The following is a 144,179-nucleotide window of genomic DNA, read 5'->3' as shown; positions in this document are numbered from 1 at the left end:
CAGGAATTCCACATACAGAGAATGAAAGTGACAGCCAGCGAGAGGATGTGAGGGAGCCTGACCCCAAAGCCGCCTGGCAGAGGAAAGCGCGAGCGCGCCTGGTGTCTTAGGGATGAGAGAGGCTGGGGGCAGGGGGCTGGCAAGGCCGGTCGGGCCCCGTGGGCACAGGCAGGAGCTGGGAGCTGTGTTCTACGATCTCACACACAGGGCAGCAGCATCTAGGGCTCAGTTGTTGTTTTTTTTTTTTTTTAATTATTAATTTATTTTTGGCTGCACTGGGTCTCCATTACTGCGCACGGGCTTTCTCTAGTTGCGGTGAGCGGGGGCTACTTTGTTGCGGTGCGCGGGCTTCTCATTGCGGTGGCTTCTCTTGTTGTGGAGCACATGGTCTAAGCGCGGGCTCAGTAGTCGTGGCACGTGGGCTCAGTAGTTGTGGCTCGCGGGCTCTAGAGCGCAGGCTCAGTAGTTGTGGCGCATGGGCTTAGTTGCTCCGCGGCATGTGGGATCTTCCCGGACCAGGGCTCGAACCCGTGTCCCCTGCATTGGCAGGCGGATTCTTAACCACTGCACCACCAGGAAAGTCCCTAGGACTCAGTTTTATTGCTTGGATATGATAACACACTCACCAGGTTAAAACTTTTGGTGTCCAGAAGGCCGGGCAGTGGAAAGTCTCCCTCCTGGACAGCCCAGTGCTCCCCCCTCCCTCCTGCCCAAGGGCTTTGCCTCCGGAGCCGGGTGGACGCACCGCAGACCTCCCCGAGACTAGGGATGCATCCGAAGGTGACAGCAGAGGATGGGCTTTACCTTTTTTATTGTTTGTATAGTACAGTCTTTGTGGTAGCAGGAATGTATGCACAAAAAACAATTCAAATAAAAGTTCAGAGTGAAAAAAAAAAGATTTATCCCAAAGAACTTTTAATACATACGGATTTCACAGCTATACTCTATCCCCGCCCCCATACTCCACATACGGGCTGCGGTTTCCCACCAGAACGACCACATGAGGTACACCGGGGAGCAGTGAGGGCAAGGTTTCCCTCCCGCACCCAGCACACCGAGGCCCCAGCACCGGGGCGGCAGGAGGCTTCCCTGGGGCACGACCATGCCTGGGGGCGGGCAGCGGCCCTGTCACAGGAGCCCAGCTCCAGGCTGAGCAGAGGCGGAGGGGAAAAGGCTGCAGAGTGCGGGACAAAGCAGTCCGCTCCCTGCCAGGAACGCGGATTGGGCGGGGGCGGGGGGCATGTGTGTTCACATGTCCCCGTGCCGCCTGCTGGCCCTCTGTGGCCACGGCCCACTGCCGGCCGCAGAGCCGGGGTTAATAAAGCACTTTCAGTTAGAGGGCGTGGCGGGGCTGCATCCAGTTAGGGTGAGATTCATCTGAGATTCACCTGCAGAGGAGAACACGGATGACAGGCAGCGGTCAGCGGGCAGCCAGTCATTCCCGCCTCTGTGCACCCCGCACCTCGGGGGCGGTCTGCGTCTCCAAGGACCCGGTCAGGCCGCGGGGCATCGGCAGTGTCGCAGCCCACTCGCCGCCCTACACACCCATTACCTACACAAAGCCCAGTCAGCGCTGTTCACCAGCGCGGTCATTAACATCCTTTAAAGATCAACATTAACCAAAAAGGCACCTGCAGTGACACTGCTTACTCGTGCTGTTTGCCCCACCTGACTGAAGTAGAAAATGCCTTCTCTAGATTAAGGGGGTCTGAGATGTTGCACTATTGCACTAGTGTACTATAATTCTGCTTCCTGATCTCATGTCAGAGTCCTAGTGAAATTGTAAACAAGATATGAAATAAATGTTCCTCAATTTTAATACAGTCTTTCGTATCATACACATCTGTGTTCGGCAGAGAGACGTCCGAGCCTCCTTGCTGCAGGTACAGTAGTCGGAGCACAGAGGGACCCTCGGGCGTGGCCGCCCCCGCGCAGTCCAGGGATGCAGCGCAGGCGGGCCTCCCCAGTCACACCCCAAGCTTCCTCTTCTGGTCGAAATAGGCATCGAACCTGGCTTGGGCATACTCCTAGGAGACAGAAAGAAGAGGGGCCTCACCAAGGGTCCCACCCGCCCCCCGGCACAGAGCAGAGCAGCTCCGTGCGCCGCAGGCCATCCAGGAGCCGCGCTGCTCTCAGGACGGTCCTCTCCCGCTGCCAGCGGCCCCGGTCACCGCCTTCCCTTTACCCTCAACGTCCCCCGCTCGATCAGCTGCGCCGGCCCGGCCCTGCCATCCCAGACGGGAGACGGGACTTCTGTCTATGTTATCTGGTGCAGCGCGGTTCACCGACTCATTCACCTTGAACGCTACAGACGCGGACTGACGGACACAAGAGAGGCTTCTCTGTCAAAGCCCAAGGTCCCTGGGGCGTTAGCAAGTGTAGACAGACGGTAGGTGCCACCTGTTTGCTGCAGCACGATTACTAAAAGGACACCAGGAGGGAAGTGAGAAAACCTGGCCAGCCACCGGGCCCCTGGGTCCCTTCCCCTCCCTGTCTGCCCACCGGTGTGCGGAACACAGTCTCTTAAGGACCACTCCAAATCGCAAAGTCTGCAGTGCTAACTGCCAAGATTACATCAGTTCAAAAAAAGTTAACGTGGAGGTATAATTTATATACCACAAAAATTAACTCATTTAAAATGTGCGGTGTTCACTAATGCACACACCTAGCTCAACACCAACACCACAATCACCCTCAAAGTTCTCCTGGGTCTCTGCAGTCAAGCCCACCAGATCGCGACAGAAAGCTTCCACGTGAATGTAAGCATCCGCTACGTCCCCTCTGGTGTCTGGCTTGTGTCTAAGACACATCCACGCTGCCGTGGGCGGCAGTGTTCGTGGCTGAGCAGTTTTCCGTGATATGGGTCCAACACAGTGTGTTCACCCGTTCATCTGCTGATGGGCATGTAGGTTGTTTCCAGTTTGGGGCTACTGAAAATAAAGCTGCTGTGAGCACTTGAATACAAGTCTTGGCGTGGAAATAGGCTTTCATTTCTCTTGGATCAATACCAAAGAGAGGGACTGCTGGGTTGTATGGTAAGTGTACGTTTTTTTTTGGTTTTGTTTTCTTTTTAACTTTTCATTTTATTGAAGTATAGTCTATTTAAATTTATTTATTTATTTATTTTGGGGGCTGCTTTGGGTCTTCGCTGCTGCGCACAGGCTTCCTCTAGTTGCAGCGAGTGGGGGCTACTCTTCATTGTGGTATGCAGGCTTCGCATTGCAGTGGCTTCTCTTGTGGAGCACGGGCTCTAGGTGTGCGGGCTTCAGTAGCTGTGGCACGTGGGCTCAATAGTTGTGGTGCACAGGCTTAGTTGCTCCATGGCACGTGGGATCTTCCTGGACCAGGGATCGAACCCGTGTCCCCTGCGTTGGCAGGCGGATTCTTAACCACTGTGCCACCAAGGAGGTCCCGGTAAGGTAAGTGTATGTTTGACTTTATAAGAGGCTGTCCAACTGTTTTCCACACTGGTTTCACCCTTTCACATTCCCACCAGCAATGTATATGAGGTCAGCTGCTCCACAGTCTTGCCAACATTTGGTATTGTGACTTTAAGTTCTAGCCATTGTCAAGGGTGTGCAAGGCATCTCACTGGGGCTTTAACTTACATTTCTTTTATGACTTTATATCAAGCAGATGAAAAGATGCTTACTGGCCATTTGTTTATCTTCCATGTAGTGTTCAAATCTTTTGTCCACTTATAAAGTAGGTTGTTTGGTTTCTTGCTGTTATGAGTTCTTTATATATTCTAAATACAAGTCCTTTGTCAGATATAAATTTGCCTTATTTTCTCCCAGTCTGTGGCTGGGCTTTTCATTTTCTTAATGGTGTCTTTTAAAGAACAAAAGTTTTAAATTTTGATTAAGTCCAATTTACTGTATTTTTTTTCTTTGAGGGTTAGTGGTTTATGTGACCTAAGAAATCTTTGCCACAGTTAAGAAGCTTCTCTCCCGTTTTAGCTTTTACATTCAGGTCTATTATCTGTTTCAAGTCAATTTTTGTGTAGAGTGCAAGTTCAAAGTTCATTATTTTTTTCCATATGGTTTATTCAGTTGTTCCCGCATCATTTTTGGAAAATCTAATCCTTTCCACAATGCATTACCTTGGCCTTCCTGTGGAATACCAGTTACCTATATGTGTAGGAGTCTATTTCTGGGAACTCTAGTCTGTTCCATCTGATTTATGTCTATCTTACTACCAACACCACATGGTCTTAATTATTGTGCTTACTAAGTCTTGAAATTAGGTAGCCTAAGTCTTCCAACGTGGTTCTAGTTAGTTTTAGTGTTTTAGTTATTCCAGGGCCTTTGCATTTTCACGTAAGTTTTAGGATCAGCTTGTCAATTTCTACCAAAAGCCTGTGGGGATTTTTCTGGGGTCACGGAGACGACAGATAGTTTGGGGGAGAATGGACGTCTTAAGATTAGGTCTTCTAAATCCACAGATGTGGTATCTCTCTTTATTTAGGTTCTTTTAGCAATGTTTTATAGTTGTCAGTGTACAGATCATACACATATTTGACAAATTTTATCCCTAAGTATTTCAAGTTTTTTATGCCATCGTAAACACAATTAAAATTTTTTCAGTTACAGTTGTTTCTAGCACGTAGAAATGCAACCGGGTTTTGCATATTGACCTTGTATCCTACGACCCTGATAAACTCACTCAGTAGTTTAAATAGCTTTTCTATTGATTCCTCTGTATTTTCTCATGTGCATGATCATGTCACCTATAAAAATAAAGGCAGTTTTTCTTCTTCCTTTCTGGTACTTTTGCATTTTGTTTTTTTTTCTTGCCTTCCTATGCTGGCTAGGCACCCCAGCAGCCTGTGAGGAGAAGTGAACACGAACACCCTTGCCTTGCTGCTCTATATTTGGGGCAGAGGTGGGAGGAGCATTCAGTCCTTTACCATCGATTACCACGGCAGCTGTATAAGAGCTGTATATATGCCCTTTACCTGGTTCAGGAAGTTCTCCTCTATTACTAGTTTGCTGAGACTTTCTATCATGAACAGGTGTTGAATTCTATCAAATGCTTTTCCTGCATTCACTAAGATGATTGTATGATTTTTCTCCTTTATTCTGTTAATACGGTGAATTACACTAATAGGTTTTTCAAATGTTGACGTTAACCTTGCATTCCAGGGATAAATGCCCCTTGGTCATAAAATATTATCCTTTTACATATGTTGGATTTACTTTTTGCCAGTATTTTGATAATGGTTTTTGGGTAATGTTCATGAAAAGCATTGATCTGCAGTTTTCTTGAAATGTCCTTGTCTAGTTTTGGTGTCAGGGTCATGCTAGCCTCATTGAATGAGTTGAGAAGTGATCCCTCCCCCTTTATTTGCTACAAGTCTGTAGGGCTGTTATTATTTCTTCCTTAAATATTTGATGATATTCACCAGGACCTGAAGTTTACTCTATAGGTTTCTTCTTTTTTTTTTTTTTTTAAGAGGGTGTATGTAGCCTTGAATGCGTGGCTAAGGAGGCTAGTAGCATTTATGTTTTTTTTTTAAATTAATTATTTCTGGCTGCATTGGGTCTTCGCTGCTGTGCGTGGGCTTTCTCTACTTGCGGTGAGTGGGGGCTACTCTTCATTGCGGTGCACTTCTCATCACGGTGGCTTCTCATTGCAGTGGCTTCTCTTGTTGCGGAGCACGGGCTCTAGGTGCGCGGGCTTCAGTAGTTGTGGCTCGAGAGCTCTTGAGCGCAGGCTAAGTTTTTGCGGCGTGTGGGCTTAGTTGCTCCGTGGCATGTGGGATCTTCCCGGACCAGGGCTCGAACCCGTGTCCCCTGCATTGGCAGGCGGATTCTCAACCACTGCGCCACCAGGGAAGTCCCAACTCTATAGGTTTCTGATTACGAGTTCAACTTATTTAATAACTACATGGCCATCTCTTACGTCAGTTTTGGTCACCTGCATCTTCCAAGAAATTGGCACATTTCAGGCAGGTTGTCAAATCTGCAGGCAGAGTTGTTCATCATCGTCTTCTATTTGAACATCTATAGAGTCTGTAGTGATGGTCTCTCTTTGTTTTGGTAATGTTTGTCTTCTCTTTTCTTTCTTGCTTAGTACAGCCAGAGGTTTATAAATACTTTTGTGGTATCATTAATTTTCTCTATTTTTTGTCCATTTTATATTTCAATGATTTCTGCTCTTACCTTCATTCTACTTCTATCCACTTTGGGCTTAGTTGGTTTTCCTCTTTCTAGCTTCTCAAGGTAGCAGCTTATATCACTGGCTTGAGAACTTTCTTCATATCCAAGACTTTTAAGCTGCAAAGCCATAAGTTTCCAAATGCTACTTTAGCTGCATCCCACAAATTCTGGTACGTTGTGTTTTTATTATAATTCCAAATATTTTCTAATTGTCCTTGTAATTTCTCATTTGATCCAGGGTTTATTTAGAAGTATACAGTTTAATTTCCAAATAACTGAGAATTCTCCAGATATTTTTGTGGTTGCTGGTTAATGATTTCCAATTAAATTGCACCGTGGTCAGAGAACTTACTCTGCAGTAAATTTGAGGCCTGTTTCACAGCCCAGCCTGTGGCCTATCCTGACGAAGACTCCACATTCTCTGAAAAGGATGTCTGTCCTGCAGCTGTTTGGGCTCCACACGTGTTCGTCAGGTTGAGCCGGCTGGGGTGACGTTCAGGTGTCCACCCTACCTGTGGCAGGGTTTCCTGGGTCCACCTGCTACCTAGAGGTGTGTAATCTACTTGGTGAATATGCCCCTCTTTCCTTTCAGCTTTGTCACTTTTTGCTCTCTGTCTTTTGTTTCGGTCTGTTTTGTTTTGGCTGTGCTGTGCGGCATGTGGGATCTTAGTTCTCTGACCAGGGATGGAACCCATGCCCGCTGCAGTGGAAGCGTGCCGTCTTAACCACTAGACCGCCAAGAAGTCCCTGCTCTGCGTCTTTTGAAGAATTCAGGGGCACACACACTGAGGGTCTCTCTATGTCCCGCAGATGAAGTGATTGCCTTCACTAGGATGCAACGCCCTTCTCTACCTTCAGTGGTTTTCCTTCTCTGAAGTCCACTTTGTCTTACAGTAACATCTAACCATGACTCCAAATCTGCTTTAAAAATCCAAATTTCCCCTTCTTTTGCCTAAGAGCATCTGTGCATTACCAAACCTTCTGCCTAGAAGCAGAAACCATCCTCACTGAGGACCGAGGAGGACAAAATGCACCAGTCCTTTCCCACCACCTGTCCCAAAGCAAGGTGCTCGCTACACCTGTGTGCACCCCTGCCCCAGGACGCCCCCCACCACTCACTATGGAGCAAAGTAAAATGCCAAGGACAGCGCTTAGGTTAGAATAAAAAGACAGCCTGGTTTGGTACAAACTTGCTGCACAAAAGGGGGTCTAACTCAATCAGCACCAGCTTCCAACTCTTAAGTTGGGTGCTGTAGGCCAGAGGATGGGGTGATAACAGGCAAATAAAAGAAGGTACGGTAGGTACCCCCCCCCCTTCACTCAGTGTCCCTTGTGTCACAGGGGACTGAGGTCGGGGCTGGACCTCGAGGGTCTGGATTTCTAACATCCCCCATCAGAACCACAGGACCACAGAGCACTCCTCTGAAGCAGGGGAGGCGGGAGCTGCTGGCCCCGGGAGTGAGGGCAACTTCCACAGGCAGACACAGCATCAGCAAAAGCGGCTTCAATTATGCAGCCTTCCTTTCTCCCTCAGCTTCCCTGGGGGGAGCCCACTGTCCTGGTGCTGGTCACCTGGTTCAGGTACTCGGAGGCGAACAGGTAACCCCCTGGAAGGAACAGGCATTTACTGCCGAGCATTCACGTACATGGAAGCATTTCTTTCCTGGGAGCAGAAGAGAAAAACCACCCCCAAAACATACCATGTACCCAAATTCAATGGATGAAATCTTGGCCTGTACGATGGACCAAAGTCCCCAGAAGAAATGGGACGCAAGGGCAAACCTGTAATTACAAAAGCAGGAAATGCACATGAGATGTGTGGGACCAGTTGGAGGACCGATGACATCATTTCCTGCCAGATGGACGTTCTAACTCATCTGGGTGCAAACTGTCTGCCTTGGCCAACCCAGTGGGACGATACTCCACAGCAAGAGAACAGCGGGAGCCCACAGCCATCCTCTCCCCACCGCTGGCCAGTGACCTTGCAGGTGTGAACACCCCGACTCCCTGTCCCTGGCACACGGACAACACTCGCAGGACCCACCCGGAGGCCTCAATGGCCACTGCTGGTCAAGCGTGGGTCACACAGGGAGAGAAACCCTCTGCCACGTGCGTGAGCGCACAGCCTCGGCGGCCCCTACCCCACCAGCAACAGGTGGAGGAAAGCGCGGGCCTCCGCACAACCTGCTGCCATTCCCCATCCCCCTCTCCCCCGGAAGTGGATCAGGAGGAGGGTGTGGCCAGGCCTCCACCTCTAGGCTGTGCCATGCTCCTCTTCGCTGCGAATCCAAGTTCTTCTCGAAACAATGAATATAAAGCTCTCATTCAGGAACGAGGGCTTCGGTGCCCTCACCAGCCCTGACTCTGCTTCTCTTCATCCCTGACCCACTAGATCCCCTGGTGCTACCCTTTCTGTCTGGGTCTCCTCCACCTCCGCTTTCCTATTTCCATCCGATCGAGAACCGGGGAGGGAAGCTCTCTTTTGCAGGCGGAGCCGAGGGGCCGCCAGGGTGGCCTCAGCGCAATGAGAGGACTGGGGACAGTTCCGAGGACACCGAGGAGGGGCTCTGTGCTGAGGGAGGAGGGCCACGGTCACTCAAACCGTCACTGTTAACTAATAATCTCATGGAAGACCCCAAAGACTGGGAATAACTCAGGCCTCCTGACCAAAGAGACGAGTGAGTGTGAGTACACAGTGGTCTAGACCTTTGCGGAATCTGGAGCTTTCTCAGCCCTGCTTTGACAGCTGTTGAGGAAACAGATTTTTAATTATTTTCTAGGAGAACCACGTTACTCGGTGGCACCCAGCTCTCCAGGAGCACGAGTGAGAAGAGTGAGCAGGCCCTGGTGGCAGCGGCTGTGCAGCAGAGTCCGCGGCGGGGATGATAGCTCGGAACGCCACGCACGCGCCCTGACCCGGTGCACAGGCCCTGCTCTCCTCACTGGCCGTGTGCTGACATCTGGGGGATCCGAACACACCCAGCCACGTGGACGAGAACCAAACGTTCTGTTTCTGACAACGTACAAGACCTCGAGATGTATGGCTATGAGGGAGCTCCTAAAATACTCCTGTTTGCAAGGAGGCATCCCAAGTATGCACTATATAAAGAGGGAAGCTATCGTTACAAACCGACAAAGGAAAAAAATTACCTATTGACTTCAAGCAACATTTCTTCTTCTATAACGGACTTTTCTTCATTACTGAGGTTTTCAAATTCATTTTGGAATGCAGCCAAGTAATTGGAAATGAAATGGAGCTTAAAAAAAAAGCAATGACATTAGGATCAATGATGGTTAAAAAACAGATGATGTCAATGCTGTCACGAAGCACACACGTCAAGCGTGACTCTTCCGGACGTCAGCGAAGCCCGCCACCCTGCTCTGCCCAGGGGCGTGGTCCAGGGAGCTCACCCACCCGGCTGGGATCACCGGGTTACAGTCAGAGAACTAATGGACTCGATGCCGTACTGCCGGCAAGACCACTGCTTCTGCAGAAAGTAATTTAGGTAGAGCTGTTTCTTCTAACTCACACTCCTGTCTTCCACTGGCCACAAAGCAGCGTCAGCCTACGCCACACCTCCCCAGCCTGGCTGGCACGCCACGTGGCGCCGGCACGAGGCACCACGGCACCCTGACGTTCGTCAGCAGATGCTGCCTCAGGGCAGGCGCCGGACCAGGCGCTGTGAAGGGGCCTTCCACCCCTAAGATACTGTGATGATTTCCACACTTATGTCCATAAACTGGCAGTGTCTGATTCTGGTTTGGAGAAGACACAGTTTACCCTAAGGTTCTACCAGGTTGCACGTTGAGTCTACATATGAATTAGGATTTATGAGAGCCCTTGTTCTTCACTATTTCATACCATATCAAAAGGCAACAGAACACAGCCAACTTCGGCTTGTTTGCTTTTGTAAAGAAGAAAACAGCCATCAGTCTTTCTTCCCTGTAAGAACCCTTGCTACCTGGTTACCCGGCTGGAAGGCACCCCCCACCCTTTCCCTGTGTCGCCTCTTCCATCTTCCTGCTCTAAAATTGGCTTTCTTACACTACGCCCCCTCCTCCACCAGAAAGCATCATTCAAGATCAAGCACTGTCCTAGGCAGGGGGCCGTAGATTCTGAAGTAAACCTGGCACAAAAAAAATGACTGCTGATACCTATTAAATTCTGTGTAACAGGCACACTCCCCATGACAACAAAACAGTTTTTGCAGATGAGAAAACTGAAGCACAGAAATAGTCAGTACGTTACAACCAGCAGTGGCAGATCTGGGATTCAAATCCAGGCCCATTAGTTTTTAAAACCCATGCTTGAACCACCACCCTAGATGGTTTAATTTCTTGGAGACCCTAAACGCTGAAGGTGGCAAACGAAAATAGAAAATTTGAAGAGACTGAAACCCTAAGAAAGTGGTAATTAATGACTCTCCCTCCCCCAAAAGTTCTAGGCCCAGATGGTTTTATGGGCAAAGTCTACCAAACTTTCAAACAACACCATCTTAGATAAATTTGTTCCAGAAAATAAAAAGGGACACTCAACTCATTTTGTAAGACTAGTATAATTTTTATTCCAAAAGCAGGTATGAATAATTTTTTAAGTGAACATTAAAGTCCTGTTTCACATATATGCATAGATGTAAAACTCCTAAAATAAAAAATTGCCTAACTGGATCCAACAGAGCATTACAAAAGAACGTTAACTCGTTCAAATAGTTTATTTCAGGAATTTCAGTATCGTTTAACATTTTAAAACACTTCAATGGATTAAAGACAGAAAAGCATGAGATTACCTCAGTAGATACAGACAGGTTATCTGATAGAGACCAACACCTGTATGTGATTTTAAAACCTCTCAGAAAACAGGAATGGAGCTTCTTTACATTTCCATTGCTGTGCAGTGTCGGGGGTTACACAGCTCTGCCTTCCACTAAAATGAAATGTGTCTTCTTACTGAAAATCTCCCCTTACTGGTTTGAGAGTTCTCATCTCTGGAGCTGCCTGCCCAGTGTTTATAAAAGTCTAATTTCTTTTCAGCATGGCAGGAACCTGAAGCCTGCTGTGTGTTCCCCTCCCTGGGGTCAACAGCCCCACGTTCTCCCACCCTTTCTACCCACACAGCTTGAACTTGAGGTCCAAAACCGTCCTGGTCACTCTGCTCTGGACACACTCAAGGTCATCAGGTCAGCCTGAAAATGAGGCCAGAAGAGAGCAGCCCAGGTCTGGCCACACGGCAAGTCTGTATTTGAACGGCTGCCCTTGAGCGTGGCCACCTGCTGGAGACTCTCCCCATGCCCAACTCAGGCAGGTGCTTGAGAAACATCTCCCGAGTGAGCTACTGCAGCAACTTGACTGCATCCCTGTCCTCACCCCCAGCCCCTGGGAAACGTTCTGACCAGGCGGGGATCCCGGGAGAAGGGATGTTGGGCAGCAGGGCCGCCCAGCGTGGGCAGAGCTGCTGCCCTGCAAGGCTGGCAGAGGTGGGTGCAGTGCCCCTCTCCCCAGCCTGCTAGCTTCTGCATCACTACGTACTTACCCTCAACCCAAGGCTTCGGCAGAGGCTAAAGAATGGAACAGAGGGCTTCCTGGGGAGAGATTCCCACAGGACTGACTCTCCAGTCACTGGACTCCCACAACCCAGGACAGGAAAGGGGACTGGGAACTCGGCCACAGCTACCGAACCACGGCGCCCACAAGACTACTTCCGCCTGCACAGAGTGCAGCGAACAGAGGGAAGTCAGGGATCCCCGGAAGAAGGCCACAGAGCAGGACGGGGGCTGGGCTTTGGGGAAACACTAGAAGGAGTTACGATGGAGGCTGTGCTCCTCTCTGACTGGATGCAGGTTACCTCTGGCACAGGGATTTAAAAAGGCTGGACTCAAATACTGAGTCTCTATCTTGACACAAAATAACATTTTAAAGCAAAAGGACCTGCTTAACCAACTCCATGGTTTTAAAAGGGCATCTTTAAAAGTGAAGCTGTAATCATCTCTGACTGGGTAAAACTGAGGTATGTGATTTACTTCTCAGCAAGTGTACTGAATACAAGCACGAGTCTCCTACCTGTTGCTTCCTGGTGGGATACTTCAGGATGTTTGCTCTGAAAAAAGGGTACTTTTCAAAATTATAATCGTACATCCATTCACAGAAATGATTCCCAATGTCGAATCCCCTGAAAAAGAGCGAGAGGCACAGAAAATGAGGCAGCAGTCCCGCTGAGAGACCCCCCACCCCGGACCCCAGGGTCCCGAAAGCATGACTGTTTCAGTGACAGGACAGACCAAAGCACCCTGGCCCGCTGTCTGAGCAACTGCTCAGGAGTGCCGTCCTGCGGTCAGTGCTTTGGTGAAGCCAACGGAAGGCCAAGTTTTGGATTCTGAGGACCTGGCCCCTGCTCCCCACTGACGCAGCTGAGAACGGGCTGTGCTTGCCCCACGTGGCCATCACGGCCGCTGGGACAGAAAGTGCTGGCCTCCAGGGACGAAACTTCCAACTCAGGATGGTACCGTGACCTACTTTCTCCTTCGTTTCGCACACATATTAAAATACTAACAGAATCCTGAAATAAAAGCATTTGACTTTACCTGTAGTTGTAACTGCTGTATTCAAAGTCGATGAGCATCAGTTTCTGGTTTTCAGAAGTCTCCCTGCCTTCCAGCAACAAGATATTACCTGCAAAAAGGTTTGGATGACATGACCTTTGCTCTGGGCATGTTCTGTCATTGAAGGCGCAGGTCGCCAACCGCAGGGCCCAGGGTGGTTCTGAGCCTGTCAGGGCATCCTGACCACGCGGCGAGCTGACGTGGCCCTGAGTCACGGGACAGGGTGCCAGGAGCAGCAATGACCTGGGAGGCCTGGCCCGAGAGCCCTGTTGCCAGCAGCCCAAGAGCAGCGTGGCCCTGGGCTCCCCTGCATTTCCACATGGGGGCAGGAAAGGAAAGGTCTGCTCGGTACCCCGGAGCTCTGGCACCCCCAGCAGCCCCGAGGCGGGTGGGCTGTGGCCCCCAGCTGGGAAGCTGGGTCCTGGTGTCCACACAGGCCCCACTGCTTTGCCCCCAAGGAGGACAGCACAGCCAGCGCTCCCACGACCATACTTCCCTTCCCTTAATGCTGAATTCTGGGCAGAAGGGGCTTGGCCGCCAGACTGGCTCCCCAGGCACATGCTCGGAGAGCCCCACGCTCTACCCAATGTGCTGCATCTCTCACGGCGGGGCTGGCGGGTGGGATCTGGTGAGCCAGGTTCAAGGCTTTTCGGCACACATCGTCCGTTTCCGGGAGCCATTAATAGGAGAACCGGGGCCAGACCCAGTGTCCAGCTCCCGCCCCCTCCACACTCTCCCCGCGTTGCTGTCGCCGGCGGGGGCCTCCCTCAGCCCGTCGGTGACGTCTGGGCCGTTCACCATCACCCGCTACACACACGAGGCTGCGGCTGACTTGGCCACACCCTGCTTGACCTGACTTGCCCAGCAATCATCAGCTAATTAGTAACAGGTATTCTGGCTCAAACTAACGTCTCACTGATGACAAGTCTTCACCAGGGACTGTTCTCAAAATCAAAAACAAGCCGTAGAGCCTGGAAAGGGCCCGAGGGTGGACCTCAGCCAGCTGTGCTGGGCAGGATGAGGACAGCAAGGCAAAGCCAGGCGCCACGGCAGTATCGGGGGGAGGTGCCCGGCCGGATGGGGCCTCTGACGAAACTGTTATGTTTGAAATAACACTGGGTAGAGTCTGGTTACAGTAAGGGGTACATGGGAGTGCAATTTTTTAAAGCAGAGAAACCCAAAGTCATTAGAAGCATGTGAGCCAATGCTGAGAGAGAAGGGGGCTCTGGCCAGTGTCGTGGGCTGCAGGGTGCAGAAGGCAAGGGCCCCCGGACTGGTCGAGGGGGCCATCTTACTCTTTAATGCCTTTCAGACTGACAAAGTCAATTGACATGTTTACCGAAAGGAGTTAAATACTGAACAAATATGTGACTTCGTTTATCCCAGCTCTCGGTTTAGTGGATATTCTCACATTTTTTCTTACAGAAATGGGATGATACCCTACACGTTTTTCTAAAACTTGCTTTTTCTCCTCTTGATGTATCGTGGAGATTTTTCTGTTGGTTTGTATAAAACTCGACCTCACTCTTTTTAATAGTCACACAACACTTCGTGCATGGCTGTGCCGTAATTCCATGCACCTAACCCTCTGTTCATGGGCACCTGGCATTTATCACACACACTGGAGGGAATCTTCTCAGCAGACACACGAGCCCATCTTCAGCGTAACAGGTAGCAATTCTCACCTTCCTGACAGTCATTGTGACAAAACACGACTGGAGATGGAGTGGATTCAAGTAATGATCTGGAAAAGGAAGGTTTTGCTGTTACTTCTCACTCTTTCAGCTCCCTCCCGTGGCAGGACCTCTGCACACGCTCTCCCACCTCCGGGGGGCCCTCCTCGGAGCCATCTGACCTCGGACCCCAGGCAGAGCCCTCTGTGTCAGTCTGTTTTGACCTCTGCTTTCCTTCATAGCTCTCATCACAACCTGACATTTTTTTATTTACTTATTTTCTCTCTCTCCTAACAAAAGAGAAGCTCCTTGCAGACTGTCTTGGTCACATCTCCTCAGAGCCAATCCTGATGCTGGCTCAGCAGACACTCAAATATGTGAGTAGTTAAAGGTGGAAACGCTGACACTCGGGCGACGGATGAAGGCTAGAAGCCTGCGTGCCTGCTGCACCCTGGAGACACCAGCGTAGCCTCTACTCAGAAACCAGCGTCAAGCTTCTTACTCCATCCCCCGCTAGCTTGGGCTGATCTGTTCCCCTCATCTGCTGACACTCGCTGGCCTGCCCCCGTGGTTCTTGTTTTTTGTTTTTGTTTCAGAAAAAACCTACCGCCCTAGTCACTGACCAGGACTAGAATTCTGGAATTTTACTTCCTCCGTGAAGCCACTCATATAAAACTGTAATTCCAGATGACAGAATTAATGTTTAAACTCATCCCACAAAACCAATGTAAAACACCAAGCCTGAGGTGATGCTTCCTAACGTTCATTGAAAGCAGGTATGGTGACTAAGAACATTTACATTTCTGGACAGATGTACTTACTAAGTTAGGAAATGGAAGCAAACACTCACCTCAGGTTTTCTAGTTCCAAAGGCAGGTTGTAACTGAGGAATTTGTGGAGCTGCTTAACTTTGGATTCCCCGGTAAATTTAATTCTCAGCACTTGATTCAGGTATCTTGCAAAAGAGGGGAACAAAGGATCAATGCTCAATTCACCTAGCTTGCTTTTGGGGCTCTAGTTCAATGTAACCATGCAAAACCCACAGGGCCCCTGACCCCAGACGGAGAGGAGGGAAAGGGCCGGGGGCTCAGCACACTCGAGGATGTGGGTTTTCTGCCCATCCAGCCTGTTCAGGAGCACTTCTGCAAACAGTCTTCCTTCCTGGTTCAGGAATTGATTTTTACATGCAAGAACTATTCATGAGACAATCATCACCAGCGGACAGCCTGTGCGCCGGCGGACCAGGGAAGCCCTCTGACCCGCACGGCAAGCAAGAGCTGCTCCGGAGCCTCTGGGAGCCACCGGCGGGAAGCTAGGTGAGAGCCCAGTGGCTGATCACTTACTTTTCCATTGTTCCAAAAAGCCATTTTGGTTCCTTATTGAATGGCATTTTCATACCATGAAATCTGGCCATTTTCTCAGCTATTTCTGCGGAAATATCTGGCAAACTTAATTCTTCAGTGTCTAATCGCCGGCTCTGGAATTAAAAAGGGGAGTTAGAAAATGGCACTCATCCAGGTAACCCTGAAGCACGAGATCACACAACCCTAGAGCTAGAAGCGTCTCTGTAGGGCATCTAAGTCTCATCCAGGGCACAAAATTCCTTCAGAATGGGCACTGTGCCCTGCAGACAGCACTTCTCAGGGAGGGGCAGGCCAGCCACAAAGGTCCATTTCGCTGTGACAAAGTCCTTCTCACGCTCCTATGGTCCTGCCCTCCCGTCACTCTACCCCACACTGCGGGGGCCTCCTCCCTAGACTCAAAGCGCCGGGTCGTCAGCGGTTTATGCCGTGGCCCACGTCCAGCTCCCCCACCGGCGCGGCCCTCCTCCCAGACGCAGGGCAGGCGGTGCGGTGCTCAGAGCAGCCTCCCAGCAGAAGGGGCGCCAGGCGCTCAGGGCGAGGGTTTCGCACTCCTGCCCGCGGGGCAGCCCGGCGCCCCGCCTGGCCCGGAGCAGGCTCTCGGGGCAAAGCCGACCAGGGACACGTGTGGCGGGAGGCTTCTCCGTCTCCTGCAAGTGCAGCCTGAGGCCACGCTCGTCCTGGCTGAGCTTTCACGGCTACCCACGGGAGCACCTCTTATCTTTTCCAAACCAACCACTTCCCTACCAAAACCCAAAGAGAGATTCTTCTGAGAATCCGAAGCCATACAGCACAGGAGTTAAGAGTGAGTGTCCCCGAGTTAGAGAAACCCCAGCTCAAATTCTGGGTTTAACGCTCATTTCAACGCTACGTGGCCAAGGGTGTACTTTTATACCTCTGTGCCTCATTTTCCGGGTTCTGTAAAATGGGAACCAGGACATCTAGTCCCCGACAGGGCGCTCTGAACTAAAGCAGATACTGCAGGCCAAGGCCCCAGGCCAGCACCCGGCCAGGGAAGTCTCAAAAGATGGCAGGTGCCTTGTGATTGGAGCTGAGAGCTCCCTGAGAGCATGAGGCTCAATCGTCCCCTCAACCCCAGAATCTCCCAAGTTATTAAGTCGCGACAAGGACAGGGGACTCAGCGTCTAGCGGCGGGACACCAAGGATTCCTCGAGGCGGCTGGCACAGCCTTCATTTGGCTCTGTTAAAAAACGCCCGTAACTGGTTTGGCATCGGGGATAATTTAAAGCTAACGTGCTCAAAGGTGAACAAATCTTGGAATCCAAGTTCTTTTCCCAGCACAAAGAAATATAAGACTGACTACCATTCTCAGAGGTCACCGCTGGAACACAGCCATGGGAACAGGTGAGATGGACTTCATCTCACCCCATTCAGCGATCAAGGGTAAACCTGGAAATAACATACGCTATCAGGCTGAGCCAAATGGAATCGCTGTTTCTGGCGGGCAGAAACACTTGAACGCTGGCAGTTTCATATGGTTCAACCTAGCATTTTAAAATAATTTTTAAAAAAATCTTTACTATGTTATGTAGTAAACGTGTACACGAGTACAGAACTTTAAAAGGAGAACAAGGACTTCCCTGGGGGTCCAATGGTTAAAACTTCACCTTCCAATGCAGGGGGTGTGGGTTCGATCCTGGTGGGGGAGACAGGGGGCCAAAAAACCAAAACATAAAACAGAAGCAATATTGTAACGAATTTAACAAAGATTTTAAAAAAAAGTTAAAAAAAAATAAATTACAAAAAAACCAAAAAACCAAAAAACCAGAACAGTAACTATTCCACAGACATAACCACCTACGTGCCCTGATCTCAAGCTTTGTTTCTCCTCGAGACATTTCCATTATTCTAAGTTGTGTTCACTGGTCCTCTACCTTTTCTAAAAAGAGAAGTTTTATCACATGTGTACTTATTAAACAATTTGTATCTTGCTTTTTATTGGGCTTTATACGAATGGTATGATACCATTTGTAGTCTTCTGCAATTTGGTTTTATCAACGTTATGTTTTTTAAGATGGATCCACGTTGGCATTTATAACCATACGAAATGTTTCATATTTCTAAAATTCTTTCTAATACTTTGCTATCTCATTTGATTCTCATGCTAGACAGATGCTACTGTCTTTAATGGGAAAACTATAAATAAAACTATAAATAAACTACAGGGATTTCCCTGGTGGCGCAGTGGTTAAGAATCCACCTGCCAATGCAGGAGACACGGGTTGGAGCCCTGGTCCAGGAAGATCCCACATGCCGCGGAGCAACTAAGCCCGTGCGCCACAACTACTGAACCTGCACTCTCGAGCCCGTGAGCCACAACTGCTGAGCCCGTGTACCACAACTACTGAAGTCCATGTGCCTAGAGCCCATGCTCCGCAACAAGAGAAGCCACCGCAATGAGAAGCCCACGCACCGCTACGAAGAGTAGCCCCCACTCGCCACAACTAGAGAAAGCCCGCGCACAGCAACAAAGAGCCAACGCAGCCAAAAATAAATAAATAAATTTATATTTAAAAAAAAAAAAAACAAACCTACAGCCAGGCGCCAGGGAAGAGACTGAAAGGACTCTTCCATACAGGGAGGTACAACCATTCCTTCAAACACACCCCAGGCTGGCAGCCAGCCCACACGGCACCACGTGTGAACGAGAAGAGGGCACCCCGCCCCCTCCAGCCCCCGCTGGACACAGGCCTGGCGAGCAGAGCACCCTGTCAGCCAGGTGTCCTTGTGCTCTGCAACACCTGCACAACTGTACCGGGAGGCCCTGCACACCGAGGCCTCTCGTGCCAAGACATCACATGAGGCAAGACATGAAGGCAGCAGCCCCTAGCCCTTAGGGAGCTCACACAGCTCAAGAAGGGGAGCCCTTCCATGAGCGGGAACACAGGCCAGCAAGGCTCGGCATCTCCACCCAAATGAGCCGGTCACCAGGCCCAGAGTTGCCCCACACTCAGCTTTATAGGGAACTCTTGCGGCTCAAAGCCCTCTTCGGGGCTCGGGGCACGGGGCACAGGGCGGGGGGCTAAGCACACAGAACTCTAAACGAGGCACGCTGGCGGATGCTAGGGCAACACTAACAATGGCTGAGCACAGCAGGGAAGGGAAAACAGTCCTGACTCCTGCAGAGGATCTGAGCAAGGCCTTGAAACGTGAAGGAACCTGACGGGCACATGAGGGCAGGGGAGACCCTAAAGTGAGGGGAGGCAGTGGGAGACAAGGGAAAGAACAGTGGTGGCGCCCGCAGGGCAAACTCAGACACGTGGCACAGTGCGGGCAGGGCCACGTCCTGCAGCGAGTTCTATAACCAAGGCTCGGAAGTTGTTAGGTTTCACAAACAGGCCTCCTCGAAGATTCTGGGGGTTCGGTCCCAGACCAGCACAGTAAAGCGACCGCAACAAAGCGAGTCACGTGAATTTTTTGGTTTCCCAGCGTGTCCAAGAGTAATGTTTACACTATACTGCAGTCTATTAAGTGGCAATAACATTATGTCTCAAAAAACAATGTACATACCTTAATTAAAAAATATCTTATTGCTCAGAAATGCTAACCATTGTCTGACAATGCAGGCCACCACAGACCTTCTATTTGTAAAAACCCAGCATCTGCGAAGCTCAGTTAAACAAGGTCTGCCTGCATGTTTCTCAATGGATGAACGTATCTTTGCAGGAAAGACAGAGGTTTTGATGTAAATTCAAGAGAAATTTTGTTTTTCTTTACTTCTGTGATAACACAGGCCACATTTAGTATTTCGGACCACAGCGCCTCGGGCTCCTGCGGTGACGGTACGAGGCGGACTCCGTCTTCTCGCTGTGGCTCCCATCACCTGACCAGCCTTCCGCGCATCTTACCGGGATAAACTGCTCCAGGCGGCCTTGGGGGAAGATGCCAAAGAGCTTTGGCCCCAGCGACCTCTCTGCGAGGATGGCAAACATAACGCTCTCCAGAACCATGGCCTCGGCGCCCTGAAACAGATGGCAACACACCAGCCGGTTACTGAGTGTGGACCACGTGCCAGGCGTCAGCAGTCCTTTCACATGAGCCGTTTCACCCACTCCCACAGCAACCCTGATTGCACATCATCATCATTATTTTTACCAATTGTTTTTATTACCACTGTCCCCACTTTAAATACGAAGAAACACATCTGTAAACTTCAGGATCCATGCTGGCAAATATCACACTATATTGATGAGATTTAAAATTCAAGTTGAATTTAGGTCACTGGTTCCAAAAATAGAACAGTATCGATATTTTATTGCTTCTATTTATTTTAAAACTCATATGAGTCTCACCCTTGGCATCTTATCAAAGGTCACAACAATTCCATCCATTCTGGTGACGGTCGACCTGCTTTTCGGTCGAGAGTGCCCAGGGAAAGAAAATGGTTCAAAGGGCCCTCTGCCCATGAAACTGGCCTGCGGGGTTCCCCACGGGGTGCGGGGTCCGTGCCAAAGTGCACCCTAGCATAGGGCGCTCAAGGTTTCTGTTTTCTGCTCTAATCCCCGGTCCCCTCTGTCATTTAATGTTTGTCTTCTTGTCTTCACCTCTTTGACACTCCTACGTTCCACCTTTAGTTACTCCTAATAACTAAGTGGGATCTAGAGCCATTCTGCCTTCAAAATCCACCTTTTGGTCTCAATTCAAATCCATTCCTTAGTCGTCTTCCCTTAAGCAGGAAATTACAGCTTAAGAGTTCCCATCGGGTGGGGTGAAGGGCGGGAAGGAGCCCCGTACCCAAGTCTCTTAAGGAGCTTCCACAGATGGAGCTTCCAGGTCGACGTGTCGGGAGGGGCACCAGGTGAGGTCTGGAAACACTCTCAGGTGATTCTAGGTCACCCCTTGTTCAGAAACGGGCTGTGGGGACAGGATCTCAGAGAAACACTGCTCAATAAAACAGAGCTCTTTTAAATACACTCATTTTACCAAAATGGATGGAGAGGCTTAGCGGGACAAACTCATCAGGCAGGGACATGATTCTAAAGTTGGCGAGAAGAAAAGAGAAAGGAAAAAAGAAAAGCTACTTCCAAAGGACATGGGGCCACATTAAAGTAAAAAGTAATTCAGTCATTTTTACATTTTGGGGAAAATGGGTTTGTTGGTAATCCATCCACCATCTTGTATAATCTCCACAATTATGATCTAACCATTGTCACCTTGTGAGGCCCAATCTATATTCACTAATTTGCGGTCCTGTACATATGACTGCTATGAACTGGACTGTGTCCTCCCAAAATTCAGAGGTTGAAGCCCTCACCACCAGTGCGATGTTATTTGGAGATGGGGCCTTCGGGAGGTGATGGATTTAGGTGAAGCCACGAGGGTGGAGCCCTAATGGGGTCAGTACCCCTATAAGAGGAGACCCCAGAGAGCCTGCCCTCTCTCTCCGTCTCTGCCTCCCTCTCCGCCACGTGAGCACACAGGCAGAAGACGGCACCTACAGGCCAGGAAGGGGCCGTCACCAGAACCTGGCCATGCTGGCACCCTGCCCTTGGACCTCCAGCCTCCAGAACTATGAAGAGTAAACCCAGGTGGCTTTTTCTGGCGGCCCGAGCAGACCAAAGACAACGGCAATCCAGACACAGCACTGATCTGTCAAGTTGATGGATTTTAGGAGGACTTCGACCAGATGGGTTTTATTTCTTAAACGCTTAGAGAATGAGGACGAATTCCTAGCAGCTCTATTGAGCTGGCAAAATGTTTTCACTCACTCATCTGACCTCACAGCAAACCTAGGCAGGAGGTACGGTCAGTGCCGGCCCCGTTTACCTCAACTGCTGCCTCAGAGACACCCCACGGGAAGTGAACCCTCTGCTGCCGCCCGCACAAGCGATGGGAGGCTGGCGTCGTGGACGAGGAGGTGCTGGGCTCGGCCCAGACCAGGCCGTCTGCGGGCAGTGGCTCTTGGCAGCCCCTTGCCCTCTGTACAGTCTCCCACCTCAAAACTCCAACCCAACTGTTTCCAAAGAGTAGGATCGGGATCTCCTCTGTCCTACGTAGCCAGAATTTTGTCGGGATTAAAATTTGGTTTTTCAACCCTTTTCTGTGTAGAGTGACGAAGCTGGAGGGCACTGGGGTTGGCATATGAAAGACACACACTTGCAGCCAATCTGAAATAGCCCTTTACGTCTGAAATGTCTAGTTCTAGACACAGATTTAACCCACAGTATGACTTCAGGAAGTGCACGTGGTGCCCATGCAGCGCAAAGGCTGCTGGGAGCTGACTTCACACGTGGCACCATCACTGGTACCCAGGCCGAAGCCACGCTGCCCAGGATCCTCCAGAGCAGGGTCCACCCGGTGCCAGGATGGTGGAGAGAAGATGGAAAGAGACTTAAAGAACTTCCCAGTTCTCTTCAGCACTGCTCTGCACACTGTGAACAAGAAATACCTTTGTTCCTCTGTGATACTGCAGTTCAATATTTATTCACAGTAGGGAGAAGGCGGGGTGGTGTGTGGAGGGAAGAATTTGGAGAGGAAGAAAATGAAAGAAAATGCCAAGTCACAAGCAAGAAAGATGGGTAGGTTACGAAGGACAGCAGGTATCCTCAGGTCTCCAAACCCTCAAGGAAAGCGAGCTCAGTGAAGGACGGGCGCAAGGGCGTGACCCGGTCCACCGCCCGCAGCACCCGGGCTCGGCCCCCACCATCCACCCATGGCTGGTTCTGCTTTCTCAGGAGAGCAGCTCAATACCTCAACTTGAAACGAATCACGATGGCTTCAGAAATACTCATTCATATATTCACCCCCCAAATGTAACTTGGACATGTACTCTGTACCCGGCATGTGCTAAGCCCCAGGGAAACAATAAGAACAAGACACACGCGGCTGCTGCCCGGACAAAGCCTGCGTTCCAGGGACAGAAAGGGCCGGAACCGAGCAGGGCCATGGGCAGATCGGGGCAGCGCAGAGAAGGAGCAGAGGGCATCCTGATGGAGCGTGACGGGGTGGCCACCCCCAAGCAGATACGGTGACCCTGACGGGGGCAAAGCAGGGCCTGAGAGGGGCCGATGCCCGGAGCAGAGGAACCGAGGAAGAAGAGGACCGAATCAGCCCAGAGAAGCTGCTGGGGCTGCCGCGGGGTCTGGGCCAGATACAAAGTCCTCAGCGTACGGAGAGCGTTAAAGCTAACGAACTGGCCGAAGAGGGGGAAGCAGCATAGAGCCTGAGGATGCCCAGCACCTACAGCAATGCTTCCAACCGGCTGTGCCCACAGCAAGAAACACATTTTACATGGCAACCTAACACCCCCCGATGTAGCTGGGGCAGCAGGAGGGGAACCGGGGCAGCTGGTAGTGCGGGAGGCGAAGACGCCTGCTGTCAGGACGGGCAACAGCGTGTCCTGTGTCAGACGCTGTGGAGACAGCGAACAGAGGGCAGAGGAAAGTGGGTCCTGGATTTGGCAACACAGAAGTTGCCGGTGACAGAGCCAAGAGTGGCTCCGGGAGCAACGGGGACAGGGTCAGACGGAGACCCGGGCAGAGCGGGCAGAAGAGGGGGAGGGCCCGGGGTGGGGGCTGGGGGAGGGTTAGACTGACTTCTCACTTCATCTGTGTGGTTTTCCTCCTTTAAAAAGTCCAGCAATAATATCGAGATTATGACCCTCCTGAGAAGATGTAACAGCATTTCTCTGGTGGGGAGGGGAGGCCAAAGAGCACAGGTAAGACACACACAGCGCAGGCCAGGGCGCTGAGCCCACCAGAGACTCGCTGGCCCCCTTCTGAGGCTTCGCCCCACAAACGGAAGTGGAGCCAGGCCTCCCGCTGGAGGAGACCAGCCATTCAAAGAGGCTCAAAGAACACAAACCACCTTCCCCATTCTGACAGCCAACTGCCCACCTTCTGACGCAGAGGATCAAAACCAAAATCACAGCACCTACTACTGCTGCCTGCTGAGCCCCGAGCAGAGATCCAGCCGGTGCAGGAAGAGGAGGTGGCGTGGCAGTGACGCACGGGTCCCCGGCGGCGAGGGCACGCTGGACTAACGAGAGGAAGGGACGGAAGAGTGTGCACAAGCAGCGGGATCCCGCCCTGAGTTTAGAATCTCACAAGAACAGGCAGACGTTAACACGTAATACGGAAACTTACAGCCACAGAAAGTGCAAAGGAGAGGCGCCCGGTGCTGTAGGAGCAAGCCTAGATGAGAGAGCAGGAAGGGGCTCCCCGTGGAAGGAACCTGGGAGCTGAGATCCCGACTGTAAGCAGCAGCTGGGGGAGTGGTGCGGACTGCAGAGCAGAGCACTCCAGCCAGAAGCAGCAGCATCTGCAAAGGCCCCGTGGCAGGAAGGAAACCACAGAGCTTCGGGCCACACGGCTGGAGAGCAGGGAAGGCGGAGGGCGTTGTGAGATGAGACTGGGAAGCTCGGCGGGGGTCAGGCTGCCGGGACCTGGCAGGATAAAAAGCCCACCTAACTGGGACCAGGGCAGAGAGCCACCACCGAAGGACTAAGCAAGAGGCTGACACGATCGGATGAGCAGTTCAAAAGCTGGCTCTGGCAAAGACGAAGGGAATGGTCTGCAGGAAGTAAGAGTGGAAGTGGAAGCCCAGCGGGGAGCTGGTGGCAGCTTGGACTAGGCAGGTGCACAGTCCAGAGATGGGGAGAAAGGAGACAGATCCAAGATATGGTTCAAAGGAAAACCACCAACAGACTTGTGGATGGGACACGGGGGTGAGGGGACAAGGGTACAGAAGGTGACTCGCTGCTTCCTGGCCTGCCCAGAAAGGCCGGATTTAGATTTTGCTGGTTGGAGGGGTGGGGAGAGTATGGGTTCAGTCTTGGACCTGGTGAGACACCCCAGGAGACGGGTAGCAGCTAGTGTTAGTTCCAAGCAGGGCTGTGGGCTGGAGGAGCTGCAGACCCTTGGCCCCTAGGAGAAACCAAGGACCAGCTTTAGATCAGGTGGCTGGGTAAGGCGGGGGGGTGGAAATAGGGCCTCAGGCCTGGGGACTCTGAGTACTTAAGACAATCGGAGAATAAGCCCACAAAGGAGGGAAGGAGGGGTGCAGGAAACGAGGGGCCTTTACTTCGTGTCCCTATGTCCTCGCCGCCTTAGCTGCTAAGAAGTCTAGATAAAACGGGAGCTGGAAACACACTTCAGATTTAGCGTCATGGAGGCCCTAGTGACCCAACAGTTTCAACTCCCAGGAAGGACGAAAAGTCTATACACAAAGGGCCCAGGAGGCTGAAGACAGAACGTCAGTCACGTCCCACTGACGGCTTCTCAGTCAGCGTCACCCCAGAGAGCACACATTCCAGATCCTCTAGACCACGGTCTCCGGAGCAGGGCCCGTGCAAAACATCCACGGAACCGCGAGGAAAAAACAGCAGCGCTTTTATTCCTTTATATGATCTCACCTCTTTTACATTTCTATTTCTTGATCACTTTAATAATTCGTATACAATTAGTAAAACCAGTGTATTTACGTGTGTCGATATGATGGGGTGTGTGGTGTGTATGCTACACACGCACACCCACACACTCCCCCCGTTACACACAAACCTCCACACACCAGGGGAGTGGGCTCAGAAGTTGTTCACTCCCCGGCGTGTGGCGATCACTACTCCAGACGCCCCACCTCTGAGCCTCAAAGAGGGGCAGGTGCTCTTGACCTCAAGCTCTTCTGAATATACGCATTTCTGAGTGAAATCTCGTCTTTTAGGAAGCAGCCTTTGGGAGCCGGGTACCACGCAGAGGGAAAAACACTCCTGCCTGCCCCGGGGAAGGGCAGCCACTGAGACACCTGGGCAGTGACAGACTACCTCCGCATCAGAATATCACGCACGCAGGTCACCCCAAGCCACCACCTCCTAGCACCCCAAATGCTGTTCAGATCACCCTAAAGGCACAACGTCCACTCCCTACACCCTCAGTAGGAAATGGAACACAGGCTGTTCGCTGGGTCTCACTGCGGCGGCTCCCAGTACCCCCAGAGCCCCTCCTCTGGGACACACAGCAGGACTCCAGGGCAGGAAGGGGCGCTGCCAGAGCAGGGGGGCGAGGCTGCCCACCACCAGCTCGCACCTCAGACAAATGCAGAGCGGACTGAATTACTTACTTGAAATTCATTGTCTTTCTGAGCTTGTTCGGATCCCTCCTTATTACAGGACCGCTACGAATGAGAAAAAGCAAACACTTCCAGTGAGATGGGGAACACTGAGCAGACACTAACTTTGCAACCATCAGAACAGTCGGGGTTTACAAAACATCTCAGATCTTTAGCGAGTGTTTCTCAGCGCAGTCTAAATGCACCACCAGCGTCCCACACTAGGACCGACACCTGAGGAAGCACTTCATTTCTTTACGAGAAAAGGGATGTGCTGTCGAGACCACACAGCTGTGAGTCTCACCACCATCCCGAGTACCTTTTCACAATTTCATTGCTGGAGGAAAGTCAGTGGCGGCTGCTCTCCCAATCAGGCCTCCTCAAGATAGGCGCTGGGCTGGCTTATCTTGTTTAGCCAGGTGGGTCTTTGGAGGCAACGCCAGCCCCAGGAAGGTGCTGTCCTGCAAGGGCAGGGGGGCGCACATGGGCTCGCGGCTGTCGAGGTCAGCACAGGGTGGGCGAGGGTGCCCTGTGTGGGCAGGAAGCCCGGCGCCCGGCCTGCGCGGCCGAGCCTGACCATCAGGGCACCACGAGCTCAGCGTGGGGTCTCCCTCCACCCGAGAGAGGCCCGTGCCAGTTTAATAAAGGCCCAAACTTATTTCGTATGTTAACGTATTGAGAGATACTTTCATCACTTTCCTCAATGAAATTGCAAATTATTGGTAACCAGGATTCAGTCAATAACACACCTCAACCACAAACTACCATAAGCAACTCTCTGGCCACATCCTTTCTTCATGGCAGATCTTATCTTTTAAAAGCAACCCCCCACCCCAAGTGCTTTAAAAACCTTCATACGTGTCCTGTCAACATTTTATACTCAAATATTGCCCCTAGAAAAATGTTATTTGTTAAAATTAAACTAAGTCTGCTTACGTCAGACACAGAAACCCATAAAGGAAGCTCTTTTAAAATGTTAAGGTAAAAGATTCTTGAACATCCCATGAAAAACATACCTTTCCATTCCACAGCTTTATCAAAAATACCTGTACCAAGGGTAGAAAGTGTGGACAGGAAAAAAAAATGCCACGTTAAGCACCACCAGCTACTCTAGCATCATTCAAAACACCTCAGCGGTTTAAAGCGACAGCTCCCATCCATCATACAGGGAAATCACGTCCCACAGACATTTAATGTTTTGTGTAAACAGTACATGTTCTAGTTTACTCGATATAAAAGTAAACAAAATAAATAACCACGTTCATGTGAAGTTATCTGCAAAAGACCTGCACTTATACATACTCAAATAATATCTTTAACACACAGTTAAGTACACTTTGTACAAAGTACAGAAAGTACAAATGGGGGATACATGATATTTTCATTTGTGTAATCTGCATTTCTCTGATGAAAAGATGTTACAGGTTAAATCCCGTTACAATGAAAGCTACAAAATGAAAATACTACAGAAATACTTTTAGACTTTTGCTGATGGCTTGACGTGGGGTGTGATAAAAACCCTAGGGAGGAGTATCTAGGTACCATGAAAGCGTCGCTCCTTCCTTAACTCCAAAATACCCTCCTGACTGCACCGTGGCCTCAGACCTATACCTTAGTTGCTCCCTCTCCCCAGTGGCCTACACGTTCCTAGTGAATAGGGACTCCGTCTTTTCTTTACTGTTGGTCTCTCCAGCAAATCCTGGTGCTCACCGCACTTTGTGGCTGGCACAACTAAATAAACACTCCTGCGCTGGGAAGCTCAAGGAGCAACCAAGGGCGACGGGCAGACTTACATCTGTGATCCCAGTAGTGGGGGAACTGGCAACAGTGTCAGAGTGACCGATGGGGCTGAAATGTCCCCCAAATATTAAATCCTTGTGCTTTTTCTCCCCAAAGACAGTTAAGAACAAAAAAAGTTCTATAATCTGATATACTGCATATATATATGTACATATTTTTTTAATTTTGATACTTTGTAGGAAAAGACAAACAAGGAATTTGGATATCCTACTGAAATTTGTTGTAACGGGATTTGACCTGTACAAAATTCTAGATGACTATGGTTATTCCTATGCTGTTGTTACTTGAACTGTATCTTCTTAGGGAGATACAGTTAAGGGGTTATTTAGCCAGCAGAAGTTCCCTTTCCCTTGTCTAATGGTGCTCTCAACGTCAGCAAGTCACCTCATCCAAGTTACAAATTGGCTTGCTTCCGAGGCCACTGCTTTTTAACATATTAGCGCTGTTAGGTCGAAATAAATTCTATTAATAATTTCCCCACCCCATTCCACCCCCAAGTGAATGCATTACTTATCCCATCAGAGCACCATTAGGAAGGCAAGATGGACTTCTGCCATACCCAGCCCTCTGTTCTGTTTCCTCAGTACAGAATGTTCAGGTTCCCTCAATCCTGTAGGTAAGAAGGGCAAGACCAGGAAATCGCAAACCAAGCGGATTGAATATTCACGGAAAGATGAGAGAAGCAGCCTCCTGCACAGGTAAGCCAACAAGAGAGAGTGGCCAAAAAAGAGTCAGAGGACTGTTTTGTCCAGGAAGAAAGGAGGTAAAATATAACTTGGAATCTGTGGGATTTTATTTCAGAGGCACAAATTTATTTGAAGCAGATATTAAAATATATTGTACAAGCATTTAACATGACTCCAAATTCTTCACCAACTAACGTGTACATTAATAAAACTTAGCTTTCAGTAAGTTATAAAATAAAGGTAAAAAATTTTAACATTTATTAGAAATTTGGACACTAACTGGTTATTTAATATTAAATAATTATTAAAAATTTTAATGTGAACACTAATGTAGTCATGGTTTTTTTTTAATCAGCTTATATGGGTACAGACTGAAACCGTCATAGAAGAAACAGTACAATGTCTGGAATAACCCTGGAGAATGAATGAAGGTAAAGATGAAAGAAAGCTGGTCAGAGAGAAAGATGGATACTGGGTACCTGGGGTTCATTATGCTCTTCTGGTCTACTTTTGTGTGCATCTGAAATTCTCCATAATAAAATGTTTCTAAAAATAAACGCTGAAACTTCAAGACCTAAGAAGTCAGAATGTATCCCACATGCTTAAGACAACGCCCAACTCTGTGAATATACTAAAAACCACTGAATCGTACACTTAAATAAATAAGTGAATCGTATGCTACAAAGACGTCATAAACACAAAAAAAGAAGACACCCAATGGTAATAAAAATATACTGCCACTGGCTTCCTCCCATCTTCCTCATTCTTTTCTTCCTATTTTGGGCTTGGTTTTCAAGAGAATCTACAAGTATTCACTATGACCCATGTATTCATTAGCTGTGCTGTAGCAAATAGGCTAAAGTGGTAACAATAATAAAGGGGGTGTGGCTGATATTTTGTTTTAAAGTTATAGAAGAGCTCAAAAGAGGAAACAGATCTGTGACTGACCAAGCACTTGTGAATTTAAAACCTAACTTCCTAAAAGCCTAAACTCTATCAGCTAGGGCCAGCGGTCCCCAGCCTCTTTGGCACCAGGGACCCGTTTCGTGGAAGACAATTTTTCCACGGACCGGGGGCGGGAGGGATGGTTCGGGCGTAATGTGAGAAATGGGGAGCGATGGGGGGCGGCAGGGCAGATGAAGCTTCGCTCGCTGGGCGCTCACCTCCTGTTGTGCGGCCCGCCCGGTTCCTAACAGTACCGGTCCACGGCCCGGGGGTTGGGGACCCCTGAGCTAAGGCAGTAAGGTGAGAGCATAGAGGATTCTGACTTTTTACTTTACATATGCCTATACTTTAAAAAGTGTTTAAAAGTATATGTTACTTTTACAATAAATATATTTGGTACAAGGTTTCAAATGTTACTTTTCTGGCAAAATCTCATTTAGAGGCTTTTAGAGGTTTTTGTACTTTAAAGAAGACTATGAAAAAAGTAAGTTACCTGATATTCCACAATATAACAGGCTTATTTCTTTAAATTTGTTTAAGCCAAATAAACACTCATCGCTTGGCCAGTTCTTAACAAAAGATTCTGCTAATGCTGAGGGAACTAGTTTTATGATTAAACTACTTTAATAAAACCACATTTGTGAGATGAAACAAAGCAGCATCTTCATTCTCCCTAGTCTGTGTATGTGTGGCTGTGTGGAGATAAAGGCTCTTTTAAAACAGGAATAAGTTGGTTGCAGCCTTGATGAAGTGCTTTGGGATCTATAAATGAGTGATTAAGAAAGAATAATCCAAATGTTAGCTAGACTCAACTTCTAGGGCATCTAAGATCTGGTCTAGGAAAATCATCCATCTCTTCACTAACCTGAGATTAACCTCCTGAAATGGGTCCCGAGGGACTCCAGACTATCAGTCTTTAATCCTGAGAGTAACAGGCTGGGCTGCACTAGCCTGAATGTTCAGTAGCTGTGATGCTCGTCTGGCCCTGGAGGGACACGGGCTTCCTGACTATACTGCCTGTGGCTCTGAATAGTCTAAGGTCCACCCTGGTTATCTGACCACGTCGACTCTCTACAAGAGAAGAGGTTCTCAACGGGGGGGGGGGCACACCTGTCACCATCCCTGTTAACGATCGATCGGACTGTGTCCCACCTCTCAGGTGAGCTGGGGCAGGAAAGGGTGAGAATCCTGACTCCCTAGAATGCACAGCAGTCATGTGGTTCTTCTCACGTTTTCTTCTCAGTATCACGGACCCTAACCTTCCTGCTTCCTGATCTCTATGAAAACATTCTGCATTTACTGCTTTCATGGCTTCTTACAGCCTTTTCTGAAAACATTTTATAGAACACATTAAAATGTGAGATGACAGGGGCTTCCCTGGTGGTGCAGTGGTTGAGAATCTGCCTGCCAATGCAGGGGACACGGGTTCGAGCCCTGGTCTGGGAAGATCCCACATGCCACGGAGCAACTAGGCCCGTGAGCCACAATTACTGAGCCTGCGCGTCTGGAGCCTGTGCTCCACAACAAGAGAGGCCGCGATGGTGAGAGGCCCGCGCACCGCGATGAGGAGTGGCCCCCGCTTGCCGCAACTGGAGAAAGCCCTCGCACAGAAACGAAGACCCAATGCAGCCATAAATAAATAAATAAATAAAAATTTAAAAAAATAAATAAATAAATAAAATAAAATAAAATAAAATGTGAGATGACAATGCAATGATTTAAAGTATAGCTTATGTGATTACCTAGTGAACACATACGGATTACGAGAATTTAAATAGACAAATGATTCCTAACATTTTACTGGACAAATGATTTCTAACATTTTTCTAGAGTATGTTCGATCTACCCAAGGACCAATCTAAGACAATGTGATCCTGTTGAACTTCACAAAATCGGATGCCTTGATGAACATCAAGAGGAGACTAGAATGTCTAAAAGGCTCTAGGCAGACATGAGCTAGGAGAAAGACAGGTGAGTGGAAGTCCAGGTAAAGAAGGCGCCTTTCAGGACCTTCTCAAAATTGAGGTCTGATCCAGGGTAACCTGAGGCCCCAAGACTCCAAAGGCTTCTGAGTTCCTTCGGCATGAGCACCCCAAGGGTTGACTTGTAAGCAACACGTTTCCAGGAAGAGCGCCTTCGCTTCTCCAGCCTGTGTCCTTCCACGTCAGATCAGCACTGCTGAGCTTCATAGAGGCACAGGGTGGGGGAGAAGGACACTAAATGACTAGGACAGAAAAGGAAGTTTCTAACTCTAACCAACATATCCGTATGTACATGGCATTTCCTTAAGGCTGAAAGTAGTATGAAGGAAGAAGAAGCTAAATACTTCAAATGAATTTTCAAGTCGAGGCCCATAAATTTCTAAAATTACGAAATGTTTGTCATTTTCTACTGAGGAAACAGAAGAAAGGGTCTGATCTGCTTTGGACCAAAAAAAACCCCCCAAAAACAAAAAACCCAAAGTGATATATTCAACATTCTGAAATCTCAACTACTGTACCTCTTTAAGCAAGCACAAACTGTAGCTGGTGCTACTTAACATAAGCATTACAACTTTGTTTTTAAAAAACATTTCTTGAAACCAAGAACTAAAAGAAAGAAATTAAAGCTGTAGAGAATGCTCCAACTTCAGAGGACTCATACTATACCGTGAATCGTGTCTGTCACCTGGAAACCAGAGTGCTCCAGGCACGATCGCATGGACAAGCCTGCAGCAGAGAACACATGCACATACAGCTAAAGTGGTACATTACCCCCAACGCCCTTCACGCCACCCAACACAAAGACATTCCTTCCCAAGAGGGCGGGCTGCAGTCACACCAGCGTTCCAGGGACCAGAAATCTGTACTGGCTTCATGCTCTAAAGCCCAAACATTTAAGACCAGCAAGACAAAGACACTTCTCATATGTCAAAATTAGACACAGTAGTCTGTGGTTTATTTAGTTATCAAAAGAAGGCACCAAAGCAGGTACGGAAGGTGGTACCACTGTAGGTTGTAATTTGGCAACTATCTTTGGAGAGTATTAATGGAAGAAATACTAGGTTAGACCAAATGGGAACACGCAATACTAGAAACATGTTTCACTTCTGAGAGGGAGGTTTTGACTGCCTTAGAAATAGGTATAATTACACCATGCTCAACACATACAAGGGGGGTTTTTAAAAGCAGAGTAAATTAGGTCATGATGACCTAATACAATGAGAAAAAAAATCGAATGCGCCGTGTTCAGTTAGCGGGGACACGCGGCTCAGCCTCTCGGGACCGAGCAGGGCTCTGCACAGAGCAGCCATGCCGTCTCAGCTCCAGCGGCAAGTGCTGCAAGCAGGCAGCTTCTCAGCAGCCAAGAGGTTACTGCCAACTATCTGTAGGCTGCTCTGTAATTTATCGTGACTGAATTTTTAATTAAACTGGGGTTAAGAGAAAACAGGGAAGAAGACATTTTGTTTTCTGGATTCAAAAAAGACCGTGTCCCAAACGGTACTCTTTTGAGTCACTGATACAAATCTGCGTTGTGCCTTGATGCCTTTCATTTAATTATTGTTAGTACATCAACAAACACTAATATTAGCCTTCTACTACTCAAAGAACAAAAACAAAATTTTCCCAGACAGCACTCGAGAGATCGTTGGTGTATTATAAACGTTCATGCCTGTGAGACCGTGCAAAACGGTGAGGCCAAATCTCTCCATTCGTGCAGAGAAGGGACTGGCTCGACACAGTCACTGTTCTGACAGAGGCAGGGACAAAGCCCTCTGAGACTTCCGCCAACTGGCACAGGTTACATTGAAAGAACAATACGTACTGACATTTGTGTCTTCCACAATTCATGATAAATAAGCAAACTGGTTATTTGTAATCAGCCAAACTTGCTTCTGGGAAAAGGCTGCTACTGGACGATGCAGAGCTCATGTTCCTTCCCAATACCAGAAAGGAAAAAAATCAAGTTACATTGACAGCTAATTTTATCGTTTCAAGCTCTCTTCTAGCAATTATATCTCTTTCCACAATGGTAAAGGCTAAACCAGTACTTCTCAAAACTTCTACCGAGCTAGCCTACCTGCTTTAGTCACGGGTAATTTTATAGTTGAATTCGGTTTCCATCGTCTATGCAGCTAATGAGAATAACCTCCTCGTCATTAAAGTTAAAGCTGGCCTATGTGAAATAGACACTGAATTCTACTGACATTCATTGTTTTAAGATCACACCAATATTTTTATGTTTAATAATCTCCTGCAAATAATATCGTGTGGTGTGGCAGTTTTTCGAAGCTGTGTGTGTCTTACCTTGTTTTATTCTCAAAAGGACCCATTTTTCCCCTTGTCCAACATAGGACTTTCCATACGCCCTAAAATTAACACAAATCCTAAACAAAACCTCCAGGGTACAGCTGGGAAGTCTGCTTATGTCTCGTCTTATACAGAAATGGGGGGTGGCAGAGATAGCTGTTTGTGGGACAGAACTGTGGGCCTTAAACCCAACCAGGAGGTTTTACCTTGGCCTTCTGCTACTTAACCCTTAGTGAACTGCACCAGAGAGCAGTCATTTCAGGGCTGCTATGGAAATAAAGGAAGTCAGACATCTCGCAACACCAAGATGAAGAAAAACAAGAAAGTCGAGAAGCATCTCGTTATTTTAAACCAAGTTACTTGTAAATGATTGTAAATGTAAATCAAAAAAATACCGCTACATAATATTTGATTCTCACAGAGGTAAAAACTTCCAAAGCTGGAACGAGGAGGAGAAAGGGAAAGAAGGGACATACTAAACTAAACCAGTCTATCATGTAATTAAGCAAAACAGCTAAACATTCTGAGAAAATACATACGTCTATCATTATGTGCAGTCATCAATTAACATGTTTCAGGGAAGGAGCTCATTCTAATCCACCTTGAAGGACGTGACAACTGCATTTATATGGCCAATTTAGGAAATACCAAGTTATATTTGTACAAATGCACATGCATGTATAGGGATGTGTGTGTGTGCTTTCCTCTAAGTAGAGTCAAAAATAAGGAAAGCATAACGTTTTATTTGCGTGATATTTCTGTCTTTAATCCATGCATTTATGAAAGTAATGTGACTTATTATTTGGGTTCCATAGTTGCTCAGCCACATCTCTTAATTAATGCAAATCCTGGCAAGTTACTATCAATTTTGGCCATTTTTGGTGAAATCCCTGGCACCGTGCTGTGAGAGCTCAACATGTAAAGCGCACGGCACTGCCGCCGGCCTCGAGTCTTACTGACTGCTTAGTCTCGGCCCCTTACTTTCCTTCTCTCTTAAACTGAAGTTCCTGTTCGGAGTTCCTGAATTTCTTCCCCTCCTCATGTTGCCAAAGTATTCAAATGGCCAGCTGCTTACAATGGCCATTAATGTCCGAAACTCAAACTGGCAGCAAGTGCCCCTGCCAAACCTCAAAGAACTTGGGAACCAAAAATACTTGAGGCTGTAGGTTTCATGGTTTTACTAAGTTCAAACTTCAACAAAAAAGTGTACTTGAACTAGGGACTCAGTCAACTGAGTAATGATATTGAAAACATTGAGTCCCACCTATAAAGCAAAGGAACAGCTTTTTTCTAACAAAAATGAGTTTGTCGTCAGAGTCAGTTGTGAGACTGTCAGACGTTTGCTCATTATCCATCCCGTGAGCTACTTGCTTCCCTTTCTACCCATGTGCTTTCAAGCATAGCTTCTACTCTTCATCAGCAGATGCAGTTTCAGGAATGGAAACTAACAGCCTAGTAAAAATAGAATTGAGAAGCTAAATCTAGAGTGCTGCCCCCTCCTCCCCCATTAACTGCATGTAAAACATACTCTGATCCATTCGTTTGGTAAAAGTTAATTCCATTTTAAGTGGCTTCAACTCTTCTCTATTTTTCTACTGAGTTACCTAATAGTCTTTTTTTCCCCTTAAAAATAAATAGGGACATTGAATTCTGTTCAAACAAACTCTATTTCCAGACATTTCTATTGCATGTAAGTACCATCAGGTAATAATTCTAGACTGCTAAAATTTCAAAAAGGAAAAAATATTAACTACTGATGGTGAATCTTTATTAGGGGAAAAGAAAACTGCGAGGTCACGGCCTGCGCTGCAGCCGGCTGTTGCTAAGTTACCTGTCCTTAACAGGGCACACGTGCCAGCCAACGCAGCAGCCACCAGCGCCATGTAACCACTGCAATGTAAATTAAGTAAAATTACGTAGAATGTAAAACTCCATTCCTTGGCTGCACTTGCCACTTTTCAGGCATATGAGGGCCACACGTGGCTGGTGACCGGCGTCCTGGACAGCATGCGTCACAGCACCCCCTCACCTCCACAGGGCTCTGCTGCTCTCAGGGCACAGGGCCTGCCCCCGGCCTAGGAGGAGCACACCGTGCACACTGAAAACGCTCCTATTTAAGTTGAAACAGAAACAAAGGCTCCATAAATCAGATTTAAACAATAGTCTCATATCGCATGCAATTCCAGCAGCTGGCTATTAAAGTATTTTTAAAGTGTTGCTTAAATGAAAGCACACGAAACGAACGGGCAGAAATGGGACTTAATTGTTACAGAAGGTCCTCAGAGAAAAAGATGGCTGAAGGTTGATTTCATTAAAAGTCCCAAAAGGACATTAATAGGGTAGTTCAAGAACTGCTCTGAAACTGCAACTTGATTAAATAAAAAACTGGACTGCATGGTAAGCACAGACCCTGTTCTGCTTGTACACTGTCAGTCAGGGGGCAGGGTCGGCTGTCAGTCAGCACGTGAACCTAGTGCCAAAGTGGCCTCAGGTTTCCTCAGACACGCTAGCTTGTTCCTAACCTCAGACCCTGACCACTCTCACATCTGGACAGGGTTAAGGGAAAATTACCCAATGAAAAGGTTCAGTCACATCATGACAATTTTTTTTAAATGAGTTAATATGCAGAGTGCCAATTTTAACTTTAATATTTCTCAACATATAATCGAATCATCACAGATATGGACATGACCTGCTTTTTAGACTGAGCTGAAAGAGACTAGTCTTTAAAAAAAAAAACTGAGTCAGAAAACTATTCTCCGTTTCATGAAGATCAAAATGGGCCCTTCCAAGGAAGATTTAAATGGATATCAAAATTCTACCACAGAAACATACACACATTTATGTGTGTGGTCAGTAAAATGATAAATTCATGGTATAGTTTTTTTTTTTAAATCCAGACATTTGGGATATCCTATAACTGGTTAAGACAATTCAACAAATAAGGTACTTTAACTGAAAGATTCAATTATTTAAGTAATATAAAAATTTAGAAAGATTAGGAATCTAACAAATTCAAAGTTTTAAAGAAATCTCAAAGGGGAGGTAGTTAATAAATTCGGCTTCACTGAGCTCATACTTTTCCACTGGGACTACCCCTTTTTGATGATGCTATACAAACAATACTTTCCCCACATTCGAATTTTACAACCTAAATCTGAGCTGAAAATTTCAGTGTGTGGAAAATCCAAGCATTATCCAGCACTATTAAAGATTTAACCAACATTGTACTTCCTCTGGATATAAAGCTGGGCGTATTTGTACTAGTTTACTAACAAATAGTAAGTAAAGACAGAATTTACTTAGAATATAAACAAAAAACCAAGTTGTGCAGCCCAATTAAAGCAAAAGCAATATACTTAAATAGCTCTTACAACACCACTAACAACGTATTTTAAGTCTCTTCCCAGGTAATTAGGAAAGAGGAGGAGAACTGTGACCAGGCCCCTCCCATCCCCAAGCAGCCGAGGAACTCACCATCTTCAGAATCGCGCCGTACAGCCGCAGGAGCACCTTCCGAGGCTCGTCACCAACGGTGGCCAGAGTGTCGGGTAAGGAGCACTGGAACAGCATGTTACTGAGGCCACCTCTGCCAGAAACAAGAGGACCGTAAGTATCTGTATTTTGGAAGCAAGCTAAATTGCTTGTGGATGAGAAGTCAGGATCCATTCCATAAGAACTGTCCTCATCTAAGTCTTCATTTAATCTCTCAGGATACTAGCAACATAAATGATTAACTCCGCAGTTCTCAGATCAATTCCACGAGTCACGTTAAAAACAGGCAAATTCCGGGTCTGTTCTTCTAGGATAGCGATGGGGGGAGTTTTTATAATTGCATGTGGCATCTGCCTCAGAGAGTGACAAGGAGCGAGGAGATCCTCTTCAGCCCTGGTAATGGGGGGAAATCCCAGATGCCTCCCTTCCAGCCCACATTCATGTATGATCCAAAATTCCCATCATATACCCATCACTGCCAGGTTAAACTCTTGGGGCAATACTTAAACCATCTCCTCCAGGACTTTCCACTATGAAGTGGAAAGATCCACCCCTTCTTAACCAGGTTTGCCTAACAGCCTTTTCAAAAAATTTGCAACATTAACAATTACTGGAGCTCTGAGAGCTCTAATAATTAACAATTATTGGAGCTCTCAGAGCTCTCAATACCCTAAACCTTCTACTGTGACTACCAAAGACAAGCAACAAGTTACAGGGGACGTTTAAACAGGAAAGCATAGCCCCGGGGACAAATCACCTGCCTGGGTTGGAAATGATTAGATGCAGAGGGTGGTTAGTTAATGCAGGGATTGGAGTTAAATGAACATAAAATACTGTACAATCAGGAATTCGAGACCAGAGGCACCTCATCTGTAGTAGACTTCAGAGTCCCCAAATCCCATTCATAGCTAGTCAATAAAGTGTAAGGAGCTATTACATAAGCAAAGCACTATGCTGGAAGCTCGGGTAACACAAAACTGAAACAGGCTCTGGTTCCTGCCCTCGAGAAACTTCCGCTCTAATGAAGAAAGCAGACATAAAACTGTAAGACAGAATTCAAAATCATGGGACAATGTCTGAACCAGACGCTTCAGCAAACCCCGAGTCTACACCTGCCTGTCAGATGCATCAATGTCACACAGCAGTATAGGTGAAACTCGTGGAGAAAAAGTTATCAGCAAGGTGGACCAGAGCTTCCTAGAACGACGTCCCCCAGTCACAGAAGCCAGCAGCCTCTTTCCCTGTTCTATCCACTGACAGTCTTAGTGAAGCTACGTTCCCCGAAGTGAGGCTAAATACAAACCTAAATTGCATCATCACACACCCAGTCAGACAGGGATCCTGAGCACGCAGTGACAAGCACCGCCAAGAAATGGTCCAAGAGACAGAGTTCACTTTGTGTGAGGAAGAAAGATAACAGGGAGAACTTTTTATCTGGAGGTTGTTAACGTTGCTGCATTAACAGTGCCACAAAAATGCTCAAAGTTCCACCCCTGTGGCGGACACTCCCCACCCTCCTGGGTTAGAGAACCTGGGCTGTGCTCAGGCAGCAACGTGCAATGCGTCAGGACTCTATTTACCAGCTGCCTCTACAGCTGGCCAGGCCTGTTCGACCAAGTGCTGGCAAATAAAATGTCAAGGAAGTGTCTATGTGGCTTTTGGGAAATCAACGTCAGACGTGCTCACGCGCTTGCCCCCTCTTCCCCATCCATCCTGCTGTGTGGACCGAGGAGACAGTGGTGGGTCAGGGCTAAGCTACTGCCTCTGGGCTCCAAATTCCCACTCCAGTTCTGCTGTGATGCTGGGCTGGGACTCTGCCGATGACAAACCTCCTTTATCAGCTGCTCCCATTCATCAGGTTCTGGCGCAGACGTGTCTGCCTGCCGCTCCTGCCTGCGTGCTGCGGCAGCAACCCGCCCGTTCCCGTCCTCACTTCATTGGGCGACCCCACACCAGCCTCGGGGTCCCCAGCAATAGCCAAGCAGTGCCCTCTCCTTGGAGGTCGGGATCCCAACTCCGTGGGTCCCTCCTCTCAGCTTCCAGGTTCTGACCGCCCCAACCTCTTCCCTTGTCCCCCAGCCCCGGGAGCCTGCTTCCTGCACCACCTAGTGTTCCTTATTTTAATCACTTGTGTTCCCTTTTTGCTTTTTTGGTTCTCCACCGCCTGTTCACCCAGTTCCCTATATTAAATCCTCTATGGCTGCTGAAATAGCTAGTGGTGTTTCCGTTTTCTTGCCAGGATCCTAACTAGCACATGTGGCCAGAGCTTTAGCAGCTTCTTAGATCACGAGATTAACGGCCACATCCTAGGAACAGCAGAGCGGTTAGTTGAAAGGAGTCTGCATCCCCATCAAGCCGTGAAGCTGCCACACCTGCTCAGCCTGGCTACTCCTGGACCTCTTTAATGCACAACGGAAATAAATTTCTATATTGTTTAACCACTGTGACTCTGGGGTCCTCTGTTATAAGCAGCTAAACCTAGTAGTAACTGATACAGCGTCACCACATCCACTTACTCCTGTTCTTCCAGTCTGGAAACTCCTCACTCTTCTCTGCCATCTAAAAACTACCTACTGGGCTTCCCTGGTGGCACAGTGGTTAAGAATCCGCCTGCCAATGCAGGGGACACGGGTTCGAGCCCTGGTCCAGGAAGATCTCACATGCCGCGGAGCAACTAAGCCTGTGCACCACAACTACTGAGCCTGCGCTCTAGAGCCCGCGAGCCACAACTACTGAAGCCCGTGTGCCACAACTGCTGAAGCCCGCACGCCTAGAGCCCGTGCTCCGCAACGAGAAGCCACCACAATGAGAAGCCCGTGCACCGCAACGAAGAGTAGCCCCCGCTCGTCGCAACTAGAGAAAGCCCGCGCGCAGCAACGAAGACCCGATGCAGCCAAAAATAAATAAATAAAATAAATAAGTTTATAAAAAAATAAAAACTACCTACTGTTTAAAACCAAGTTCAAAGCCCAACCTCCTCAAGAATCTTCTGCTGTCTTCCCTGCTAGCTCCTGAAGACAGGGGCCACGTCTAACTTCAATTCTCAAGGCCCAGCGGCCCCAGATGGTGGATGCTCAATGGAGACTTTCTGAAAATGACAATGACCCACAGCACTCTCCCGGAACCTCCCTTCTCCGAACTCCTCCCTGCTACATTGGGTAACTGACCATCTCACATTGTTCTCTGATAGGCTGGCAGTCAGCCTTGGCTCTCTAATTAGACTGTAAGCTCCCCAAGGGACAGTCCCCTCCTCCTGGGGGAGGGAATCATGTAAAAGAAAAGCCACAGGCTTCAGAGCCAGGGAGCCGATTCAAACCCTAGTTCTGCACTTACTAGCTGTGTAATCTTGGGCACGCTGCTAAACCTCTGTGACCCTCAAAAACGCACTCCTCTGTAAAGGAGCAGCACTTAAATTCAGTCACTGTAAGACCTCAGGGTCACGGAGCCCTGGGGCCGCAACGTCCTGAGCATGCAGCAAGGGTGGGGTCATTCCATCCTCCAGACAACCTACAGGGCAGTGCCAGTACTGCCTCCATCTCACAGAGGAGGAAACAAAGCAAGAAAGTGGCAGAGCCACGATGGAAGACGGCATCTGGCTCCAGAATCCTTGCTTTTTTTTTTTTTTTTTTTAATTTTTATTTATTTATTTATTTATGGCTGTGTTGGGTCTTCGTTTCTGTGCAAGGGTTTTCTCTAGTTGCGGCAAGTGGGGGCCACTCTTCATCGCGGTGCGCGGGCCTCTCACTGTCGTGGCCTCTCTTGTTGCGGAGCACAGGCTCCAGACGCGCAGGCTCAGTAATTGTGGCTCACGGGCCTAGTTGCTCCGCGGCATGTGGGATCTTCCCAAACCAGGGCTCGAACCCGTGTCCCCTGCATTGGCAGGCAGATTCTCAACCACTGCACCACCAGGGAAGCCCCAGAATCCTTGCTTTTAACCCTCATGCTGAGAGACGGGACACAACCAGGAGGGCACCACGTGCCATGCCAGACACACAGTGGTGCTGCGGGCACCGCCATCCATCACTGGAGCCCAACGTCAGGACAAGTCTGTACTAACTTGCATAAGACAAATGGCTCTGTTCCTGTGGCTGCTGTCACTTACGACCACAAACTTCGTGGCTTTAAACAACACACGTTTATTATCTTACAGTTCTGGAGGTCAGATGCCTCTAGACAGGTCTCACAGGGCTAAAATCAAGCTGTCAGCAGGGCTAGACTTCAAAAGGACATACCTCATTCCAGGAAACACACACAAAATAACTAAAACAGATTCGGAGTGAGCTAATGAATTCAAAGAGGGGTTACCGGCAGGGATGAGGAATTATGGTTTAATGGGCACAGAGGTTCAGTTTAGCAAGATGAAAACATTCTTGCGATGAACAGTGGTGATGGTTGAACAACAACGTGACCGACTTAATGCCACTAAACTATACACTTAAATATGGTTAAAATGGTAAATTTTATGTCATGCATATTTTACCACAATTTTTAAAAAAGGAATGAAGTCCTGACACATGCTACAACATGGATGAACCCTAAAAACATGCTCAGTGAAAGAAGCCAGAACAAAAGACCAGATATTAAATGATTCCATTCATATGAAATGTCCAGAACGAGGAAATCTACAGAGTGGGTGCCTAGGGCTAGGGCAGAAGGGGACTAAAGGGGACAGGGTTTCCTTTTGAGGTATGGAATTGTTCTAAAATTGATTGTGGTGATGGCTGCACACACCTGTGGATATATTAAAAACCATATGCTGGGACTTCCCTGGCAGTCCACTGGTTAAGACTCTGAGCTTCCGATGCAGGGGACGCGGGTTCAATCCCTGGTGGGGGACCTAAGATCCCACATGCTGCACGGCCAAAAAAAAAAAAAAAAACCCATATACTAAAAACCACTGAATCCTACAATTTAAGCAGGTGAATTATGTGATATGTGAACTATATCTCAATGGTTTAGAAAAGAAAAAAAAAATCTCATTTTTCTTCACCAATGAAACTTGAATGTGCTTCTACAGAAACAACGTTTCACAGATGTAAATAAAAGTCATTTTAAAGAATATTTTTCAACAGCTTATTTAAAGAAGAGCAATCACGGCATCTGGAACCTCTGCAAGAACAAGGACCTACTTTCCCAGGAGGCAAGCTAGCTGTCCACCCCAGCTCAGGAAGACATGGGGAGCAGGAAAGCACAGAAACAGAAGGGCCCGGGCAGCCTTCTCCTTTCCCCTCCACTCAGGCCCGTGCCCCAAGTGCATGGCTTGTCACAAGGGCCTGCCACGTCCAGGCACAGCCAGCACGGGCTTCTGGCTACCAAGCAACAGGACAGGCATGACATCAGTTAAAAGCCCTAGTTTTCCTTCCTGTCACATACTCTCGAAAGCTCAGTCCACGGCGAGAGCAAACAGATGAACTACTGTTCTAAGCTGTGTAACTCGATTCAGTTTATCCCCAGAGTCCCAAAGAAGGAAAGCAGGCCGGCTTGGCCACAAACAAGCCCACAACCTGGAAATCCTTCATCTCTTGTATTATCTGTAGCCACTCGCCCAATAGGCCCTAGTGGGAAGAAGTAAAACATGGATGATTTTTAAGTAACAATCAAAATAAATAAAACAATGTCATTGTCACAGATGACCCAAACTGTCAGAAACCACCTAGAAAAAAGTCAGACACCAAGGAGCTAAATAATACGACTAGGAAGAAGATACGGTGGGAAGATACGCCACAGAAACGACAGCAGAAACACAACAGCCAAGTTACCATGGGATTTGTCAAGAATATCCTTCCAAGTAAAACCCCAGGAACGCTCAAGGATTCCAAAGAAGTCTGAAACTTCAACCTTTTTAACATGTGGCAGAAGATCTTTATAATAAACATACATGTCATAATTAAATTTAGGAGGCACAGAGATACTCACATAAGCAAAATATCAAATAAGATGAGAATAACATATTTATTTCATATTCAACATATGTAAGCAAGCCATGGCAGGTAGGACACTGAAAAGAGAAGTCACTGCTGGCGGGAATTCTACAGTGCCCTAGGGATCCAGCTGAGTATGCGTCCCTAATCGTCACCCCACAGGTCCCTCAAACAGTACCAATGGAATAACGAGCAGAATACAGAGCTGCTTTTACAGACTGCTGATCAGATGCGAAAATCATAATTTCAATTTCTCTTGATACACAGCTTATCAAGAATTAACTTACAATTGAGAATAATTTGACTCATCAAATGACAACACACATAGAACATAAAGGATATTTGAAAAAAAAACCATGCAAAAACAAAACAAAGAACCAACTCCAAAATGAAGAACCAAAAGGCTAACTGGTTTATATGCTAAAGAAAATGAATTTGTGAAAACAGAGCCACAAAGCAGTTGCTTGGTAGTGCTGTGCTGCTTTTGGCACATTCAAGATCACCTACAAGTGACGAAGAACCTGGGTGACCTGGCATATTTTTTAAAACTCAATTAAGTTTATCAGTTGTTGAAGCAACTAAAGTAGGCTGCTTTAACGTGTATTAAATTGTTTGACTTTCAGATTTTCAAATACAGGTTCCAAAAAGTTGTGTGTACGTGAATCTGAAAGACCCCCAAAATAAAAAAGACAACTACTTACCCAAATTCTATTATTCAAATATAACCACTTTGAACACTGTAGTATATATTTTTCTTGTCATTTTCCTAAGCTCCTTTTCCCAATTTCTTTCTTTTTATTAAAATTGGGATCATGGCAAATATACTGCTCTACAAAGTTCCTTTTCTACTTATATTATGAGCATTTTCCATCAATTCAGCATTAAAAACATCATTTTTAATTGTGCACGGAATTTCACCTTAAAGATACAGCATGGTTTAACCAACTGCCTAATGCTAGAGTTTTCCCATTATTTTTTACTTCTACACACAACTCTATAAAATGTATACCTATATCTCAATCTTTATGCACAATCTGAGGAGATCCTTTAAAGCTGGGTTTTCTGGACCAAAGGGCACTACCATTTTAAAATTTCTTGATGCCTACTGCCAAAGTGTCCTAAAACAGAGCCACACTGGTTCACTCTTCACCTGTCAGTAGTGTCAGAACTCCTGTCTCATATCTCAATTGACCTGTTTTTTAGTCAATTAAAACTTGATATTGTCAAAAATATAATTTTTTAAAACGTTAAACTGCTAGTGAAGATAATGAAATTTTTTAATGCTTCAAGATATAAAGTTAACAAATGGCATGAAATATTTTAAAGTCAAAAAATTATTGCAAAGGGAATATTTGTAAGTACATCAATATGGGAAAAATAGTTAACGAAAATAAACTATGAAACATACTGAAAGTTAGCAACTTTATTTAAATGGATTTCTTGATGATATGCCTTAGTGATTCTATGCTAAGTAACTTCCCCCCAAACTGATAAATGTCAATTCATTACCTGCCTCAAATGAAGCCATACAATTTACTGTACTAATCATTAAGAGGTGAAAAGAAAACTGGAAGATGTAAAATAGCAAATAATCTAAAATTTTAGTTGATCCAGACCTGATCAACTAAAATTTTAGATTATCTATTTTACATCTTCCAGTCAAAGAAACTGTGTCACAGTTGGCATCATATTGATTGCAATTAATTTTATTTATTTATATTTTTAAGAGATTTCCTATTTACTTATTTGTTTGTTTGTTTGTTTATGGCTGCGTTGGGTCTTCGTTGCTGTGCACGGGCTTCTCACTGCGGTGGCCTCTCCTGTTGCGGAGCACGGGCTCTAGGCACACGGGCTTCAATAGCTGTGGCTCGAAGGCTCTAGAGCTCAGGCTCAGTAGTTGTGGCGCAAGGGCTTAGTTGTTCCGCGGCATGTGGGATCCTCCCGGACCAGGGCTCAAACCCGTGTCCCCTGCATTGGCAGGTGGATTCCCAACCACTGTGCCACCAGGGAAGCCCGATTGCAATTAATTTTGAAAGAACCCTGACAAATTCCACAAAATAATTTCAAAACAAAAACCACTCCATGAAACTAAGGTCTGGCATTTGATGCTACTTTCTCTCAAAGTCCCTCGCAGCAGGAAATATCATCACGCCTTCCTGGTGTGAAAGGTCTTCTTAAAATAGAAGCCTAGATGACAATTGGTTACCTACAGTCAAACATGAACCAAATGCTCCATGACTCACAGGATTATTAACCCCCCATACGTGAACCACCCTACTACAAGTACACCTGTCGCAAAAAATGCTCTAATGTTTCAGCACTCAGACCAAATACACAGGTTATAAAAGACTTCAAAATTCTGTTCTAAAGATCAGAATCTTATTTCAGAATGAAACAGAATTTTAACACCAATGCAAAATGGTGGTTACCTCTGGGAAAAAGAAGGGAACCCGAAGCCAAATGTTCAGATTTGATAAAGCTATTTTATTATTTTCAAAATTTTATTCTTTACTACTTTATAAATGTTTGTAATTTTTAATAAAGAGAGGTTGTTTCACATAAAACTTTATGGCATCTAATACACAATCACCAGCATATATACTATAATGAACTCTTCTCAAAAATCAGTTGGTAATTTAGTATATGTATAAAACCAAGATCACTGGTAGCAAGGGGAAAAAAGGTGCTGGTAAAAAGATCACAATGGGTCAAAGCAACAATAATCTTGTCCAATAGCCTCCCAAACTCAATAGGGATATTTGTTGGGGTCTGTGGAGATCCTCTGACAGAGGGCTCAAAAGATCAGTGACATCTTCAAAAAGTTAAATGTTGAGTTACCAAATGACCCAGCAATTTCACTCCTAGACATATACCCAAGAGAAATGAAAACATATGTCCTCACAAACACTGAACACAAATGTTTATAATAGCCAAAAAAGGGAAAGAATCCAAATGTCCATAATTAATGAGTGAATAAACAAACTGTGGTATATCAAGCAATGAAATATTATTCAGCCGTAAAAAGGAAAGAAGTACCAATACATGCTACAACACGGATAAACCTAGAAAACATGATGCTAAGTGAAAGAAACTGGTCACAAAAGGCCATACATGTTGTATGAGTCCATCTATATGAAACGTCCAGAAGAGACAAATCCATAAAAATTAAGTAGATCAGTGGTTGTCAGGAGCTAGGGAGGGGAGAATGGGAAGAGAATGCTAATGGTACAGGGTTTCATTTTGAGGTGATGAAACTGTTCTGAAAAAACAGCAGTGATCACTGTGTAACTCTGTAAAAATAGTAAAAAACACTGAACTGTACCATTTAAAAGGGTGAATTTTGTATTACGTGAATTACGTCTCAATAATGCTGTTTTTTTCCTTTCTAAACCAGTGATAACTTGCCTTAAGTAGTTTATTAAATCGACCATTCATTTATTTGAACCTATGAATGACCGTCCTCTTAATATTAAGCTCCGTGTGTATGATCCATGGCAATCACCATTTGATTAAAATCTGCTCCCAAGTAGTGAACGCTTCCAATGAAACTGCTAGACCCTAGGAGAAATCAAGCCCTCAAAAAGATGCCTCTGATTTTAGGATCTGGAAAAAGAAGAAGCATTACTAAGGACTTTGGAATGAGAGAAGTTACCGAGTTTCAGGAAACCTCTGTGTCACACTGGGTTTCCAGCTTCCCACACCTACCTGTAACTCTATTTGGAGGTGGCACCTGTCCCCCACCAGCACGACCAAAGGTGCTTCCCTCTGGTCCTGGCCGTACACTTCTTTTTCTCCTCCTCACGTTATCTTTTTGTGGCCTACTCCCGCAGCCCCCCAGTTTGAGGCCTGTCAGGGAGGGCTCACACACACACACACAGCCCACCGCCTTCTCCTCCACTCTCCCATTACCTGGTTTCCACAGCCCAGGCGCCTCCCACCATCCAGGCATCCAGGCCATTGTCAAAACCGTCAAGAGAAAAGATTCCAGAATAAAGCCTGGGGAGGGAAGGTTTGCCAACACCGGCCTCCCGTGCCCTTTGCCCTCCTCCTGCCGATTGGCTCACTTCAGTGCTGTTCATAATCTCTGGACTTGTCAAAGTTTTAAAATTATGCTTCAGTAGTTGTGAACATCTCTGAACCGGGTGGCTTCCACGGTACTCTTTAGTGCAGCATCCTGAATTCCACCCCTGCGCTGGCAGGCCAAACGCAATGCAGGAAAACTAAGAGAGGAAGACTCGGAAGAGATGAAATTTCCAGTAGCCTATGTGCAGGGGAAAGCAGTAAAAGGCCACAACCATAACTTCAGGCATTAATTACCTGCCATCGTATGTACACCCTACAGAATCCTACTCACCCTTATTCACAGTCCAAAACGGACAAAGGGTGACTCACAAACCAGGTCTGTTTGCAGCTCTCATCAGTAAAACAGGGTCCCTGAAAAGGTCAGACTCCTGGGGCGACCCTGCCTTCTCCACATGACTCGTCCATACGAATGTCACTCGGCCCTGGACTGTGGCAGGATGCCTACCTGCGGAGGTTTCCGACCCATGGGAGCACCGACTGGACCTCAGCGTAGAGATGCCACTTGACTTTACTACTTACCTAAAATATAGGACTCGTCAACACGCTCAAGGTCATTTGAAGGCCTTGCCAGACATCATACTCTCAGGATACTTTTGCACATACCTTGCAAGCAATAGGTGCTATTGTAGAGAATTGCTTATTACAAAAAATCTGGGCAAAAATAGAGACAGGTGTATGTAATCTCTGCCTAAACTGAAGTGCATACCTGAGTGACTAGCTGAAATAACCATCATACTGTGTTAGAGCTAGACAGGAGTCACCACTTATTAACACTAACTCCTGGCAAGCTACTCAGCCTCTCTGGGCCCCAGGGGTTAAGAATTCCTCTCCCTGAGGCTCGTTGCCCGGGGTTAAATGAGGTAAGCACAGTCAGCGTAGTACCTGGCAAGAGTGAGCACTTAATGAATGGAATCTTTTATTACCGTGATTAACTTAACAAAGCAGAAATTCTAGTATCCAAACTGTCCTGAAAAGATCAAAATGATATTTCAATTAAAATATAACACTATATGGCTATTCAAAAGAATAAGGTAGCTCAATAAATACCAATATAAAACAATCTCCAAGACACAGTGCTGCTTTTAGTGCAAAAAAAGTGATCTAGTAGTGGGATGGCTGGGTCGTATGGTAGTTCTATTTTTAGTTTTTTAAGGAACCTCCATACTGTTCTCCATAGTGGCTGTATCAATTTACATTCCCACCAACAGTGCAAGAGTGTTCCCTTTTCTCCACACCCTCTCCAGCATTTATTGTTTCTAGATTTTTTGATGATGGCCATGTACCAAAATGTTCATTGCAGCTCTATTTACAATAGCCAGGACATGGAAGCAACCTAAGTGTCCATCGACAGATGAATGGATAAAGAAGATGTGGCACATATATACAATGGAATACTACTCAGCCATAAAAAGAAATGAAATGGACGTATTGGTAGTGAGGTGGATGGAGTTAGAGTCTGTCATACAGAGTGAAGTAAGTCAGAAAGAGAAAAACAAGTACAGTATGCTAACACATATATATGGAATCTAAGGGAAAACAAAAAAAAAGGTCATGAAGAACCTAGTGGCGAAACGGGAATAAAGACACAGACCTCCTAGAGAATCGACTTGAGGATATGGGGAGGGGGAGGGGTAAGATGTGACAGGGTGAGAGAGTGGCATGGACATATATACACTACCAAATGTAAAATAGATAGCTAGTGGGAAGCAGCCGCGTAGCACAGGGAGATCAGCTTGGTGCTTTGAGACCACCTAGAGGGGTGGGATAGGGAGGGTGGGAGGGAGGGAGATGCAAGAGGGAAGAGATATGGGAACATATGTATATGTATAACTAATTCACTTTGTTACGGAGCAGAAACTAACACACCATTGTAAAGCAATTATACTCCAATAAAGATGTTTAAAGAAAAAAAAAGTGATCTACTGTTAAGTATTAAAGAGGGAGGGGAAGCTACACATTCTCAGCCCCTCGCACAGGGCCTAGCACATTGCAGCTCTCAGTGTTTGCTGAAGAAACGAATACACCCACACATACTAATATATGCATGACATCTCTCTGGAAGTGCTTGCTTCTAGGGAGAGGCGCCGGGGTCAGAGATGGGAGAAAGACACCCTTCCGTAATGTTTGAATCTTAAAGCCAGTACACTGATTATCTACTCAAAGATTTTTTTTCTTTAACAAAATGAGCAAAAATAACCCTTGTTTTTTTCCAACTGTCCTCTGTAATCCCTTCACAAATAAAAGGAATGAATGCTCAAGGAGGGAGCTATCCCACTCAACTGACTTCCTGGTTAATCATCAGGTTGGTATGAAGTACCATCCTAACCACAAGATAATGAGAGGCTAACAAAACACTCTTGTGGAAAATCTAAAAACTCTTTGTACCTCCCTCCGTTCCTGCCTTAAATACGGGGTGGCAAATGTGATGTACCCGTTCACGTTTCAAGCCCCTCCCTGGCCTGGGGCCCTTATTCTGAACATGAAATATCACTACAGAGCGCTAGGGAGGTTAAGACACACACAGAGGAACTCAGATGTGAACGGCTTCCAAGGCGGGCCAGGGAATGTTCTTAATGCTTAAAGTAATATTGCTTTTTATTTATTTATTTATTTTTAATTAATTTATTTATTTATATTTATTTTTGGCTGTGTTGGGTCTTTGTTTCTGTGCGGGGGCTTTCTCCAGTTGCGGAGAGCGGGGGCCACTCTTCACCGCGGTGCGCGGGCCTCTCACCGTCGCGGCCTCTCACTATCGCGACCTCTCTTGTTGCGGAGCACAGGCTCCAGACGCGCAGGCTCAGTAGTTGTGGCTCACGGGCCCAGTCACTCCGCGGCATGTGGGATCTTCCCAGACCAGAGCTCGAACCAGTGTCCCCTGCATTGGCAGGCAGATTCTTAACCACTGCGCCACCAGGGAAGCCCTGCTTTTTCTTATTTTCACACTTTCTCTTAAAAAAAAAAATTAAGGAGGGCTTCCCTGGTGGCGCAGTGGTTGGGAGTCTGCCTGCCGGTGCAGGGGACACGGGTTCGGGCCCTGGTCTGGGAGGATCCCACATGCCACGGAGCGACTGGGCCCGTGAGCCACAATTGCTGAGCCTGCGTGTCTGGAGCCTGTGCTCCGCAACGGGAGAGGCCGCGATGGTGGGGGGCCCGTGCACCGCGATGAAGAGTGGCCCCCACTTGCCGCAACTGGAGGAAGCCCTCACACAGAAACGAAGACCCAACACAGCCATAAATAAATAAATTAATTAAATTAAATAAAAAAAATAAAAAAAAAATTAAGGAAAATGTTTAGTAACTGGGGCTCCAGTTAATTGAAACTTTCCTGCTAATTTCTTTCCTCTAGTCACATAACAGATAATACCCTGTGTACGTTTCAGGATTTTTAGGCCCGGGCCTCATTTTCAGCCCTGAACTGCCTGACTGAGCCCTTTAAAAAGACAAAATGTTTTTCAGTGATATCAATCTATAATAATAATGATCAATTTGTTTCTTGGTGACTTTTCCAACCTTCAACTTTAGAGGCAGTTCTAGGTTTAGGCAAGTTGATTCTGTCCTCCCTCAACTCATCTTTTTCTACGTTAGCCCCACTGTTCCAGAACCTGAAGCATAATCCTTTCCAACAAAAGTCGACTGTGTTAGACAATGAAGCATCTCGGGGAAATTTACATGTTACCTAAACACAGGACAAACCCCAAAACCCTGGTAAGGCACAAAATCAATCAAGATCCTCTTAACTTGCTAACAGGTCACTACACTTCAAACAGGTTACCCTCACATTTGGGATAAAGTACAGTTTATTTCCAGACTTAATGGCAGTGGAGATTTTCAAGGAGGAAGAAAAAAATGAACATTTCCCCGCCATGAGGCAAACGAGGAAACACTCCTGACTTAAAGGTCCATCAGCTCACCATTTATGGCACGGCTGTACTTTACCCAGGAGGCCAGAGGTGGCAAGAGGGCTCCCCACTCAGATACAGAGAGTACTCAACCGTAACGCAGGGAAGCAAAGGAAGGTGGCTGGGCCACAGCAACTGTAAACACTATCCTTCCAGCTCCCCACCTGCTACGGCTCAGTCCTCAGGGTGGGACCACGACACGGCGCTTCCCTCATCACTCCCTCTCCAACCACGAAGCCGCAGCGCAAGATGCCATCTTGGTTCCTGGCCGCTTCACAAATCCTCCCAGACTGTTCACCCACCTTGCGAAAAACACTGAATGCTACTGGCAGGTGTTGGCTATAAAAACTATCATTCAAGTTTGCTTGCTCTGAAAAGTTCTCATAGATTGAAAATATACTCCATGTGTAGAAAGGAGGTCAAATCCGAGTCAATGATAAGGCCGAACAGTCCAGTAGATGTGGTCCATTCATGCTGTGTGGTGTGTCACTTTAACACGGCAGCAGGAAGCTGGTCTACACGGAGCAGGTCCTGGGCACTTGGGAATGTCACACCCTGTGCTTCAAGTACTCAGTGTGTGACAGGAAGTAGTTGGTAATTTTAACTACACGTGATAAAGTGAATGCAGGGGAGAGAGCCTCTGCACTATTGTGTGGACTCTCTCTGCCCCACAGAAACAATTTTTTAAGTTTTGGAGTAAAATCACTTCACTAGATAGTAGTTTACTGTATAACACACTTTTTATTTTAGCAACATGTATTTAATACAAGTAGCTTTACAAATGGTTTGTATCCTTTATTTGCAGACTTACCAAGTCTTAACGAGGTTATTTCTGTTTTATTCTACAGCATTCTACATGGGGAAAATGCATGCTGTAGTGATACAACAAGTTAGTGAAGTGCCCATGGTCTTGAAATATGCCATTCCTCACGTCAAACCTCTAAATTACTTTTTTTCCCCATATTTAAGTTGAGGTGAAACACACATAACATACAATTTGCCATCTTAAACATCTGTAAGTGTACAGTTCAGTGGCATTAAGTACATTCACATTCTTGTGCAACCATCACCATCTTCTACCTCCAGAACTGTTCATCTCATAAAGCTGACACTCCGTGCCCTTTAAACACTAACTCTCCATTCCCCATCCTCCAGCCCCGGGCACCCACCAGGCTACTGTGTCCCTATGAATTTGCCTTCTCTAAGGACCTCACAGCAGTGACATCATACAATATTTGTCTTTTTGTGACTGGCTTATTTCACTTAGCAGAACGTCCTCCAGGTTCAGCCATGTTGTAACGTGTCAGACTCTCCTTTTTATCACAGCTGAATAACATCTGATTGCAGGTATATGCCACACTCTGCTCATCCATTCATCCATCAAAAACATGTAGGTATTTTTAACCATTTGGAAAAGGAGTCCATCTAGGTGAGTCAGCTCAGACAACGAGAAACCTGAGACACTGCCTGCTCCAGAGAAGCCTTTAGCACAAAGGTTTTCACCTGCTAAACTGAGATGGGAAGTTTCTGGTCTGCACCGAACCAACTGTACTTTGCTGAAAACCAAAAAAGTCACTGAAACCTCTGCAAACTGTCCGCAAGTAACATGGCGCAAAGCCCAGCACACACAGGACTCAGTCTCCTTAAGGTTCAGGGCCTGCACGGAAAATAGAAGCGTCATATCAAAAGAGCTACTGAATTTAGAGCACAAACAAGAAAAAAGGAGATTTTTGCAAAATTTCTTCTAACCATCTAAAATTCAACTTGAAACGACCACAGCTCAGGGGGAAAAAAGCACTTGAGTAAAATGACAGCATCAATACACAGTAATCAGGAACAGGTGTCTTAACTCCCAGCTCTCTCAACACCAAGTCTGCAGGCACAGTTATGAGAACAGGCTTTGTCCCAGGTGGGTTGCTGGCTCTGCAGACAGCTGCATGGTCTTGGGCAAATTACTCTGTAAAATGGTGTAACAGTATCTAGTAGGGGTCTGTGAAGATTACAGAAGATAATGTCAGTTGCTTATTATCATTACCAACTGCAAAGCAAAGGTTAATCTTTAAGAGTGTGTGGGACAGAGCTTCCCCGGTGGCGCAGTGGTTAAGAATCCGCCTGCCAATGCAGGGCACATGGGTTTGAGCCCTGGTCTGGGAAGATCCCACATGCCGCAGAGCAACTGAGCCCATGTGCCACAACTACTGAGCCTGTGCTCTAGAGCCCGTGAGCCACAACTACTGAGCCTGCATGCCACAACTACTAAAGCCCGCAAGCTGCAACTGCTGAAGCCCACGCGCCTAGAGCCCGTGCTCTGCAACAAGAGAAGCCACCGCAATGAGAAGCCCACGAACCGCAACGAAGAGTAGCCCCCGCTCGCCTCAACTAGAGAAAGCCTGTGCACAGAAACAAAGACCCAACACAGCCAAAAATAAATAAATAAAATAAATACATTTATTAAAAAAAAAAAAAAAAAGTGTGTGTGGGACAGAGAAAAGCTCAGGCTTCAGTCCTCTGCTCCAGGCTGCTCAACCTCAGCACCGTCCACGTTCAGGGCACGGAGAGGGAAGTGCTGTCCTGTGCACTGTGGGATGTTGAGCAGTATCCCTGCCCTCTACCCACTAGATGCCAGTAACACCACCACCACCACCACGAAATCGTGACAATCAAAAATGTGTCCGGACATTACCAAATGTCCCCCAGAAAGTATTTCTAAAATACCCACTTCAAGCCACCAACCTTAGCATCCTTGGGACACAGCACACCTCTGCCTCCTCTTCCCACCTGAAAGGTCCTTCCACGTTTCAGAGTTCAGGGATGCTCCCACTTTCTCCACAAAGTGCCCCACATCCCTTCTAGCCCACATGGACCTCCTGGGCCTTATGTTTTTATTGTTTCATCACCAGGCCCTGGACTTCTGTGATATTCAACAAAAAAAGTACTAGGCACAATGAGATGAGTGAATGTTGATTTACAGGGAGATGGCAGTCTGGTTGTGGATGCAAGATGGGCTAATGCAAAGCTAAAGATGAGGGTTGTCCTAGGGCAGTACAAGATTCCCTGCCAGCGGACAGAGGATGGTGAGATCATGGAGGGAGTCTAGGCTGACTGCCAGGCTCCGCCAGAGAGGAAAACCGGGAAGGAGACCGTGGGCATAAGGGTCAGAGATGAGCAAGCCAAGAGACTAGACTGAAGAAAAAAACTCCTGGAGTTAATAAGCAATTATAGCAAGGTTATGCGATACAAGGTTAATATTCAAAAATCAGTTGCTTTCCTGTATACCAGCAATGAACAAGTAGACAATGAAATTAAAGACGTGTTACCATTTACATTAGCACCCCTCCAAATTAAATATTGAGGTATAAATCTAACAAAATATGTACAAGATCTATATGAGGAAAACTACAAAATTCTAACGAAAGATATCAAAGAACTAAATAAATGGAGAGATATTCCATGTTTCTGAATAGGAAGACTCAATATTGTCAAGATGTCAGTTCTTCCCTACTGGATTTATAGATTCAATGCAATCCCAATAAAAATCCCAGCAAGTTATTTTGCGCATATCAACAAACTGATTCTAAAGTTACATGGAGAAGCAAAAGACCTAGAATAGCCAACTCAATACTGAAGAACAACAAAGTCTGAGGACTGATCGTACAGATTTCAAGGCTTACTATAAAGCTACAGGAATCAAGATAGCGTGATACTGGCCAAAAGAAAAAAAAAAAGACAAATAAATCAATGGAACAGAATGCAGAGGCCAGAAACAGACCCACATCAATACAGTCAACTGATCTTGACAAAGAGCAAAAACAATAACTGTGGAGAAAGGATAGTCTTTTCAACAAATGGTGCTGGAAGGACTGGACAGCCCCAGACAAAAAAATTAAATCTAGACACAGACCTTATACCTTCACAAAAATTAACTCAAAATGGATCATTGACCTAAATGTAAGATGCAAAACTATAAAACTAGAACATAACATTAAAGAAAATCTAGTTGACCTTGGGTATGGTGATGATGTTTTAGATACAACTCCAGAGACATGATCCATGAAAGAAATAACTGATAAGCTGGACTTCATTAACATTAAAAAATTCTCGGGCTTCCCTGGTGGCGCAGTGGTTGGGAGTCTGCCTGCTAATGCAGGGCACACGGGTTCGAGCCCTGGTCTGGGAGGATCCCGCATGCCGCGGAGCGACTGGGCCCGTGAGCCACAATTGCTGAGCCTGCGCGTCTGGAGCCTGTGCTCCGCAACGAGAGGGGCCGCGATGGTGGGAGGCCCACGCACCGCGATGAGGAGTGGCCCCCACTTGCCGCAAATGGAGAGGGCCCTCGCACAGAAACAAAGACCCAAAACAGCCATAAATAAATAAATAAAAATAATTAAAAAAAAAAAAAAAAATTCTCCTCTGCAAAAGACACTATCAAGAGAACGCAAAGCAAGCCACAAATTGGAAGGAAATATTTGCAACAGACATCTGATAAAGGACTACTATCCAAAATATTCAAAGAACTCTTGAAATTCAACAATAAGAAAACAACCTGATTAAAAATGGGCGGAAGATCCAAGCAATCACCTGAGCAAGGAAGATAGATGGCAAGTAAGCATAGGAAAAGATGCTTAACATCATTTGCCATTAGAGAATCACAAATTAAAACAAGATACCACTACACACCTACTAGAATGACCAAAATCCAGACCACTGACAACACCAAATGCTGGTGAGGGTGTGGAGCAACAGGAACTCTCACTCATTGCTGGTGGCGATGCAAAATGGTGCAGCCACTTTGGAAGATGGTTTGGCAGTTTCTTACCAAACTAAACATATTCTTACCATATAATCCAGCACCTGGGCTTGTTGGTATTTACCCAAATGAACTGAAAACATGTCCAGAGAAAAACCTGCACACAGATGTTCACAACAGCTGTATTCGTAACTGTCAAAACTTGGATGCAATCAAGATATCCTTCAGGGACTTCTCTGGCGGTCCAGTGGTTAAGACTTCACCTTCCAATGCAGGGGGTACGTGTTTGATCCCTTGTCGGGGAGCTAAGATCCCACATGCCTCGGGGCCAAAAAACCAAAACATAAAACAGAAGCAATATTGTAACAAATTCAAAGACTTAAAAAAAAAAAAGATATCCTTCAGCAGGCAAATGGATAAACCGTGGTACGCCCATACAATGGAATATGATTCAGCACTAAAACAAAATATGCTATCAAGCCATGAAAAGACACGAAGCAAACTTAAATGCATATTATTAAATGAAAGAAGACAATCTGAAAAGGTTATACTGTATGATTCCAACCATATGACATTCTAGAAAAGGCAAAACTATGGAGACACTAAAAAGATCAGGGTTTGAGGGGAGGGAGGGATAAATCGGCAGAGGACAGAGGACTTTTTGGGCCATGAGGCTATTCTGCAGGATCCTACAGTGGTGGATACAGTACACATCATTATACATTTGTCCAAACCTGTACAAGGTACACCGCCAAGAGTGGACTTTGGGTGATGATGTGTCAGTGTAGGTTCGTGGACTTAACAAATGTACCACTGCAGGAGAAGAATGATGTCAACAGTGAGAGAGGCTGTGGGGGGAGGGGGGTATAATGGGAACTCTGTACTTTCTGCCCAATTTGGCTGTGAATCTAAAACTGCTCTAAAAAAAGTTAAGTTTATTCATTTTTTTTAAAAAAGAAGTAAGGCCCCTTAAGGGACCATATTTTCACAGTGTGTAGTAAAAACAAAGTGTAAATGAAACTTTATCTTGAAAAATGAAACAGATTTATGTCTTTACATGTAACATAATTTAGATTATCAAAGTAACTATGTACATATAAAGGAAATCAAGTAGGGAGTTTTGGCATAATTTTTCCAAAACCCTTTAAGATAGCACCATAAAGCACAATTCACTCCTTCGACTTTTACTGTATACTTTTGCAAATACAGCTGAGGACTTTGCCAGTCTTTTCAAGGCCCTCTCTGTCTTTTGATATTTAAATGATCTGATTTTGAAGGGCCCATGGTACCATCTATCCTATCATTTCTCAACTGGTAGTGGGTCTGTGGGGAGATGTGTGTATAACTTTAATAGTCCACAAACATTTCTTTCATCAAACTTCATGATATCTTGCATCTTTTGCAAGATTTACAATTTCATTTCACAACTCACTGTGACTGTTTTATCCGCCAGCAATGAGAGTGATAATAACAAACGCTGATTTGACGGGCGGAGACAGAAGCTAGTGTTCAGCTGCGATGTCCGGGCATGGACAAAATTTCCAAGTGGTCAGTACCTTAATGACAATTTTCATGTTACGGTGATTTTTATCTTTCCCTATACCACTCATAGGTGGAGGGACTCAGGCAACCAGTAGTCTGATTACAAAGAGCCCTGTCATCACATTAGGAGGACAGCAAAGAAGCCAATTTAAGCTAAAATCCAGGGGCTAAACTCAGGCACTCTTCTACTACTGGAGATACAAAGATGAACACGACATGCCCTCTAGGAATTCAATCTAACAGACTTGAACAAATAAACACACACAATGTGGTAAGTGCTGTGACATAAAGGTGTGTATGCATTAAGTGCTATGGAAGAAACCTAAACGAGGAAGAAACTAATTCTGTCTGGCTCTCTAAGTTAGGCCTTGAAGGAGGTATTTTAAAAGCAGACACCAGGGAGTTTCCCTGGTGGCGCAGTGGTTAAGAATCCGCCTGCCGGTGCAGGGGACACAGGTTGGAGCCCTGGTCCAGGAAGATCCCACATGCCGCGGAGCAACTAAGCCTGTGTGCCACAGCTACTGAAGCCCGCGCGCCAAGAGCCCGTGCTCTGCAACAAGAGAAGCCACCGCAATAAGCCCACACACCGCAACGAAGAGTAGCCCCCGCTCACCGCAACTAAAAGAAAGCCCATGTGCAGCAACAAGGACCCAACACAGCCAAAAATTAAATAAATAAATAAATAAATAAATAAATAAATAAATAAATAAATTTATTTATTTATTTAAAAAAAAAAAGGCAGACACCAGGCTGCCAAGCAGAGTGTAGGAACAAAGAAAGGTCTGGAGACTGAAAACACAAAGCTCATTCAAGAAGTGCAAGGACAAGTGTAACTAGCTCACTGTTAGTTGCTGCTAGTTAGGGGAAACGAATGATTTTAAAACAGCAACAAAAAAAGAACCACCCTGAAAAATTAAGGCTGGGGCCCAAGTATAAACCATGCGAACAAGTTTGGATTTTATTCTCCAGCTACAGGACGCCACAGTAAACTTTTAAACAAAGGAGTCAGGATATTTGAGAAATCCCTGGCAATGGGATACAGAATGGAGGGGGGGGGGTCACCCAAAGCACAAGGATATCCACAGGTGCCTCCTGTTACAGGGTCTAAGCAAGGACAGCGGGCCTGGAGCAGACAGGAGGTGTGGGCACAAAAGCAGTTCACTAGGGTTGAGTTGCCACTGAGTGCTGAGGAGGGCTTTCTGAGCAAATGCAAAGGGTGAGAAACAATCCTGAGGCACCAGCCAGCTGCTGTTAATAACTCAAAGAAAAAAAGCAGGAGAAGCATATTCCAGGGTGGGGAGGAGCAAAAGGGTTAAGTGTGGGACAGACTGGATGGACTGCACTGAGGCGGTGAGGTCTCACACACCCCAGAGACCAGCACTCAGCAAAAAGCCGGGGCTGCAGAGATGGATCAGAGCACGTAACAGCCAGAACCTGTGCATGAACTGTCTACGGAGGGCCACTGAATTTCAACCAAGTGTATACCTTTCCCCACTTGAACTACCTCTTTTGCCTTTTTTTTAAAGCTAGGCATCACCCACTTTCCCATATCCTAAATCACCTCTTTTCTCCTTATTAAACTCATTCCATAACTACATTCTATTCCAGAAAACAGGACTGAGAGGCAGTGTATCATACCATACAACATTATTTTAAAAGGTCCACCAAACCAAAAGGAAAGCTGTGTCTTCCAAGACCACTGATTCCTGGAGAAAAGAAACAAAACATCCTTGATGAAATAAAAATTCATATTTTAAGGCAAGACAAGAAAAATTTAAACATAAAATTTTTCTCTGCCCATTTGGCCTCCTCCCTCCCCTCTGGTGTGCATCGCGCATCTGCATTACGCGTTAACCAGACCTCCCCAGTGACAGAAATACCTGCTCAACCATAAAGATCAATTTTTCTTCTTCTGAAGCCAACCATGTAACTCCTTTCCCAATCCTGTTAGGGGTCACAATGACCTGCCACTCACTCACCTTGCACTTGAAGACATCTTTGGTGAACTTCACATACAACGCCAGTATATTATTTCCCTTAAAGACAGCAACTGGCCCAGAACAGACTGGTCAGACGACCTGGGGCGATACTGGGCCAAACCTAATGGAAGTTCTTAGTTTAAATACTTACTTATGATCTTATTAATGTCACTAGCTATATTACCAGTAATCTGCCTATTTTACAAGATTACTGTTTCTTGCATTACCAAGTGTGTGACTAAGCCTCCAATAAAATTAATGATGATTAGCCAACTTGAAATGATTGACCAAACTTATAGTTCTGTAAGACCAACGATTATAATAGTATAGCTCTAGATATGGGAAGAAGCAACAAGAAGGAACCTTCGGGGCTTCCCTGGTGGCGCAGTGGTTAAGAAGCCACCCGCCAATGCAGGGGACGTGGGTTCGAGCCCTGGCCCAGGAAGATCCCACATGCCGCGGAGCAACTAAGCCTGTGCGCCACAACTACTGAGCCTGCGCTCTAGAGCCCGCGAGCCACAACTACTGAGCCCGCGTGCCACAACTACTGAAGCCTGCGTGCCTAGAGCCCATGCTCCGCAATAAGAGAAGCCACCGCAATGAGAAGCCCGCGCACCGCAACAAAGAGTAGCCCCTGCTCGCCGCAACTAGAGAAAGCTTGTGCACAGCAACAAAGACCCAATGCAGCCAAAAATAAATAATAAAAAAAAAAATTTAAAGAAAAAAAAAGGAAACTTCTCCTGGAGCATAACAGACTACTAAGATAGGTGGTCCAGAGGCTTTTCGCTACTGTTAACAGGGCCTAGTCCACTAACAGCACATTAAGTGGCCTATTAACGAAATCTTCACCTGACCTGGGAATGAGCATTCTTAACGCAGTGGGACAGATTGGTCACGAAATGCCTCCCGAACATTGGTTGAAATTACAACCGAAAGGGAAGGGACTGCAGAATAAAAAATCCTGCCCACTATCCAGTTCAATGAGAATCAAATCATTAGCCACTGTAGTCGCTGACTTACAATACACCCTGAAAGGAATTCAGGGCAAAGATCAGGATGAAGTACTTGGTGCCCTCAGAAAAATGACAGAACTGACCCTCAGAGAGATACTATATCTTCTGGAGAAATATTTCATTCTTGCACCTTCCCACACTTAGAAAGGCACTAAGAGCATTAACTGAGAAGTCATTCCTCATGACTAGCAGCAACCTTCGGCTGAGGTGTGTGCTTGACCGCACGCACCCCCTTTGCAACAACCACATATATTTGGGCCTCCCCCTTGACCTCTTCCGAACAGTGTTCAGAGCTCTGTGAGAGGCTGTCTCTGGGTTATAACCCTCAGTCTGACTTGAATAAAATTTTCCATTTCTTTCTTAGATTGACTACCGATTAGTTTTTTCATCGACATCCTCAATGCTTTCAGAATGTCAGGTTTGAGCAAAACACAAAGGTTTATCTAATGAGTGACACTCCCCAGAAAAGCACCTCAAAAACATCTTACAGCTGGATCCAGGGTGTCCAAAACGTTTTCATAGGCAACAGGCAAGAGCACTGGAGTAGGAGGTGGGTTCAAGAGACCTGGCAGCTCACGCTGATGTCAGCACAGAGCCACTGACCTCAGGCACTGCCCCTCTACGTTTTCCATTTTACAGCTGGATGACCTTCTGAAGATCACATGGCCTAGGATGATCTTCTCACTGAGAATTTTCAGCCCTAACTAAATGTGATAGTTTGGGAGACAGTTTCATTTCAGGAAAAAACAAAAAAAGGTTTCATTAAGCAATTCTTTGGTTTTCTTTTCTCTTTCTACCTTTATGATTCTCACTGCTCCTAGGCATATCTGTAAGAGAGGCCACAGACACAAAAAGAAAGTGAAGCTCAGTTAATTTTGCTGCATTTGCGGCTCTGGCGAAGCACCGGGCACAGAAAAGGAATCAAATGACTAAAATTGGATTTGGGGCTTATCGGCGGCAGCCAGCCAGTTTCTAGATACTGCACTCAACCTGGTCAACCAGTTACAAGAAAATTAGCAGAAAAAGAAAACACATTTTTAAAGGTCTCAATAGAAGGATGCCCACTAAATGTTAAGTGATCATCTCATGGGAGCAAGAGGGACAAAAGCCAAGTTTATGTTTTGCTGTTAAGTCTGAAAACGTACACACTTACTTTTTTTGTAATTTAAACTTATGATTAGTTTTTTTAAGCTTAGAAAAGGGGGGGAAATTCTTTCTCCCTTGCTCTTAGTTATTTTTGGAGCCAAACACCCTAACTTTGGCTGGTCACACACCTACATGTCTGAGCGGTTAGTGGGGAACTAACAAATGTCACCCCTTCACCGCTAACAAATGTCTCTTTCAGTGGGAAAAACCTAATCATGGAATTGAGGAACTAAAAATAAGTCACCAAGTGATTTTTTTTAAGCCAGTCAAAACATCCCTCCTTCATTCAAGGCCCTAAACCCAAAGTGACTTGCTAGACACAGTTTAAGCTTCTGGACAAAATGTACTTTATGATTGAACAGTACTGTTCTCCTTAGAAGAGACGTGTTTTCCCACGAAAGCGGTATGTTTTCAACAGCCTGCCTTCTGGAAGGTCTTCGGGGGCCCGTTTCACGGGATCTGGCCTGGATTTCACAAAGGCTCCTGAAAGGTGGCTTCGCGGGCCGCAGAGCCCCCGGCCCCGCCCCCGACCTCAGGCTCCGCCCCCGGCCAGCGTCACCCAACCGCGTCCGCGCAGCCCACCCTCCCTCCCGCCCGCCCCGGCGCGCCGCCGACACCGACCTGATGACACTGATGTGGAACTGGTCCTCGCGAAGGCCCCGCCAGGCGCCGGACAGGAACTCCTTGCACCACAGATAGGCCCTGCGCCGCGTCCTGGGCTCGGGCTGATCGTCGGCCGGCGGCGGTGGGGGCAGCGGCAGCGGCGGCGGCGGCGGCGGCGGGGGCAGCGCGAGCTGCGGCTGCCGCCCGCCCAGCTGCTTGGGCTCGAGGTCACTGGCGGCGTCGCGCTGCTGCCCCACGCCGGGCGCCGGGGCCGCGCTGCCGCTGCCGCTGCCGCAGCTCAGCAGCAGTCCGAGCGGCGAGGGCTCCGCCTCGCCCCCGTTGCAGAACTTGGTCTTCATGCCGGGCAGGCGGCCGAGGAGGCGCGGTCGGCCGCAACGCGAGAGGGCGAGGCTCAGGGTCCAGCTGGACGCCCCCCTCACGGAGGCCGGGCGCGGAGGCCGCTCGCCCACTCGCTGACGGGCAGGCCGGGGGCGGCGGCGGTTGGGGGCGCGGCGGGCGGGCGCGGGGCGGCGGCGGCGTAGAGGCGGCAAGCGGCGGGCGGCGGCGGCGCTCGGCTGGTCCTGCTGGTCGTGGCGCTCGCTCCTATACCGCCGCCGCACGAGGAACGCCGTCCGCGTCACAGCCCGCCCTCGCGCTCGCCGCTTATTGGCCGCCGCCCGTCGGCCTGGCGCATCACAACCGCCTCCGCTCTCGCCACGCCGCCTCCCCATTGGCTGCGGCAGCACACGGCCCCCCCACCCCCCGTTTCGTTTCCTGCGGCCGCGGGAGGCGGGGCCTCGAGGGGGGCGGGGCGTTGAGCCGGTGCCCGGGGTCGCGAGAATGGAGAAAGCTAGCGGGGCGGGGTGGGGGGGCGAGAGCCGGTGGGGGCTGCGCGGCCCTTGAGCTTCGGGGGAGCCAGAACTTGGCTTTGGTGGCTGAAACTTTGCTTGACCCTTCGAATCCTGCAGGACATTAGAGGCCGGGACCTGGCCGCGGGCAGTTAGGAAACCGGTCCCTGGAAGCCTCCAGGCTTCTCTTTCCGCATGACCTTGGGGCGAGGCACCTCCTTCTGCAGCTCCGTACGTGTGTTTTTATAACACTTCCCAGCGCCGGCTCAGCTCCCTGCGAGGCGCGGCCACGCCCCGTCCAAGCTGGAGCCTGAGAAATTATTGTCCCCGGGTCACACAAACCGAGGCCCGAAAGGGGGAAGAGGCGACTGGTTCAAGGCCGCACAGCTGGCCGCAGAGCCCTCTGAAGCCTCTTGCAGCCTCAGTTTCCCTGTCCGTGGTGCTGAGGATGCCAGGGCCTAGAGGCTCGGGGCGGGCGGGGCGGCATCCCCGCAGCTGCCCTGCGTTCTGGCCAAAGGTGAGTGCCACGGGGCTGCTGGCTTTGTGGGTGCCGCCCCGCCCGCCCCCACGCTGGAGGCAGCCCCGTGACTGTGACTAACGCACCTTTGCCCGCGGAGGGGAGGCAAGGGCCCCTGCTCCCATTTACCACATTTACCCCATGAACTGCCCCATGTCCCTCACTCCTCTCTCACCCCGCCGCCCCAATCCTTTCCGAAAGCAATTGGAGTATGGATAAATTTTAAAATTACAGATCCTGTTTTTACCGGGCATGAGCTGGGACAAGAGGGTTCCCTGGCTGCTTAGGAAATTCAGCGCCTGGCATGCAGGAAATGGCTTCTCTGGGGGGGTTTCACAGTCTTCGGGAAGAAAACATCTCTTTTTAGCAGTGTGCACTTGGCTGAACTTGCTCCAAGAAAAATGCGCTCATTGAACAAAAGGATTATGATGAAAGGGGGCTTTTGTCAAGGCAGCTGTGGAGGTGGGCCTGGACATTGAACTGGAGGGAGCTGGGAGCCATCCAGCATGAGGCGGGGGCGGAGTAGGAGTCTCATTGGATGTTGGAAAAGCTGAGAAATCAAGGTCTACAGTCAGGCCATTTAGATAAGAGAGCCAAGGACTTTGTCTAAAAATACCAGCCCTCAGATGGTGGGGCTGTGTCTATGGTCTGCCCAGGTGACAGGCCTTTATCCCACTGTCCCGTGACAGCAGCCTGGTAATCTCAGAGGAACGCCAGAAACCTGGCCAGGAGGAAGGGGCACAGGAAGTAGGGGTTGAGCCTCTGTCATTTCAAGCCCGGTTTAGGCTACTAGAACCCACAGACTCCTTTATGGGATCGCAGTTCCCTGTGGGAATAAAATATTGCCTCATTAAAAGTGTTGGAAAGTTATATCTGTTACTGCTTCCATTAAATGGATATGAAGACTGAGTCCTGCAGAGGCTGAACAACTCAGGTGAGGTCCCTTGGCCAAGGTGAGGAGCAAGGCAGGTGTCCTGGCTCCTTTGTGTGAAGAGCACCATGTCCATATGGACAAAACTTCCCTCTCCTACAGTCAAACGAAAGTCCTGGACTTAGCTCTCAATGGCCCATCCTTGGCCTGGCCAGTCAGGACCCACCCTTAGCACCGGGGTGGTCAATTCCACGCAACGCCGCCGAAGCAGAGACTGAGGAAGCTTGGCATGTAGTAATGCTAAAATATCAGGTTTTACATGAGGGGTGTTTGAGCTAGTTGAGAAGGCATCTCTACCGGGCAGTCAGGAGCCTCAGTCTGCTTACCTCTGCAAGGGGCACAATAATAGCAACTTTCCAGAGTCATCTGTGATGATGTATACAGCACACGGTAGGTGCTCAGGAAAAGTGCCAGGCGTGTCACCACCCAAAGGAGAAATCCAGAAGGATAAATATGCCCATGACCCTTGAGGTAGCACCCCCATTCTCAAGACTTCCTCCCAAGAAAAGAAGTCATCGGCAGCAAAAAGCCCTGTGCCTAAAGCTGCCCATCACTGTGTTCTCTCTCACTGAAGAAAGCTGGAAATAACCTAAATGTTTGTCTAGCGCCCTGGACTGGGCTATAAAGGATGTTGGTATCAGACAGGAGTGAAGTTGGTAAGCAGGGTTCATTTTCCGCACATTTCTCGAGTGCCTTCAGTGTGCCAGCCAGAGGGCTTGGCAGTACTGGGCAGTGAGGAAAGCAGCTCTGCCTGGCCCCTGCTCCAATCTGGACGAGCAACGCTGCCCACCCCACGCCCCCCTCTCCCTCCCCCCTCCCCCTTGTTAGTTGCTCTATTGTGTATTGTCCATGTCCCCACCAGACTGGAACCTCCAGGAGAGCAGGGACCTAAGTGTCTTGTTCTTCATCACAGTGCCCAGCAGGCCCTGAGGTTTGTAGGCCCTCGGAAGTATTTGCTGAACAAATGAAGTTCTGGCTCAGCACTTCCTAACTGTATGACTTTGGGTTGAGCCTCAGTTTCCTCAGCTGTAACGTGGGGGTTATAATCCGCAGGGCACAGGGTTGTTGTGAGGGATGAGCGAGAGGATGTACAGGAAGTGTGCGGCGAGCAGGAACCCCCCCCGCCCCGTATTGTTGTTACGTGCAGCGTGCTGCATGGCGTGGCTTCTCAGCCAGCAGCTGGCATTCGGCAATGAATAATGCACACACTTGTAGCAACTCAGCCTCGGAAGACGACGTCGTATAAGAAAAGAATGCAAACTGGAATGTACATTCTGATGACCAGAATGTGATCATTTGTGCACAGGTGGACAAAGCTTGGAGAGGAATTTGCTGTGGCAGCCACTGGTGCTGGAGAGAGTGTGTTCCAAGTGTAAAATCTTTTCTTCTAGGACATCGGAAAAAATTTTCCAAGAGCTCCTTGGTGCTGAATTCTGAGAGCAGACACACGGTGTGGGTGATGTGCCTTGGACAGATGAGAGGGGCAGATTGGGGCCCCTGTCCAGCCTCTGGCTTTCCTGCAGACTGGTTCCTCTGGTCTGGCCTGAGGAACCTGGCAGAGGAGTCGCCAGGGCCACTGGGCAGGCCAGCGGCCTGCCACAAGGAACAACGGGGTCCACCCAGGGGCCCCAGCCCTGCCCCCAGCTCCAGCTGCAAGGCCTGTTCCTAGGAAAGGCTTTGTGAGTCTACCTCCTCTCCAAAGAGAGGGGCCACTTGTCAAGCACTTGGTAGGAGCGGGCCCTGTGCAAGCCCCTTACTTGTATCCAGCACCTTTGAACTTTCACTGCCAGCAGTGTGGTGAGTGTAATTAGCACTTCATCTCTCAGGTGAGAATGGTTTACCAGGAGGTAAAACCATTTGTCCAAGGCAGGCAGCTGGTAAGGACAGGACCCAGGACCCACCCAGGACTCCGCCCTCTGAATGTAGGAGAACCCCATCCTTCTGCACCAAAAGCACCTTTGACCCAGAAAGTCCTAGGCACTTGGCACAGTGGGAGTTCCCTAGAGGGCTGGAGAAAGACAGCCCTGTCTGGGCTGTGCTCACCACCCCCTCCCAGGCTACACTCAAGACCCGGCACCCCAACTTCAGCTCTGAGCCTTAAAATATTAATGTGAGTGCAGAGAGATCAATGGACTGAAATCCTACCTGCTCAAGATTGGGTTACAAAACAGAAACACAGATGTAGAGAACAAACGTATGGACACCAAGGGGGGGGTGGTGAATTGGGAGATTGGGATTGACATATATATACTAATATGTATAAAATAGGGCTTCCCTGGTGGTGCAGTGGTTGAGAATCCGCCTGCCAATGCAGGGGACACGGGTTCGAGCCCTGGTCTGGGAGGATCCCACATGCCGCAGAGCAACTGGGCCCGTGAGCCACAACTACTGAGCCTGCGCGTCTGGAGCCTGTGCTCTGCAACAAGAGAGGCCGCGATAGTGAGAGGCCCGCGCACCACGATGAAGAGTGGCCCCCGCTCGCTGCAACTAGAGAAAGCCCTCACACAGAAACAAAGACCCAACACAGCCAAAAATAAATAAATAAATAAATATTTTTAAAAATTAATTAAAATAGATAATAAGAACCTGCTGTATAAAAAAAATAAATTAAGAAAAAAAAGATTGGGTTACAGCCCTGCCAGCAGTGTGACATGGAACTGGGCCCCTTCACTCAGTGCCTGGGTTTGGCCCCAGCCCAGGAAGCTCTGTCAGCTAGAGACTTGGCAGGCCAGCAGCTTCCAGAGGTCTCAGCCTTTCTCAGAGGCATCCTTCTACCGTACGCCTAGCCTCAATGCTTCAAAGCCACAGGTAGGACCTAGGGCCCAGAGAGTTTAATGAAAGCAGGTGACTTGTATGCCCATGCGTCCGGTGGTTGGGACAGGCCCTCGCCCCATCCCCCGTACGCAGGTATCCTGAGTATAGCATTAGAGGTAAAAACCTGTCTTTGGAGCTTTTGCCTCCACCAACTGTGTGACCTAGGACAAGTTACCTACCCCTCTATACCAGATGGAGATAATTGTTCCTACCCTACAGGTTTGTTGGGGGGAGTCATGGAAGCCAGCAGGGAAAGGGCTGGGTTCAAAGTCAAGGCCACACAAAGGGTAGCTGTGCCCTTCTACTGATTGTTCTCTGGATTCCCAGAGACTGGCAGAGAGCAGCCATCATCTGTTGTTAGTAAGAGTGGCCCTGCAGCAACTCATCCCAAGTACCATGAGGGAAGCAAAGCCTGCAGGAACTATAGCGATGCAGGGCCTCCCAGAAGTCTGCCAGGGCCTGGGGACTTTTCCATTCTTTGAGGCTCCTAGCACTTTCAAAAATGAAGAAATTCAGGCATAACTTGTTTTATTGCTCCTCACAAATACATTTTTCCAAGTCGAAGGTTTGTGGCAACCCTGCATGGAGCAAGTCTATTGGTAGCATTTTTCCAACACCATTTGTTCACTTCATATCTGTGTCACGTTTTGGTAATTTTGGCAATACTTCAAACTTTTATTATTATTATATTTGCCACTGTGATCTGTGATCAGTGATCTTTGATGTTTTTGTGGACAAAAAATATTGCCCGCTATTTCAGTAAAAAACAAATGTTGTGGCCATCAAGCCATCAACCACTGCAGCCATCCCCCTGCATCGCACCATGAGGGGAATTCAGGATGGAGAATAACACGATACTGGGCTTAGATAGCTAAGATGCCTGTCAAAGGAATAATTTCAACAAGCCCAGACTCTTGCATCTTCCCACACAGAGAAAAGCACTAAAATCATTAACTTGAGATGTCTGGTTTTTGTGATTAGCAGTAATCTTTTGATGTTTGACTATAAGTTTGTTTGTTTGTTTTCCAACAAAAAATCCTATATATCCCGGCTCCTTCCTTACCTCTTTGGAATGTTTCCTCAGAGCTATCTGAGAGGCTGTTTCCCAGACTGTAGTCCTCAGGAAGGTCCCCAAATGAAACATAACTCAGTTTTTAGGTTGTGCATTTTTAAAAAATAATTAATTAATTAATTAATTAATTTTTGACTGTGTTGGGTCTTCGTTTCTGTGCGAGGGCCCTCTCCAGTTGTGGAGAGCGGGGGCCACTCTTCATCGCGGTGCACCGGCCTCTCACTATCGCGGCCTCTCACTATCGCGACCTCTCTTGTTGCGGAGCACAGGCTCCAGACGTGCAGGCTCAGTAATTGTGGCTCACGGGCCCAGTTGCTCCGCGGCATGTGGGATCCTCCCAGACCAGGGCTCGAACCCGTGTCCCCTGCATTGGCAGGCGGACTCTCAACCACTGCGCCACCAGGGAAGCCCCTAGGTTGTACATTTTTTCAGTTGACATATTGCAAAAAGATTACCGCTCAGAGAAGGCTCAGATGATGGTTAGCATTTTTTAGCAATAAAGTATTTTTAAAAGTATGTGGACGAAGAATGTCACCTGCCATATTAGTGAACAAAGGATGTTGTGGCTGTCAAACCATCAGCCATTGCAGCTGTACTCAACAGTGCACTCTGAGGGGACTCAGGATGGGAAAGAATAGGATGCTGGCCCTAGAGAGTTAAGGTGCATATCAAAGAAATTACTTCAATGAGCCCAGACTCTTGCATCTTCCCATACACAGAAAAGCGCTAAATTCATTAACTCGAGATGTCTGATTTTCTTTATTTAACAGTAATCCTTTAATGTTCTGACTACCTGGTTTTTGTTGCAAAAATCCCTATATATCCTGGTTCCTCCCTTACCTCTTTGGAGCAATTCCTCCGAGCTGTGAGAATGTCCTCCCAATAAAACGTAATTCTCAACTTTTAAGCTTTGAGTTTTTTTTCAGTTGACAGGGTGTACACTGTTTTTTTAGACATAATGCTACTGCACACTTAATAGACTACAGTATACTGTAAACATAACTTTTATATGCACTAGGAAACCAAAAAGTTCATGTGACTTGCTTTGTTGCAATACTCACTTTATTGAGGTGGTCTGGAACCCAAACTGCAGTATTTCCAAGGCATGCTGGTACCTCAACATAATTATCAAAACTAGGGCATATTTGAAACACTGAATTTGAACGAATCAATGCTTTTAACACACATGCAAAGGGTCCTATACAAGATAATTTTACTGTTCACAAGCTAAGAGGATTAATCAAAAATAATTATGGTTTTTGGAGCACTGAAGTGGTACGGTGTGAAGAACGTTTTCAAGCCTGACCGTGTCTCTCTGATTATCCTTATTTAGAAATGACACCAGAAATCTAAATCTGAGGCCCTAGGGCACAGGAGGCCCTCCTGGGGCCCCAGTGGTAGACCCTGATAACGGCTCTCCATCACTGTCCTGCAGTGATCCCCGGGGCAGCCCTGAGTGCACTTCCTGTGTCCCCACAGCAGAGCCTTCCCAAGTCACCTTCCAATTTTGGTGAAAACCTGTCCCGTGGTTTTGTGCCCTACATGCCTTACTTTTATTTTATTTATTTATTCATTTATTTTTGGTTGCATTGGGTCTCCGTTGCTGCGTGCGAGTTTTCTCTAGTTGCCGTGAGCGGGGGCTACTCTTTGTTGCGGCGCGCGGGCTTCTCATTGCGGTGGCTTCTCTTGTTGCGGAGCACGGGTTCTAGGCGCGTGGGCTTCAGTAGTTGTGGCTCGTGGGCTCAGTAGTTGTGGCTCACAGGCTCTAGAGCTCAGACTCAGTAGTTGCGGCACACGGGCTTAGTTGCTCCGCGGCATGTGGGATCTTCCCGGACCAGGGATCGAACTTGTGTCCCCTGCACTGGCAAGCGGATTCTTAACCACTGCGCCGGCAGGGTAGTCCCTGCCTTACTTTTTTATAACACAATAAATGCCGTTTTTAAAAGATCCCTGTTACGATGGAAGTCACACGGTGGGGACCAGCCTCCTGGGCTAGCAGTCGGGCAACCTTGGTTCAGGAACTGCACCACACTGGACTACTTTCTCCTTGGTCAGCCCTGGGCCCTGCAGGCTGGACTTGTGTCAGGTGGCCTTGGGATGACTCTCCTCTCTGTGTAGAAAAACCAGCAGGACCCAAGGGCCCCATGAGCAGATGTGTAAGCTGAGGCCCAGGGGCACAGGAGGGAGGCAGTGGTTCTGCTTACCCAGGATGCCATGGCTGGCGCCGGGCCATCCCCACTCCGCATTCTCCAAGCTCAGGATCTGGCCCCTTCCTCCTCGGAGGAGACACCCTCGCCTGGATGCCCCGAGCTCTATCCCCAACCCCCTCCTTAGTGACCAGCTTGGAAGCAAGGGAGCTGGCAGCCCCCAACTCCCACCCCGGCCTGAAGAAAACTCCCACAGGTGGGGCCCCCCTGGTAACCCTCTGTGTGACCTTGGCCAGTACCAGAGCTTCTCAGGAGGCCATCTAACAGGGCAGAGGGACGGTTGGTGTCAGGGAGGGGGACACGGGAATGAAGAAGGGGGGAAGATGGCTTTGGAATCCACCGGGTTCTGGGAAGCAGTGGGCGTACCCACCACTCCCAGCCCAGCTGCCAGGCCAAATTCCAAGGCCAGGGGTTGCTCCTGGGGAAAGGAATCCGGCCGGTTGGGATTCCTGCGCCCCTCTGCTGTCGGTGAGAAGACGCTGCGCCGAGGGTCAGGTGGGGGGCGGCTGGGGGCGCCCCAGACGTGCCTCTGCGTCAGGGTCTCAGGGGGGCGTCCCAGCTGGACCGCCGGGCCTCCCTGCTCTACAAGCCCCTTCCCCGCACTTGGGACCCGGTGGGAGCTGCTCCGGTGTTCGGTTAGGAGAGCTAAAGCCTTTTCTGGTTTCCTCCGACAGGCTTGATGAAGCTGCTTTTGCAATTAGAGCTTTTATTACCACGATAACAACAAGGCACCGCCCGAAGCTGTGGCGCCAGCCTGGCCGGGGGGGGGGGGGGGGGGGGGTTGCGGGGGAGGGGGGGAGGGCTCTTGGGCCGAGAGCAGCTCGAGACTTGGGACAGAACAAAGGTTCTGGTTCCCCGAAGGCACGAGTGATCCTGGTAGCAGCGATGGGTCAGCAGATCCTCCCAGGAAGCCAGGCCTCCAGACTGAGGCCAAGGACCCGCGCAGCCCTCCCCCAAAGCCCCACAGCCTGGGCCCTCCTGCCGTGAGACTCCTCACCCTCTCCTCGGCTGGCCGCTGCGTCTACCGACCCCTCGGTCCACCTTCCCCCTTCAGTGGCTGCGCATCGTGGGTGCGCCGTGAATGAATGGGCTGGGATCCCCTAGGTAGTGGGAACAATTTGAGTCACTACCTCATATGGTTGTTAGAGGATTAAATGAGCGAACAGTTACAAAGAGCTTCCAACAGAGCCTGACCCACAGCTGGAGGGTGAAAAGAGAAAGAACGCTGTGCTCCTGGTCTCCTGGCCTCTCATCCACCCGTCCACCCGCACTGACCCATACACATGGCCCTGCACTGCCTCACCACCAGAAACAGCCCGGTCCTGAAACGCATTTCCAGCATCCTACTTTGGATCCGCCAGCTCCTATCATCTGAGCTTAGGGCGCTCCACTGGGACCTTACCTGGCTACCATTTCTGACCCTTTTTAACCCTCCGTGCAAGCTGTAATTACCACTTTCTCCCCTCCAGCCTTCCCTTCTCCCCACCCCCAGTGTAGATTCCACGCCCTCATAAACACGCCTGCCCCTCCTGGCAGAGACTCCATGAGTACTTCCTCTACACAGGTGCCCTTCTCCTTCCTGGGGACACGGGAAGACCACATTCCCTGGTCCCCCACCCCCTTGCAATGGACTAGGACCACGTGACTCCTTGTGTGGGTCACTTCTCCCTCCTGGGAGAGCCTCTTTGCCCTCCTGCTTCCCTGGTTCCAAGGGAGGAAAGCCAAGGCAGTGGATCTCGTTGGAAAGTACCTGGTTCCCTGAATCTCCACATGGAAGGAAGGCTGCCTGCCCACCACATGAATGGACTAAGACACACACAGAGGTCAAACGTGTCCCCTCAGGGCCAAGGAGGTTAAATATTTGATATGCCTTCCTCACACCTTCTTTCCCACTCTCAGACCTAGGGAGCTGAGAGTGAAGACAACAGCATTGAAAGAAGGAGGGAAACTGGATCCCAGAGTGACCGTGTGGAGGAGAGACGCCTGACCAAGAACAAAAAAGGATTTTATGTGAGCCAGAAGCAAAGCTTTGTGCTATTTAGCCAGGGTGATTTGAGGGCTCTTTAGCAGCTGGCCTATCCTAACACATCACTCTCTTCCTCTCTTACATCCACCTGGCAAACCCCCACCTTAGGCAAACCCAACTGGCTCCTCTCCACCTGCCCTTCTCAACTGCCCCTGAAAAGGCTGAATATTCCAGAGGAACATCCCGTGACTGGCTCAACTGGTTTTCCTTTCAATTCATGACTATGGGCCCAGTGGGGTCCTCACACTGTCCTACTGCCTATCCTAGGAAGTTGGTCTTTCTCGTCTGAGACGACCAACTTTGCCTTCTTAAACATTTTTAAGTGCACAGTTCAGTAGCGTTAAGTAAATTCATATTGTTGTGCAACCAATTTCTGGAACTCTTTTCATCCTGCAGAACTGAAACTCTGTACCCATTAAACAACAACTCCCTGTTCCTTCCCCCATCTGGCCCCTGGAAAGCACTATTCTACTGTCTGTCTCAATGAATTTGTCTATTCTAGGGACCTCATATAAGTGGAACTATGCAATATGTGTCCTTTCATGTCTGGCCTATTTTATTCAGCACAGTGTCTCTGAGGTTCATCCATGTTATAACATATGTCAGAATTTTATCCTTTTTAGACCGAAAAATATTCCGTTGTATGGATAGACCATGTGTTGTTGTTTAATATTTATTTATTTTGGCTGCACCAGGTCTTCATTGTGGCATGTGGGCTCTTAGTTGCAGCATGCATGCAGGATCTAGTTACCTGCCAGGGATCGAACCCGGGTCCCCTGCATTGGGAGCGCAGAGTCCTACCCACCAGGGAAGTCCCGGTTAGACCACGTTTTAAAAATTCATTCATCTGTTGATGGACACTGGTTGTTACCACCTTTTAGCTATTGTGAATAATGCTCCAGGAACACTGGTGCCCAAATATCTGTTCAAGTCCCTACTTTCAATTCTTTGGGGGATGTACTGCAAAGTGGAACTAGTGGATCAAATGGTAATTCTATGTTTAGTTTTTTGAGGAACCACACACTGTTTTCTAATTTTTGAATTTTATTTTATTTATTTTTTTAAACAGCAGGTTCTTATTAGTTATCTGTTTTATACATATGAGTGTATACATGTCAATCCCAATCTCCCAATTCATCACACCACCACCACCACCCCGCCACTTTCCCCCCTTGGTGTCCATACGTTTGTTCTCTACATCTGTGTCTCTATTTCTGCCCTGCACACCAGTTCATCTGTACCGTTTTTCTAGGTCCATGCACTGTTTTCCTCAGCGGCTGTACCATGTCAAATTCCCTCTATGCACAAGGGTTCTGCTTTCTCCACTTCTTCACCAACACTTATTCTTTTCTGTTTTGTTTCCTTTTTTACAATAGGCATCCTAATGGGTGTGAAGTGGTATCTCCTGGTAGTTTTTTTTGGCCACGCTGTGCAGTTTGTGGGATCTTAATTCCCTGAACAGGGATTGAACCTGCGCCCTCAGCAGTGAAAGCCCGGAGTCCTAACCACTGGACCACCAGGGAATTCCCTCTCCTGGTAGTTTTGATCTGCATCTCCCTAATGATTAGTGATGTTAAGCATCTTTTCATGAACTCATTGGCCATTTCATATCTGTTAAAGCTTTTTGTAGAAAAGTATAACAAACATAACACAGTACCCAGTCTCTTCCTCCATTGCCTTCTCCCAAATTTCATCTTAGACGCTGCTTGTGATGAGATTCTCCCCACTATTATTGGTCACCTCCAGCTTGGGGTAGAGTCCCCAAAGCCCTTCGCTCATACCTCTCAGGGTCAGGAGGCTTGTGGGGGGGGCAGTTTGCCTTCGTTCTATTTCCTTGTCTCTCCCCCCTTCTCTTCTTCCAGGGATCTCAAGCCACATGTCCAGGACTGAGCTCTGATCCCCACATTCTGAAAGCGCCTGCTGGACTCAGAAACCACCAACTGCCTGGATCCCTCTGGTGCAGCGTCATCAGCTTGGGTACCATTCTTTCTGCCCCTGGGAGTCCCTGGTAACCACACCTCTGTCTTTTTTTTTTTTTTTTTTTAGCTGCATTGGGTCTTCATTGCTGTACCCGTGCTTTCTCTAGTTGCAGTGAACGGGGGCTACTCTTCATTGAGGCGTGCGGGCTTCTCATTGTGGTGGCTTCTCTTGTTGCGGAGCACAGGCTCTAGGCACGCGGGCTTCAGTAGTTGCAACATGCACGCTCAGTAGTTGCACCGCGTGGGCTCTAGAGCGCAGCCTCAGTAGTTGTGGCACACGGGCTTAGTTGCTCCGCGGCATGTGGGGTCTTCCCGGACCAGGGATCGAACCCGTGTCTCCTGCATTGGCAGGCGGATTCTTAACCACTGCGCCACCAGGGAAGTCGCCACACCTCTGTCTTATGGAGAGGCAGGCGGGGGCTTTTGCCCCGAATTGATGCTCTACCCCCAACCTCCCGCTCTTCTTTCTCCAGGTGGCACCTGGTTCCTCCCTGGGTTCCTTCTCTGTTTGAAGGGGGTGCGGCCACCCCGCCCTTCTCCCCATCCTCATCCCCTCTCCCCTCCCCATTGCTTCCTTTCCCCAAAGAGGGAAATTCCAATCCTATAAAAGACAAAGCTCTTTTTTATTTAAAATGGATTTTTTTCTTGATCAAAAAAATTAATACAAGTTTATTGCAGAAAATTTGGGAAATCCTAAAAAGAAAAATGTTTAAATCCTACAAGCAGAGATCTCTGTGGCCACTGGGGCTTTGCTGCGTTTCCTCCCAATGTCTCTGGGTCTATGGCTTTTGGATAATTTTGTATCCTGCCTCTTTTTTTCCTTAAAATTATACTGTTGCATCAACAGAAGTAGAGACATTAATGAACGGATAGAGGGATGGACAGATGGCTAGAGATATGATCAGGCAATTATAGGAAAATGTGAATTGTGGCATCCAGGTGGAGCAAATGTGGGATTCACTGAACAATTCTTTCAAATTGTCTGTAGGTGTGAAATTGTTCGTAACAGTGTTGAGAAACAATCAGATTGCGAGCATACATGTATCTTAGGAAGCAGTAATGACACTCCTGGATATATACCCGATAGAAATGAGTGCTTATGTCCACACCAGATGTGCATGAACGGTGCCCAGCAAATAGCCCCAAACAGGAAACAACCCAAATGTCCAACGCAAGTAGAATGTGTAAACAGATTGTGGTATATTCGCACAATTGAATAGTACACACAGCACTGTGAAGGAATCTCATGGACATAACATGGGGTGCGAGAAGACAGACAAAAGAGTACCCACCGTTTGATCCCATTTATAGGAGGTTCTAGAACAGTGTATGATAGAACAGAATCCATGATAGACATCAGGATCATGGTTTCCTTTCGGGAAGTATTGTTTGGGAGGGGACACTTCTGGGGGCTGGAAATGTCCTAGGTTTTGAGCTGGATGGTAGTTACACAGGTGCATATCTTGTCCAAAAATGATTGAGTTGTATCTTAAAATTTGTGGACTTTACGTAAATCATACTTCAGCTGAAACATTTATCATGAGCGTTTTCCCTGTTCTTTGAAGATACCAGCTTCAGTGGCTACACATTTTCCCATCCATGGATGTGTCCCTGTTCACTCTCACCCGCCCCACACCTCCCCCCAGAGCAGATGTGAGAGCCGCAGCCCCGCAGCCGCCAGACGCCCCAGGTGGGTCTGCTGGTTTCAGACCACAAACACCGATCAGGTCAACTTAAGAAGTAAAAGAATTTTCGGGGAGCATCTCAAGAGCCCACAGCCTGGGTTCTGCCCTAGGAGCCGCTGTGGCCTCCACTGACACCATGGGTGCCTGACGCCACCAGGGAGAGTGTCACAGGGGGACGCTGCAGCCATGGCCGCCAGGAAGATTCCTTGTGGTCCCTGATTCTCTATGGAAGGATGACAGGTCAAGACCCTCACAGTGGGGTATTCCATCCTGCAGAAGGCACAGCGGAGGTGGGGCCGTTAAACAAAGCAGCCCATGGCTCCTACCCGAATAAATGTCATCTCACCTAACAGCAGCTGGTGTTTGCTGAGTGCTTCCTGGGTACCAGTTTCTACACAGGTTAGAATCCTCACATTAGCCCAGTGGGATGGGTGATGGTGAGGCAGGCGTGGGGAAATGTGGCCATCGGCCCAGGACCACATGGTGGGTCCCAGAGTGCCCTGCAGTGGGATTCTGGGTTAGATTCTGACAGTCTCAGGCATTCTCCAGATCTGAAAGGCTGGAGGGAGACAGATGTGACACTTGGCCAGTGGCTTCTGGGGTCTTCCTGGGGCTCACCCCCCTTGTGGTGCAATTCTCGCCCTTCCCGATTTCCAAACGCCAGGGTCCGGGGTACTGCCCACCCTTTACTGCCCCAGCTCTTCCAGTGGTTTTGCAGCCCCTCAGGGCCTGCAAATCCATTTTAAATAAAAAGGAGCTTTGTCTTTTATAGGCTTGGAATTTCCCTCTTTGGGGAAAGGAAGCAATGGGGAGGGGAGACGGGATGAGGATGGGGGAAAGCGCGGCCCCCTCAGGGCCTGCAATCTTGTTTTCCTGGCTGAACCTTACCTGAGACAGCACCTGGTAAGGAAGGCGGTAAAGGAAGTAGTTGGGTGAAACTAACACAATACTGTAAATCAACTATACTTCAATTAAAAAAAAAGAAAAAAGGAAGTAGTTGGCGACACTGGCTTTAGACCAGAAAAACCAGGGTTCAAAAACCAGCTCTGTCAGTTCTGTGGGTCTGTGGTCTTCTTCACTGAGAACACGCAGTAGTGAGGTCTGCCTTATGGGCTCGTAGGAAAAATCAAGATAACATATGGAAAATACAAGCCCCGTGTCAACATTTAGGTGACAGCTGATGATTAGTTTTTACTATTCCCATTTGGCAGATGAAAAAAGTGAGGCTCAAAGAGGTGATGTCATTTGTCCCAAATGACACAGCCATGAGGTAGCAGGGTGTGGATTCAAACCCAGGAGTGAGACCTCCAGAACCTACCTCCCTTTCTGCCTCTGTGTGTGCCCTGGGCCTTAAACACTGGGCAAGCCCGGTATGGTCAGTGCCCCACGGAAGGGGCAGCAGCATGATGGGAGGGAGCAGCTGACAGCCGGCCTCCGTTCTCTCCTGGGGCCACCGAGTGGGGCCCGGCAGCATGGCCCAGACCTGTGTACTCACAAGACAGGGGAAGGAGTTGGCTGTTGGCAGAAGCTTGGAGCAGGTATTAAAGGCAGTAGTGGGGGACTTTGGCTTCAGAACAGAAAAACCAGGGATCAAACCCCAGCTCTTTTCACCTTGTGGGTCTATGGTTTTTGGGCCCAATGCCTGGCCCTGGTCACCCAGCAATTCCGTGACTTGACCTGCAGCCTCTAATCCCATCACCAGGCCCAGCTTGCTCAGCGCAGTAGCAGTGTGTCAAAGGGCTGGAAGAGGTATCTGGGTCGCGGGCTGAGGTACCTGGGGTTGCAAAGCTGGCCTGATACAGCCTGCCCCCTTGGCGGCCTCTCCCTGTGGTAGCAAGAAGGTGGGTGGCAGCTCCAGGCTCACGTCCTACTGATGAAGGGACCCCAGTGGAGAGAGGGTGCCCCTTGCCGCAGAGTCCCGGCCAAAGTCCCATAGCTGCATTTCATTGCCATAACTTGGTCATATGTCCATCCCTGGACTGGCCACAGTGCCCAGGGACATGCCCTCTGACTGGCCAGCCCTGGAGTCAGGCTGGGGTGTGTGGTCCATCCTGAGTCACATGAACTAAGAACGTTTCCAAAGAAGGGGAACGGCCTCCAGGAGGGGCATGTAGCAAATGACCCGACAAGGGAACCGGGGGCCCACACCTGTCCTGTCCCAGCCCTGCTGACAGTGGCCGCCCTGGCTTCTTTACCCCCCTCGGCAGCAGGGCTGGTGGACTTTGGAGGTAGGCAGCTGGGATGTGCTGGAGCAGCTGACCCTCAGGGCAGGTCTAGGAAGCTGCAGAGGAAAGAATGTTCTCTTGGGGGAGGGGAGTGTTTGGTCCTCTCCCCCCACACAAACACTGAGTGCCCGGGCCAGCCTCCATCTCGGGGGGCCTCCATCTCGGGGGGCCTCCATCTCAGGGGGGCCTCCATCTCGGGGGGCCTCCATCTCGGGGGGCCTCCTCCAACAGCCAAGATCAGATCAAGAGCTGATCAATTGCTAGGCACCATGCTAAGCACATTAAGCCAGTCATCTCATTCAATCCTCGTCCAAGCTCCATGAGCACCCATTTTACAGATGAGGAAATTGAGGCTCAGAAAGACGAATCTTGCAGCAGGCACGTGGCTGAGCCCAGGCTCAGACCCAGGTCTATCTGACTCCACCACGCCCCCCTCTTTATTTTCTTTTTGAAATATCATCCATATGTCATTAAAGCAGTGATGCCACAGCTGTGGAACAAGTAGTATCAGGTCAAGGGCCGTGTCTGAGGCCTCAGCTCTTGGCCCAGGGAGGGGGGTGTTGTGAGGGAGTGCAGTGAGAGGGCGGGCGGGGCCTTTACTCCTGGGGCAGCTGAGACCCTTCCCTGGCTCTCCGGCCCAGCTGCTGCCTCAAAGGACACTTCCTCCGGGAAGCCTTCCCTGCAGTGTTCACCACCCTCCCCTGTGTACCTTGTCCCCTGGGCTGCTTTCTTCAGAGCTCCAACCACATCATGTGTGTGTGTGTCTGTCTGTCTGTCTATCAGACTGTGGATGAGGAGTCCCCTGGGAGAAAGCAAGGACAGGGGATTCCCCGGTGCCCAGGGTGTGCATAGCAAACACCTCATGAGTGAATGAACGAGGGTGGGAGGGAGTGAAATGAATTACAGGGTGAGGGGCCTGGCGGGCAGTCCGTGGGTGGCCGAAGCTGGGTTCTCTGCAGCTCCTGATGGCCGGAGTCCAAGGTCAGCCCACGGTAACAGGCCCTTCTCAACCCAGCTGACACCGAGGCCTTTGGAAGCCACGTGACCAATGCTCGCTGCCACCCTGGATGCAGTCTGCGTATCTGACCCAGCACCCGGAATTCGCCTGGCCCCGGGGTCACCCACACCCTTCTCAGGGCAGCCCGGCCTGTCTCTTCTCTGACCCAGGTGCGGATGCCAGCCCCGCTGCCCCACTGGCCCTCACCGTGCCCACTGTCCAGTGCAGGCAGGCTGGCAGGCGGGGCGGGACTGCCCCCAGGGCCCTTGGTCTCCCTCTGGGCATCCTGCAACTTCAGCCCCTCGTATTCCTTCCCTCAGGGGCGGGCAGCCAAGGTGCCCTGTCCTCTTGCGCCTCCAGCTTTGCTCCCTCATCAGGAAGTGCCTGCCATCCCCACAGGGAGGGCACTCGGCCCGGAGGAGAGAGATTTAGACCCTCGTGCCTGCTCTGCCCCTGTCCAGGGCAGACCCTGGCCCTCAGGGGCCTGTTTCCCTCTCTGTGCTTCCTGGGTATCCAGAGGCAGATCTAGAAGGCTCCTTGAAGCCGAATGAGGCTGGGTTTGTGAGTTCAGGGCTCGTGCGGCCCAGCCCTCGGGGCTGTGTGGGAAGCCCCGGGAAGCAGCTGTTTCTGTGCCCAGAAGCGAGCTGGGCGGGGGTGGTGCGGGGAATGTGGCAGAGGACCACGGGTTCCCTGCGGGTCCCCGCTCTCCCCTCGCATGACGGCTGGGGCAGCAGCAGGTGGAAGCAAGAGAGGCTGCTGACCCCGCCCACTCCCCCTTGGCCAGCGGCCCTCCCCGCCCCAGATCCGGGCCATGTCCCCGGGCCCTCCACAGAACCCGGGCTCTGCCCCCCATTTCCTTCTCTCTGGGAGTCACTGTGTGGGGTGAAGGGTCCTGGGGCCCAGATCTGCTCGGGCCCCTTCGTCAGCGTGGCCCCTGCGCTTCCAGCCTCACCGGTGGGGAGGAGGGGAGGCCGGCCCAGGGGGTCCCATGGCTGGTGGCAGCCTGACCCCTGCCAGCCAACCTATGAGGACGGGAAGTGGAAATCGCTCGAGGGGTTCTTTCTCCAGGGAGGAAGCCCCTTCCCATCAGCCTGGGTCCAGCTCGCCCAGGCCTCTTTGGGGTTGATACCTGTCGGGCCACAGGGACCCCATAGGGCACCAGGGATCAGGCTGAGTAGAGAGGAAATCGGGGTTAGAGAGGATTTGGAAGGTGACATCTGCACGGAGACCTGAGAGGTGAGAAGGAGCTGCTCAGGTTGGGGTGAGGGTGGGCAGGAGGGGTCCAGGCTAAGGGAAAAGCAAGCAAAGACCACCTAACCCAAGTGAGCCCCAGGGCCACTGACAGACCTACCCCGCCCCCATACTTTGTGTCCCAGCCCAGCAGGGCCTCCCAGGGGTCCCCATGCCCCAGCTCAGCCCAACGTCGTGGAGCCCTGTGGGCTTTCGTGAAACTGTCCCACTCAGAACCACGGGCTCCTCCTCCCAGGAGTGGCAATGAGGAGCCCCACCTGCTGCCTTTGTACACCTTTCCCAGAGATCCGAGACTGACCCTGGGAGACCTCGCCCGGTGCTCCCCAAGGCGAGGGCTGACTCGTATCTGGGGGGGTAGGACAGACAGGCTGTGGGCCCAGCGCTGGCTGGGGGTCTCACCACCTGGCTCCCTGCTGCAGCTCCAGGGCTGGAGGGAGTTGAACATTAACCCCCTTGGCAAGTGGCCCCAGCTAAACAAACACACGTTATCACAGGTCAACAGCAGTTGTCTCGCTGGCCAGGCTGGCCCGCTGACTCAGAACACAGGGGAGCCCTGCCTGGGCAATACCTGCCACGGCCAGTGAGGGGGGCTGAGGCTGCCCACACTGCCCTGGGTTCAGGTCCCAGCCTCCTCTGCCTCCAGCTCGCTATGTGACCCCAGGCAAGGCAATGTCCTTCCTGGGGGTCAGTTTTCCTCTCTACAGTGGCCTCCTGGGATGTGGGGCCACAGTTGGGGCTGGGGTCCAGAGGGGGCCTGGGGAGGTCCAGGCTGGGGTCCAGAAGGGGCCTGGGGAGGTCCAGGCTGAGCCTGGGTCTGAGTGGGTGAAGCCAGAGAAAAAGCACAGCTTTTGGAATTAGATTCCAGGAAACGAAAGCAACTATCAGTTACCCATCACCATGCATCTTTCTGCTGTTTGATTTAATCCTCCACGAGGTGGACACGACTCTTGTCTCCATTTTACAGACCAGGAAACAAAGGTTACGAAATTAGGAAGTGGTGGAGACAGAATTTGCCCCGAGGGCACCTGACCAGAGCCCTTGCCACTCACCCCAGAGGGGCCCTGTCTCCTTCCCCCTGACCCCCAGTCTCCTCAGGGCTGCGGGCTGGGTCCACCTATTTCCTTTAAACCTCCTAGATTGGCCACACTGAACTTCTCACCATCCTTCTCACCTGTCCTTCCTTGTCTCCAGGACTTCACGCGTGTCCGCTGCCTCTCTGCTCTTTGAGTTAATGAACTCCTATTCATCCCTCAGGGCCCTTCTTAATCTCTCATCCTGCTTGAAGCCTGCCTTGATTCCCCAGCAGAAGTGGGGACACCCTCCTCTGTACTCCATCAGTGCTTCTCACACACATCTAGTCTAGCACTTCTCACGCTTGTTTGCTGTTTGTGTATCTGCTGTGTGTGAGGCAAAGGGCTGGGTCTGAATCACTCCTGTGGCCCCTGTGCTTTTTTTTTTTTTATATAAATTTATTTATTAAAAAAAGTTTTTTGGCTGCGTTGGGTCTTCATTGCTGCACGCGGGCTTTCTCTAGTTGCGGCGAGCAGGGGCTACTCTTCGTTGCGGTGCGCGGGCTTCTCATTGTGGTGGCTTCTCTTGTTGCGGAGCACGGGCTCTAGGCACACGGGTTTCAGTAGTTGTGGCTCGCAGGCTCAGTAGTTGTGGCGCACGGGCTTCAATAGTTGTGGCACACGGGCTTCAGTAGTTGTGGCTTGCGGCCTCTAGAGCGCAGGCTCAGTAGTTGTGGCGCAGGGACTTAGTTACTCCACAGCATGTGGGATCGACCCAGACCAGGGCTCAAATGGGCCTGCACGGGCAGGCAGATCCTTAACCACTGCGCCACCAGGGAAGCCCCCCGACCGGCTGTGCTTTTGGAGTGAGCGTCCAGCATCTCTTCGGTGCTCAAGCAGGGAAGGTCGTCAAGGGAGCAGATGAACCAGAGAGACCCCGCGGAAGCAGGAGACGAACAGGGACAGAGCAGCGTCCTCTGGTGAGCAGAGGGGGCATCGGCCAGAGGAAGAAAGAACCGGAACCATTTGGAACCACGTTAATGGTGGAGACCAGCTCCAGCAGCCGGCGTTTTGAGGTTGGGTTGGAGGAGGTTGTGATTTAGGCCCTCTGAGTAGGTGTCAGCTGGCGAGCGCAGAGGTCAGAGGCCCATGAGGGCCGGGGGTGCCACGCACAGGCTGCTGAGGTGGCACATGTTGATGCCAGCTGACACCAACTGCTGGCTGGGGTACCAGGCCCCACATGAAGGCCCAACCGGTGGTCTCACTTAATCCTCAACCATCCCAGAGTTAAGTGCCAGTATTACCCCGTCGTGCAGGGGAGAACGCTGAGACGAGAGGGGGCAGTGTTTTGCCCACGCTCACATAGCTAGGAAAGGGCAGAAAGACCAAAGGTGCTGCTCAAACTCGTGTGGGCAGCCTGGGGGAGGCGTCGGGGGGGAAGGCCAGGCATCAACCACTAGCCGTGAACCCAGACTGAGCCATTTCCAGGGCCAGCTCTGGTCCACTTGGAGGCTGGCAAGGCTCGGTCTTTCACTCACCCTCTTACCCCAAGAAGAAAAATGTGCTTTAACTGGCAAGAGCAGGAAATAACTGTCGTTCTGTTTGGTTCCTAGGAGAGTGACATTGCGAAGGGCCTCCTCCACCTGCCAGAAGCAGGAGGGAAGGTAACAGCCTTGGGCTTGATCCCGGGCACCTCTGCCAGTGCAACGTCCAGCCTGCGGTCCCAGGGAGGGGCTGCGGAGAAACCTCAGAGCCTGACCTGCCGGGAGCCAAACACGGGGTAACCCGCTTCCCGGGTGTGCTTCCGACATGGAAATCAGCTTTCTGTCCTAGAATGGAACGCTGCTTCCCGGGCCTGTCCTTACAGCTTCCGAAGTCTGTCCCGTGAGAGGACAGTTGTCCCGAGGGTACCACAGGCGTATTTTAGGGGATAACACAAGAAACCTCCTGGTCAGATTCAGTCCCTCCTTCACATCTGGACCTTTGTGTGAAGCCACCGTCACCACCGCAGAGCTGCCAGGCTGGAGGATACCTTGGAATTCTTCTTTTGCTGTCTTGAGGTATCCTCGTGTTTGACTCACTTTTTCAGATAAATAGTCCGCACCCCTCGGGGGCCCAGCAAACACACGTGGCACCTCGCCCACCCTTGACAAATGGGGGTGGCTCACCTGGCATATCTGCACGATAACCTCTGGACAAAGTTCTCCTGGCTGCACGTCGCTGCGTGGAAATGAGGGTAAAACGCAGTGACTGCTATCTGTCACTCAAGGGAATTCTTAGGAGACAGAGACTTCCAGAATTAACCTGGGGAAGGTGGGGCCTCGAGACTAAGGCTGGAGCGACCCTTGGCTCTGTGACCCTCACCAGCCAGCGCTCTCCAGGCCCGACTCCAGCAGGAGTGGGGCCCTGGGGCCAGAGCTGCCACTCGCCGCTAGCCACGTGGCCTCAGGCAGGCTGACTCACTCTCTCCCTGAAACGTAGTTACCAAGCATTTACTACCCACAGCCCCGGGGCCGGGCCCCCGCCGCCTAAAGAGGGCGTCTCCCCGTGTTTGTCCGCCACAGGCTCAGTTTCTGTCTGGCTTCAGGGGTGGTCACTTGCTTCCCAGGGCTCACAGTGAAGGCTGATCTGCTCTCATCTTGGTTGACCTCGGTTCTGTTCGACCTCCTGCTGCCTCAGGACCACAACACTCTCCCCCAAACCCCACTGAAAATGAAGCTCTTCCAGTCTCGAGAGCCTGCCCTCTGACCTCAACCTCCTGTCCTCCCTGCGTGCTTGTCCAGCTACCGCTTGGCTGTTCTGACCATAGGGGCGCCGCCAGGCCCTGGGCAACTCCACTTTCCCTGGTCAGGGGCCTACTCTGGCTGCGGACTCCTCCTCCCTAACCTGAGTGCACTCCAGGCCTCTTCATTCACGCCCTCTCCTGCCCACCTGCACCCTATAGCCTCCAGCCCTGTTGCCTTCTGTGGCCCCCACGTGGCTGAGAGCCTCACACCTGTGCGGAGAAGTGCTGCCACCAGCCTTTGCTCCCATGGGTGCCTAGAACACTGACTGGTACTAAGACTTCTGTGATGCATCACACTGGGTTCCTATAGTCAGCTTGCGTCCCCTTTCTTGATTTCAAACCTCCTTCATGCTCAAGTTTTGGGCCCCTCATCTCCTCCCAGTCAGGTGACCTCACCTCCTACTTTAGACAAAATAGAAACCTTCATGCTGGAACTGGCTCCCCCCTCTTCACCTACCACCTGTTTTCTTGTTGTTGCCAAGGAAAACAGACCTATCATCCTAAGACCACCCCTCCTTCCCCGGACTTTGAGTAACCCCTCCCCTCCCCCACCCTGTGGAAGCTTCCCATCTCCACGGTCAGACCCGCTTGTCCTTTGTTAATCCTTAACCCCACCGCCCTTCCAGTTTCATCATTTCCACCTTCAGTCAAACCTCCTCTCCGCCTGCCTGGCTCCTCCTGGAAGGGCCTCCCCAGACTGCGCTCCCCCAGGGCACGAGGACCAAAGAGCGATAGCACCTGCCTGACCTCCTTCCCCAGGTTATCTCACCTTCTCCCAGGGCTTTAGTTACCCGCCCCCCTGCCCCCGCACTGAAGACACACACATCTTGCCTCCCCACCCCCAGCAGCACCTAACATCATCACTGCTTGACAAATAGCAAAGAAATGCAACTTTGCCCCTGCCACTCTGGACACTGCCTGCTCAGGGTCTCAGCCTGGGGTGGGGGCCACATGCCGACTCGCTGGCAGCCCTCCTGTGGGCCTGAGCAGACCCAGCAGTGCTCTGCTTCCCCTTCGCAGGGCAGGCCTGACAGGGTGGGTGACGCCCAGAAGACACTGTGCACTGCAGCTCAGCAGAAACACTCACAAATCTGACAAGGAGAAAACAGGATCTGGTTAAAAGGACTTTACCAAAGTTAGTTCTGTGAGGCTGTAGGCCGTCTTCTGTCCTCCAGGTTAGCAGCTTTTCAACTGCTTCCAAGAACGTAAGCTTAACCCTCTGGGAGAGGGCAAGTGGCAGAAGTGCAGGAAGAAGGGTGGAGGGAGCTCGAGCGGGAGACCCCCTGCCCAACCCTGCCCGTCCAACGTACCCTGACCCTTCCTCAAGAGTCAAAATCCACTTTTCTTCTGGGCCTGTCACTAGCAAACACTAAGCGCTGCCCAAGCTCTATGACATCAGGGAGGGAGGAGGCTGGAGACCTTCTCGTCCTCCTTTGCAGGAGAGGTCACACTTACCGTAGCCCTGGGGCTACTGAAGTGCCCCTGAGGTCAGCAGCGTGCTTGCACCCCGATGAGTGCTGCTGGGTTCTGCAGTGAACATCATGGGCACGTGTTAACAACAGAGTCGGCACTGGAGAAACAGGACTCACACGAGGGCTCTGGGCGGCGAGGGAGCTGCCACTGGTTATGGAGAAGGAGCAACTCATTTCAGCGTAGACAGCAAACCCGAGCCTTGAAAGGGGCTGTGGATTTAACAAGTGCGCCACCTCTTAGCCTTTTTTCATACTGGGAACCCAAGTGCGCGTGGGTATTTCGATTCATCGGGAAGTCTTCCCAGCCTGGTCTGCACCACTCACCCTGACCGCCCCCACCGGGAGTGGACGCGGCTCATCCTGAAGCTTAACTGGCAACAGGACCGGGTGTCCACGCTGACCTGCAGGTGCTGCAAAGAGGAGATCTGGGGGTGAGCAGCTTTCTCGGGGTCACCCACATGTTGCGGAGCTGGGCACATTCAGGTTTCCTGACTCCTAAGCCAGTCACATTTCCTTTCTCAACTAAGTTTTGCTACAGTAACTGGGAGAAAAAAACGACCCACGCCAGTGCTGGATATGCCCGTTCTGTCCAATTCAGCGAAGGAAAAAACCAAGTAATCAGGCACCATTAATAACTGGGTAGCAAAAGCCTTCTTGGGTTCGAGGGCCAGGGGGCTATGTAGTTTAAAAGTGGTCTCCCCACCGAGAGAGGAACGAGTGCTTACCCCCGGTTTAAACCAAACGGCACCAGAAGCAAAAGGAGACCAGGGCTCAGAACACTCACAGATATTGAAAAGCTTCAGAAAGTGTGATTTTACAAATTCTACTGTACGTGAAAACCTTGTGGACAAAGTCACCACTTTGATCTTTTCTTCTCAGATACAGTGAACACCGGCCAAACTGTTTTAATTTCCGAATTTATTAAAATGATTAACCTCAATACTGCAAGTGCATGTACAAAATATTTGTAAAAAATGTTTTTAATGAAACATTAAAGAACTTACCTCAAATGCTGAAAAAGTCCTTTTTCATTCTTTCAGTACAAGGAATACATTGTATCTCAAAAGTATTACAACTCAGCAAAACAATTTAAAACAGTAATTTGAAAAATGATTGAAAATTGAATACTTTACATATATTTCTATGATCATTTCCTAATTCTTACAATGCCAAAATCTTTACCAATCATTGCATAAGCTCTAGCTAAAAGTTTTATTGAATGCAACCTCTTCCAAGTGGTCGTCAGTGTGTGGATTTCGCCATTCCACACAGTGAAGTTCTACAGCAGAGCTAGACCAGCTCCGAGGCCCCTAACTGTAAAAACGGAAATTAGGTTTCCCTGGAAGGCGCCGGCAGTGGCTGCCGAGCGCTTGTGCACACCAACTCCCGAGGCAGTGACCACCACCTAACGTCACTGCTCGGACCCACGGGAAGGTCAGCCCCCAAAGACGAGGCCTCAATAAAGTTAAACATCATAAATAAATTACTAAAATTAAGCTTAAAAATGGAGAAAAGTGGGAAATGCGGTATTTTGTTACTTTTTCCTTAAGACTGAAATTCCTGAAATGGCTGTTGTTGGTATTCCAAGAAAACAGTTCAAGATTTAGTCTCTGAACCTCTTTGAAAGACTCCAAACTACGGTGGGAACAAAAGATGACCCCCTGCTCTCCGGTACCTCCCAGACACAGGGTCTAAGCGTGACCTTCTCAGTGGCCTGAGTCTCCCACTGCCACCCAGAGACACCGGGAGGACTGGGTGAGGTTGTAGACTGCTCCGAGTGCTTTGAGACAGACCTCGCAGGGCTGCCCTACCTCGAGAGGTGAAGAGTTCTAGACGGAGCGAGCAAAGGGGGTGTGAGTGGGCGAGGAGGTCAGCCACCTGCCCCCACATTAATACCTGAGGATGAAACTGCACCGTAACAAACAGGGACGAGACGACAGAAGACTACAGAAGTAATTCCTTGAAGAACAGAAGGAGAAAAAAATTCTAAATTTAAAGAATTTTATGAATGTTACTAATTTCTACTTGGAACCTACTAGCAATAGTTTTAAGGAACTTAATTTAAATAATGTCCCCAGGAACCTAGAAACTGGTAGGAATCAATAAGTAGTAACAGTAAGCATTGAGGTTTTCTCCACTGGACTTCTCATTACCTGCAGATTCCTTTTAGTATTTAAAGATATGGGCTACTTTTCTAGACACTACACGAATCCCCTAAATTGATTTCACTTAGGAACACTGTATATTTGAAAGTACATGTACACATTTCCCAGAAATAAAGAGACCCACTGGTGTCAAACACCTGCTACAGATTTATATTCCCAAATTCTTTGTCCAATGATTTGTAAAATAATCCAGAGAAATGGAAGGTTGGTATTGAACATAAAGTAGTAATCAAAATTTTGCTCATTAAGTTACTTAAAATTAATTTCTCTTCTCAAAGTGCTTCAAAAACAAATTAAATGACTCCTCTTTTTGTTTAACTGATAATATAGTCAAAAAAATCTTTGATATTTTCATACATAAACTAACATAAGCCAAGAACTCCCACTGATGCAGTGCTTAAAACTATATATTTATAATTTCCTATTTTATTGGCATGAATATTTCTAAACTTAAAAACCTTCCTGGTAAGTTCTTTTAATTTCTTATGACAAAAATTTCTCACAACACACAAATATTTACAACATATACACTGTTTTCAGTTCTTTACACTGAATTTCAAAGACAAACATTTTTTTATAGGTTACCACAGAACAAAAGCTGTGACTCATGTTTTTATTTCATAAACTATTATAAGTTAAAGTGAATAGAGTTTTTTAATATTCCTTGTAGCATTTTACAAGTGCAACAGAAAACTTGACCCAAATTAAGATAGCTGTAGTTCGATAAATGTTGCTTGTTGTCATCACATTTGTTCACAGCAAATTTTTTGAAAAAATAAGCACCAATCATTCTTGCAAAGAACAATTTTATCTAAAAGGATTGAAAAGTGTTAAATACAAGGTCTTTAATTTACATGACAAGCAATAAATACGCTGTATCGAAACTCATCCTGCACACTGCTACCCTCGTACATATAACGTACTGAATGAAAAGTTAGCTGTCACGCATGTAATTGTACTTTTTTTTTTTTTTTTTTAAAGAAACCAATTTCACTCCCACCCGACCGATGGTCTGCTATTTAACCTTAACCAAGGTCACAAACAGTACACCTGGGCCAGCAAACTGTGAAACTGACAAAACTCCAAGGGGGAAACATCTAGCAAATAAATCAATAAGCCAAAGAACATTGCTGGTGATATTAGCATATACTAGAAAACCTTAATATGCTGCTACTATGATTTGTTTTAAATTATTTTTTAGTCATATATTAAAGAGCCAGTTGATGCTCTTCAAGTTAAAAAAAGAAAACTGTGTAGCCACATTATTGTTTTCAACGTCCTGTGTGGAAAGTTGCTATCACTGTACAATTTTGCTTGAGCCTTTATTTTACAACAGGGCTTTACCTCTAACTCAGAATTGCACATAAGAAGGCTATTTAAAAAGTACAATAAAAATTTGCACAAATCAGACCTTTAAGAAGAGTCAGTACGCTGTACACTTTCTACAGTATTATGGTGATAAGTGAAAAGACAACAGAAGCGCTGCCCCTAAAATGTTTTCAGCTGAGGAGTAATTGACTGGAATTGTTTCTTTCTTTAAAGTAGTTATCCCGGGTCAAATTAAGACCAAGAGCTTACTATGCGTTAAGCCTCAAAGACTGATCTTCTCTTCTCCTGGAAGAAATGTCAATATCTATAGAGTCTTTCCCGACTATGAGCCTCAGTCGCTTAGCTGGAGGAAGAGGGATGAAGTCATCTTCAAAGTCATCATCATAATCATCCTCCTCTTCATCTCCCTCCGAAGAGGAGGGATCATCGGTACTTTCCTCCTCATACTGACTGTAGTCATCGACTTCCATGCGGGACTCCAGGAGAGAAAGAGGATCACTACAGCACACCCCATTTTCGTGAAGCCCCTCTGTATACGACCCCCTACTTTCCTCGTCCCGTTTTAGCTGGATTTTTAGTTTTGTAGAACTACTGCCTGATCCTGAGTTAAATCCATTATTAAGCTTTGCTACATAGAGATTATTATCATTTTCATGGTCTTTACTTAACTTGATGCTTATTTTGGAAGAATTCATTCCATCATTCTCTTGGTCATTTGTCTTGCTGCTGCTGTCATGACGCCTACGAAGAGTCAATTTGGGAATCCCAGAGTTATTTTCTAGGATTAACTGTGCATCATACCTAGTGATCCGCCTCTTCTTTTTACTTTTTGCAGTTCGGAAGCTGTCTTTTGTTTTGAAGCTGTCTGATGCGACCACAGAACCACTAACAGGAGAAGGGGGCCAGTCCGTGTAGCTCCCGGGCACGCCCTCCAGGCTGCTGTGCTCGCCCTGGTCAGGGTGGGACCCCACCCCCTCTCGCCCCACACCAGCTCTGCCAGGGGAATCGTGCACCGCAGCGGACTCCTCTGCTTCTGCCAACTGTCTCACCAGTTTCCCTTGCCGTGACTTCTTTTTTGACGTGCTGCTGTCACTCTTAGGACACTTGGCCTCCCCCTCCTGTGCAGCTTCATGAGCCAGTTCTTCTTCCTGCACCGCAGGGGCTGGTTGCTCGCCACTGTCTGGGCAAGGTTCCGTCAAGCTGCTTTTGTAGCCATCCAACGTATTTGGTTCAAGCTTGATGTCGGAGGTCTCCTTCAAATTCACCCTCGTCCTCACGGACCGCCTGGTTGTGTAGGCGCAGGGGGCGCCCTCCACGTGCGCAGGGGCGCCTCGCCCGGAGTTCTGCTTGTGCCCTCTCGCGGCGTGTCTAGTTAAGCACCCACTGGCCACCGCGGCCGGGACTGGTCCCTCTGGCTCCTTATCTTTTTTAATGGGCAAATTTTTGTACAGAACTACTTTAGGCTCTTTAAGTACTAAGTTTCCCATTTCGAGTTTTCCCGAAGCACTCTTCTGCTCCAGCCGTTTGCAATGATTTCTTAATTTTATCTTTGAAAGTAAAGGCTTTGCAGGTTTTTTCAGTTTCTTTGGTACCCTGGAATTATTCATAGGAGTTAGCTTAGATGAGGTAGAGTTGGAAGAAGCTGGAATTCTTGACATGGACTGCCTTGTTAATGCTCTGCTCTTGCTGTTCTTCTTCATACCAACTGAAGATTTTCGGTTAGAAGCTGCAAAGTTTAAAAAAAAAAAAAAAGGATGAAAAACAGTCTTGGTAACATGGTAATGTTCAACAAAACAATGCCAACACCCAGACGATTGCTATGAAATGTTTAGATTATACAAAAAATGTGGTAGACAGACCCCAGTTGCGTTTCTGCCAGCACACAAGCACTTCCTACAGTTTTCCTTTATATTCTCTTTCTAATTTCTGCCTCTAATTTAAGAAGCATCTATGCACTTTCCAGGTAAGTAATTTTAGGGTTAAAGAGCTCTTAGCACAGCGACCTGGATTTCACTCTAAGTGTCCTTAATCTATCACGACACTGGTCCAAACTGAATATTTCTTTTCCTGATTTAGTCTTTTACCACATAAAATATTTGAAGTAAAGCTAAGTAAAAATATTTTTCTTTCATAAATTCTTCTTAAAATCATCATTTAAAATGTTTCTAAAATCCATTATTCATTAACTCAAGTATATTACTTGACTAGTAATCCAGAACAGCAACAGATGACTAAAGGGCTCTGAGACAAATTCTACCACGATGTTTTCAAATAAGAAAAAGAGATCCTAAGAACCATATATTGTTACTCCCACTAGACATTTATCCCAAAATACCGCACCGTCTAAGCTGTTCCCTTCAGTGCTGTGAGGACCAGCAGAGTCTTTGAAGGCTGCGGAACTTACTTGGCCCCAACCCTCCGTTGACTGCCCGCTGCCAACAATCAAACCGAAAGAGGGAAGAAGCGCACTGCTAGAGTTACACTCTCGGGACAAGGGGGGCCCAACTTCCTTACTCTGGACAAGGATACAAAAAGGCTGTGACAATCCTACTGGGGATGACAACCTGAGAACATGACAGTTGAACGGCTTCTCAAAAGGCTTATATGTGACTCAAGTGTAAGGTGGCCCCGTGGTGAGCCTCTGACCTTGCCACTGACTTTCCTTTCCGCCATCTTTGTTTTTCTCTACGTTTACATTTTGGATTTATATTCATAGTGTTTTACGTGAGTCAATTTCTCGATTAATTAGTCTGCTCCCCATCCCCCACGTGAAAAGCTCTTCCCATCAAAATACCCCTTTAAGTCATTCACTAGGGAAGTTGAGATGACCAAACGAATCGTCACCACCTCTCACCAGAAAACAGAGGGAATAAAAACCAGTGAACGTGGGTAAGCCCAGCACACTGCCCGACAAGACTGCTGCTTACTACACGCCTGAGGGTCGCCAGGGTGACTGCTGTTCCTTCTGCATGGCTGAGCAAGTTAGGTCACCATTAGTTAGTTTTTACTGAGAGAGAGGAGCAAGAATGCATAACAGCATTCCAAAAATATCAAAGCGCCAAGAACAGAAGTCTCTGCGCTCAGGAAGACTGGCTCACGAATGGCTTTGGGATCTCCAAACCAGCAGAATTCCCAGGAATGAGATCCACTGATTGAACCAAGAACACGCTTATCTGTGTGGGCTGCTACCAGGGAGGCAACTTTTTTTTAGAATAGTAGTAGCAGTAAAGTTTGGGTGCCACTCAATTTGAGAACAACCGACGTATTATGAACTGAATTATACAAAACTTACCAGAAATAATTTTTTAAATATAAGGATATTTAGGGACTGCTTTTGCTAAAGGATTTCTTTGTGCTTACAAGGCTTCCTACAAGGTGAGAGTAGATGTGCTTATGATGTAAACACACCAGTGCTGGTGCTTGCCTTTCTCAAATGTGGCTATGGTGAGACTTTGCTGTCTATGGCTCTTCAAGGACCATTCTATGACCAAGGTCAGTGGTTCTCATTTCATACCTGCAACCACCCCTCCACAATGATCACTTATACCATGTATCCTCGACTGCAATCCCCCTGCAATCTGGATCCAACCCGTCCTCCTAAACAGCGCCTTTGCCAGTCTGCCTCACAGTCTCCTTGTCATGAAATCCAGCGGACCCTTTCAGCCCGTACCGTTTTTTTCCTTCTCTGCAGAATGTGACGCTGCTAACCATTATTCTTCCTGAAACCCCTCTCTCCTTGGCTGCTCGCGAGAGCACACTCTCCTGGCCTTCCCTCCGTGTCCCGGGCACTCTTCCTCCATCTGCCCGGTGGACCGCACTCCTCAGGTCTCTGCTGTCCTAGGCCCCTTGAAAACTCTACTCAGCCTCCAGGCGATAAGCAGCCACTCCTCCACGGCTATCACCATCGATATGCTGGCAGTTCCCAAACCACGGTCTCTAGCCTGATTCTCGCCTTAATTACAGATCCGCATCACCGAAGGTCCACTGGGACCTTGATTGCCCGCTAAGATTGTCTCATGAGCCCCTCACAAGTCAACATGCCCAAAGGGAACTCACCACCAAGCCTAAGTTCTCCACCTTGGTCAATGACACCACCACCCAGCCAGCTGCCCAAGCAGACACTGGGAGGTCATCCTTGACGCCTGCTTTCGCTAACTCTCACCAACCAGCCACCGCTCCTGTGGAGTCCACTCCTGCAGTGTCGCTGGAAGCCCCTCCTTCTCTCCATTCCTGACGCCACCATTTCCTGCCTTGACTCTGGCACTAGCTCCCGCCTTTCCTTGCCTCCCTACTGCTTCCCCGACATTCCATCCCCCACCACGCAGCCCAGATGATTCTCCTAGTACGCCACGTCACTTCTGGGCTTTAAACCTGCCAATAACCTAATACCTAAGAATAAAGTCCAAAATTTGAAATTATGCTCACATCCCTCCTTCCCACCTTCTACTCCAGCCTTGGTGAACTTTAGTGATGCAAATCCTACACTCGTGCCCACACCTTCATTTGTGACGTTCCCTCTGCTTTGAGCACGTTTCACTTGGCCAACTTCTCCTCCCCTTTTAAGACTCAGCTCAGCAAACACTTCTCTCAGGAAGCCTTTCACGACTCTACACATGACAGGTTACCCTTCCTATGACTCTTCATGGCACCTGAGGTTCTCCTCACTCGGGCACTGACTTTTAATCATTGGATGAATCTCACTTATGGTGATTTTGAATCTGGGCTCTCCCCCTTCCACCCCTCCTTCCGAGAGGTTCATTGTTAGCTGACTGCAGTGAACCACTGACAAAGCACTTCAGTGTGTGTTTTAAAGAGCACAAGAGACACTGAATTTGATGCTACGTATTATTTCAATAGAGAGACTTCACTTACATATTTATGTATTTATCAATGTATTCTCATTTTGTTTGAAAAGCATTATCTCAACAAAAGCCCAGCTAAAAGGCGTGCTCAAGTCAAAGGGCAGAAAAGGCACAGCCCGGCTGGGTAAGAGAAATGTGAGCAATGTGACTAAGCACCCAGGGCTCTTCACTGCTCCACGAAAGCGCTGCTATGCTATCGCGGGGGGATGGGGGTGAGTGCCAGCAACAGGAGGCTGAGGGAGAGATGGTGGTCACAATGGCAAACTAAGAAAAGTCTATCAAGAGACTGAGGATCCTGACACATGGAGGGAAGGCACGGCCACGGGTCCCCTGGCTTTGGCACTAACACACCATGTGTGGCTCTCTTCCCTCATGGCTGGGACAAATCCCAAATGCATAAACCTAGACAGTAATTTCAGGTGAAGATACACATTCTTAGCAATTAGTATATACTAGGTACAGTGCCAAATGGCCAAATTAGTATGATCTCAATCATAATAAGCATTCTTTGAAGTAAGAGCTATTACACTAAGTGGAAACCAAGTTCAGGTGGGCTAGCGGGCCTAAGAGCGTCCATCCGGTCAGCGGCAGAGATGGGACTTGCACTGAGGTCTATGGCTCCAGATCTCAAGCTTTTCACCACACCATCACACGGCCTCTAAGGGACGCCACAGAGCCATTACGGGGCCGGTCCCAACTCCTGCGAAAGGACCCATCGCGGTTCCCTCAGGGTGTCCTCAAAATCACAAGGCAGTTCTGTGTGGGCATCGAGAATGACAGCCAGACACAGGAGCAGCAAAACGACATCAAAGCTTCCAGAACGCTCGGGCTGCACCCATGCTCCGCACTGGACAAGCCCCAGAAACGCACGTGGTGGAGCCAAGGGAACACGAGGGCCACACACAGCTTGGCATGTTCCGAATATGAGGATCCAAAAAACCCTCAATAGGATTTTAAAGACTTCAGTTCAAGGAGTTTGTCAGGCACAAGAAGCAGGCTCCACCTCATGCAGCCAACACAGGAATGAATGGCTGGAAAAGGGGTTGGAAAGGATTCTGAAGCAGCCTGCAGGCTCAGCAGAAAAGTGTTCAGACCAACCAGTGATGTCTGTGGCCGGCGAGACAGTGACAGATGGTGGCCCAGCCCACTGTCTCCAGGACAGGCGCTCCTCGGTCCAGCTGAGTGAACCTATTCCACTGGTGGCAGTCCTCTGGGACTTGCACCAACTCGTGGCATTTTCAGTGACTCACGTCCAGGACGCAGCACTATGGGGGTGGCCTAGCCACTGAGGCACAAGAGGCCTAAAAAACCAGACTCTTCCAGTAATGGCATTATAATTCAGGTCTGTGGACTGAATCTGTGAAAATGGATTGCCTGTCTCCTCTCTGGATGCTAAAGCAAACAGTCAAGTTGTGGTTCCTGAGACACCTTCCAAAAAAGGACCTGCATGGAAGGAAGAAATAATTTTTTCTTCCAACTAGGCAGAAACGTTTCTTTAAAAAGAACAAACACGCTGTTCAAAGAAAGCAGTTCCTCTCTAGCTGTCAGCTGCTAAATTCTAACCAAACTGCAGGATAAGATGGGTACTCGGAACCTATACACAAGGTGTATGCCCACGCCCCTTGGGAGAAAGGCTTGGGAACCTCTGGCCTTGCATCCACTGCAGTCTCAAGAAGTCTTTTCTTTCAAACAGGTAGAAGGGTTTGGTCAAGACACAAACAGCAAAAGAAATACAGCCTAAAAGAACACATGTAAGAGCCCGAGAAAACACTGCTATGAACATACTTAGTGCACAATGTTCTCAGAGACCACTGGAGTAAACCTCGAGCTCCTTCAGAGCCCTGAGCCACGTCTAGCAACTGTCACATTACCCTCAAAGCTACTTATGCCAACCCTTGAATTACTCAAGACAATCATTCTGCAGAAAAGTAATCTGAATAAAGTAAGCACCCTAATACAAGCAGTCACGGTAAAGTGCTGTATTTCTACTCTGTAATGCTGAGACTACAGCTCAGAGGGATCACCTGTTCCCTCTAGCCTTTAGGAAGTGGCATGCACAGCCTGCTCTGCACAGTTACCGTGTACTCGTCCCATCCTGGAGCTCAGGCATAAACTCCCCAAGGGAGGGGCCTAAGTCTCATACACTTTTCTATCTCTTTTTAACAACTAGCAGGCTTTGAACATGTATTTGGTTTATTAATAAATATCCCATAGATGGTCACATAATAGAACACTCAACACCTTCCAAAAATTTTTCCTGTTTTGATTTTTTAAACTAAGTGGTGTACTGAGTTCAGTATCTACATATCAGTATATGGTTAACGCATAAGAACACAAAACACCCGCACGAATGTCACAGAGCCATGTGGACAGTGTCGTGGCCATCTCCACATGTGGCTGGCAGCACACTCCTAAGTGTTTTTATGTAGACATTTATAAAATGGGATTCACAAGTCGCCAGTTTCACCAAGGAACCAGACTCAGAAAACAAAATGTTGATTATGCTGCGTTTATTATTAAAACCAACAATCAACAGTGAATGACGAACTAACTGCTCTTCTTTGTTGACTTTGGACGTTAAGGACTGGAATAGGAATGCAGTATCGCTTTTCCACGGCAGAGGTTACCCCTGGCCTCTGACTCCCAGCAGTAGGTAGAGTCAGGATTCACGGCAGTGACATTCACCATCACGGGAGACACCTTCCCTTTTCTTTGGGATTTTCTGTAGTGGAGAGGAGTACCCAGAGTTGGGCTGAAAACATCTGAAGACAGGGAGAAGAGCCTAAAATAATCAGACCTCAGACGGTACTTACTGCTAAGAAGTATGTATGGACATTTATAGTGCCAAAACAGGCATACTTTGGGGACCATCAAGTTAAAACTTTTAACTTTATTCCTATCAGAGACAAGTCAGACTAAGGAGCCTACTGCTTTAGCGGCAACTAGAGAAAACTGGTGTTACCCGGATGAAAAACAGTAGCAATCAGGATGGTTCCAGGACTTCAAGGCTCCACAAACGTGATGTGTTTTCTTGTGCTCACTTAGGATTTCTTCTCTTTCTTTTCTCTTTATTCTTCATTCTCTTTTTCCAGTTTCCATCAGGTCTTGCCCCCCCACACAACTGGTATCTTAAAGCTTGTTTCTTTCTCCTTTTCATCTCTCTTGCTACTTTCGGTCGAATGGCTATTACAACACGTCATAGTATCATGACATTCAAACTGCTCCTCTATCACAATTCTGAGTCTGGTAACTGGTGGTTTGGTGAATTGGGTCAGTTCATTTTGAAAACGGCAAGCAAGCAGTAAAAGGGTGGAAGCCTTGAGGCCAGAAGCTATGAATTCCCCAAGTCCATCATTCATCCTAACAGACTGGCCAGGCGCAGAACACGTATGTGCCTGTGTGACGCCACCCCGCCCTCTGTCTTTTTGCGGACCTAACAATATCATTACAGAGAAACTAACACCTTTAAAAGCTTTCTGTCAAACATATGATGACCCTGGAACACACGATGGAGAATTTAATATCCAGTTACCCAGTATTCAAGAAGAGCAGACAATTCAGTACCATATTAAATCTGGAGGCATGATACAGACTGCTTTTGTGCTCGAATCACTTCTAGAGCCTTGCAGTGCTGGTGAAGTGCATGAATCCCAGAGTTTCTCTCAATGTTTAAAAGATCAAAACTATTAGAGCATGCTTTAGAAAGCAAACTATGTGAAAATACTTAAAAAAAAAAAAAAAGATATGCTTATCAAATCTCCCTTACTTACTTGCATTGTTTTTTTCCTGAGTGGTATCTGCATCAGTGTTAGAGCTGACAGATTGACTGTCTGAATTTTTGCTGCTGTCACCTAACTTTTTAAGCCTATTTAAACGTTTATCTGTTTCTCTGAGTCCATATTTGCTATTGATAACAGGAGCAGGCGCAGGCAGTCCCACTCTGGATTTAAAAGCACCAGTTCCCCGTCTGAAAGAGAAACAGCACAGGTTACACAAACAGCATTCTCACTGACGTAAGCCTGGTTGCTGGGCGCACTTGGCCACATCAGATCAGCAGGTGTGATGAACTGATGAGGCCCTAATCGCCACTGGAAAGCCACTAAGCCCAGGACTCTCAAAACACATACATATATAAAATTAATGCAAAAAAGCCCCAGACTTAAAACAATTTGTTATGACTACTGTCAATCAATTGTTAATTGCCCATGAGAAGCTATTGGTTGGACCCTGTAGAATTTCAAGTGTAGGTAAAAATAAATAAATAACATTTCAATTTCAAAACCGACTGGTACAATGATTAGGTCTAAACTGTAACTGAAATAACCCACCTGTTAATTATACCCCAGCTTTGTTCTGCATAATTTAACACTACGTTACTGAATATTGAGAATTACGGAATTAAAAGAGGAACCAGAGAATTTCCATAAATTAAGTCATTACTTAGAAGCTAATGTTAGATACAAACAAATACTAACTGAAATTCTGTATAAGAAGGCTAGGCTATCCTAGTGAAAATCTCACTTCTGGAATAATGAAAACTGTTAAATTCCTCCTTTAAAGTTACTGAATGAACATAATTAACAAAATGTTACTAAATAAAGGACATGAAAAGACTTGCTTTTACCACTGGCTAAGAATGATTTGTAACCTGCTTTAATTATATTATATTTATATAAATTCTAATGAAGTGGGTGCTTAATAAGAAGTCCTCCTAAACTTCCTTAATGAACCTAGCTTTGCAAATCTTTGCTTTATTCAGTGTTATAAAGGTAAATTTCTACTCGCTCTGCTCAAAAGAATAAATAAAATATAAATTAATGAGGTTAAAAAAATTAAGCACTACATATTGCATTTAAAAAATGATAAATCTCTTTGGCCAAAACTGCCTTCACTGACTTGCCTTTCGCTGGCCTTAGCTTGTTAAAGAAAAGCCATATAATAACAGCTTCTGAACTTGAGGCAAAATTGTGAACACTTCCCATTATGAAAGCAATACTGCTCTCCAAAAGATCCCATGTGATTTATTTCTTTCAGGATTTAGATGAGGAGAAAATAACTTTTCTCCTTCAAGGAATCTGAGTATTTCACCTTTTGCTAAGGGAGAACAAAAATTTTATTTTCTCTCTCTCCCTCTTAAACCTCTTAACGCTAGACAGGAGCACAGACCTAGTCTGAATGCAGAGACTATGTCTGGTGACTAAGGTGAGCATTCTTGCCTTCTTCGCCTTCCTAGAATGGATTTGGAATTCTACTTTTATTAATGCTTTTGTAAAAACAACAAACATATTGTGGGACTGCCTCAATTCTTTTTTCAAAAGGTGCATTAGAAATCACTGTAAAAGCCTCTAGGTAACCTTCACCACGGTAGGCCGACAATTACACTCCACTCCACCATAAAGTATATTCAGAAAGTAAATGCGTAAATCCTAAAGGCTGTTTCATCTCAGGTGGATTAATGAATTAATAAATTTTTTTCAGATATTCTGTGCCTTTTTACCATAACTTGTAACATTTCTGGAAAGATGGGCCATACTTAAGTACAAAATAAATGATCATGGTGGAATTATCTGGAAATTTTTTTTTTAAAGTAAAACTCTCCCATTCATCTGTTTCTCTACTTCCTTTACTTCTTTTTAACTTATGACAGTAACACATGCTTGAGTTTGCTGCAACAGGTGAGACAATCTTAGGCTCTGTCTCCATAAAGAGGAAGTCAATAGTGCTCCCCAGCCAGCCTCCATCCCCAGAGCCCCCCGCCCCCACCAGCGCCAGTGCTAACCATCTGCCAGCACCTCATCTTCTGCTCCTTTGCCATGAGCTACACACCTATTCACATTGTTGTTTCTTCCTAAGCAAACAAAACCCAAAGAGGATTAATACCATACATCTTACTCAGCAACCAGCTTGCTTTCTTTTTTATCCCCCAGCTTTCTTATTACATCATGCACAAGTAAATCTGAACTGAACATGTTTTGAAAGTTGTACCTTTTACACAGACTAAACATTCCATAATCTATTCAAGTACTACTGGTGATTACTGAAACTTGTAGGTTTTTGGTTTTTGCTTGCCACCATGAACGCTGCTGCTACCTTGCTTTGAAACCAAATCCTTACTAACTAATGTTCCTACTTCCATAGGATAGATTCTTCCATATGGAACTGACTACCAGACAAAAGGGTGTGATGATTTTGAACAAATATTGCCAGATTACTTTCCCAAAAGGTTACAGCCCTAGTGACATTGTGTAAGTGCCTGTTTCTCCACATCCTCACAGCACAGAGTATACTTCTAAATTTTGCCAATTTGATAGTGAAAACGGATACCTAGTTATTGTTTTCGCTGTTTATGGCCATCATTTTCTGTGTAGCATCTTCCTTACCTCTCTTTTCTCTAGTGGAAGTCTGTCATTTTTTTTAATGAGCTTATAGGAGCTTTTTGTCCTTGGGATATTAACTCTGCCGTATATGTACATTTTTCCCCCTTCAGTTTGTCATTAATCTGACTTTTGCTTTCAGCTATTCAAAAATTTTCATATTCACCATTTCTTGTCTTAACTTCTTTCAGAAGATTTCTACTACCCCAAGGGTAGACGTATACATTCTCCTAATTTTTTTTCTAATCATCTTACATTACATTTTTAAATTTAAAATTTTAATCCATCTGGAATTTATCTTGTATATGGTGTGAGATGGGAGTTGAGCTTGGTTTTCTTCCAGGCGCACAATGAATTATGTCACTATCATTTATTAAAGAAATCATCGTTTCCCCATACATGGTATTAAGACTTCATACACACTCGGCTCTATTTCAAGAGTCTGCTCATGTCCTCTTGTTTGTCCACATCAGCCAGTATCATCAAGTTTTGATCACAATTGTTTCACAGTAAATTTTTAATATCTGTTAAGGCCAACTGCCCCTAACTATACTTTAGAAATTTTTTCTTGGCTATCATCAGACATACTTTCATATAAGCTTTAAAACAATTTGGTCCTTCCTATTCTTCGGTCCCTCATTAGATTTCATTTCTCAAATTTTCTAGAGTGAAATTTGCAGTACTTACTTATGAAAGTATTACAATTACTATTTTGTTAGGATGGTTATTTCCCAGAAGCGCACATCAAATGTATCCTGGACACTGTACCCACGACGTCAGCACCTCTGTAAACCCTCTGTCCACTCTCCTTCCTTCACTGGGCCACCTCTTTTCACCCTTCAGCAACTAGCACACTGTGCGTGCGTCCCTTTCATGGCACTGCCCTCACGGCTGGCGCTGTGCTAGTCTTGTTTACCGTGCCTGCATGAGGCCTAACATAAAGTAACTAACTATTCAGTTACTATATGATGAATAATTGAATGAGTTCCTTTGGTCTCATCCTCTCGCCTAATTTCTGGAAAGGCAGAAACAATCTGGTGTTCCTGAGAATTTCAAGAATATTCCCCGCCAACCTTTAAATCAAACTCCCCAAATAGTCTGACAATAGCTGAGCCTACGGCTCTGTATGAGGTCTTTCCATGTAAAAAGGATTTGCACATGTTTCCATTTATTCCTCACACTAACCCTGTGGAGTAGGCAGGATAGCCCTTCCGACCAGTGAGAAACAGTCTCCTGGAAGAGAACTAATCGGCCCAAGGAACATGATGACACATGGGGTTCTAAACTAGGCAAAGAGCTGTTTCAGGGGTGGTTTGGAATCCTGTGTATGTGGTTACATTTTTCAGGACAGCCTCCAAAAGCATATTTAGCATATTACTTACTCCATTCATTCATTCACCAAATGTTTATCAAGCACCTACTATATGTCAGGTACTGTTCTGCACGCTGGGAGTACAGCAGTAAATGAAAAAGATAAAAATCTCTGCCTTCGTGGAACTTGCATTCTAATGGGAGAATAACCAGAAACCACAAAATAAGTTTATAGCTAACATCTGAATATCAACTGTGTGCTGTTTTACATACTTTTCGTGAGATAAATTTAATCCTCACAGCAACCCTATGAGATAGTTTCTAATGTTATCCCCATTTTACAGATGGGGTAATTAAGGCACAAAAGCAGCTAAGTTGCCTGAGATCACACAGCTAATGAAATGCAGAGTCACAGGATTCCAACTTAGGGAGTCTGATGCCAGATCTCATGCACATCACCGCTATACTATGTTATGTTATATCTCTTTAAGATGGTTTTAAAGCATTATTCAACTGTAATTAAACTACTTCATGGATTAAAGGGTCTTTTTGTGGACTGGTCTAAGACTTAACCAATGTTTGAACCTTTTTTTTTTTTTTTTAAACCATTTTTTTAATTTAGAAAAAGATAAGTTTTATCCCCCTGCGTTCCCACTCCCTCCCTGCAAAAGGGGCAAAAATGCAGCAGCATCAGGAATAGGTTTTCTGCCCTCCCTTCATGGCAAAGATCCCAGAGCTGGGAGAGAAACAGCTGGGGTTGTACCACGACTCCATGCCTCTGCTCTCTCACAACACAGGGGAAACCGCTGGCTTCCCTGAAGGGAAACGTGGGCTCTGGGGAATCAGCATTTCTCCCGAGGCCGGCTGGCTGGTGGAGAAGTAGCACCACCGCCTATCTTTGCTTCCATGCGTAAAAAGCTCTGAGGTCAGGCTGACTTGGACTTCTGCACCTGCAGTGTGGCCATACTACCAGCTCTCTCCCAGGACAGCTGTGAGGACTGAATGAGTCAGGGTGAGTAAAGCACCCAGTACAGCACGTAAAATGGGCTCAACAAATCCAGGTGTGCTCATCTGAAGAAGAATATATACATATATACACGTATAACCGAATCGCTGTGCTGTACACCTGAAACTAACAGGATCTTGTAAATCAACTATACTTCAATTAAAAAAACAAAAACAATAACCAAAAAACCAAATCCAGGCGTGCTCCCTGTGTGGCCTATGCCAGCATGGGGGCCTTCCTGCAGCACTGGCCCGGACAAGCTTGTGAAGCTGCCTCTGAGCTCAGACACGCAGAAGTCACCACAAGGAGACGAGCAGTGTGGACAAGGAGTCCTGCTAAGTCAGATTTGGGGGATTTCTACAAGGACTCCAGAATCTTGATGGGTCACAAAAAGAAGCTCTTCACCAAGTAACTGAACTTAGAAATTATTAAGAGCACGTGCATCAAAACATAACAATTCCAGAAGACACAGCTTGGTAGTACCCAAGACAACCTCAGGGTTTTTACATGATTAGCAGTGGTGAACTTCATTGGCCATTTTTGGAGCAACCCCACCCTGGCACCGTGTGTGTGTGTGCGTGTGTGTGTGTGTGTGTAAGGTATTTCCCATTCTCTCTTTAAGCATATTTGCATTCTGATTCACTCATAATGATAACTGCTGGTAATGATTTTAACATTTTAAAGGGCCAGGTGCTGGGGCCCCTAAATAGTTCTGTACTCTTTGGTTTTGCTTATGCATGCTGTACTGGGTGCAATGCTGTAGAACATAAAAGACTAGCCCTTATCATTGAAAGGATGAGAAGATAACGTGAGTTCATGCTCATAATCATCAGGTGGTTAAAAGAATGCAAGAGCCGAATATCTTACTTAATACTTTACCTTTCACAAGTGTAACACTCGCAGAACTCATTATTTTCTCCAAAAAACCCATCTCCATAATAACAAGAAATTTCTTCTCCAGGTTCAATATCTCTTAGGGCCTTCACACATGCTGTATCTCGACCAGTTGACACAAACTGAAATAAAATCAACTCATTAAGAAACTCATACCTGAAGCAAAAACAAAATACTTGAGATAAAATATTTTTTATGCTTACCTTACAGTTAGGTCTGCAATCTGAAAAATGTCCAAAAGATAAAGTCAATTAACTGTAGATAAGATCTGAAACACGAACAATTACAGAAATCTGAAATAAGCTTTCCACATAATTTTACCAACTTTTGATAGAAGTTTCAGGTCTTAAGTTAAACTACAGGAATATTTATTTTAATACGTTTATGCAAAAAGAAGAATTTCTATTTCCAACCCTCCTTTAAAGGAAGATAAGGTCATTCTAAGTTTTAGCAGTGCTACCCAACACTAGAGCTAACACCTTAGAAACAGAGCTTACCATGGTTTATAAATGCAGCAGGACCAAGCCAGAGCTGAGCACAGTTTTTCCTTGTGGAATACATGACACTGAAGTCGTTTTCTCCATGTCTAAGTAGCATGTTCTCCTCAATTTCTGAAAGTTCGGCAATACAACCCACCAGTAATTCTATTTTGTCATTTCGTTTCCTATTTAAAATATGTGATGTTAAAAATTACTAGTAATTATAAATCGTAAGGCTTCTTTTAATAAAATAAGCCTGTCCAATAAATACCAGGAATCAAGAAGACTTAGCTGTGCATGTTTTAGCTGACTCACTTGGATCCCCACCTGGATGTCATCTCCTTCTCCCTGGAAGCCCCACAGCCTTGTGCGCAGTTACTTGTGCAGCTAGCTGCCTTACCCCTACCAGAGACTAGAAAGTCCACTAGGAATCGTGCTACCTACACCTCTGAATCCCCTACTGGACCCAGCATAGTGCTTTGCAGGCAGAAAGGACTCAAAGACCCGCCGCACTGCATTCAACTTGCTGACACTGGAGAAGGAGACAGAGACAAGCAGCAGGAGGGTCAGGAGAACCCAGAACTGGGACGCCGCCCTGTAGAGCAGCGACAGCAAATGTAATGCAAGCCAAACAAGCAATTGTCAGTGTTCTAGCAGCCACATTAAGGAAGGAAAAACAGGTGAAAGTACTTTCAGTAACATATTTTAACGCAATATAACCCAAATACTATTTCAGCAGGTAATCAGTATGAAATATTAATGAAAAATATTTATAATTTAATATAAAATCTCACAGGTATATCACATTTGTAGCACTTCTCAATTCAGACTAGCCACATTTCAAGGGTTCAATAGCCACCCATGGCTGGTGGCCATGGTACTGGACGGTGCAGCTCTAGAACCCAAGACCTCAAACCTCCACAGCCATGTGCAACACAGAGCCCCGGGAGCCGATAAGCAGGCTGGATTCCGTCCCAGAGCAAACAGATACACTCACTCACGTACACACACCCACGCAAGAAGCCCAGGAGGAAGGCTCTTTTCCATTCCATTTTCAGGTACCTGACCCTAAAACTTTTGCTATAAAAAATACTGGGGGTGGTGTAAGAGAGGGGCTACATGTTTCTTCTGGGAGATAAGGCAGGGAACAGGCATTAGAGGAAAGATATAATCACATATTCTCTCTTTCATGTATGGCTTTTACCCCTCCTAGCTGGGCTCAACTTTACTACTTTTATTTAAGCTGGCACACATATATATTTTGAAGCAGGCATTGTGCTAGGAAGCTTCTACGCACAAAATTCCTACGTAACCTTTCTTATAGGCCAGTAAAAGACTGACTCTGGAAGCCAGGTCAGCCCCGGCATCCCTAACCTTTCAGTGGTCCTTGAGCAGGCATCCAGACTCAATGAAAGGAAAACATAAAGCATTCTGGCTTAGAGATAGGATCTGGTTCAACTCAGACTTCTTCTTTTGTTTTTATAAAAAAAATTTTTTTTAAGTCTTTATTGAATTTGTTGCAATACTGCTTCTGTTTTATGTTTGGTATTTTGGCCCCGAGGCAGGTGGGATCTTAGCCCCCCGACCAGGGATCGAACACGCACCCCCTGCATTGGAAGGCAAAGTCTTAACCACTGGACCACCAGGGAAGTCCCCAACTCAGACTTCTAATTTCACTGTCCCGACCCCAGTCACTGGGCTGAGGCACTGGCACTGCACTGGCTCCTTTAGGGTAAGCTCTGGCCTTATTCCTTCCTACAACTTTCTCAGCACATGAACAGTAATTTAAGAGAGAACTTTAAACAAAATTACTTTACGGGTTTATACTAGTATAATAGTTACCACTCTTTTGTTGCAACAATTTTGGCTCCATTTTGTTCTGATGAATATCTATTACAAGGCAATATTTCAAATCCACTGTCAGTTGCAAACATTCGCAAGTAAATAAATACCTAAAACAGAAAAAAAATTGATATCTACTTTACATTATTTATCTTGCTAGACTTCCTCAGAATTATAAAAGCAAACCACCACCAACAATGAAAAAATTTAAGATTAAGTAACAAATTTTGTTATTTTAAAATTTCCCACACTTGTGTACCTGGTGACTTGGCTATGTTACTCTAAAAGTTCACAGTAAGTTTCCCTTCTAGATGACAGAGTTTTCTCTATGGATAGTCATACAAATTATCTGATGTGTTATTAGGTCTTCATATTGATTAGTTTTATGAAAATTGGATTTAAAATTTCAGTGTTCCCTAAAATTTAGGCTTTAGTTTCCTTTACTCTTATCCAAACAGATAAATGGTATTAATTTGGTTAATAAACTCACATGTTCCTTGAATAATTTCTCCTGCATTTTGTTCTTGTTGAGAAAATAGTGCCGTGCCCACTCTCCTGAAGTCAGACATTTGAAGGCTTTCTCCAAGTGCTCATCTTTCTTGAAACGTTCAATTACTTCCTTTAGTTCTTCTTGTCTTCCTTTAATAGGCCGAAATCTGAAAGAAATCAGAACAATAACTTTAGTTATCTTCCATCATCCTTGGGCCACTGCTTAAGAGATCTTGAGAAAAAAGTAACCTAAAAACAGCCAGACCTAACAAAAGAGTAATAATAAGTAATCTTGATAATTATTACTAAAGTAATATTGATCACCAGGAGATATAATTTCTCTTTCTTCAAACTATACTTTAATATTTTTATTTCAGTTAGCTCATTAACTGAGAGGTGACCAGGTGATTCAAATGAAAGCTGTCTGATTCAGGCTTTTATAACTAGTCATCTACTTTGGGAGGTACCAAACAACAGATCTAGAATAGAGCTCATCTAATTGAGTTAGAATGACAAGAATTTTTTAAAACATGCAGAATCAAGCCAGAAGAGTGCAAGGCAATAAGCTTCAGAAGAAGGAGGAGCAGACAAAATCATGCCGTAAACAAAAACAGCCTCTATGTACACAGTTAGAAGAACCCCACACTAAGCATCCCAACAGGTCTTGAAACACACCTTGATGTTCCAACATCCATGTCAAATTAATCTTTGATAACTGCGTTCAGAGAACAAAAAGTGTGCAAAAGTACAACTCTAGCGGTGATACTGTTGTGGTGGTGATGGAAGGAAAAACTGTGGGGGTAGAATTTTAGAAGGCTTCCATGTAAAATCAGCTATAATGACTACAGAATATCACATGGCTATGCACATATTAACACATGATACAATCATGGCCCAAGTAAAACTTAAGTTGTACTCATTTTAAAGCTATGTTCTCAATAAAACATGTAATATGATTAAAGGTACTTGGATCTTAATTCCAAAATTTCTTCTCATGTCGATTTCATTTGGTCTACTTTCCAAAATAAGGTTTGGTTTTTTTTAAAATTAACATCCAACAAAACAAGGAATTACAGACTGTTCTTCAAATGAAATACATTAAGGAAAAAATATTAGTGTCTCAGGAGAAAAACTATTTGAACTATGAATCTTGCTCTAGCATCTAAAACTGCATATCGCAGACACCTGAGAATTCTAAACTGAGATAACATCTAGCATAGACTCCAGCGAAGGAAGCATTCAAGCAGTATTTTGTTTTCCAGATAAGCTATCACAAATGTATTCATCACATTTCAGTAAGATTTTAAGCCACAATATTTCACCAAGGCTTATTTATTAGGTGCTGTGTACACATGTGCTATGGTGGAAAATATAAGCTAGAAGACATGGCTACTGTTCTTGAAGGTAAAATTTTGCTGGGACCGAAAGACATATTCATGCACCAAACAGATAAGCAAGGCATCAATATGCAAATGCATGTTCATGTGGTACAAACAACACTGCTGTAGCACTTTAAAAGTATGGAAATTATAACTAAGGTGTAAGGTTTGTTTGGGAAGGGGGTGGTTTGGAGTTGACTTTGATATGGGCAATGAGGAAAGTGGTGAATTTAGATTTCTAAAGAAAAAGCAGAATATTACTATAGGCAGGAAGGAATCAAAAGAAGGAAGGCAAAGTGGGAGAAATTCTAAGGAGAGGATCTTAAGGCTTGATTCAGAGATGACAGGAGCTGAGGGAGTCACCTGGCGAGCAACAGTAAAGGAGAGTTCTAGAACAAGGAAGAGGGGAGACATGAGGAACAGGACAGTAATACAATTTACTAGGCGGGATCTCTAGAGGTCTTCAGATGTGTGAGCATGCTGACACCTCCAGGAACTTCCTAGCTGCAGACTCCAGTTTCAGTAAGCTCTTACAACTACTAAGTAGAACAATCTGAAGGAGTTCTAGAGACATCATATGAAGAAACGGACAATGCACTGTTTTATTTCCCGTTTCAATCAGTTAGCACACCAGCCCTCACAGACAGACGAGTGGAAGTCCTTTAGACAATTCCGAATGTCTTTAATTAGGCTGTCAGACTATGGTATCAGAGAACCTCTAACATAAAGATTTGCAGAACTGTGAAAGTATCCAAACTTCCATACAGTTATAATATTAAACTACTTACTTGCAGCCATCATTAAGTGATTTCGTCAAGACTGGGTTTCTCTAAGAAACCCAGTCTAAATCCTTCTGGCTGCAACCCTACACCACGGGGTTATGTGCAAATGAAGGACAGATAAGACCACCAAGCAGCTGTTAGCTAAGGCACACCACTCCAGGCAATACAAAGTGATGGGAAACAGATAACCGGAGTTTTACGCAGTAAACAGAAAAGCAGTAGTTCACTTTGAGCAAATACGATGAATAATCCATGATGTTAAGTGATGGACGGGGCTACAAACGACAGGAGCCAAGCAATCTTTACATGTTCAACGTGGGACTGACCAACGGTGACACTTGTAAAATAAATGCATGGCTCGACACATTAGAGAGCAAGAGTCAGGACTAAGTTCACCTGAAGATCTTAAGAACATGCCAGAAAATAAGTTACAGACCTGGAATGGACACTGGCTATTCCTGACAGGTTTCATGTGTGCTCTCCGCTTCCTGAAACTTCCTCCCTATCTAAAAATACCTTTCAGCTATCCTTTTGTTTACTCTTTGTTCATGATGCCAAACAATTTACATGCTAAAACCAACACAAAATAATCAACTCTTGAGTTAATAATATTCTGCCTTCCACATATCCTGTGACTTTTATTTCTGCTTTCCTGCCTTCTACTGCCTCAAACACAAACCCCCAAAACTGTCCCTTGTTGCCCACTAGGCAAGAACCTCTACTTTACTTAAAATGTAATTTACTGTCAAAACTTACTGTCACAGTTGGCTGCTATAGGCGTGAAATGATAGTGAGGCAAAGGAGGAAGAAAATGGTCTGGGTGCAGATGGGAAGGGGAAGAGGCAGTTGCTTTCGATAACCCTATAGAAGGACATCAAAATCACCTGGCTGACTGTTCCAGTCAGATCCCATTGTAACAAAACTGCGGGGAAATAAAAATTATTTAATAACATAAGATTGTTAAGACTATTAGGGCCAGAGCAAAAGGCACTGAGGACCTTAGAAAAAATTCAAGTAATTTTCTATGACTGAATAGAAAAATACGCTCTGTCCTCTGCTTAACCACAATCACTCTAAATCTCCCATACAAATTGCACAAAGCTATCCTTACGCCATGGCTCCTAAAGCTAGGAGAAAATTTAGATTATCTAAAAATGATCTCCTGTTCCATAAATGAGGAAAATAAGGCCCGATGAGGGCTAAGTGCTGGAAGCACTGGGACTGCTTCCCAGGCCGTTGTCGGCCCCGCTCTCATCTGAACCACGGGAGCCCTCTTGTGTCGCTCTGTCACGAGAACAGGATCTGACTTGTATTTACCGCTGCGCGCCAGCACTGAGCTCGGCCAGAGACAGCGCTGGCTGGTACCCTGACAGCACTGTGAAAGGGGTGGAAACAAACTGAGTATTTGGGGGTGGGGTGGGCTGGGCTGGGATGGCAGGGGAGGCAAGAGAAACAGGTATTCGGCATTTCCACATCAACGTGCCCCTCTTCCCTCTTAATATTTAACATTTGCTACTTTAAATAAACCAAACATTTATTTTTCTCTTTCCACACCTCTCTGATCAATGGCTGGTATAAGAAATTTAAAAATATGTCATTTACAATTATTTACTATTAAAAGGGGCAGGAAAAAACATATGAATTCACACTCCCACACACCTGTTCCCCACTCTTTCCAGAGACTGACTTCCCAGGTTTTCTTGCTATTTGGTTTTTCTGTTTCCAAACCCAAGAGACCACTGTGGCAATGAAGAAAAGTTGCAGATTTGTATTAGCTGCACTACCGTGCCCTTCCATTAGCATGTACAACCAAGAGCTACTGGAGGGAGGGGAAAGAGGAGGGGGGACAGAAAAAAGGGAGCAAGGGAAGGAGGGAGGAAGAGAGAGAAAAATGCTCAAATATTTAAGATATAAAATAAAACCATGAGTCAACATCGTGAACACATTTCCCCCTTGAAGAAAGATTAACTGCGAACTGACAGTTCGTAGATGCCGAGTGGAGGAGTCATGCTAGGACCACAGCTCTTCATTCCTTCTTGACCTGAAAATAAACAGCAACCAGAAACATACCTGGCTGAGTCCTGCAGTCAGTGCTCAGCTAATCCCATGGAGTGACTCCTGATTTTTGGATGAATGATTTCTCTTAAAATTACCCTGTTACGGAGTACAGTGGTTTTTTAAATATAGCTATTACTAAGACCAAACTATTTTAAAAGGTTTGCAAAATGTTCTAAAAAGTGTTTATGCTGACACCTCCAATTACTTAACATAAAAGAACATTTATAAAGGCTGAAACAGGTTAGTTTGTATCTTATTACTGTTTGTAATGCTCTCTACCTACCTCACAGGGTTGTTGTGAGAAAAACTGTCAGATTTTGAAAAATGCCTTGAGCTCCTCGAAGGAAAGGCGCTATATAAATGCAAAAACAAACAACAACAATAAAAAACTATTTGTATAATTTGTACTTGTAATTTCTAAACAGACTTACAATATTGGTTGTAGCAGAAATCCCTAAAACGCTGTGATATTCAAGAACTTTATGAAGCCACGGGTCGGTCTAGCATGATAACAAAGTCCAGGAAGCTAAAACTCCTTCCTTCCCACATAACATCATTTTACCCTTGATTATATTAAGTTAGAAGGTCGAAAAATTTCTTTATGCTTTCTAGTCAAGCACTTGATTTTCAAGAGGCATTTAAAGTGATTTATAAATTCATATTCAACAGTGGATACGAATAATCAAATATATAAATAAGGAAAATAAAAATTAGATGGTTACAGTAGTGGAAGGATGAGTAAGGACTACACAGGCTGAAGTCTGTGCCCTGAGAGGACTGTTCCCATTTCTTTACAATGTGATGTCCCCCAACTCCTCAGGATACCATGAAATCGCTGGTCACACAGCCTGAACGAGGGCGCATTACTGAAAGCATCCATTCCTGCTTCGCTACATTCATCTCTCCACTAGCTTTTTAAAAAAAATTAGAGGTATTACTAACAACTCTATTCTCTGGTTAAAAGGAAGAATTTAAGTTTCATAACTGACAAAAGTCAACTAAATTGAAACATTTCCCAATAAACTGAAATTACTATTTTGTTTATGCTTTTTCTAGGCATTCATGCCACAACTCTGACTGCCTTCTTAGTAAATACAGGGATATGTTAAGGGTAAAAACATAAGCAATTCATAATATAGCCAAATAATTAAATATCTACTGTTTCTGAACAGTATTCCTGAAGGTACAACTGAAATAGGCAGAAAGGAGGAAGCGGGCATAAAAAAAGAGAAACTAAGTTCAAATCACAGATGTATAAACATGAGAACAAAGAGACCACTTATATAAGTAACAGACGGACAGTTTGGAGAATTAAAACCCAAAGCTCCAATCACGTCCTCCAGTCACTTCTTTTGTACCCCAAAGAAAGAGAAGTCCACAAAAAGCTAATAATTTAAGAAATATTTATGGTTATTCAAATAAAGCACTATAGATTTTCCTTATTGTCTATAAAATATCTTTGAAAATGGTGTAAGTGACATTCTGGTAAATTCTTGCTCAGAAGATAAAGAACTATAAGTGCTAATTTTCAAATAAATCCACTAAGATTAAATGAAAATGTACATACCTTTCATTAAGATTAACAAGTTTCATTAATAAAAATTCTGTACATTCCCCAAATGACAGCTTACGAGAGTCTGTCAAAGTACCTCTGGAGTGACCGCCTCTGCTGAAAGGCGGAGAGCACACCTTGCGGACACAGCAACATCAACTGCTCCGCCGCGCTGGCCTCAGTGCCGACACTGTTAAAAAGCCAGCGCAGTCTAACCAGGCAGCAGCAGCATTATCTACACCATGAACGGCTATTTTAGGAAGTGTCTGAGTAGGATTGAATGTTGCACTGGAAAATATGAATTTAGGGGTACTTGGATATGGTAAGGTCTTAAGTTTTAACAATATCTGTGTGGTAATCCTAAACTTGACATTTTAGGATTACATGTTTTAAAGTGAGCCCTAGAAAACGACTGATAAGGAACTTTCTATCCATTTATCACATCGGGACAAAGCTCAGCAGGCTAGACGGTTTAGGACCTTGCTTCCCAACTGTAATTGGGAGCATGTTAGAAATGGAGACTCTCAGGCCCCAACTCACAGTTATTGAATCAGAACCTGCATCTTAACAAGATTCCCCAAGTGACTCATATGTAAATTAAAAGAAGCAGTTGTCAAGGAGGACTTTTTAGAAAACATGAGTTATTTACTGTCGCAGAACCCAATAACAGGTAACTCTTCATCCTCTGGAATAGTCAAAGCATGGGGGCTTCTGAATACATCGAGTTCTTTCCCAAGCCACTACAACTTTTGTTGTAATTTTGATGGAAAACTTTTTAAAATGGTTTATATGCTTCCATGTTTCAGTACACAAGGCATAACGAACAGAATCTGTTTCCTGATGACTCCAGGCCATAATTATGGGCCTTTGTGTAATATTCTGAATGCCACTAGACTGTTGTGTGAAACAGTGAATCACATTTCTTACCTCGGAAAAAAAAAGGCTAACAGGTGAGTTAAATACTATTAGGACCCTAATAGTAGAATGAGCCCTGGTCTCTTGGGTTCACTGGGAAATAGGGTATGTGGGCTTAAAATAATGCAAACTAGATTTTTAGTTGGACACTAGGGCATCCAATTCTGCTGATTTTGCAGAGAACAGCCATCCATTTGCCTATGTAGAAAATTTAAGTATGTGCCCCTCTGACGGCAGGGAACTATTTAAATAATCTCTCAAGTCCATTCCAACTTTCACTTCGTTTTAGCAAGTAAAGATATATGATGACAGGAAATTACATGAAAATACCAAAAGCACGTTTTAACCTGAATTACTTCTTTTGGGATTTAGAATATAATTGATAAATGAATTATCTTGTTTTAATTCTAGCAAGGGACAGAATTAAAATAGGAAAAAACGGACACATGATTTTCCTCTAATCACCTGCCCCCAATTAATTACTGGTGACTACCCCCCTGGTGATCAAGTCCCTCTAGGGCAGTCACTGACACTGCAGCTACAGTAAGAGTGAACAGTGGTCCAGAGCTTGTTCCACATTCTAAATCCCTGATGTTAGGCTTTTCTACCAGACTCGAAAGCCTTTGCCATGGAAGTTAAGAGGTAACAAAAAGTTGTAAAGTTCTGATTTAGTGCTTGGTGGCAGTTAATTACGAAATTATCTAAAGGCCTTTTTGGGAGCGAGATGATGTTTAAGAGAATTAGAATAAAGAAATTTAAAGGGTGACAGATTTCAAGAGCTATGTAGTATTTTATATAGATGGCATTTGATACTCAATAAAGCGGTTACACATCTATTTTCTTGCCTGTATACTGAATATAAGCACATGTCTTTAAAAATATTCACTCTAACTTATAATGACTAGCTGAGTCTCAAAGATAAAACATAATGGCAAAATTCCCTCTATACAGTGGAAAGTATTTGAAAGAATAAAAGTTTGTAATAAAATCATGAAAAAAACTGATGCAACCTAATTTAGGTAGAAAAAAATCATACACATTTTCAAGGTTTTACAGGATGCATATATTTCTTTCAGCTAATTCTCATCAACATTGAAAACATAATATGGAGATGCCTCTCCAACTCTGTATTTTAATAGAAGTATCCCAAGATAAAATAAGAACACAGAATTAAAACTGACAACTCATGGAAGCTTATGTTGCTTTTCTTGGCTCACACATGGAAAATCCTCCTGCAGCAAAACCTTTCCTTTAATGTCATTTTAAATTTTGACTGAAAGTAAAATTAGCCATCTATTTTCTTAAGTTCAACGATATCATCTGTTCCACTCAGGATAAAGACTTAAAATTACCTAGTATTCATTTTGTGTGTTTGAAAACCTAAATAGGGATCAAGAACCAAACTGGTTGCTAAGTCATCATTTTCACAGAGTTCCTTGGCAGACATTCCAGAAGATGGTACATATCGACTCTGTCCTTCGAATCCTGAATTACCATTACCTGTGAGAAGAAAAAAGAAGAAAAATTAACTCGCACTGAGTACTACTTAAATCTACCTTAAAAACCTTTAGCTTCACTGCCCATTCAAGTTAGGAATTAGGAATTGCTTATTTCTATCAGTTTTACTAATTAAGAACTGAGTACCCTTTGCAAAACCAGAAAACCAAATGCAGTAAACTAACCCAATTACTGAGAGCACTTTTGTTAGACAATATTATCAGGTTTCCCAAGAACAGGGTCTGCACAGTTGTGAGACTCTGGCTCAGATGCCTTACTTGCCTCTCCAAGGAAGAGCTGAGACACAGGAAACGGGCAGATGTTCATCACAGTAGCAAGACAGCACAAAGGGCCACTACAGACAGGGCTGGCGTGAGAAGGAAACAAGAGGAACACAAGATCCCCTCTGCAGTAATGGCCAGAAGGCTAAACCTCAAGAACCAAAAAGGAGCCTCAAGGCGTCACCTTCAACTTCCTGCTTGTGGGCAGATGTGTGAGTATCCTCCCCACTTTGCTGGAAACTCAGGCCCAGAGCTTAAGAAACTTGCCTGTGATCACAAAGCTAGGTAGGAGAAGAGGGGAAAGAAGTAGAGAGATACTGACAGGCCTTATTTCTAACACCCATTTGAAACAGATTTTGAAGGAATGGATAAAAATAGGGAAGTGACTGAAAAAGATAACTGAAGTAACTGGGGTTAACTGTGGAAGAAAAACAATGTAAAGAGAGGAAAGGAAGGCCAAATTCGTATGGATGAAGTTTCATCACTGCTGATTTACGTTTGATGTATACGTCACTGAGGGTCTTCATGGAGTCAGCACATGCAATTACAGAGGATACCAGCAGTATAACTTTAAGCCTCTCAAAATTAAGAGGTGGAAGAATGAGTGACAAAGTGAGACGTCTAACCTTTTCACCCACTGTTCCAATAAATAAATAAACACTTACATGTTAAGTCCCTGCCAAAGGGTCAGTATATGATTTTGAATCAAATTATTTGCACGTATGTATAAAACTATCAAAGTTGTTGTATTTTCTATAACAGCTTTATTAAAATTTAATTCACATACCATACAGTTCACCCATTTAAAGTGTACAATTCAATGGTTTTACGTATATTCACAGAATTGTGTAACCATCACCACAATCAATTCTGGCACATTTTCATCACCCCCAAAAGAAACCCCATACCTACTGGAAGTTACTAGCCATTTCTCCCTCCCCTACAGACCCTGGCAACCACTAATCTACTCTGTTTCTAGGGATTTGCCTAGTCTGAAAATTTCATATAGATGGAATCATACGTGTTTTTTTGTGACTGGCTTCTTTCAATTAGCATGTTTTCAAGGTTCATCCACACTGTACCATGCAGCAGTACTTCATTCCTTATTATGGCCAAATAATATTCCACTGTGTGGGTAGACCACATTTGGCTGCACCATTTTATGTTCCCAAAAAATAGTGTATGTAAATTCTCCACATCATCACCAACACTCGTTACTATTTGTCCTTTTGATTTCAGACATCCTAGTGATTGTGAAGTGGTGGTTTTGATTTGATTTTCCCTGATGACTAATGATTTTGAGCATCTTTTCACGTATTGGCCATTTGTCTATCTCTGGAGAAATGTCTGTCTATTCAGATCCCTTGCGCGTTTAAAAATTGGAGTTTGCCTTTTATTATTGACTTGTAAGAGTTCTTTATTCTGGATACTAGTCCTTTATCAGATATGTGATTTGAAAATATTTTCTCCTGTTCTGTAAGCTGTCTTTTCACGTTCTTGATGGTATCCCTTAAAGTTTGCAACTTTGGTAAATTTCATGTTACTTTTTTTTTTCTTTTGTTCCCTGTGCTTTTAGTGTCATATCCAAGAAACCACTGCCTAATCCAAAGTCATGAAAATTTATGCGTATGTTTTCTTCTGGGGGATTTTACAGTTTAAGCTTTTAATTTAGGTCTTTGATCCATTTTGAGTTTTTTACATACAGTGTGAGGTCGGATCCAACTTCATTCTTTTGCATGTGGATATACAGTTTTGCCAACCCCAATTGTTGAAAAGACTATTCTTTCCTCAATCTTATTGGCACTTTTGTCAAAAATCAGTTGACTACAAACATGAGGGTTCTTTCTGGATTCTCAATTCTATTCCACGAATATATATCTATCCACATGCTAGTATAAGACTGTCTTGATTACTGCAGCTTTGTAGTAAGCTTTGGAACCGAGAAGTATGAATTTTCCACACTGTTCTTTTTCAAGACTGTTTTAGCTATTCTGGATCCCCTGAATTTCCATAAGAATTTTAGGATCAGCCTGTCAATTTCTGCAAAGAAGCCAGTTGAGATTTTGATAGGGACTACATTCAACCTGCAGGTCATTTGGGGAGTATTACCATCTTAACAATATTAAGTCTAATCAATGAACATGGGATGTCTTTCCATTTATTTTTCTTTCCATTTATGTATTTTTTATTTATTTACTTTTGGCTGTGTTGGGTCTCCGTTACTGCACGAGGGCTTTCTCTAGCTGCGGCAAGCGGGTGCTACTCTTCGTTGCGGTGCGCGGGCTTCTCATTGCGGTGGCTTCTCTTGTCGCGGAGCATGGGCTCTAGGCACGTGGGCTTCAGTAGTTGTGGCTCACAGGCTCTAGAGTGCGGGCTCAGTTGCTCCGCGGCATGTGCAATCTTCCCAGACCAGGGCTCGAACCCATGTCCCCTGCATTGGCAGACAGATTCTTAACCACTGGGCCACCAGGGAAGCCCTTTCCATTTGTTTAGATCTTCTTTTACAATGTTTTATCATTTTCAGAGTATAAGTTTTACACTTTATTGTTAAATTTATTGCTAAATATTTCTTTTTGATGCCCTGTAAATGAAATTGTTAATTTCATTTTTTGGACTGTTTACTGAAAGTGCATAGAAATACAATTGATTTTTGTATACTTATCTTGTATCCTCCAACCTTACTGAACTCATTTATTCTAATATTTTAGTGGATTCCTTAAGATTTTCTATATACACAATCATGTCACCTGCAAATAGTTTTTCTTCTTTTCCAATTTGGATGCCTCTAAGTTCATTTTCTCGCCTAATGGTTGTAATCAGAACTTCTAGTACAATGCTGAATAGAAGTGGTGAGAACAAATATAGTTCTGTCTTGTTCCTGATCTTAGGGGAAACCATTCACCATTAAATATGACATTAAGCTTTATCAGGTTGAAGAACTCCCTTCTGTTCCTAGTTTGCTGTTTTTATCCTGAAAGCGTGTTGGATTTTGTCAAGTGCTTTTTCTGCATCTATTGGGATTACAGTATGGTTTTTGTCCTTGATTCTATTCATATGGTATTACATCAATTGATTCTCAGATATTAAACCAACCTTGCATTCCTGGGATAAATCTCACTTGGGCATGCTACAGAATTCTTTTCATCTGTTGCTGGATTTGGTTGGCTAGTATTTTATTGAGGATTTTTGCACACATATTTATTAGAGATATTGGTTTATAGGTCTTCTTTTCTTATGATGTCTTTGGTTTTGGTAGCAGGATAATACTGGCTTTTTCTTTGTAGGTAGTGTTTTTTTTTGTTTTGTTTTTAAAATTACTAATTCAATCTTTTTTACTTGCTATAGGTTTATTCAGATTTTGTATAAATAAGATTTCTTATTAAATCGGTTTCAGTAACTTACTACTTTCTAGAAATTTGTTCACTTAATCTAAGTTACTTAACTTCTTGGTATACAGTTGTTCATAGTATTGTTACAATCCTTTTTATTTTTGTAAGGCAGTAGTAATGTCCCCTCTTTCAATGTTGATTCTTGAGTCTTTTTTTCCTCATCAGTCTTGCTTAAGGGTTTGCCAATTCTTGTTGATCTTTTCAAAGAACCAACTTTTTAGCTTTGCTGATTTTCTCTATTCTCTTTCTATACTCTATTTCATTAATTTCTACTCTGTTATTTCCTTCCTTCTGCTTGCTTTGGGTTTAGTTTTGCTCTCTCTCTTTTTCTGGTGTTTTAAGGTGAAAGGTTATTGATTGAGATCTTTCTTCTTTTTTAATACAAGTGTTCACAACTATAATTTCCCTCTAGGCATTGCTTTAGCTGCATCCCGTTAAGTTTTTGGTATGTTGTATCTTCATTTTCAATCATCTCAATGTATTTTCTCATTTCCCTTTTGATTTCTTCTTTAACCCACTGGTTATTTAGGAGTGAGTTAATTTCCACATATTTGTGTTTCCCAAATTTCTGTTATTCATTTCTAATTTTACTCCATTGTGGTCAGAACATATATTGTATGATTTCAATCCTTTTACATTGATTGAGGGGTTTAAAGTATGGCCTAGTCTATGGTCCATTCTGAATAATGTTTCATGGCACTTGAAAAGAATGTGTATTCTGCTGCTGTTGGGTGGAGTGTTCTATAGATGTCTGTTAGGAAGAGTTGGTATAGGACTATTTGAGTCTTCTTTCCTTGTTGATTTTCTGCTTAGCTGTTCTATCCATTATTGGAAGTCAGGAACTGAAGTCTCCAAATTATTGTTGAATTATCTATTTCTCCCTTCAATTTTGTGAGTTTTTGCTTCATGTATTCTGCGGCTCTGATGTTAGGTGAAGTCGCTGCAGTTTATCTAAGGTGATGCAATGCTATGTTTCTCTTCATCATTGGCTCTATTTTTGCACCATTCTTGACCAATAACATTCAATGTGATGCTGTTCATCTTCACACTCTATGGGTTTTTCCAACCCATCCCTCCAAATCTGTCTACACTTGGCAAAGTGTAGCTCATGTAATGGTCATTTTCTAAATTCTTACGTACCTCCAACAACCAAACTAATTAAGACCTTTTTGCACTGATGCCCAAAAAGGAGGCCAACAGCAATTTGAAGAAAAAAAAAAAAAAAAAAAACGATTTAAGAGATGCCTAATTTACTGACCAGAGCCAACACCACTGCCATGATCACTACATTTCTCAGTTCCTTCAGGTTCCCATCACATGCTAAGGGGGTGAGGAGGTGTCCAGGTAGAGGCAAACCCATTAGTCTTGGGCTCTCTCCTTACCCCTATCCCAAGCAGGGATTTCTGTCTGGTTTTTTTGTTTTGTTTGTTTTTTGTTTCTTTTTAAACAGAAACAGTGACCTTATCTGATATGGAAAAGTTAAGGGCAGCCTGGGCCCAGTGAACAGCATAAACCCATAAAAGGTAAGAAGGAAATGAAATCAGAACTGGTGCACTCTATCTGAAACTGTAGCAAACCCCAGGCTAATCTATCCAAATCTACTGGACGTAGGCCAATTCCAACAAAAACTAACGCTATTTAGTTGTGGCTTAATTAACCTTAGGAAAAGAAGAAACATAAAAAGTTGTCTGGGACTTCCCTGGCGGTCCAGTGGTTGGGACTCCACGCTCTCACTGCCAAGGGCGTGGGTTCAATCCCTGGTCGGGGAACTAAGATCCCTCAAGCTGCATGGCGCAGACAAAGAAAGGAAGGAAGGAAGGAAGGAAGAAAAAGTTGTCCTTAACATGGCTATCTAATTTTGGACAATATTTATACAGCTGCCTACTTAGCTTTACACTTATCCTGGGGCATTTTACTACTCTTAAAAGAACTATGAAACATGTATCAAATCTACACTTTCTTCAACTCTCAGTAAGTAGCCTCATTATCACCAAGAGATATAGAGGTAAAAAAGTAACTCATTATCAATACTGCTTCTCTGTTAGGATAAACTGTTCACCCTATATAAATAGAAGAAATGGTGACAATTTGAAAAGCTGCCCTAACTTCCACTTATCATGTAAATTAGGGTTGACTTTATCATTCATATTACTCTATAAATTTTTAAAGAAATACATACTCAAACTTACATCAAATATAAAAAAACACAGTTTGAACTTAACAAAATTTAATAGCAGTACTTTAATATTTTTAATAGAACAAATAACCATTCAGTTATAAATTCTACAAAATATAAAGTTATGCATATAAAAACATTATATTAAGAATTAAACTTGAGTTGTATACAATGTTTGATGAGAAAAAAGTTGATATAACTTTGAAAGAGTAAAAAAACTATACTGTTAACTGTGAGAACATAAAAAAATTGTTTTGAAAACAACAAGAGAACAGAATACACATTACAAAGTGGAAAGAATGACTGCCCCGTATCACAATCAAAAGAGTGACAGCTGAAATATGTACATACATCTGCTTGACCTCCTCTCGGCCGCGTTTTTGCCAGCCTTCACGGTGTCCTTTCCCGTGTGCTGTAATTTTGATTGATTCTGCTGATGGTCATTAGACAACTTGCCTCCATTTCTCCTGCCATTCACCACCATGTTCTTGGATTCTCCCAACCACTTCATACCCACAGACAGCCTGACCCAGGTGCATTTAGTCACTCTCTTCAAATAGCTTAGAGAATAATTTCAATGTTCTCTCCTAACAGAAACAAAACATGAAAAAACAAAACAAAATGGGGAGGTAAATACATAAAAGACCATGCTACACAGACCCCTGAGAAATTTTCAGAGTATTGAAAGTAACTTAGCAATTAGTGTCTCCACTCCGCACAGACTACCTTGGCTCCCCCCCACTCCACCCCGCGTCACGTCGAGGTCTGCACTGCCCACCGGCTCTGAGGAGGGACTCCCACCGCCCACCGGCTCTGAGGAGGGACTCCCACCGCCCACCGGCTCTGAGGAGGGACTCCCACCGCCCACCGGCTCTGAGGAGGGACTCCCACCGCCCACCGGCTCTGAGGAGGGACTCACACCGCCCACCGGCTCTGAGGAGGGACTCACACCGCCCACCGGCTCTGAGGAGGGACTCACACTGCCCACCGGCTCTGAGGAGGGACTCGTTCTGCCTTGCTCATTGCTTGTGCTTTGAATAGCGACGGGTAACTAGTAAGTACTCAATAATTATTTATCTCTTTCAGTTGCCAGTAAGAATCATCTTTGCTTATTACCCTGATACCTAGGTATATAGCTCAATAACCTGCTCAAATTACACGTTTTGATAACATTCTATTAACTCTGTGACTAAACAAGGAAGTTCTCTCTTCTCTTCTGAGGAGCTGAAGAAAAGGCATCTCAGTTAAGCTTTGTCCACAACAGCTTTGTAACACCCTTTTGTTGCTGTTAGTTTGAAGTCAGGATTCAGGATATTTAAGGGACCAACATTAGAATATCAAAGTATTGCCCATCATGAAATACCTGCCTTAGCATTCCTTTACGATGGCAACAAAAATTGAGATGATTGTATTTGCTAATATAGTGGTATCCCTCACTATCTGAATTTTAATTAGCTGAATCTGGGAACAAAATGACTTGGATAGTGAGAAATGTTTGTAATTTATACAAACCTTTGGAAGTGAAAGTATAATAGATTACATTTGTTGGTAAGGGAGTGAGAAAGGATGTCCATGACATCACCTCATTACGGAATTATGCTTTAGTGTAAGTCAGACTAAAAAGTCTCTAGGATAAGAAAGTGTAAAAACAGAACCTGAGAGCTAAAGGAACTCTAAGATTCTAGCACAACTCTTTCAATTTGCAGACGGAGCTGAGGCAGCCGCCCGATGCCACACAATCAGCCTGCAGCCGCGGCCAGACGGGAGCCCGGTGTTGCTGCCCAAGGGCCTCTCATCTCACCGCACCAGACAGAGCTCACTTTCCCTCACTTTTTCCAAACACACGGAAAAGTACACGTGACAAATTATTCTGAAGTGCTCCCAGAAATGTACACCTGGAGACGCCTTTAATGACACCCAACACAAATACAAAATATTAATTTTTACTTGACCTCCAGTCTCTTTCACGTCACAAGAATTTTGTGTGAATTCACAGTGAGGTAAAATGTGGGTGAGAGCAACATGCTTAGGTAAAAAGGTGAAAAACAGCTCATCCATATTAAGGATACTTTTACAACTGTTCTCGAACATGTAATTTTCTCTTGGTTCCTTCACTATTAAAATTCAATTAGTATTCAACTTTTATTGTGCCTATCTTTTGATTCTTCTTGTAGGCTTCACTAAACCCAGAAAAATGCTACTACTTAAATAATAGGAAAGGGCAAGTAAAATACTGATACATCAGTTCTAACCTAAATATTTTTCAACTAATACACTTTATCAAATTAAACAGAAGACCCCCTACTGATGATCAAATATCTTATATTTTATACTTAGACGATCTGTCTTTTTGATTGGCTAATTCCTTCACGTTCCAGGAAGTCTTCCTTGACCCTCACTGCCAAATCCAGGTGGACACCCCTACTATAAAACTGGGTGAGGGACTTCCCTGGTGGCACAGTGGTTAAGAATCCACCTGCCAATGCAGGGGACACGGGTTCGAGCCCTGGTCCGGGAAGATCCCACATGCTGTGGAGCAACTAAGCCCGTGTGCCGCAACTACTGAGCCTGTGCTCTAGAGCATGCGTGCCACAGCTACTGAAGTCCCTGTGCCTAGAGCCCATGCTCTGCAACAAGAGAAGCCACCACAATGAGAAGGCTGCGCACTGCAACGAAGAGTAGCCCCCGCTCGCCGCAACTAGAGAAAGCCCGCGTGTAGCAATGAAGATCCAACACAGCCAAAAAAAAAAAAACCAAAAAACCTGGGTAAAAGCCCTTATGTCACCATATAGCGAAGGCCTGTCTGCCTCCTTAATGGACTGAGAGTTCCTGAGGTCAAGAACTTATTTTTCTTTTCTCTAGTACAGCACAAAGTAGATCAAAGGCACTCAACTTATGAAAGAATAAATAAATTAGGTTGTGGTCTAAACCACCTCACAGGAGCTGCCACTTTTGTATTTTTTTTAAACTATAAATTATAACCTGACCTCTTCAGATTCTCTTCTTCCTCAAGATGCTTGTGCTGTCACAGGCAGCTGGAGCAGCTCTGGCACAGGCAAGACATGGCAGGAATCAGCCATCACCACCATCAACCTCCCTACCACCTGCCATTATGCTTTCTGGTTCACCCCCGACTCCGCACCTCCAGAGAAAAAGAACAAGAAGGTGGTAAAGTGCTTTGGGTCCTTTAAGAAATTCATCTCAAGAACGCCCACATATAACATACAACTTACAGATAATGATGGAAGAATGTGTTTTTAAGACACTTAGGAGTCCTCAATGATTAACACATAAAATGCAACGATACGGAACAGAAGAGAGCAATGTGGCTTTAGACAGAATTAAGAGACAAAAGAAAGAGCAAGTCACCTCTCCAGAGAATCCTTAAGTCGCAACCAAGCTTCCTACTCAGAGATAAAAAGCGGAAAACCTGGGACGAGGCCCAGCTATCTGTGTTTTAATAAGCCCTCCAGGTGATTCTGACACTAGTTTTCCAGTGTCAGAACTATTGTTCTAAGTTACTTATTCATTCATTTATTCATCTCTTAGGGCAAAGAGCAAATACCAAAATTTTAAGAAGTATGGAATAAAAATTTTTAATTTGCAGAAATTATACCTATCAACCTAATTTTTCCCAAGAATTTGGAAAAGTTCACCAATAAATCATTTTAGTAGTACACTCTAGCTACTGTGTACTAGAACACAGTGTGGAACACAGACTGAGGTCCACTCTAACTTACACATCATTTCAATTAAATGTGGGTCAATGATCCAAAATGGAGCCAATTCCTAACCCTGGGTCTCATTTATATTGCAGTCAACTGATATTATTTTGTTTGAACTTAAGGTACCATAGCATAACAAGCACTGTCAATCACAAGACGCGGCTGAATTTCACTAGTATGAACACACTGCATGTTATGTCTGGATGTATTCTAGCAGAGGCGCCAATCCTCTCCACTCGTCCAGATAACAACAGCTATCATTAAGGCAGAAGACTTAAGCTCACAATGAATATTTTGTAAAAGCAGTTCTAGTAAAGCTATCAGAAATTGGGGGCTATTTATAAACTTTTAGCTCAAAACGAACATATACTCTACTAATCATCAGGTCATTGTTTGTTCTGCCCTCATGAGTGCAGGATCTGCTGTTGGCATGATCATTCCCGAAAGACTACGAGCTGGAAGAACACTTACATATTAAAGGTGGAGATGGAATTTCAAAAGCTAACACAAGTGGATATTTTAGTAGGAGAAACAGGAGCTGAAGACATCGGGTGGCTGCCCCAGAGCTCCCCCTCCCAACAGAGCAAGGGTGCAGTCTCTCTGGCTTGGAACCCAGCTGGCTCACATGGAAATCCTACCATGGTCGTGGCTTGGTGGACGTATCCGAGCTAACTGGCCACTGACTATATCTAGAAGTTAAAATTACCTCAAATTTATTCCAAAATTGGCAGAAAAACAATTTTCAAGAAAGGAGTACTGGCGACTCCTTAAATGGCCTAACAGCTACAAATCTTTCTCTGATCTGATTTCCCAATATAAAAATATCATGCAAATTATTAGACATCTACTACATTCCAGACACTGTTCCAGGCACTGAGGATACAGCAAATAAGGTTTCTAACCCTCATCTGTGCCTATATTCTAATGAAGAAAGCTCTGGGAAACAACAAACTAACAAATAAATGCCAGCACCTTGGAGAAAACAGAGCAGTTTCTAAGTGGCAGGGAGTGTTTCAGGTGGAGCCAGGGCGGGATGGGGAAAAGCGGAGCAGCACTGGGGAGAGTGCACCAGGCAAAGGGCGAGTACAAAGCAGAGAGAGAAAAGCAGCTGGTGTGTCCGAGGACCAGCACAGAGCCCAGTGTGGCTGGAGCAGAGTAGGGGGTAAGAGGGGCAGGAGGAAGGCCAGAGGGCCTCCAAGCCCCTGCTGAGACTTGGGCACTAACTCCCAGGGAGAAAGCAGAGGAGTGACAGGAGTTAAGTGTTAAAGGCCCATGCTGGCTGCTTGTCATGTGGCGAAGAGTTTGAATGCTTTTGAAAAAGCAGGTCTAATAAAGCGACTAACAATTTGGGGGGACGAGAGAGAAGGCAGTGAAGAGACCACGGCAATCAATGAGAGGAGAAATAGATGCTGGTGGCTCGCAGCAGCAAAAGCGGTGAGAAGTGGTTGGTCTCAGGATCTTTTCGGAAGATTCCGCCGACACTGTGTGAAAGAGAGAGGGCTCAGATGTGCTTGCAAGTGGAAGAATGGAATTAGCAGTTATGGAGGTGACAAAGACCACAGGGAGGTCGGGTTTTGGCAGGGGTTGGGGTGCAGGAGTTTGGTTTGGTCATGTTTGAGACACCTATTAGAGACCAAGCAGAGATGTTTAGGCAGCTGGATCTGAAGGACAGGCCCAGGCTGGATGTATAAACTTGGAGTCAGGGGACTAACGGGATTTCAAGCCATGGGGCAAGAGGAAATCACCTAGGAAGTGAGTAGAGATAAAAGAAGTCTAAGGACTGAGGGGCACCCAAATATTTAGCGATCAAGATGAGGAAACAGCAGCTAAGGATACTGAAAGGAGCAACTAGTGAGGCAGGAGGAGAAGCAAAAGCAAACCAGGGCCCAGCGCTTCAGGAAGGAGTGACCCAGATGGGCACAGGGTGCAGTGCTCATAAGGCAAATCTCTGACAGTTCAAAGTCATGACAGATGGGCCACTGTGAGCCTCTCTCAGAAACGACAGAGAACTTCTGAAATGGACATAATGTCTCGAAACATGGGCTCATGGGGAAAGAATGAGATGGCAGAAAGTACTCTAAGGAATAATGAATAAAGAGAGTCCTAAGTTCTTGTTATTTGTTTCAAACAAGAGGAAAAGAGTTCAAATTTCAGGTGCCAGAAAAGATATATGTAATATTCACAGGATGGGAGATGGTGGGAATAGGTTAATTTGAGACCAGCATGCCTTGAGAGAGTTTATAAGGATCTTTGTTTAAAAAAAAAAAAAGTTTCTAAACGAACAGATTAATTGGTTCTCTGGCCTGGAGTAATAAATCACCTGAGTGCTGATGGACGGAATCCCTGAGGGTTCTGTGCAAGGCTCTGCCCCCCTCTATTTTTATGAGTGTTCACAAAAATGACACAACCGGGCTCTAAGGAAACGCAGCTGTGACTATGCTCTGGCATGGGCACACCTTCCGCCCACCCCCAGGGACTACCTGAAATCAACAGGAAAGGTTTCACTGGACCAATAGGTGGGGAAGGATGCACATACTTGATTCTAGTATCAAATGTAAACAAAAGGGCACACAATGACAATACAAAACGTACTAGAAAACTGCTAAAATAAGAGTTGCATTTAAAGAGGAAAGTTTAATCACATTTTAATACCACTAAGGTAAAAAGCACACACACACCATCATACATTCCAAATCACCAACAGCAGTGGCTGTCTTTGGGGGAATGGGATTAACATCAAAAAAAGATTTTTTCCCCAAAATGTTTACAGTGAACCTATTTATTTATAATTGGAAAAAAAACCAAACAATCCACTTCCCCCAATACTTGACATTCACGTTTCTAAAGAAAGCACAGAGTTGTTTCATAGAAAAATGCGCTTGGTTTATGTAAAGTGCCCACTCTATTCCCAGTGATGGACGCTCAACAAATGTCAACACCCTCCTAGCCTCCCACTGTCCCTTCATGGACACACACAAGGATCATAAACTCTTAGTGACTTTTGAGCTCAGCTGCTCACCTCCAATTTGAGAACTCTGGTTTCAATTCTTTTTCACTTAAAGCTTTTGGAAAGGAATTTTTTGTTGAATATCCTAAACACAAATCAGGATTTCAAAACATCTGTCAGAAAAATGAAAATATTGATTCTGAAAGACTACCAAGAATTTCAAAATAATTCCTGTGCCATTACCAAGAACTCTAGCCAGTTTACACGCTGAACTTGTCTGCAGAGAGTTCATCTTAGAGAAATCATCCATTGACATGGAAACAATCCCCAAGTGGCTGAAAATGAAAAGATAACATACATTTTTAAAAAGCAGGCTCTAGCTTGCTAGAGGACTTTTGAAAATCTTTATTGAGAAAAAGCAGAACAAACATTTTTCAAGTGATTCAGTTACAATTTGCTAAGAAAACAATTCGATACACCAGTTAACAGTTTTATCTTTGGAGAAAAAGATTACAAGCAATTTTTTTAACTGTTACATGACATATTCTTCAAAAGGTTCAACTTTTCAAAATGAACAAATATTACTTTGTAATAAAAAAATAAAGGTGTATATAAGGAGAATAAAACAGATTTCACAAAAATCCTTCTGCATCATCCATATGTATGTAAGTTAAAGCCAATTTCTAAAACTTTAAACACAGCAATTCAAAAATCAGACTTCTAGGTTGACGGGAACTGAAGAAATATCACTGAACTACTTCCACAAGTTTTCGATGCCTTTGCTTGTGGATTCTGCTGCTCAAGTGTCACAACCCCAGACTCCCAGGGGCTTTATATTTAAAATAAGCACAAGGAAGACAAACACAAAAAAAAGCACAGAAATGAAAGCAAGCAGTCTGAAGAAGAAACAACAAACACGCAGCACCCCCCCCCCCCCAAAAGAACAAAGAGCACGAGGTGGACCAGGAGTGAAACTACTCAGACCACTACCGGTTCCAACAACATCCCACTCGTTAAGTGAAAAGCCAACTCCCCCTTCCAGGGCCTCATGTGTGCAGCCTATCTCACATGTGAAAACTACACGCAATAGCAAAAATGAAAGTATTTTGAAACTGTTAAGAACTACCATTAACAGAATTTACCTTACCAAAGCCTACAAGGTCCTGCATGATCCAGCCCTGCCAGTCTCACCCCTCGCTCCAGCTAATACTCCAGACACAGCCTAGCTTACATCCCTCTAGTGTGCAAGGCATCTTCCCACCACTGGCCTTTGCACTTGGGATACTGCCAACCTGCCCAGCAGTCCCCCCACCTCCCAGTCCTCCACCCAGTAGACTGTCTTGATATATGCTTGAATATTTCTCCTTCATGGTGTTTATTACAACTGTATTCACTTCTTTATGTAATTACTTGGTGACACTTGCCTTCCCCACTGAAGTATAAACGAGCTAAGGTACACTTTCGTATCACTGGAACCTAGCACAAGGCCCAACATACCACAGGTCCATTCATATCATATCCCCCTTTCCAGTCTCAAACGTAACTGCTACACATAAGCCCAAGTGGGTATCAGTCCTCTCCCTCAAATCTAAAATTACAAAAGGACTCTATAATATATGTACCAAAGAATTCCATGTCAGTCTTTATCAACAGTTATTCCAAATTCATCTGCAACTAACATATAGCCAAGGTTCCATGGAATCCTACAGTAATAATTCACACGATCAGACCAGTTGAAGAAGCCCTGAGAAGCCATCAGGAGCATCTGGGATCACTATTCCATTGTAATTCTCTAATGCAGTTTGACAGGGTAATTGCCCAGTTGCCAATTTCTTAGAAACCTACCATGAATCCATGATCTCACCTATAACCTTAAAACTTGCTCCTATAAACATTGTCAGAAATAAATCTCATTTAAGAATTTAGATGACCTGTCAGAGTTCAACTAGTCCTAGTGGTACGAAAGAAAAGTCTTGGGGATTTTTCTTCTCCTTAATTCAGCATTAAGCCCTTGTTGCTCTAAAACTGGAGCTGTCATGCAGATTCAATGCTGATCGGATATCTAGCACCAAACTCCAGAGCAAAGAATAGGTCTTTATACTTGTAAAATAATTACTAATGACATGCTATTATTAAAAGTATCATTTCTGCTTTCCTTTTCCAGCTTTTGTAGAGTCAAACTCATATGCGTTTTGCTTCAGCCAATTTAACAGCTTTCTCAAGTAGCCTCAGGTGGCAAAGCCCCAATCAGACCAGCAAGAGGATGGTGCCTGAAGAGAGCAGTTTCCCACCAATGCATAATAATGCTCCACCCACCCCCTTTTAGGATAAAATGATGGCTAGAGATAGCGTCACTAATCCTGCTAAGTTGGTTGCAATAACTTCTCTAAAGGAGGCTGGAAAATGGTCCCCAAAGATATCTATCAGGTCTTAATCTGAAACCTAGGAATGTTAATTTATAAGGAAAGGGGTCTTTGGAGACATGAGTAAATTACAGATTTTGAGATGAAAGAGATTATCCAGGTGGGCCCAAAATGTCATCACAAGTGCCCTTAAAAGGGCGAGGCAGAGGGAGATGTGACACCACACACACTTGAGAAGAAGAGGAAAAGAGTGGCGTGAGGTGGCCACAAGCAAAGGAATGCCACAGTCACCAGAAACTGGAAGAGGCAAAGAACAGTGCTCTCTTAGAGCCTCTGGAGGGAGCCCTACCCATATCTTGATTTTGGTCCAGTGAAACTGATGGTGAACTTCCGGCCTCTAGAACTGTGACAGAATACATGTCTGCTGTTTTAAGCTACCAAGTTTGTGGTACTTTGTTACAGCACACACAGGAAATACAGAGACCATGAAAAAGCAAATCAAAGTAAAAATGCTTTCTAATTAGACTCCAGAAATACATAAAATTCCAACATGTCACAGGAAAAGAGATTTTAAGCACCTTTAAAAAGTTGTCTTAAATACACTTTTTAAAAAAGACATTTCCCCCTTCAACTGCACATATGAAACACGGCTACAGAGAGAGCTATATGGATTTTGAAGATAAAGCTGGTGTCTCAATTACATCTAATTACTCATGCACTGTTTAAGCACAGTTAACCAAGATCTTCCTTAGACGTAACATATTGAACATTATTATATTTACATATGTTTGCAATTAAAAAAAAAGAAAATCAAAACTATTAGACTTTTTCATTTAGCAGACCATTTTAAACAGCAAAACAGCCACCACTGGTTAAGTCTACGATCAGACGTTCGCAACACTTACACTTACTTATTCAGCCACTGAACTACAGCTGAGCATGGGATAAACTCCTCATTACAGAAAATACTGCTTCACAGTTCCTTATTTATGTACACCACATGCACACCAACACGCATCACAACAAAGGGTTTTATATAAGAAAGATCTGTGTCTCCAATTGTCTCAGTAGGTATTTCTAAAATAAAGGTTTTAGCTGACGTGGTTGTTGAGGGGAATTCTGCCCCTAATCTCCCTAAAATCTCCTCCCCATCTCTCCGTATCTGACCCATCCGCTTACCTCGTAGTGCCTATAAGTAAAATCAAGGACGCTTCCTTTGTTAGAGTAGTCTCTGAGACCCAAACAGCATTTTACTTTTCTATAAACAGATGCCACCTAGTGTCAAGAGTCTGTAAGTACAGCCCACAGTTCCTGAGAGGCTATGAGGTAAGTAGAACAAAGGACAATTGATTCTTACTGGGCAAAGACAAGGGTGAGAAAAAACTTCCAAAAGGTGGTTCTTGGGCTGGGTCCTAAAGGCCAGGTGGCAGACTGTGCAGGGGGCAGTGCGCACAGTGGCTCAGGATGCGGCTCGGGGTGCAGTCAAAGCATCGGTGCCGCCCTGGCTCCACTCACTGCTCTCCAGCAATGCGACCCTGGACAAGCCATTTAACCTCGCTAATGTCTCATTAGTAAAATGAAAAGAGGTTTGGCACAAGGATTAAATGAGCAGAAATTGCTAATACAATAAAGGTCTCCAGCTGTCTCCTCTTTTCATGTAACTAAGAAAGAAACAAAGAAGATATGTTGATGTATTATTCACAAAACTTTAAACAATCAAGTAAGTAGACGTTTCCCCTCCATTCCTCATCCTACCATAACTCCCACAAGGAAAGAAAAAAAAAAAATCACATCACCTCATCCATTAAGAAAAGTACAAATTTTCAAGAGAATAAAAAAGGACCAGGGGTGCTAATTTATGATACAGAGTTGAGATCAGCTTTGCTTTTCCTACAGCTCCTGAAGAGAAGGAATGTGACTTCTGGCAACAATGTATAATTAAACATCACTGAATACGCCTCACATGTCAACATTCAGAGGGACTGCAGATTTTGTTACAATAGAATATACCTTGTTGTGTATCTGATAAAACATTATCTTACTGTAACTCCAATTTGTTAAAATAATTGCTCCTCCATTCACTTAGTGCTTCCTATATTAACTTTATCATTTGTCATGCCCTGTAAAGCAGGTACTCTTTTTATTTCCAGTTACACAGATGAAAGACTGGGGAATTTGCTCAATTGTACTCATAGAAAGGATCCCACTAGCCAAAAAGCATGTGATTGGAGGCAGAGAGACCAGTTAGAAAACTAAATGCAACAAAGAGTAGAAATGGATGGGAAGAGAGAGGAAAGCTCTGGTGTTTCAAATACGAGCTTGGCAAGACTTGGTGACAAATCAGACATAGGTGTTGAGGGACAGAAAGGAAGTCAAGTCAGAAATCTCTAGTTGGGGTTGAAGTTTCAGTTGGGGAGACTGCAAGATTGCCATGAACTGAGTTAGGGACTGCAGAAGGAACACATTTGCAGGAAAGATGAGAAAGTTTGGTTTGCTGAATTTGAGGATGGGGCACTACCCAGGTGAAGCTGTCTTAAGATGTTAAAACTCAGGAGAGAAGTGACTGTGAAAAGAGTAACATTAACAGAGGACTTTACAATTCACCAAGCATTTCAACATTATCTTAATTCAAAAAAATCACAGAATTTCAGAGCAAAAAGTCTTAGATTAAAAGAAACAGGCTCGGGGCTTCCCTGGTGGCGCAGTGGTTGAGAGTCTGCCTGCCAATGCAGGGGACATGGGTTCGAGCCCTGGTCTGGGAAGATCCCACATGCCGCGGAGCAACTGGGCCCGTGAGCCACAACTACTGAGCCTGCGCGTCTGGAGTGTGTGCTCCGCAACAAGAGAGGCCGCGACAGTGAGAGGCCCGCGCACCGCGATGAAGAGTAGCCCCCGCTCGCCACAACTAGAGAAAGCCCTCGCACAGAAACGAAGACCCAACACAGCCAAAAATAAATAAATTAAAAAAAAAAAAAAGAAACAGGCTCAGGAACACGTATTACCTGCCCAAAGTAATTCACTTCTTCTGACAAGATAATATGCTACCAATATGTGAAACCAAAAAAAAAAAAAAAGGTTTTTTTGAGCTTTATCATGGTCAGTTAAATGAAAGGAAAAGGGGAGTGAAGAGAAAAGGAAATAAAATAAGCAAGTGACACATGCTGGCACCGTGAGAGTCAGAGAGGCCTTGCAAAGGAGCATTCCCCACTTACAGCGCCTGGGGCGTGCCGCTCAGTGCCTAGCACAGTGTCCAACACACAGCTAAGTAATGTCCGCTCAAGATGTGAGTGAAGAACCGAGTGCCATGGGGATGACAGAGAGACACCTCTTAGCTCCAGTTCTCTGGGCACCATTTCACACTATTGCTCATTACTATGATCCAAGAACTGTGCTAATAACTTCACATATATCATATCATTTACCCACATCACAGTCCCTTAATATATACAATATATTTTAAATACTCATTAACATATAATATTAAATTATACAACATAATTTATATAATAAAAACATTAAATATATCCAACATATACAATACTACTGTTATCACCCCCACTTTACAAAGGAGAGGAAGGCTTAGAGAATTAGAAAAAAAAATTAGCCAAGGTGGGGTTTAAAGACTGTATACTCTTAACACCATATAAGAAAGCAATATAATCCTGACTCAAATTTTTCAACATGCTTTGCCCCATACTTGAAGAGTAAGACCCTAGAACAAAATGGACATGGTTCCTGATTTTATGGAACTCAGAGTATAGTGTAGGAAGAGAGACAATCAAATAAGCATGAAATGGTAAATTCTGGTAAGCGCTATAAAGGAAACAACTAGGATATCAGGAGAGAATAATATAGGAACAAACTTTAGACTGGATGATCAAGGAGAATAAATCAAAAGCATAAGTACAGAAACAATCACCTTCTTTCTGGATCAGAAACACTCCTGGTATCTATTTATACCCACCAAACAAATATTTTCTGAGGCAACTGGCTTTGTCTAAATCCTCCTCTGAATGAGGTCTGATTTTTGTTTCTTTTTTAACAGGAAGGGAGAAGCAGGTTTGTATATGGCCTCTCCGGCTCCAGACTCTACGGGCTCACTGGCTGAAGGATCAGCCCCCTTTACTCTTTAGCTGGGGGGATCCATCTTTCTAAGAGTAGGTTGGTTTTCTTGCTAAAAATACATATCCCTTCATAACATGCAACATAAAGATTTTTTTTGAAAATAAAAATACTTTTCAGAGATCATTAATACTTTTCAGAGATCAGATATTTCAACCTTGTTATAAAAATAAGACAGACAAAATGAATCATTCGGAAGACCCAGAATCAACTCAATCCAACATTTATCAAGAACCTACTGGGAGCCACCGGGCACTGTTCGTGGTGCTGGAATACTGGTTGTGTGCAGGGAACACTAGAGGGCGCACGAGAGTTTCAGCTGTCAGGAAAATCTGCACAGGGCTACTAAGGAGTGGGGGACCTTGCAAAACCAAACAGAAGCATGTGAAAACCAAGTAGCTGACGAACAGAGCAGAAGAATGCAGAATAGGAAGCAGAATGACCCTTCACTGAAGGGATCTTTTGCCTTAAGGCTGAGAGGCAATCCTAGTGTCATGAGAGATGTACTGACCCGGTGCTCCTATAAAGATGTGCAAGTTAGGTGTTTGTTGCACCCTAACACACATGACTGAGGGTTCACCAGCTTGGCAACCCTATGAGGTAGGCGAGACGGGTATTATCACTACAAATGAGATGGCTAAAGCTCAGAATGAAGTTGCCTTCCTGAAGTCAAACTGCTTTAAGTGGTAAGGCTGAGTCTAGAACCCTAGCATTCAGGCCTAAGTCTGGGGTTTACTTCAATATTTGAGTCACATGTGCATCACCCACAAACACACAGGCTTATCACTGGGGAATGCTTCCTAGCTCCACTTACTCTCTTCTTTGTGTACTCTTATAATACAGAAAATAAGACATCTTGCAGAAATGCAACTGATAGTGAGGAGCCAGAGACATGTGGGAACCATACAGACCTTAAGAATTAGGCTTTTGGGACCCTAGTCTCCAAACTGTAAAACCCAACTGAATGTAAGCTGTACCATCAACTTAATAATATTTCAAAACAAGGAGAAAAGACTACATGGAATATACAGATGAACTATGTAAACCAATTGGAGAGATGTCAAAATATGATTAAATTAGCTCTTAGAAGTGAGAAAATGGGTGGCGATCAAGTGTAAAAGAGAAAGTATAATTTAGAATTGGAAGTGATCTCAGAGATTAATGTTTAGTTATTTTACAGATGAAGAAACTAAGGCTTGGCCCTGTCAGTGTGTTACACAAATAAGGTGGAGCAGACTGGAACATAGGTATTGATTCTTACTCCAGCGGAACTTCATCCAGCCCCAGAATTATACGTATAACTGTAGTTCTAATTATATACAACCTTAGAAGATGGTGCAGTGTTTGACTCTGTCTCACACAGATACCAGCCAGCTTCAAATCTGGCTGGCAGACGTGGGAGCCAGAGGCAGTGAGTGACCAAAGTGGTCCAGTGGTCCTAGGAACCCTTTAACCTGATGGAAGGAAAATCATGAAGCAATGCATAATTTAGAGTGTAAATGACTATGGAAATCAGTGACTTTTTTTTTCCCTTTTGTGACAATATTTTAGAATTAATGCAAATGGTTCTGGTTCCATCACCAACTATGTAAAGATAATATATCCACTCTAACTTACTGCCTCTGAGCAACATGGGGATCAAAAGAAAAGTTTTTGTTTTTTTTTAAAGCCAGACATAAATGCTGATTTACCACACTAAGGTGATGAGTCTCTCACGCACAGATGGAGTCTCTCTATCCCGCACCTTTAAAACAGCAAAATCCCGTAATGTCTGTAAAATAAGGTGCGCGTGACTAAAATCTGGGGATGTGTCTGTTGAATAAAATTAAGATGTATCTGTAAGTGAAAACTTACTTAGACTTTCTGCAATCTGACTACGACAAACTCCAATCACATTAATAGAAAAACACAGGGCTAGATATTGGTCAGGCATGCCGTTTCCTCTCAACCAGCACTTCTAATCTTCTAGGAAACACCAAATTACGGGGAAGAAAAGGGATTATTGTAAGAACTAAAGTAAAAACAGATTTGTGGAGGTTTTTTTTTGGGGGGGGGGCGGAATGTAGCGTTGATAGAAAGAATTTAAAGGAAGTTGTGAAACCTTCCTAAGCCCCGGGGTCCCCTGATTTGTTCGCTAGGACCCTTCCCCATTCAGCTTGTTAAATGAAACTCATTTAAAACCACAGGATTCAATTCAAAGATTTCAAAGTTGACAGTCTGTCCAAGAAAAAAATTACTTTTCAAATCACTGTGTTCTAATGGTTATAACTCCCTAATACTTGAAATTTAAAGTGCACTGGCTAGTTTTATCCTGTAATAAATTTAAGTTTGTGCTTTTTATTGCAATTAAAACCATTTCCTACACCAAGACACATCAGTAAAATACATTTTTTCCCAAAAATAAAAAGTAACTAAAAATCAGGCTAAAAAATTAAGTTACATCTTACACATAAAACTTCTATTGCATAGAGCTCTATCTGAGATACAGCTATCCTACACTCTCTTCCTGCATTTACTCAGTGTATCTATGGAACCAACAGTGTGTCATACTGGAACAAAGACACATGGTCCCTATCTTTAACACTGTGTGGAAAACTCAACAATTAGTGTTCTAGGGCTGACACAGTCGTGTAACTCTTGCCCATGAAGGGGAAGGAGTTTGTGAGTGGTGAGAAAGTAGAGCTCATATATGGCAGGCAAGAGTAGAAAATAATGGAACTGACATCGTTCATCTGGAAGGATGTGCTCTCATAAGCCATGGGAAGGGCATTCCTGTGGCCAGGGAGCTGCTCAGATGCTTCACACACAAGTGACTTTGCGACACAACCAGGCCACACGCTCATGTCCTATAAGTCCACAAATTGATACTCAGAAAGAAATCAGATTCAATCCCAGATACAGATGACCCAAGGGAAAATTTATAAACCAACATGCTCCACCCACAAAACTCTAAGCTCAAAGACACACAACCTGCTACCACTTCCTTCACATGCATATTCTGCTATACCCCTATCCTCCCCTCCCCCCATTTTGCCCACTGGTATCTGGTTCAGGTATGGAGCATTCAAAACATAAGCACTTCAGTGTGTATGTGAAGACAAATGAAAACACAGGCAAAAGGGCACGTGGAACTGACTTTGAGTGTGGTTTCAAAGTTTATGGGCTAATAAAAAATTAAGCCCTACTCTCCTCTCCTCTTGAAGAGTAAGTATCCCCATTATTCTTTTCACACCCAAACTAAGTTGTTGTGTCAACGACAACAACGTTTTCAATAACAATGGAATGAAGATATTTTGAAAAACTAAATATAGGGACTTCCCTGGTGGCGCAGTGGTTAAGACTCCACGCTTTCAATGCAGGGCGCCGGGGTTCGATCCCTGGTCAGGGAACTAAATCTCCCGTGCACGCCGCAACTAAGAGTTCATACGCCTCAACTAAGGAGCCCGCCTGCTGCAACTAAGACCCAGCACAACCAAATAAATAAATAAATAAATATTTTAAAAAAAAAGAAAAGAAAAACTAAGTATATATCACTAAGCTCTATTAATAAATTAACATTTTTCATCCAGTGTCTATTGAACACCTACTCTGTACCTGCTCTGAGCAGAGGAGATAAATAACAAGCTCACAAGAATGCTGAGGGGACGGTCAACAACCAACTATGATACAATGTAACAACTGCCCAGGAACAAAGCAGAAGTGTGCCTTCTCTTGAGTGGGTCAGCCCCTGCCCTTGTGTTGTAAGAGGTCTGCAAGGGGTGTGAAGATCTATCCAGGAGGTAACACTCTCTCTGGGCCTTCCTGAAGGCGAGTATCAATCCGGGGGAGGGGATGCGGGAATGCCGGGCAGGGTGCGACCAAAAGGCACCAGGCGGGGGAAACCACTGGGGCCGGGGCTTGGAAAGGAAAAGGACAATGCTTAGAGATGACGGGCCCACACCTGTGGTGGAAGTTGCTAAACATTCGGCTACAAAGTAAACTTGTACCTATAGTAAGTAACTCTTTAAGTAAACTTCCCAGTATGCACAAATTATCTGAGATAACTTCAGGCTAAACTGATTGCCCCCTCCCTTTTCAAAATATTTACGCTTTTATGACTAGTCATCAAAAGTTACAGACGTGTTCTTAATATTAAAAGAAAAAAAAAGCTTCAGCTGGCAACTGTTTCCTCTGATGACCCTATAAAGCCACGTTCAACTACACTTTATATCAAAATGGTTTAAATCTAAAAAGGTCCTGATGAAAAGAAGCACGATCACAACCCATCAGTTCTTCTGCCTACCGCTCTAGATACGATTTTTCCCCCCAGAGTGAATTTCATACGGCAAGTTCAGAAAAATTAACTTCGAAGAACACATGTTCACCCCCTCAGTATTCTTAAAGTTCCCCCAGTCAATGGGTCGGAAGTAAAAGAGCTCTAACACGAGGTCAAATAAACCCAAACAGAGAGGGAGTGAGTTTCTCTGGGTCCAACGTGCTTCTCTACCATTCCAGCAAGTTGGGTCGAGTTGTCATCTTGTAAACGTTTCCCCCACTCTCATAGGTAGGGCTGACGCTGATACATCATCTCTGGATACGTGGAAGGAATCGAGTCACTCTGGGAGGACCGACGCCTTTTCTCGGGACCCGAGACACCGGCACACTGAGGGGGCCCGGGAGGCAAGCCCCGGCCAGGAGCCGGAGCCGCTGTCAGGGGAGGGACGGAGCGGGGCGGAGAACGGGCCCAGGAGGAGATCTGAAAGGAGGCTCGAGCCCAAACAAAAACAACCCAAAGTTGAGCGCGGCAGAGGGAGCAGATTGGGCGAGACCATTCACGGCTGCCCATTGGAGAAGAGGGAAAACAGAGTCCCCCAATCGCGAGCGGCGGGGCTGCTCCCCTCGTGCGGCCGCGGGCCGGCCCGGCGCTGCCCGACGGCCGCTACCGCTCCCTTCCGGCGGCGGCGCCCACTGCAGGGCCCGCGCCCCCCGGCCGCCGCCGCCGCCGCCGCCGCGCCCCTCCCCCGGCCGTCCCCCCACCCTCGAGGCCCCGGCCCCGGCCCCCGCCCGGCCCGGCGCCCCCGCTCCCGCCGGCCCGCCCCCAGCCCGCCGCCCCTGCGCCCCCCGCACCGGCGCCCGCCCCCCGCTCACCGCTGGGAGCTGCCCGCTCCTCCTCGGGGCGCGTCGAGGCCCCGCCGCCCCGCCGTTGCGCTGGGGGGCCCGCGCTGCCCGGCGACACTTCCCCGTCCCCCAAGAATATTAATCACCAAAAATAATTCCAGAGAAAAATGGAGAGTAAAATCCAAGATGGCGGCCCTAGCCGCAGCACCGCCCGCTCCATCCGCTGTCGGGAAATGAGTCCCAGCCGCGGCCGGAGCCCCCCGCCCCCACCGCGCCGCGCCCCCGCGCCCCCGCGCCGCGGGCCTCACCTCGCCTCTCGCGCGGCCTCGGGGTCCCAAAGGCAGCCGCTGGCCTGGGGCCTCCGCGTCCCGGGTCCTGGCGCCGCGCGTGCCGCCTCCGGTGCCTGGGCGCCCTCACCTCATAGCCCCGGAGCCTCACCGCCCGCGCCGCAGACGCGTCGCCGCCCCCGGTGAGCCGCTCGGACGCCGCCCGGGAACGGTGGAAGGACACGAAAAGGAGTGCCCGCGGCCAGGCGGAGGAACACCACTTCGGCTCGTGCCGCTCTGAACGCCTCTGTTGCTTTTACGGGACCAGGGGTGGGGGGAGGCGGAGAAACCCGAGAAAGAAATGAGTTCCCCGCCGGGTGCTCCGCGGCGGAGGAACAAAAAGCGAATTTTGAGGGGACGAGGTGAGTCGTTGCTTCGCTTCGCTCGCGGCGGAGGGATCCGTGTTGAGCAGTCGACAGGGATCCCTCCGCTCCTCGCTGCCCTTTAAATCGCGGCTGGAGGCGGTGCCGCCGCGCGTCCCTGGGGCGCCACCCGGATCTCAGTGCTCCTTACGTACCTGGGCCCCGCGAGGCTGCGTTCGACACTCGGTCCCTGGAGCAGCTGCACCCATCGGGGACAGCCCTGGGGAATGGGCAGGCTCCTCGCCCACTGCGCCTCCTTGGTGCGCCTAGGGGAGGTGGCCCCACGGAAGCGATCCTCTTTGTTGTGGGAATGGGTGTCGTTGGAAGCAGATACACCCTTAAAGACCATGTGGGCAGCCTGAGCGTTCCACCGCGTAGTGTGGGAGGGCGGAGTGAGCCTGCATTAATCGGGCCACTGGCTTCCTAGTGTCAACCGGCCATTTTTTGAGCACCTACTGTGTGCCGGGCTTTCCGAGAAACGGGTTTTTCCGCTTCTCGCTCTAGTTGGGCAGTGCCGGTACCAAGGATGCAGCTCCCTCCAGGAGCTTTAGGCTGGCGGGGAAGTTGCCGAGAGGCTTACACGGGCCAGGTGCTGCCCTGCTGGGAGAGTGCGAAGCCTCGCCCTTTGGATCCTGCAGTTTATGATAATGACTACAAAATAACGATAATGAGAGTAACATGTATTACAGCCTTTACTGGATACCAGGCACCGTCCTAAAGCTTTGGTGCCCTATCTCGTTTACTCCTTACAACGACCCCCCAGGAGGTGGGGACCGTTTTCCCCATTTTATACGTAGGGAAACTGAGGCACAGAGAGGTTAGGTGATCTCTAAGACAGCCAGTCAGGGCTTGAGCCAGAGCCCTTATCCAGTACTCTGGTCAAAAGTTCAGACGTCAAGAAGTTGAGGTGGCCAAAAGCTGGGCAGATGCCTAAAGGTCTTCCCCCAACCGGAAGAGTGGATTAGAGTATGTAAAGAAAAGGGAGTGGTTAGGAAAGGTGAGCCCAACACGTGCAAAGGCCCTGGGGCCGGGTGGAGGCCCAGCGTGGTCCTGCAGAGAGGAGGCGGGCAGCACAGGCCGTTACTTCTATTCCGGCAAGAGACCCACATCTGCCATGGTTTCCTGCCATCCCCAGGGCCTAGCACAGAGTAGGCACACCAGAAAGGATGCTTCAGGGGACAGTGTGGATGACCACAAGGTCTGTGGTCCAACGAACACCAACCACCAACATAAGTGCTTACCCCATTTTCCCTCCTCCTTGACCTTGGGTGGCAGACATGATGCTTAGCCCCTTCCACAGATGGGAAACTGAGGCACAGTGATTTGCTGAGGGCATGTATGTAACAGAGGTGAAGGGAGGTCTAGATCTTACAAAACAGAGCTCCTCCCGTTGCTCTCACCTTCCCCCCTGGGGAAGCCCCCCTGGTGGGGTTGGGGGGCTGGGGGGTGCAGAGCCTTCACCACCCTTCCGGTAAAGCAGATGCAGGCACGTGGCCCTGCACGCTCTGCTCTTTACAAGCCTCCGGGTCATCTGTGACATCAGAAATTGCCTTGCCACGTTCCTCTCTGCAAGCACAACTAACGAATGATTGCTTTGGTTTTATTCGCTTCTGATCTATCGCTAAACTTTCTTTCCAAGATTTTCATAGTGCTTGGCTCCAAATACTCAAATCGCATCCCACTGAGACCGCCTTTGCCACCCTGTTTCCTCACTGGATGCCCAAGGGAGGCGAGCACAGTGGGCACCACAGCCCTGTGTGGATCCCCCTGGGTCTCGGTGCCTAGGCCCCAAGTCCAGCCATGCCTGGGCAGCCCTTCACAGCCCCAAACGTCAATGTCTTCCCCACTCCAAGCTTTCCAGACTCCACCCCGACAGTGACCTCTGAGGCTGACACCCAAACCCTGACTCTGAAAAGCCCCCAGACTCCCAAGACATTGGCACTCCCGTTCACTACCCCTAACTGCCCAGCGCCAGGCCAAGCGTGCTGGGTGGTGACTTGCAAGGGAGCAGGCAGGGGAAGGGCAGGGGAGGCAGATGGGCGAACCCAGACACAAGTTCCTCTGGCTCCCCAGTTCTGGTTCTGTCCCTCCCCCATCCCCCCTGCACTGCTTCTCCTCCAGCCTCAGCTGAGAGGCCCAGGGTGCGCCGGAGCTCTCTGCAGAGCCGAGCTGGAGCTCAGGACCTGGATGGGGCCACGCGGAAGGGAGGCCAGGGCTGAGCTGGGAAGAGGCCAGAGCCCAGAGCGGCCCTCCTGGGGGAGACTGGAAATTCGACTTCCCCACAGGGAGTGTGGCCAGCTGGAGGCCTCCTCCTGCCAGCTGGCAGAGGAGGGGGGATGGGGGACAGGAAGTAGTGTGGCCAGGCATCTGCCCAGCCCCCACGTGACAGGAGCCATTGACGTTTACACCGGGAAGCCACTGGATGCCCCAAGTGGAGGTGCTAAGCCACAGAGGCCATGGGACCCCACCAATCCCGGACAGAAGGAAAGGTGACGACTCTAAAGAAAGACTGAGCTGGCGGAAGGGGCCCAGGCCAGCCCCGGAAGTGCCAGGAGTGCCAGCCCAGCCCGGAGCTGACCTGGGAGCCACACCCTTGCCAGGGTGTGGGCTGAGGCCACAGAGTCTATTCCAGTCCCCCCAGTAGGGCCCAGGGGCACCTCAGAGACCTAGCCTGATCCCACCAACCCTGCATCACTCTCCAACTCCCCTTCTTCAAATACCAGGTTCACCCAGCAACTGGCCGGCAGGGATTTACTTGCTGGAATCCTGTGCCCACAGAGGGGTGGCCCACAGGTCTCGCTGAGCCCAGAATTCCTGGCTGGGTAGCGAGTGGCTTCTCATTGTTAAATGATATCTTGGCTTTCGGACTCTGCTCTCGTGCCTCCCACCTCCATCCCCCACCCCTGCCCGGAAGGCAGAGCTGTTCTGATGAAAGCAGGTGCCCGAGTAGGAGGCGGGGGAAAGGGGCCGGGGACACACCCAGGATGATGCCGGGGACCTGTCTGGGTGGCTGCGGCCCCCGCACCACCTGCCTGGGCACTGCTACGCCCGCTGCACCATCCTTGCCCCTCCACTGCCCACCCCTCCTTTGATAGATGAGGAAAGGTCGAGTGACCTGCCCAAGGCCAAGTCAACAGCGGCAACAGCAGCCAACTTTACGGCAGCTGTGAATAGGGGCTTGGCATGAGTCTGACCTGGGTTTGAATCCCAGTTCCACAACTCACCAGCCATGTGATTTGGGGCAAATGATGCAGCCTGTCTACACACCAACCCCTCAACTGTGCAAAGGTGCCAGTCCTTGGACCTGCCTAAGTAGTCTCATTCGTAGCTTTAAAATCGCTTCTGTACTGAAGATGCCCAAGTTCCCATCTACAGCCTGCATGTCTCTGAACTTCTGACACCACACTTAGGTGTTTAATAGGCATTTCAAATATAGCAAGGCTAAAATTGAAAACACACACACACACACACACACACACACACACACACACACTCTTCCACCTCTCAGGGAGATATTCTTCCCATTGCTCAGGTCCAATACCTAGCTTTTATTCTCCCTTAATGTCCTTTGTGTTTTGTTTGTTTATTTTGTTTTCTCCTTAGTACACATCACCATCTAGCATCCTGTATCTTTTACTTATTCATTGCATGTACTGACTGCATCTCTCTTCCAGGCTGTAAGTTCCTTGAGGGCAGGGGGCTTTGTCTGCCTTGTTCACTGCTCTGTACTCAGCATTCAGAACAGTGCCTGGGGCACTGGTACAGAGGCTTAATTCATGAAGGCTAATGCTAACCTTCCAGGATTGCTACAGGGATAAAAGGAGGTGTAAGCAGGTTTTTAACCACTCTCCTGTTTCTGGGGCTCAAGCTCAAGTCCAGGAGTTTTCTCCACCACCAACCCCCGCAAGTGCACAAACTTCCCTGCCTTTCAAGCTCAGGGGTGCCCTGGGCTTTGTGTCTGCCTGGGGCAACCCATTGGGCCCAGGAAGAGCCCTGTGTCCCTGAGGGGTGGTACTCTTTCGGGTTCCCACCACCACCAAAAAGGAGCCCAGCCGTAGCCACCCCTGTCCTTTCAGACACACCTGGAATACACACAGAGAGGACCAATGGCAGCTGAAAAACTGGTTTCCTCAAGGGCAGGGAAAGCTTACTCTTATTATTAGTCAATAATTTCAAACTCACAGGAAGGTTCCAAGTATAGCGCAAAGAATTTTATTTTCCTGAACTGTGAGTTGTTGCCGAGATGCTCCAAGGCTTCTGAACAGAGTAGGGTGTGTTTCCAGGCAGCTGAGATTTCCTCTGACAAAACCAGGCAACTACCATCGAAATCGAGAAATTAACGTTGGTGGGTGGATGCCAAAATTTCATCTTCACGCCGTATTCAAGTTTTCCCAATGACCCTAGTGATGTCCTTTATAGCAAGGGAGCTTGTCCGGAGCCCCAAGTTACCTTGGTTGTTGGGGGTTCAGCTTCCTTCACTCTGGAGCAGTTCCTCACCCTTCCCTTTAATTGCATGACTTGGGCAATCCTGAAGGTTACAGAACAATGATTTTGTAGTAGGTCCCTCAATTTAGTTTTTTCTGATAGTTCTCCGTGATTAGATTAAGGTCAGGTATCTTTGGCAGGAATGTCACAGA

General features: G+C 46.4%; 2 protein-coding genes across 8 annotated transcripts; both read right to left on the bottom strand.

Annotated features, from left to right (window-relative positions):
• Positions 1-776: 776 nt before the first annotated feature.
• CHKA (choline kinase alpha) lies at positions 777-62,663 on the bottom strand. Of its 4 annotated transcripts, XM_057553794.1 has the most exons (13): positions 62,020-62,660; positions 37,051-37,162; positions 26,870-26,899; positions 25,866-25,919; positions 19,661-19,774; positions 15,774-15,907; positions 15,281-15,385; positions 14,443-14,501; positions 12,740-12,827; positions 12,219-12,327; positions 9,312-9,418; positions 7,862-7,943; positions 778-2,027 (listed from the first exon to the last, which is right to left on the bottom strand). In XM_057553794.1, exons 1-13 carry the CDS (start codon positions 62,358-62,360, stop codon positions 1,968-1,970), a joined length of 1,395 nt encoding a protein of 464 aa, XP_057409777.1. In that variant the 5' UTR covers positions 62,361-62,660; the 3' UTR covers positions 778-1,967. The 4 variants fall into 4 exon arrangements, with proteins under 4 accessions (XP_057409776.1, XP_057409777.1, XP_057409774.1 ...); XM_057553791.1 differs by lacking the exon at positions 26,870-26,899 and having other exon boundaries at positions 62,020-62,658; XM_057553792.1 differs by lacking the exons at positions 25,866-25,919; positions 26,870-26,899 and having other exon boundaries at positions 62,020-62,658.
• Positions 62,664-86,728: 24,065 nt separating this feature from the next.
• Positions 86,729-139,545, bottom strand: KMT5B (lysine methyltransferase 5B). Of its 4 annotated transcripts, none has more exons than XM_057552788.1 (11): positions 139,163-139,545; positions 120,952-121,187; positions 114,610-114,757; positions 111,074-111,142; positions 106,573-106,738; positions 106,083-106,192; positions 104,259-104,425; positions 103,965-103,984; positions 103,747-103,883; positions 97,947-98,143; positions 86,729-91,040 (listed from the first exon to the last, which is right to left on the bottom strand). In XM_057552788.1, exons 2-11 carry the CDS (start codon positions 121,109-121,111, stop codon positions 89,563-89,565), a joined length of 2,652 nt encoding a protein of 883 aa, XP_057408771.1. In that variant the 5' UTR covers positions 121,112-121,187; positions 139,163-139,545; the 3' UTR covers positions 86,729-89,562. The 4 variants fall into 4 exon arrangements, with proteins under 4 accessions (XP_057408771.1, XP_057408772.1, XP_057408773.1 ...); XM_057552789.1 differs by lacking the exon at positions 139,163-139,545 and adding an exon at positions 138,885-139,057; XM_057552791.1 differs by lacking the exon at positions 86,729-91,040 and adding an exon at positions 96,680-96,898 and having other exon boundaries at positions 139,163-139,527.
• Between the last annotated feature and the right edge of the window lie 4,634 nt (positions 139,546-144,179).

This window comes from Balaenoptera acutorostrata, chromosome 9 (genome assembly GCF_949987535.1).
Source record: "Balaenoptera acutorostrata chromosome 9, mBalAcu1.1, whole genome shotgun sequence".
NCBI lineage: Eukaryota > Metazoa > Chordata > Mammalia > Artiodactyla > Balaenopteridae > Balaenoptera > Balaenoptera acutorostrata.
Note: the sequence above shows the minus strand (reverse complement) of the source record. Positions and strands in the feature narration are given on the sequence as shown.

Coding starts and splice junctions, on each gene's coding strand:
- CHKA (XM_057553794.1), bottom strand. CDS start 62,360: ATGAAGACCAAGTTCTGCAACGGGGGCGAGGCGGAGCCCTCGCCGCTC. Junction 14,502..15,280: donor TTGGAACTAGAAAACCTGAG/GTGAGTGTTTGC, acceptor TTCCTTTTCCAG/ATCATTACTTGAATCCACTC. Junction 12,328..12,739: donor TACAGCAGTTACAACTACAG/GTAAAGTCAAAT, acceptor GCTCTTTTTCAG/GGGATTCGACATTGGGAATC.
- KMT5B (XM_057552788.1), bottom strand. CDS start 121,111: ATGAAGTGGTTGGGAGAATCCAAGAACATGGTGGTGAATGGCAGGAGA. Junction 114,758..120,951: donor CGAGAGGAGGTCAAGCAGAT/GTATGTACATAT, acceptor TTCTTCTCACAG/GTAATGGTAATTCAGGATTC. Junction 106,193..106,572: donor AGAAATTATTCAAGGAACAT/GTGAGTTTATTA, acceptor TTTCTGTTTTAG/GTATTTATTTACTTGCGAAT.